This window comes from Leopardus geoffroyi, chromosome A2 (genome assembly GCF_018350155.1).
Source record: "Leopardus geoffroyi isolate Oge1 chromosome A2, O.geoffroyi_Oge1_pat1.0, whole genome shotgun sequence".
NCBI classification, from domain to species: Eukaryota; Metazoa; Chordata; class Mammalia; order Carnivora; family Felidae; genus Leopardus; species Leopardus geoffroyi.
Window position 1 is genome coordinate 62562970 of NC_059331.1, and position 144179 is coordinate 62707148.

The following is a 144179-nucleotide window of genomic DNA, read 5'->3' on the forward strand; positions in this document are numbered from 1 at the left end:
CTCCTGAACAAGTGCTCTTCGTTGCCTCCCTGCAGACGCTGCGGGGACTTCAACTACACTAAGGGGACACCTCGTTAGCGCCCTGAGCAGATGGCAAGCCTCTGAGGGACCCCCAGGAAATCGGATAAATTCCAGTTAACACATTGCATGAGCGGTAATGTCCTGTTTGGATAGATGACTGTGGTGGCACAAGACCTTGGCTTTTGGGGAAGCTGGGTCAAGGTGCACGGAACTCTTTGGACAGTTTTTCTAAGTATTTGTGTCCAGAATTATGTGGAGAGCCAATTGTTTAAGTTTCTAAGAAATGGCTAAGTAAATGTCCACTCAGCTTTCTGTCTCAGGGGGAACTAGAGCCCGGAAATGTGGTGTCTGCTGGGGCACCCCTGCCTGCCTCGCCCCCCATGGGTGCCGCACCCCTGCCCCCCTCTCCAGAGCACTGCACTCCTGCCTGCCTTGCACCCCTGCCCCCCCACTCCAGAGCAGCGCACCCCCACCTGTCCCAACCCCCCTCCACTCAGGGGTGCCGCATCCCTGCCCTCCACTCCAGAGCACTGCACCCCTGCCTGGCCCCCCCCCCCCCCCAGTGTGGGTGGGCAGTGAGCAGAACAGTGGGATTTACAGAGTCTTGTCAGATGTCCTCTGATGCTGTCCTTTTCCCGTTTTCATCAGTGGGAGAAGCTTCTCCCAAGTTGCTGATGAAAACTCCAGCAGGATCTAAGGATTTTTCCTGGTCCCTTGAAGGCAGCTAGGAGTTTTACGGCCATTTGAATTTGCAAAAGTGATTCTGAATTCAGAAGTTTATGTGTCCCAAGTTGAAAATAGTTATGAACACTTTGGTCTTGCATCAAAATGAAGGTTTTTCTTCTCTGCACTAGCCAGCAGCATTCATAACAAGTCTACAGGTCGACAGAAAATATGTTTATGTTGTAAAAACAGCATTCAAAGTGTTTAACGTAAGGCTGTGCACAAAGCCAGCGCTTATTACCTGTGGCAGGTAAGAGTAGCGTCCCTCCTGGAGGCCACTTCGCAGAATGGGGATGGAGCAGCTGCGTCAAATTCGGCACCTGGGATGAAGACAGCTGGTCTCTGGACACGGCAACACAGTGGTCCTTCAGGCTGGTGCCGGGTAATTTTGGTGGCCCTCTGGGAATGGCCGGAATGTCACTAAAGAACCAGAGGAGAGGGGTTGCATATGGGGAGGAGGTCATTTGGCGAGGTTTCTCAAAGGGAATCAGAGAAACGGGGAGAATGTTGGCACAGAGCGCTGGATCACGTATGTGCACGCGTGTGCACAGGTCGGGGAGCAGGTCTGCGTGTTGATGAGAAATGCCCAGAAGAGAGAATCACTCACGGGTGTCTAACTAACGAGCAGGTGCAAGTTGGTGCCAGGTGGGCGGGGGGGGAGCGCGGTGATCAGGGGCAGGTGGGGGGAGGGCAGCGCTCTCGGGCAGGTCGGGGGGACCTGGGACCAGGTGTGGGGCAGGATATCCAGAGGGAGTCCTCTTCTGATTGCTAACTTCCTCAGTGACGGGGAGGGGTCACCAGCTGAGGAGAAAGGACCCATTGATATCCCAGGACGTTAGGAGAACAACGTTGGGAACCTGGCACGATGGCCGGGTGGCCACAGGTCTCACAGAAGCCTGCCGGGCCTCTGCTAGGGTCACGTTAGAAAGGGACCACCTCCTCTCATTTGTCCACTTCTCAGTCCCGTGTCTCAGTCCCGCCCTCAGCTCTGGCACCCGCTGGTGGCTGGTCACCAGATGACAGGCCTGCTTGTCACCACCTTTGAGAGCCACCCTCCCTGGTGGCGGGAGGCTGTGGCTGCAGGGCTCTCTGTCCACCTGGACGGCCTTCAGGCCCAGGCATCTGAGTCAGTGTCCCACAGCCTGCTCCTGCGAAGAAACGCATTAAAAAAGTGTATTTTTTTAAAAAGAAAAGAAATATTATTTCAAATGTATTATATTATATTATGTTTAAACTATTTAAATACTGGATAATTTTAAAATAGTTTAAAAACAATTTCTGAAGTATTTTTTAAAGAGGTCTTTGATGTGATGTGTGCTGAAAGGCTTGGCCAAGGCTGGCGTTTGGATTTCTTGTTTCACCTGCTGGAAGCGAAGTGATCCCGTGGCTTGCCAAGCTTTCGCTGTTTCTGATCTCGGATTCTGCTGGCTTCAAAACCTCTCTGCCCGCTTTCCTGCTACTTGACCTCAAAAGTAAGTTACGCCGTCACTCAGACTCGAGAACGGAGCATATTGTCTTAATAACTAGGCTGCACGTGAGCGGGGATGTGATGGCACGGTGTGTGTCACCCCCTCCAGCCCCACGTCACCTGAAATCTTGTGGACGGGCATCGAGGGCCCCCCGGGCCCCGTGAACATTCACCCTGTCGTGTAGGATGAATTTACACATGGGCTGTTGGAGGCCACCTCCTAGGACTATGTTTGCAGTCAGAATCCTTGTGTTTGCACCCACACTCGCATTCAACAAGGAATTGTGTTTTTCTTTTGCAAAACTCTCCTTATATACACATACCCACAGGCTCCTCAGGGCGGAGTGAATTCAAATTCGTATTGGAGAATCTGGCTGTGTCCGCTCAGCATGGGGAGCTGAGGTCATATGTGCTGATTTCCCCCCAGGATGCTCACTTTTCTCGGATCTGACCTGGCTGGTAGTAACAACAGAGTTTAGGGAGCCTGCTAAGGAGGTCACCTCACTTCATCTAAGCTGCGCTGTTACTTTCCATAAAAGAGAGAAAATTTCTGTCTCTTTCTTTGGCTGTAAGGTCCGTGGCAGCTGTCCCACAGCACCACCCCCAGGCAGGAAGGGCGGCGAGAAAACCGGGGAGGGGGTGGCCCTGGGGTTCGTGGGGCTGGATTCCGTCACTTGCTCGGGGTGTAAACTTGGTCTGATTCTCGGTGTCTGAATGTAAGAAGTAGCAATAATGATCTCATGAGATGGTGGTGAAGACGGTGCTCCAGGAGGCCACTCCCTGTCTCCCTTCCTTCCTGTCCCTCCGATCCGCCGCTGGGGTGCACGCATGCCTCCCGCCCGGGAGAGTGCCCCTCTGCTGTGAATGACACACCTGTTTCTCCTTCTTACTGGAGACACCGTTCTTTCTGAAAATGACCCTCGCCATGACCAAATATATCTGGGGTATTATCTGGAGTACTTCTCTCGATTTTGTGGTGCTGCGCGGTCCCTGCTCAGGGTCACCTCACAGGAGATCGGAAGTGGCGAGTGGGCCACACGGTGTTGGGTCGGTCCCCAAACCCTGAGCGATGAAGGATCCCCTGCCCCACTGTCCCCATCCTCGGCCCCTAACCATGTCCCCGGTCTGTGTCTTCAGACCAGATCTCACTTCCAAACATCCCCAGCGAGCATAGAGTGGACACGTCAGAGTCGTGCACAGAGCTGTCCCCCCGCCCTCCCTCGGGGAGGTGGCCGTGGTTTCTCCCTTTAGGGAGCAAAGCCAAGTCCGCTGTGCCTGTGGATTGTCTTTTCCTCTTGTTCCCCCTTGCCCCCCGTGCCCTCCCCCCACCCCACTGCCCCAATCCAACCAGCCTCTCCCGCAAGGCCACTCCCAGATTCGGGCCCAAATCCTACCTTGACACCAAGGTGCTGCTGTGGTGGTGACTTTTCTCTTTGCCTCTGGAAACTCACCATCCCACCCACCCTTCATGCTTCTGCGAAGGGCGATTATCCCAAAACAGAAATGTGACGTTGCGTCCCCGCTCCTTCTTGCGACCTTTAGATGGGCTTCTGTTTCTGACCATTTTGTAGTAACAGGGGCTAGATTAGCCTTTCCACCTGCAAGAACTGAAAAACTGGATAAAGTACAAAAAACAAGGGCATTGCAGACGTTGGACATCAGACGATGGCGAGCAATGAGACCAGAAGGATGGGAATCAGGTGAGGTGGCTCCACATCTGCTCCACGGCCAGGGTTTCCAGAGCAGAAAGGGGTGGCCGACCGTCCACGCAACCATCAGAGGGAGCCTGGCCCTGTGAATCCTGACCTTGGCCTCTGGAAACCAGAGACGAGCATTTCTATGATCCCAGCCCCCACCCCTCCCCAACCGCCGGTTTGTGGCCATTTGTCACAGCTGCCTGAAGAAACTAACACAAAACTGTTTAAAATCTGAAAAAGTGGGGCACCTGGTGACTCAGTCGGTTGAGGCTCAGGTCATGATCTCACGGTTCATGGGATCCAGCCCTGCATCAGGCTGTGTGCTGACAGGGCAGAGCCTGCTTGGGATTCTCTCTCTCTCTTCTCTCTCTGCCCCTCCCCTGCTTGCTCTCTCTCAAAATAAATAAATAAACATTGTAAAAAATCTGAAAAAAACAGATGAAAAAGTCTAAGAAAGATTGGGGGGGACAGAGCATCAGCACCTGTGACTGAAGTATCGAAAAGAGGGGCCGGGAGGAAAATATCTGAGGAAAGAACCAGAATTTTCCCACATTTGAGTCAAACTATAAATGCACAGATCCAGGAGGTTGAAATGATTCCAGTCACAAAATGAGGGAAATGGCACCAAACATATCACGAGCAAAGTGCTTAGAGCACATGACAGGGGCGCTTGTGAGGCTCAGTCAGTTAAGCGCCAACTTCAGCTCAGGTCATGATCTCATGGTCCGTGAGTCTGAGCCCCGTGTTGGGCTCTGTGTTGACAGCTCAGAGCCTGGAGCCTGCTTCCGATTCTGTATCTCCCTCTCCCTCTGCCCCTTCCCTGCTCATGCTCTGTCTCTCTCTCTCAAAAAAAAAAAAAAAAAAAAAAAAAAAATTAAGAGCACATGATAAAGAGACAATATAAGCACAGACAGGAAAAACAAGATATAACTTAGCTACAGAGGGCTGGTCTCCCACTGTGATGAGGACAGTTTGTCATCAAAAACAAGGCACAGAAGTCAGTGGGGAAACATCCCCAAGGTGCTGAAAGGAAGAAGAAATCTATTAACATTGAACGCTCTTCCCAGTGAAAATGTCTTTCAAAACAAAGGAGAAATAAATACGTTTTTCTGACATATGAAAGTGGAAGCCTGTGGCGGGCAGACCCACACCACAGGGGCTCCTTCGTGCAGCTGGGGACCCGGGCCTGGGAAGTGACAAAACACCGGTGATCAGGTGATGGCATTGTCCTTACCCATTTGTTCCCCCGGAAGATGACGGATCGCTTAGAGCAGAGAGAGGAAGAACACACTGTGTGGTTTATCACAGGCGAAGACGTAAGACTTACAGTCATGGCCCCGACCCTGATACGTGTGCCGTTGTCAGTTTCGTACCCACAATGCGGTCCACAAAGCCTACAGTGGCCACAGAAATAAGGAAATAACACAGCAGAGTTACAGCCAGCGAGTCCATGGGGTGCTGGGACGGAATCGAAAAACATCAACGGTTTTCAGCTACAGCATATCAAACACATGGGCGCTGTGACTCATGTGCACATGCACACAAGCACGCACGCACGTGCACACACGTGCACATGGTGAGCACACCCACACATATGGGCAGCCGTACAGGCTTCTCTTGGGCCCTTCAGGGAATTGAGGGCAGAGGGCAAATGATTCCCCTGAAACTGGGATAAAAGGTGAATTCAGAGACACAGTTGCCACCCGGGCAGTGGCCCTGGAACCATGAACCAGCGGGTACCCACGGCCAGCGGGGAACCGGGGTCGGGGGGTCGGCCAGTGTGGGAGTGTGGGGGTCCTGGGAGCTGCAGACGCAGGGGGCCCACACTTCCACGGATTCCACCCATGAGAGCTGTGGCAGCTTCTCATCATGAACAGTCAAGGAAAACACCTTCCCTACCCCGTCTCTGGCGGGAAGGGGGCAAAGTAAGCATGCTGACTCCCACCCAGAGCCTTCTCCGCCAGGCCTGCTTGGCGAGGGAGGGGATCGTGCTGAGCTTTCTGAGATCTTCCTTTACCCAAACTCAGCCCCGCTTGTCTCCATGTTCCAGGGAAGGAGAATAACCCCGGGGCGGGGGGGGGGACTCGTGAGGGTCATAGCCCGGGGACAGGGACGCAGGAGCAGGTGGACGTTGTGTGAGTCTGGCGTGATGCCCCTCGCTCAGCCCAACCGCCGCGTCGCCGGAGCGCTGTTGCAGTGGTGGTGGATTGCAGTCTCCAGGCACGGACTCTCGTGCACAAGCTCCGGGGAGCCCAGAACAACAGAAAATGGAGCTTCTGACACCTGAGGGGCCATGAATATTAAACTGAGCCTGAGTCCCCGACAGAGAAACCGAAACCCCACTGGAATTCTTCTCACTTCAGTTCCTGTTGCTGGACATATCACGTCCACTTCCATCCCCAAAATTGCAAGGCGTGCTAGAAAGCACGAGGGTGAAACCATCTGCAGAGGCAAAACGAGTGTCCGAATGGAACTGGGATGGGCAGAGACATCGGGATTACCAGACAAGAATTTTAAATAACCATGCCCCCGTGGAAGGCTCTCCGGGAACAAGGAGAGAATGTGCAGACACAAATGAGTCATGTGAGCAGACAGACTGCCAGAATCAGAAGGAAATGGGGGAAATCAGGAACACAGCAGCCTGAAGACAGTCTCGGAGGAATTAAAGAGCTGGGTGTGGTCGGGAGAGGGTCAGTGGCTGGAAGATGTGTCCGGCAGGAGCTTTTCCGAGCTTCAGATCCAAGAATGAAAACAGGAAACAGAACATGGTATCTAAGAACTGTTGGGTAATTTCAAAGTCCTAACGAACATGCAGGAGAGAGAAAGATACACAGGACACGTTTGAAGTAATTGCGTGCACACATTTCCCCCAAATTAATGGCAGACACCAAACCACAGAACCTGGAAGCTCAGGGTCCACCAGACATGGATACGGCACAAAACCGCGTGTGGGCACATCATGATCAAGGGATAGAGAATCCAAGGCAAAGGGAAAATCTTGAACACAGCCCAAGGGGGAACACCTTATGTGTACATGAACCAACATGAGAACCGCATGCATCTTCGCCCCCAAACCATGCCAGCGAGTGGGGAGAGTAAGGAGGGGGAAACCCAACCACACTAGCAACTGAGAATTCCTATCCGGCGATGTGATCCTGCACCTGCTGTGGAGAAGTGAGGACATCCTCACACAAAGTAAACTAAGGGGCTTCGCGGCCAGTAGAAACAGCACAAACGTGGCAGAAATTAGACCAACAGTGGCGATGATCACTTTAAATTTGAGTGAACTGAATCCACCAGTTGAAAGCAAATTGTTATCAAGGATAAAAACAAGGCGCAACCAAGCGTTGTCTGAGAGAAGCCCTATTTGTAGAAAGACACAGGCGGCTGAACGTGAAGAGGTGGGGGTCTCCTGTGCTAACTGGCCACCGTGAGCTGGACTAATGACATTAACGCCAGACACAGTGGACTTCAGAGAGAGAGCAGACAGCAGGAATGTGGAGGGACAGCTTACACGGTGACGAAGATGTTCTCCAAGAAGACACGGCGAAGGAAAAAGCAGACCACATATAATGGGTGTGTACGTCACGGCAGAGTGTCAAAGCACATGAGGCAAAAACTGGAGGGGAAAACACATGAATCCACTGCTCTTGTTGGTGGTTTTCCCTCTCCTCATCCAATGACTGATGGATCTGGCAACAGAAAGTCAGTGAGACTACAAATGAATAGTAATCAATAACATCCATCAATTTGGCCCAATTGATGTCCATGGATGATCTATCCAACAACAGCAAAATACACATTCTTCTCATGCCATCAGGGCACATTCAGCAAGGCAGACCACATTCTGGGCCATAAAACACACCTGACAAAGATTCAAAGAGTAGAACTACAAAGTGTGGTATGAGACCATGTAGAATGATCTAGAAATCAAAGGTCAAGACTTGAACAATCTAAGCATGTTCTGTGCCCTTTAATGGGATGGCCAGTCAGGTGGGACTATAAGAGACACAGGAGAGGCTCAGGAAAACAGAGGTTATTGAGTCCCAGGTCCCAGGCAGCAGGTGTCACGGATCGTGTTTTCCAACCACCATGAAATGAAAGTAGAAATCTTAACGAGGAAGCCTCCACACACTTGGAAACTAAAAAATACACTTCTACATAATCCAAAAATGGTTCAAGGAGGAAATTTCAAAGGAAGCCCATGAAAACTATACTGTACTGAGTAAAAAGGAAAACAGAAGGAGGACATGTGTAGGGCTTACAGGTATACAGACACCATGGAATGAATGCAGGAGGAAAGAGAAAAATGTTCAAATGGATCCTATACATTTCTACCTCTAGGAACTTCAAAAGAAGAGAAACATAAATCCAAAGCAAGCACAAGGAAGGAACAATAAAGAGAAAGCTATAACCAATGAAATTGGAAACAAGCAAGAGAAAAAACTGAGGCAAAAAAGAGGTTGTTCCTTAAAAACCTCAGTGAAATTGATAAATATCTAATAAGGCTGACAAAGAAAACAAAGGGAATAGGACACAAGTTACACACACCAGGAACTAGTCCAGGGAAATCTCTGCAGATCTTGTGGGCCTCGAAGGAACGGTAAGGGATAGTACAAACAACTCTGCACACATAAACTTGACAGCTTCGTAGGATTGAACCAATTCCTGCAGAAGCACGAGCAATCCCAGCTCACCCAATACTGAATCAATGATTTGAAGACTCCTGTAAACTGTTTAAAAAATCGAACTTTTATTCCCCCTCCCAACCCCAAATAAGCTCTGGGCCCAGACGGTTTCATTGGAGCATCCTACCAAATGTTTAAGTAAGAATTAAGTAATTTTTAAAAATGTTTATTTATTTTTGAGAGAGAGAGAGAAAAGAAGAGAGAAACAGAGTGTGAGCAGGGGAGGGGCAGAGAGAGAGGGAGACACAGAATCCGAAGCAGGCTCCAGGCTCCGAGCTGTCAGCACAGAGCCCGACGCGGGGCTTGAACCCACGAACCGTGAGATCATGACCTGAGCTGAAGTCGGACGCTCAATCGACTGAGCTACCCAGGCATCCCATGTAAGAATTAATACTTATTCTTCACAATCTATTCCACAAAGAAGTGGAGGAGGGAAAACTTTTAAATTCTTATTATGAACCTAATATTACCCTGTTATCAAAACCAAAGACACACACACACACACACACACACACACACACACACACACATGAAGTACAGATTAACTTCCCACATAAACACATGTGCAAAACCGTTTTTGCTGAATGCTAGCAGTTAGAACCCAGCAATATGTGAAAGGAATTATACACTGTGACCAAGTGGGGCTTCTTCCAGGTGTAAAACGCTGGTTCAGTAGTCCCATGTCGATTACTGCACTACACGGCATTATTTCTAAAAAGAAAATCACACGATCATATCAACAGATCAGAAAAGACATTTGGCAAAATCTACCACCCACTCATGACAATAACTCAGCAGGCTAGGGATAAAAGCAAACTGTCTCAGCTTGATAAAGACTAGAATACGGAAACTACAGCTAATGTTACATTTATGAGGAAAGACTGAATACATCCCAACTGCTGTATCTTGCATGTTCGTGTCCCCGAGTTCACATGTTAAAATCCCTACTGCCCTGGTGATGGTCAGTGGGAGATGGGACCTTTGGGAAGTGACTATGTCCTGAGGGTGTAATCTTCATAAATGGGGTTGGTGCCCTTCTGAGAGAGGCCCCAGGGAGCTCCCACACACTTCCTGCCTTTCAAGGATATGACAAGAAAATGGCTATCTGTAAGCTGGACACAAGCCACCAGCAGAACTTGGCCATGCTGACCCCCTGATCTAGGACTTTCAGCCTCCAGAACTTTGGGGTGACTAAGATACCTCTCAGATCAAGAAGGAAGCAAGGACATCTGCTCTCAACACCCTTATTCAACATAGTGCTGGAAGTTTTTGTCAGTGAAACAGAAGGCATGAGTATCAAAAAGAAAGCGAGGAAGGAATGAAGGAAGGAAATGAAGGAAGGAAGGAAGGGAGGGAAGAAGGAAGGAGAAAGCTGTCTGTTTGCAAATGTCATAATTATCTACATTGAATATCCCAAGAAATCTACATTTCCAGTAAGTTCAGTGATGTCACATGATAGAAGACAAATACACAAATCAACTATTTTTATATATACTTGCAGTGAACATGTGGATAACAAAATTTGAAATACTATACTATTTAAAATCTCTCAAAAAATATATGTAAATCTTCACGGATGGGAAGACCCAATACAGTTTTAAAGCCAATTCTCTCCAAATTAATATACAGGTTTAAAGTATATCCAGACTTTTATACTTTTAAAGTATACTTTTATACTTTATAAAGTATAAAGTCTATCCAAGCCCCAGAAAAGTTTCCAGGCACCATATGATTATTCCAAAATTTATATATAAAGGCAAAGGGACTAGAATAGCTAAAACAACTTTGAAAAAGAATAAAGTGGGAGGAATCAATCTACCTGCTTTCAAGACTTATTATGTATCTACAGCAGTCACATTTATTTGGCATTGGTTGATGGGATAGATGCACAGTTCAGTGGAATAGTGCAGAGACCCCAGAAACAGATCCTCACAGATACACCCAAATGCATTTTTTTTTTTTTTACCAAGGTGCAAAAGCAATCCCATGGAGGCAAGACAGTGTTTCTGGTAAATAGTGCTCCAACCATTGGTACTTTGTTGGAGAACAAAGAACCCCAACCTGAATCTCATGCCTTATGCAAAAGTAAAGTCAAAATAGACTTCAGTGTAAAACATAAAACATAAAACTTTTAGGGAAAAAAAACAACGATGGAATAGCTTAAGGATCAAAGGTAGGCACAGATCTTAGACTTGACACTAAAAGCATAAATGGTAACACTGATAAGTTGGGCTTTGTCAAAATGCAAAGCCTTTGCTCTGCAGAGTCAAATGAGATGACAAAAGGACAAGAATAGATTTACAAGATTGTAAATATTTGCAAACCACATATTTGGCACAGGACTAGTATCTAAATACATAAAGAACTCTCAGGAGTCAACAATAAAAGAAAAAAAAAACAGCCTAATTAGAAAATGGGCAAAATCCACGGAGGGATGTGTCACCCAAGAAAACACACAGATGGCAGATAAGCACATGAAAATACATGCAACGTCATGAACCTTCAGGGAAGTGCCAGCTAAAACCACCGTGAGGTATCAGTACACACCTATGGGACGTGAAAATAAAAAGTATGATAACATGAAATGCCAGCAAGGATACAGATCATATCTCTTGCTGGTGGGAATGTAAATTGTAGAGCCTCTCTGGAAAAATATCGACACTTTTTAATGAAATTAAACATGCTACTACCACTTGACCCACTGTTTCCACTTTTGGTCATTTCTCCCAGAATAATGAAAACCCAAGTTCACACAAAACCTTGTATATCAATGTTTACAGCAGCTTTATTGGTAACAGCCCCAGACTGAAAACAACGCAGATGCTCTTTAATCTGCAAATGGTTACACCAACCATAATACATCCATTCCACTGAGTGCTGCTGGACAATGCAAAAGAAAGAGCTATGATACACACACCAACCTAGACTAGTCTGCAGAGAATAATCATGCTGAGTAGAAAAGGTCAAATCCCAAAGGTTACATACTGGATGATTCCATGTATAGAAGATTCTAGAAATGACAAAATTATAAAAGTGGAGAACAGATTAGTGGCTGTCAAGGATTAAAGAGGGAGTAGGTGGGAGGTCACTGGGTGTGATGATGACCTTGCAGCATGCAAGGTCCCTGTGGGGATGGAATGTTCTGCATCTTGAATGCATCCATGTCAGAACTGTGGTTAGGATATTTTGCTATAGTTTTGCAAGATGTTACATTTGGGGGAAACCGGTAATCAATACATGAGATCTCTGGTATTAGTTTTTATTACAACTGTATGTGAATCTATAATTATTCCAAAATAAAAAGTTTAATTATGAAAAAAAAAAGACTGATTGTCAGATTGGATAAAAAAGCAAGATTCAATGATATGCTATTATATAAAATCCACTTTAAGCATAAAGACAAATTTTGGCTAAGGGTTAAAGGATGGGCATAGGCTTTACCTAACTCTCATCAAAAGAAGCTGGAGTAGCTGTTTGAGCATCAAAGTCAACTTCATAGCAGTGATAGTCTCAGGAATAAAGAGAATTTCATACTCATAGTGGTGTCATTCAATCCAGAAAATATAGCAATTCTAAATTTGTATGCACCAGATAACAGACCTTTATAGCTGATAAGGCAGAAAGCTTTAGAACTGCAAGAAGAAATAGGCAAAGTCACAATTTATATTTGGAAATTTCAACAGTTTTCACCCAATAATTGATAGGGAAAAAACCCAATGGAAAATAAGTAAGGATATAGAAGAATTGTAGAACATTATTGGCAAACATGTGTAGTCACAATGTATAGAACAGTTCATGTAACAGCAGCAGAGTAAACATTCTTCTTCAAGTGCACACGACACGCTTACCAGGGTACACTGTGTTCTCGGCCAGAGGTCAGCCAAGTGTGGATGTGCCCATTCTCTGCAAATTCACCCATGGCTTCAGTGTAACCTCAATCAGGATGTCAGCAGTCTTTCGTGGAAACTGGAAAGCTGATTCTAAAATTGATGTGAATGTGTAAAGGATCTAGAAAGCAACTTTGCAGAAGACCACGGTCAGAGAGCTTCCACTCCCTGGCTTCATGCCTTGTTTTAAGCCCTGACTAATCAAGACCGTGTGGTATTGGCATCAAGAGAGACAGATCGGTGGACCCCAAATAGACCAATTGGTAGAAATACGGCTGATTTGTTTTCTGAAGAGGCAAGTGGGCAGTGCGGTGAGGGGAGAATTTATTAACTAGAACAAGTGGGCATCCATACACAAAAAAATAAACTTCTTGTACACAATATGCTAGAATGAACTCAAAATTGATTACAAACTTAGCTGTCAAACATACTGCAAGAAAACACAGAATAATACACTTGTGAGTGGGTGCGGCAAGGATTTCTTAGAAACCAAACAAGCTGCTAAAGAAAAAGTATATCATTTAGACTTCATTAAAATTAAGAACTTCTGGAGGAAGTATTTACAAATCATACATAAGATAAAGGGCTCAATACTAATCGAACCTGAAAAATGGCAAATGCGTGAACCTCACTAAAGGAGAAACACAGAGATGTAAAGGAGAAATAAAAGCCCGCAGAAGGCTGCTGTAGAGACTGGGCAGGGCAGTGGGAACCGCATCGAGTTCTCCCTGCACCTGTCGGAATGTTCCGCATAGGGAAGCCACTCCCTACTCAGTGCTGACCCAGGTGTGGGGTCACTGGAGCTCTCATACACTCTGGAATGGGAACTCCTTTCTGAAAACAGTTTGGGGGAGCCTGGGTGGCTCAGTTGGTTAAGCTTCCGACTCTCGATTTTGGCTCAGGTTATGATCTCACGGTTAGTGAGTTCAAGCCCCGCGTCAGACTCTGCGCTGACAGTGCAGAGCCTGCTTAGGATTCTTTCTCTCTCCCTCTCTCTCTGCCCCTCCCCGACTCACTCTCTTTCTCTCAAAATAAATAAATAAATAAATAAATAAACCTAAAAAAAACTTAATTAAAAAAAAGTCTGACCATTTCTGAAAATGCTAAACACACCCAGTGACCCAGCCGTCCTCTTACAGGTTTTGCCCAAGGGAAAAAGGAAACATGTGCCCATATGAGGGCTCCCATAGGTGGTCAGGGCCCCAAGATACTGGGAACCAGCCCAGATGCTCGGCGACAGGTGAACGAGAAACAGATCGAGACACATGCAGGTAATGGAGTGAAGTCTGGAGGAAAGAGGAATGAAGAATTCACACTCACAGCTGAATGGATGAATCCCTAACCACTGGACTTGGTGAACGAAGCCGGCCAGAACAGACCATCTACTGTTTGGTTTCCTCTACATGAAACTCTAGAAAATGCAGACTGCTCTGTAGTGACAGGGACTGTGGGTGGGTTGGGCCTGCCGATGGGGCAGGGGCACCAGGGATGGTCACAAAGTTGTGCGGGCTCCATCACAGCTGACCCTGGAAAGCCTTTCTGATCATCTGGTCGGATTGTGTTGTTCTTCTGACCAGTGTGTTACCCAAATCGTGAGCGCGCCATTCAGGGTAGCTTTCTCCCTTGGACAAGCACGATCCTTAATGACGAGATATTGCAAGTTTCAGAGACAAGATACTTTCACTTCGTTATGGTTTTTCTTTTTAGGATTTTTTAGAAATTGTATTTGAGACAGAGAGAGAACAAACAGAAGAGAGGCAGAGAGAGAGAATCCTGAGAAAGAGAGAGAGAGAGAGAGAGAATCCCAAGCAGACTCCACGTTCGGCACAGAGCCAGACATGGGACTTGATCTCACGCACCAGGAGATTATGACCTGAGCCGAAATCAAGAGCTGGACACTCAACCCACTGAGCCATGCAGGCCCTCACTCCTATATGTGAAGTAAAACCAATAATGCATCGTACGGAAATGAAGATACCAGCCAGGCTCTCAAGCCCCATTACCACCGTCTTACGCACCAACATCAAACTCTGGCAAATACTGTAGTTGAACAAGCACTGTGTAGATCACCAATCATCCTCATTCAGCACATCCAGCGCGCAGTTCCCGCTGGGCATCCCGGGCGAAGACCTGAAACCCCTCTGGCCTCTAAGCCTCCTCCCTGGGCTCACACAGGGTTGGGGGAGGGGATTATAAAACCAGTTTCAAATTCAGATGGTTAATTGTGGGGCAAGCTTTATTTTTGTAATTATTTTTTACGTTTATTTATTTTTGAAACAGAGAGAGACAGAGCACGAGTGGGGAAGGAACAGAGAGAGAGGGAGACACAGGATCCAAAGCAGGTTCCAGGCTCTGAGCTGTCAGCACAGAGCCTGATGAGAGGCTCGAACCCACGAACCGTGAGATCATGACCTGAGCGGAAGTCAGACGCCCAAATGACTGAGCCCCCCAGGCGCCTTGTGGGGCAAGCTTTTATCGTGAGTTGTTGGAGCAAATACTTTCCTGTGATGAGCCTTTGGGGAGAGAGATGATTAGCTTCCCCGAGAGCTCCTGCCCGTGGGGCACCTGCCAGCGCGCCCTGGGGTCTCAGCCACAAGGCACTCGGCCCTGGGACTCCACAGCCTGAACCGCTGGAGCCTCAGAGCTGAGGTCATTAACCTTCCTCACAGCTCCTGGTGCCAGGGCAGCGGTGGAGATCTAGCCACTTGGAGAGAGAGCAAATAGAAATGTGGCCACTTAGAACCCAGGCTTGCTGCTTCTCTGACCAGGCCTTTAAAATAAAAGGAAAAAGACTCCACCCTCTCTGAACTCGCCTGGCCACCACTGCAGGAGGCTGTGTGAGGTCTCCTTTGGGAGGGACCTGCCTCGATTTCTCAGCCCGCAGCTGGGAGGACAGGGCCCCATCCCTGTGCAGCCCGGGCACCTGCCCAGGGATCCCCCAAGTCCCCACAGGCGGTCCGGTGCCTCCCGTCCCCGTGGTGCACACCTGTCACCCTCCTGTTCTCTATTCCGTGTTCCAGGCCAGTTCAGTAAATACTAGGGTGGTCCCAGCCAGTCTGGGCCGTCCTGTCGCCTCCCTTTCCCCAGCAGACACCCCGCCGCTCCAAGACCCCCTGTGCTCTGAGTGCAAAACCCCAGGCTTTTGGTGATGTGAAAAAAAATTTAATGTTTATTTATTTTTGAGAGACAGAGAGAGAGACAGAGTGCCAGTGGGGCAGGGGCAGAGAGAGAGGGAGACACAATCCTCCAAATTTGTTCTTTTTTGTTTGGCTATTTATTCTGTAAATGCAAGTGCTGCCTTTTGGTTTTATTATTATTATTATTATTATTATTATTCTTTTTAATAGGCTTTAATTTTCAAAGCAGGGCTCCTTCGTAATTACACTGGAACTCCAGCTAAATTGTCTCAGGCGCTTTTTGCATCATTGCTGGTGGCGATCTGCATTCCAGAGGGAACCGCCCGTTGAGTAATCCAAGGGGTGTTGCTGTTTACACACTTTGTGTAACTGCATTTACGCGTCAGTAGGAACAATGTGGCCAGTTAGGGTCTACACAGCTTACTCCCTGTGGGCTCTGTTCGTACTACCGTACTTCCATTACTTCATTTAACCCCACACACCCCTCCCCGCCATCCTTTCTTTATAAGAGGAGGAGGCAGATTATTGCCCGAGGACACCCAGCTAACCGCGGGCTTTGAATCCGGGTCCCCCCTGCCCACCGGTGGTCTCGTCCTGTCATGCGTGATTATGCCCCGTTCCACATGTACAATGTATCATGTTCTGGTTTTCCGGCCCAGGTACTGAGGTACAATTCCCGTCCAGCCAAAGGCGGAAACTTTAAGCTCACGGCTTGCTGAATGTTGGCATAGATTTATGCCCCTTTCAAGTCAACCACACCTGCCATCAGAAACAGCCACAGTCCGGGGTGTCTTGGGTTGATTTCGTCTGTTGTGGAGACAATTTCAGAGAGATCGCATTTTTCTGTGTCAGGCCGCTTGTGCTCAAACGCGGAATCATATGGTCGTGTGTATCCATAGGTTTGGGGTTTTCTTGCTGAGTGTTGTGCCGGTTGCATGGGTATAAGGTGTTTTATCTAATTTCTTCTTCCCCCCTCAGTCTTGGCTGCTATGAACATTTGTTGGTCTGTGGACACATGTTTTTATTTGGGGGGCAGGTGTCAGGCATGGGGTTTGGGGTCCTGTGGCTGGCACACGTTCAACTGTGAGAATGGATGTGGGGGTGGACCTTGACGTCAGCGACGCGTGAGTTTCTGGTTACCCCACGCCCTTGTCAATACCTGTATCGTCTGTCACTTTCGATTGTGGCCATTCTGGTGGGTTTGAAAGGGTCTCACAGTGTGGCTTTGATTTGCATCTCCCTGGTGACCGTGATGTCCAGCACCATCAGCGTCCGTTGATCATTTGTTTTTCTTTCTCTGTCAAGCGTCTGTTCACGTTTCTGCAAATTTTAATGCGTTTCTTGTTGGTTTCTTTGTACCTTATGATATATTTATATATCATAGATAACATTTATCTATTCCGTCTACAAACCTTTTCCAGATATACAGCTTGGAGATATTTCCCCCCAGTCAACAGCTTGCCTTTTTGTTATCTTCATGACGCCCTTTTTATGAGCACAACTTTTTAAATTTTGATAGAGTCTACATTTCAGTTTTTAAAATTTTTAACATTTTGTGTTGCTCTTGGTTAGTGTTTTATATGACCCGACTAGAAAAACTCTATGGGGCACTGAATTTGCAAAGATACTCTTCTCTGATTTCTTTCAGAGGTTTTGCCTCTCTGTGCATGACACACTGGAATTATCTGTGTGTGTTGGGGACTGCGATGGGTCTATTTTCCACTGTGGGATTATCTGGTAGTGTTGACATTTTTCTTGAAATGCCTATCATTTCCCCAAAGGACTACCTTGGCACCATTGTTATAATCTACTGACTGTAGCTATCTTGGTTTATTTTGGGGTCCTTTATTTCGTTCCAATGATCTGTGGGTCCATCCTTCATTGTAAGACCTAAATTAAACAGTGTGAATTCTCTAAATTTGTTCCTATCAATATGGGCTGGCTATTCTGGAATGTTTGCATGTCCATAAAATGTGAAATGAGCTTACCAAGTTATACCGTTACGCTGCTGTGATTTTTACCGGAAATGTGTTGAATAAATAGACCTATCTGGGGACAAAGGGTAGCTTAATTGAGTCTTCCAACCAATGAGCTTGATACACATTTCAATTTACTTAAATCCTCTTTGATTTTTCTCTGTAATGTTTCACTTTCCTCTGGTCTTTGCCAAGAAGCAAGCATTCGTTTTCAACTTTGGTCACCTGTATGTTTGATTTTTTTTTGTCTGGTTGCTTTAAAATTTTTCTTTTTCTCGGGGCACCTGGGTGGCTCAGTCGGTCACGTATCTGCCTTTTAGTTTCGGCTCAGGTCACGATCTCAACAGCTCTTGGGATTGAGCCCTGCATCAGGCTCTGCACAGACAGCAAAGAGCCTGGTTGGGATTATCTCTCTTTCTCTCTCCTTCTTCCCCTCCCCTGCTCATGCTATCTATGTGTCTCTCCAAATAAAGAAAAATTTCTTTTCCTCTGGCTTACAGCAATTTTATTATGATGTGCTTTGCTTTGTTGTGTATGTGCGTTTATCTTGTTTGTGATTGACTTAGGTTGTTGTATATGTGGAAATACAGTTCTCACTCAATTTGGAGGAAAAAATTGGCCATTATTTCAAATATTTCTTTCCCCTCTCCTCCTGGGACTCCCAGTGAAACTGTGCTCGGCCTTTGGTATTGTCCAGTCAGGGATTACTTTGCAATGGTTTGGTCTTTGTTCCCTCTGTTCGTCTGCAGCTACGGATGTGCTGTTCACTCCATCCCGTGGTACTTTTTTATTGTAGATACGGTATTTTCTGTCTCTAGAAGTTGCACTGACTTTTTTTTTTTTTACACTTCTTTGAATTCTGCTTTTATTATGTTCATGCTTCTCTTCAAATAACTGAACACACTCGTGATGGCTTCATCACAGACCTCGTCTACCAGTTGCTTTGTCTCTGGCATCCATGGTTTTATATGATATCCATTAACAAATTTTTCTTTTCTGGTTGGGGCTCCCAGTGCCCAGCTTTCTCATATGACTAATAAATCTCAGCTGGATGCTGGAAATTGTAAACGTTGCATTCTTGAGTGACTGCATTTTGAATTCTTTCTTTAGAGTGTGTTGAGTTTTGTTTTGACAGGCATCGGATTGCTTGAAGATTATGAGCTTTGTTAGAGTGGATCTGATTTTGTCTTCGTGGCGAAGCATGACTGTCTGGCATCTCTCAGGAACGCCCGGGCTGGGGACGTGCCATGAGGAAGGGCCTGGCAGGTGGCCGTGTCGGGGAGGACTTGCTCCGTGTTTTCAGCTAGTGCGTTTCCCAACAAGGTCATGAATGGCCTCCTGGTTTGCCTTTCAGGTTCCTCTGCTGAGTCAGGGTCGGCTGTTCCCTCCTGGAAATGCTGTCCTGCCTCAGCTTCCTCAGATCATCTTGTCCTCCTTCTTCTTCTATTTCTTTGTATCTTTTATGTTTAGAATGCAGCTGAATTCCTCTGCCTTAAAAAAGTTTTTTTAATGTTCATTTCATTTTTGAGAGAGAGAGACAGAGAATCGAAACAGGCTCCAGGCTCCCAGCTGTCAGCACAGAGTCCTGATGCGGTGCTCGCACTCGGGAACCGCAAGATCATGACGTGAGCCAAAGTTGAACACTTAATTGACTGAGCCACCCATGTGCCCCTTTTTTAAACATAGATTTTCCTTAAGAGTATGTTCCAGGTTTATCATGAGCACTCATCACCGGTCCGTAGGATTCCTCAAATCAATGTTTTCACCTTGTGTCTTTCTGACTCCACACCCACTGCCCACCGAGCCTCTCCACCTGGACTGCCCATCAAAGCTGCAGACCCAGCACGTCCCAGACTGAGCTCAGATTCTCCTTAATCTGCATATCTTCAGCCGTTATCCACTGCATGCCTGGGGCACGGTCCCTGCCAGCGCACAGTCCAGACCCCTCCTCCACTGTCTCCTATCTACCGTGTCCCCTGGAGACATGGACACGGCCCCTTCTCTGCCACTGCACGGCCTCAGCAGAGGCTCTCATGTCCCTCCTGAACCACGAGAGCCGCCTCCCGACTCTACCTCACGGTGTCCAACCCCAGTGCCTTCCGATTTATTCTTTGCAGGATTGTTTATATCATAGCTCCATAAACTTCAAACTTTATTATGCCATTGCCTTGATGAGAAGTATTCCAAAGCCACCTACTAGCTCTGAGATGAAGCCTGAGCTTTGAAGCATGGCCACGTGATCTTTAATAATAGGATTGCAGGTGGCCCTTCCTGCCCCATTTCTTTCTACACTGACATGGGGCTCCTTTATTTCACATCCTGGCCAATTTGTAGGTCTCTGGACATACTAAGTTTTTGCTTTTGCGTTGCTTCTAAGGTCCTCACCCTGTCTTCTGCCCGAGGCTCCCCACATTCCTCACAAGCTGGATCAGGTCTGTCATGTCTTACCCCTGTAGTGGTTGCCCCACATCTGCTCCTCTCACCCTGGGTCCTGCACAGTCACTGCACTATGAGTTGTGAGTACCTGTCTGCTTGTCCAATTGCCTACTGGCCTGTGGTGTCTTCGAGGTTGGATCTGGGTCAAAGTAAACATCGGTGAGGGTCCTTTGAAATGCCCTTGGGAAAAATGAGTAAAGTCTGTATCACTAAGAGCAAGGTCAAGTTTATCTTCAGTGGTGAACAATGGACCCATTTGTACTTAGTTTAGAGAATGTACCACGATACGACCAATGAGACATAAAATGTTTGGGTAGGAAATATTAGTCACATGGAGAGACTTTATGTCAGACAGACGAGGCGTTCTGGATTTAAAGGTGAATTTACAGATTTTAAGAAAAGTAACCCAATCAAAACTGAGTTTGGGGAGGAGTCCTGTAGAGAAGGGGGCAGGACACAACTGTCTCTGGGAAGGGGAAGGAGGGTAAGAGCGGTGAAGTGGAAACAAAGGCAAGAGAAAAAATCAAATATCCTTACAGCCCACGGACAAGCTCTTGGGACAGGCAGAGTGACCTTCCTTAGGAGCTCAGCTGCCTGGATGATGACCCTTTGCTTAGGACCTTTCTCCTTCTCCACTCCCTGTTGAGGAGCAGAGAGCACCCCCCTGGACCACCCACCTCAGATCTCCCCACCAGTGTCTGACAATGGGGAACAAATTGACTGACTTCTAAGTGGACCCAGGTGAGACATAATTTGGGATTTAAACTAATTTAAGTCTGTTGGTTTAAGATAGATCTGTCTTCAGAGTTATCAGCATTAAATATGAAACTTTTATTCTGCCAAGGTTTACTAAAGGTCAAATAAACTCATGTTATCTCTGTTAACAAAGAGATGATGCAAAATGATGGTTAATTTTGTCTCAAAGTTTTCATGGGTAATTGTTAAGATAGCTACAAAGTCTTTGGTAACCTAAAACTTTAAAATTTCATTTGGATGATAAATTGGGATTGAATTCATTGGAGATCTGGGTCTTTCCCAAATAGGATGGAGTTCTGAACCATCGATTACTGAACACAGGCTTGTGTTTTAGGCTTCTCGTTGCAAAGAAATTAAGGATATTTAAATCTGTTGGGAAAACATGCTTTGTGCTTAACTAATTCATAAATTTCCCATCTGAAGAATTTCAGTGTAACAGTTCACAATGGGTCACTACTTAGTTTTCACTGGAAACTAAGGTTTCTAAGAGTTAAAATTCTGCTAAGTGGTGGAAATGAGGGAAACAACTATGTGCGTATAAGAAAGATCTAAGGAACGGAATGCATTTTTGTTGGAGGTGAAAGAAGGTAATTTTGTCCTAAGTGAGACTGGTTTGGGAGAGAGATGGCTTGGGACAAAATCTGAGGGCAGAGGAAAGTTGTAGAAGGTTTGAGAAGGGAAATCTTGGGAAAAGAATTTTATGTGTGGTCAGGAGGGACTAGGGTTAAAATGAATGGATTTTAAAAGTACATTGGTATTCTGCTTACTCTGTTAAAAAGACAAAGTTTTCCTGAATTGCTGGTCTGCTCTTGATAAGAAAATATAAACAAAGTTGTTTTCTTTCTTTATCTGCCCAGAAAAACCAGTTTCTATGTTTTGTCTTTATCAAGTCTTTGATGATCCCTAATCCTCTTTCGACATGTGCTTTAAAACTTCCTAAGGGTTTCAACAAACTTCCATGAGATTTAAACTGTAAAGCAAGTCTCTTTGACTAGTTAGGCTTGTTTGTTCGGTATGTTATGTTCTGGGATAAGGTCATCACTTGATTTTCTGATTATTGCAGTGTTCTATGTCACAGAAATAACTGAATTTCCTCATCAGCTACATTATATTGAGCTCTCATATCATCAGATCTTTAACAATGTCTGTTTCTGAGTTTTTGTCATTTGTAGTTATTGTTCTGATGCTCTGACAAAATGAGTTTCATCCTCAGGGAGATTCATAGAAGGGATTTTTTTTTTTGACAAATACAGGTATTTGGTATCTTTAAGATCATGAAACTGAAATGGGTAAGAATTTCCAGAACTACCTAAAAAGCTGCATTCAAACTGAATAAGAATTAGTAACATGGGACTAAGTGAACTGAACAAGTTTTTGTGACTGCTGTTTACAACAGTACTGGCTGTCCAGTGTTTGCTCTTCCAGATTAAGGAAACTTTCTCTTAAGCTATCTGTGACTTACAGAAATATGATAAAGTCTTCATTTGTGAACAAATTGAGACATTTAATTTTTCTCTCTATTCAGAAAGTCTCAGTGAGTATTCTTTCTTGCATGGCAATCATACTTATTTGCTTAAGTTCAATAAGAATCTGTTCTCCTTGCAACAGGACACCATTGGGAACATTGGTTATTGTACCAAGGCTTTGACTGGAATGTCATATATGAGAGTCATGCATAGACTCAGACACGACCAGACAGCTTTAAGGAATTGAAGTCGACTTTGTGAAACATGGAACTGTAAAGTCCCTTGGAAATGTTGGCCTGATACCTGCTGGCAGAGATCCCAGCAGCCTCCCCAGGTGAGTACAGAAGGTCACTTCTCTGGCAGGTGCAGGAAATTGGGTACCTCGTGGAGAGGAATTCGCCCAATTTCCACAGGAATTGCAGGCTTGTCAGACACAAGTACTTGACTTGGCTTCTGGCCTGGAGAGACTACTAAACATTCAGTCTAGATTCCTTATAAAAGTTCCAGCAAAGCAGACTTTAAAAAAGATCTATATGGCCAACTACTATTCTTGCTGAGCTTAGGTAAATAAGCCAAGCTTATTAAAATTAGACTTGTTTTACAAATAAATTAGTCTTGGTTTGGCCATCTCTGAGGATAAGGGTGATGTTAGAGAGAAAATTATGTTTCAGTAACACACCTCTGCAGATTTCAGTTCTAGCTCTGATTGCTTTGAATGTTGTCTGCTTAAACTAGACAACTTGAGGGAAATGTCAGAGAAATTGCCACAACAGCTCATGTAGAGATAATCTTCATGCTTGTTATTCTGTGGGGATAGTAACAGGACCCCATGGGCATATGATTATTTGAACAGCTGGGGAATGAGGTGGATTCCCCAGCAGTTGTATAACCCAACTATCACCTTGACCGATTCTGTGGAGCCAGGGTGACAAAATCACTCCTTAACAGCCATTCCGTGGGGTTAGCTCTGGGCTTGGGAAGACGACAGATGGCCCCACTTTCTTTGTGACTGGATTGGATGATGCACTTGGAAATGCCCTTATCTCCTGAGACAAGTCTTCTCCCACTTGCCAGTGATTCCTCATAATCAGGATATTGTTAACCTAAACATCAAACAAAGAGGGCGTCTTAATTGCCGTATTTGTCCCAGGAGCCACCTCTATTGACACAAAATTGCAAATAGAGGTTTTAGCCAAGCAGACAGCAGCCACCTTTGACCGGACACAACTTATAGTCACCCACGAATTCAAAAGGTGGCCCTCCAATACCCAATGGTCTTTGATATTTTGACTGCAGTTCACGGAAGCCCAGAATCAGATGAGCGGCCCCTAATGGGACCCATGGCTATGTGGCTCTGACTTGTGTCCATGGCCTCCCCCAGCTGGATAGGCCGCTGTACTCTGGGTTTACCTGGATGCATGGACACATTAGTAAAACCATGACCAACCCAGACAACCCTCCAAATGTGAAACAACGGTGGACGCGTTCTGTGTTTCAGCAGCATGACCACTGAGCATCCATCTTGGATTCCTCTTTGGGACTGGAGGATGTTGTTTGGTGAATGGAAGCTCTCAATAAGCACAAGGTCAAAGCCCTAAATGACACTCAAAATAGCATTTCCCTCAAAAATACTGAAGTAACACAAATGTGTAAAGCAGTTTTACAAAAGAGAATGGCACAAGGTGGGACTCGTGCCCTCATAAACACAGAATGCTGTGTGTACACTCCAGATGACCACAGAAAGATTTCTGGATTTTTAACGGACATAAATACTCAAAATGGTTTTTAAACAATCCCTCTCTTTCCATTAATGATTGGTTAAACTCCTGGACTGGAGGAGGATTTTTGTCAACTATCAAAGGACTCTTACATGGGCTTCTTTCCCTTTTTGTTATTCTAATCATGTTTTCTCCCATGTCCTCTGGTGTCTAGACTCCTTCACTGCCAGAACTTGAAGTCTCTAGATGACCCTTTCCACTTGGGAAGATCCATACATGGGGTCTCCCTTGGATTCAACTGCCCCTGCCTTTCATAACTCCTAGATCCCTAACTGACCAATGGTGACCCATAAATAGGGACATCTCTGCACCCTTATTCAGTAGGAAGAAATTACAGAAGAGAAGACCTTCCACCCTCAGCAACCTTAAAGATTTAAGAATCAAAATTGTTCAGGGGGGAATGATGTGACCCACAAAGGCAAAAGAAAAAAGTTAAATTTCCTTATAACTTACAGTCCATTGGCAAGTCCTAGGAACAGGCAGAGTGACATTCCTCAAGCTGTTTGTGTTAATACGTTGCTAAAGGCACGAAGAGATCTTAGCTTGACATTAGCCAGACCTCCAGGTTCCTGTAAGTCTACTTTAACATATGAAAATCTCTTTGGAAACCTTCTTTATCTCTATCCCCTAAGTGTATGTTGGCAATTATACTCCAAGCTCATGGCCCCTGATATACATCTGAAGGGGCTCGTGACTGAGGTTTTACTAAACAGGAATAAATGACATTTTCCCAACAGCAGCTCAAGGTCCTGGAAACCTTGTTTTCAAAATTCCTTAGACTTATGCTATCCCTGACCCCTTCCCAACCTGAGGGTATGTAATGAGCCACTCTTCATGACCCCAGGGCAGCTCTTCCTGCCTAGGAGCCTGTCCCCATGCTTTAGTAAAACCACCTTTTTTTTTTCTGCACCAAAGATGTCTCAAGAATTCTTTCTTGACCTTTCTCTCCTGAACCCCAACATTTCACATCAAGGGGCATCTAGGGGAGGGAGGGTACTTGGTCCTGGTCAGCGAGAGCCCTTCCTCAATATTTTAAAATATGAATTACAAATACAAGGATGTGCTTTAGAGTTCTAGAGAGAGGGAGGAAAAGAAATAACGTGAAAGTATTTACATTTCAAATGTAAGCAATGAATGAAAGTGTGGGAGACATTGTTATGTGCGAAATGGGGAAAAATTGATGTTAATGTTTCCTGGCATGGGAGGGAAGTCAGTAGGAAAAGTTATGGGAAGGGGTGCCGGTCTGAGTCCCTGAGGGCAGGTGGCCAGTGCCCCTCACGGTGCTCATCCTGTTGAAAATACAGCATCAACTCCTCCCTTTTCTTTAAATTTTTTTTTCATTTTTATTTATTTGGAAGAGAGAGAGAGAGTGGGAGAGAGGGGCAGAGGGAAAGAGAGAGAGAATCTTAAACAGGTTCCATGTTAAGAGCAGAGCCTGACATATGGCTGGATCCCAAAACCCTGGGATCATGACCTGAGCCAAAACCAAGAGTCGGAGGCTTTACTGACTGAGCCACCTGGCGCCCCAACTCCAACCCTTTCTGACCGTCGCCCTACAGAGCAGAGGTGCCTATGGATCAACATTTGTCACAATTTTTTTGTGTTTCCAGTTTCTATTTCAGCCATACAAGACATTCACACGTAACTTGGGAAATAAGAGAGAAGGAAAAAGTCCTTTTCTCCAGCACCAGCTTCAGGCGGTAGCTGAGGTCATTGATTGTGACTTTCAAAGACTCCAAAATTCCTAGATAATCATCCCCTCTGGCACCGTGAGCAGTTGGGACCTGTGAGAGTGGTGTGCCTAAAATCCTTGCACAGGAGACTCTTGAAAAACGGCGTTTTGACCCTTTCCCTCACAGACTTTCTAATGGTTAATTGCCCCTGTTGCATATATCTTCACTCAAAATATCTAGAGAGGCTACTGTTTTTCTAAATGTGTTCTCACTAATACATATTTGCTGTCTGCAGGGATTGTGGAGGTGACAAGAACTGCAAACACGGGAACTTGGGACTGATTATTTAACGACGTTGGATTTGAAGGCAGGATAACTTTTACACTGATGGGAAATTGTATACTGGTAACTGTGAACATGTAGTCACATTAATATCGCCGTTAGTTGCCTGGAATGAAGCATCAAGGTAAGGCAAGGATTTGGAAGCAGAATGGTGAGTATAGCAGAACACTTGTTGGGACAGTGATGAGACCATGGGTGGGTGAACTGCATCCTACCATTCAAGAGGAGGTAAAAACAGAAAGAAACAAGCTTGAGGATTTAGATTTCTGAAACAAACATGGTTGGAACACCAGAGAGTTTCTATACCTGTCCCTAGAACATCAAATTTCTTTTGCAGTTTTCGGTTCAATGTTTCAAAAAAATCTGCCTTGAAGTTTGATCTTTGGGTTTGCTGAAGTTCCACATGAGGAGTTAGACCATCTATGTCATAATTACAGCAGTGGCAGGAAGAAGCAAAACCCTGACAAGAGAAGGGAAACATTAGAACAGTCCTTGGGTCTACTTTACCAAGAGAGTCTCAGTAAACCTAAGTAGGGTGGCTGCCTGCTGAACTAAAAAATAAAAATAAGAAAGGACCCACAGTCTCCTAAAGTAATGGCAGATTGTCCAGGATAAATAGAAAATCGCCCAGTATAACAAAAAATAGGACCGTTACAATTGAATTGAGAAAAGACAATTGGTGTCAACATTGAGATGAACCAGATGTTGAGAATTCTCTGACAAGAGTTTTAAAGTAACCAGCATACAAATTATTCAACAAGAAACTACAAATTAAAAAATAAAAAATAGAAAGTCTCAACAAAGAAACAGAAATTATTTTAAAAAGAGCCAAATGTAAGTCATAAACTGAAAAATGTAATAACAAATATAGAAATTGTCTGAATGTCTCAATAGTAGAGTGCAGATAGAGAACAGAATCAGTAAAGCCAAGGACAGAACAATTGAATTTGAACAACAGAGAGAAAATGAACCAGAACAAAAACAGAGTGGGAAGGGCTTTGGGACAATAACACAGAGTCAACATGGCTTTTCTGGAATCCCAGAAGGAGAAGAGAGACTGGGGCAGAAAGATTCATTAAAGAAATAATGGTTGAAGCTCCCCACATTTGGAAAAGACACAAATCTATAGATCCAAGATATTGAGCAAATCTTAAGTAGGATGTCCCCCAAAAATCCAAACCAAGAACGTGTCACAAACTTGAGAAAGCTGAAAAACATTCTTAAAAGCAATCAGATAGATAATCCACGACCTATAGGAGTAGGTTAACAGCAGATTTTATCTTCTGAAACCATAGAGACCAGGAAAACGTGAAATTTTTCAAGTACCCAGAATTCTATACCTGGTGTCTCAGGCTTTCAGGAAAGGAAAGGTGCAATAAAGACATTCGCAGATGAAGGAAAACTGAAAGTTTGTTGCAAGCAGACTTAAGACAAAGAAGGGCTGAAATAAGGGTAAATACAATAGAATAGCATTTCCCAAATGATTTTTCCATACCATATCCGACAATGGAAACAGAAATTATAGCCCCATGTGATACTCGAGACAATGATGTGTAACAGAAGGGAACATATGGGACCTAAGTGGTGCTTCACTCCAGCTGGTAAAAACACTGATAACAGTAGACCATGATTCACATCCAGAATGACCGCCAAAGAAACCTTTACAAAGAGAAACCTGAAAAAAATGCCGTCAATCTACTTGGAATACTCAAAGGAAGCAATAATTGAAAGGAAAGTAATAAAAGAGAAACAGGAAAACAAGAATCAGAGGAAACAAACAGGCAGTAGATAATAAAGTGGCAGATATGTGTCCCAACTTATCAATAATTACATTAAATGTAAATGATATCAATCTATCAATTAAACGGCAGGGTTGAGGGGCGCCTGGGTGGCGCAGTCGGTTAAGCGTCCGACTTCAGCCAGGTCACGATCTCGCGGTCCGGGAGTTCGAGCCCCGCGTCAGGCTCTGGGCTGATGGCTCAGAGCCTGGAGCCTGTTTCCGATTCTGTGTCTCCCTCTCTCTCTGCCCCTCCCCCGTTCATGCTCTGTCTCTCTCTGTCCCAAAAATAAATAAACGTTGAAAAAAAAAATTAAAAAAAAAAAATAAATAAAAGGCAGGGTTGGACAAACTGGATTTAAAAACATAGCCAATTCTCTATTGTTTCTTAGGAGTCTATTTCAAACTCAATAACATGGATTGACTGAAAGTGAAGCGATGGAAAAAATGTACTACGGAAACATTAATTTTAAAAAAGGACAGTAATTATATCAATATTAGATAAAATGGCATTCAAAGGAAAAAAACTGTAAGAGACAAAGGAGGACATTACCTAATGATAAATGATCGAAACACCAGGAAGACACAAGCTAATCAGTGGTTATGCCCCAAAATACATGAACCAAAATATGGGAGAGCCGAAAGGGGAAATGGACAAACTCATGGGAGCATTGGAAACTTCAATCCTCCATTTTGGCAACTGTCATATCTACTTAATTGAAAAAAAGCAAGAGTGTAAAAGATTTGAAAAGAACAATCAGCCCACAAAATCTAACATGGATCTCAAAAAATGACAGAACATGCAATTCTCCCCAATGCTCTCGGAATATTCACCAACATGCGTCATATGTTAATTGTGGACCATAAAACAAACCTCAATATATTTAAAGTAATTGAAATCATACACAATATGTTCCCTAACAATAATGGAATCAAACTAGAAATCATGCAGAAAGGCAAATCTCTGCACACAGGCACATGAAAAACATAGTTCTAAATAGTCCAGAGGTCAAAGACAAAGTCTCAAGGGAATTCTATGTACCTTGAACAATGTGGGGTTGGGGGCACTGACCCCCCGTGAGGTCAAAAATCCATGCATAACTTTTGACTCTCCCAAAACTTAACTAAGTAATCGTGTACTGTTGACCAATAGCCTTACTGATAACATAAACTGTCAATGAAGACATACTTTGTATGTTATATATATTATATGCTGTATTCTTACAATACAATAAGCTGGAGAGAAGAAATGTCATTAAGAAACTCATAAGGAAGAGGAAATACATTTACCGTGCTGTTCTGTATTTATTGGGGAAAAAATCCGTTTATAGGTGGACCTGTGCAGTTCCAACCTGTGTCATTCAAGGGTCAACTGTGTAGATAGAATGAAATGAAAATGAAAAGACAACATATCAAACAAAATAGGTGAGATGCTGCTAGAGAGGTGCTGAGAGACACTTACAGTGCTAAAAGCTTGTATGCTAAAGGAAGAAAACTCTTAATGAATAATCTCAACTTTTACCGCAAGAAACTAGAAAAGGAAGAGCAAAATAAAGCTAAAAGTAAACATAAGGAACAAAATGGTAAACAGAAGACTAGGGGTTAATGAAATAAAAACAGGGAAACGAAAGAAGTCAATGACACAAGAGTCTGGTTCTTCAAAAAAATCAGTACAATTGATTAACTTCTAATAAAAGAGACAAAAACAGAGAGACAAAACAATCACCCAAATCAGGGATGAAATCCAGACTGTCTCCACAGCTCTTACAGCCATTAAAATCATACCCCAGTGACACTGAAAACAATTGTTCCCTCAAGTCAAACAACATAGCAGAAATGGGATAATTCCTTCACTACCAACATAAACTACCAACACTCAGGTGAGGGAAAGTAGATGATCTGAATAATTCTATAACCATAAGAGAAATTAAATTCGTAACTAGAAATGTTCCAAAAAAGGAAGGTCTAGACACAGGTCTTTGGAAAATTGTACCAAATATTTAAACTTAAAACATGTAGGTGATTTTACATAATCCCTTTCAAAAAATGGAAGAGGGAGAAACACTTTACAAGCTATTTTATATGGACAATATTATCCTGATACAATAATACTCGCCAAGAATTCTAAGGCACTAGAAAAATATCAAAACTGCGGGCCAATACGTCTCATGAACTTAGATATAAAATTCCTCTAGGATACGCTGACATGGAAACGGAATCACGCACCATGATTAAGTGGGATTTGTTCCAAGCCTGCACGGACCGTTCAACATTCTAAAATCAACTCGTGCAGCAAACAGGTGACAGAAAAAAAAGTCAGGCCGTCACACTGATTGACAACAAAAAAGAATTTGACACAGTCTGACTGAAGTAAAAAGACAGTATGGTACTGGCACAAAAAACAGACACATAGATCATTAAAATGGGATAGAGAACCCAGAAATGGACCCACGAATATATGGCCATCTAATCTTCAACAAAGCAGGAAAGAATATCGCTTCAGCAAGTGGTGTTGGTAAAACTGAACAGTGACATGGAGAAAAATGACCCTGGACCACTTTCTCACACCATACACAGAAATAAACTCAAAATGGATGAAAGACCTCAATGTAAGACAGGAAGCCATCAAAATCCTCAAGCAGAAAGCAGGCAACAACCTCTTTGACCTTGGCCGCAGCAACCTCTTACTCAACACGTGTCTGGGGGCAAGGGAAACAAAAGCAAAAATGAACTATTGGGACCTCATCAAGATAAAAATCTTCTGCACAGTGAAGGAAACAATCAGCAAAACTAAAAGGCAATGACAGAATGGGAGAAGATATTTGCAAATGACATATCGGATAAAACGTTAGTATTTAAAATCTTGGGGTGCCTGGATGGCTCAGTTGGTTAAGCGTCCAACTCTTGATCTCACAGTTCATGAGTTCGAGCCCTGCATCGGGCTTTGTGCTGACAGCTCAGAGCCTAGAGCCTGCTTCGAATTCTGTGTCTCCCTCTCTCTCTGCCCCTCCCCACATATTCTCTCTCTCTCTCTCAAAAAAAAATAAAACATTAAAAAATTAAAAATAAATAAACAAAAGCTATACAGAACTTGCCAAACTCCATACCTGAAAAACAAATAATCCAGTGAAGAAATAAGCAGAAGACATGAATAGACACTTTTCCAAAGAAGACATCCGGATGGCCAACCGACACATAAAAAATATGTTCAACATCACTCATCAGCAGGGAAATACAAATCAAAACCACAATGAGATACCACCTCACACCTGTCAGAACAGCTAACATCAACAACTCAGGAGACAACAGATGTTGGTGAGGATGTGGATAAACGGGAACCCGCTTCCTCTTGGTGGAAAGGCAAACTGGTACAGCCACCGTGTAAGCCACTGTGGGCAACAGTGTGGAGGTTCCTCAAAAAATTACAAACAGAATTATCCAATGGCCCAGGAATTGCCCTACTAGGAATTTATCCAAAGGATACAGGTGCTGATTCTTCCGACTAGCTGATTCATGCTGACTATGTTTATGTGAGACTCTCCATGTAGTAAAGGGTACACACAATCTCCTGGTGGTTTTCTTACTTCTGCATTTCAACCTATGACTATCTGAAAAAAAAAAATTAAAAATATTAGCCATCTAATCCCCAGATTTCTCCCGCCTACATAGGAATGGTCAGGCTTGGGACTACGTGGGAAGATCCTGGACCTTGGTGACCACATTTAGTTAAATGACGAGCCAGCACTGTTCCCAAAGCACAGTCCACCCGAGGGGCTCCCCTGAGCTGTTAATGCAGGTGCAAAGGCCCATCCGTCCCCTCACACTCTTGTCCCCCAACCTGTCTTCCCGCTTCCTGCTCCGGAGAGTCCCGTCCTCGATGCCCAGTCCCACCTCTGCTCTCAGCCCTCCCCAGGCACATCTCTCGGAGCCTATCACCTTTCAAGCTGGAAAGGGCGACTGTTATTTGTTGTTTTTTCAGACTTGGGGGGGGGCATTTTCCTTGTTCATGGGGGTGAACGTCTGTGATTCTGAGCCCCGCTCTTTGTCTGTAGACCATGCCGGCTCTGGAGAACCTACTCCTGGAGCTCTGTGCCAGGGAACCAGCACCGGGGAACCTGGTGCCACCCCGAGCGCCTTCCCTGGCGGTTGTCTGTCTTCCTCCTCGGACACGCTCTACCCTTGTCCTCATCCAGGGCTGCCTCGCCTGTTCCTCTTCTCCGCTTTGTCCGCAAGGTGCCTCAACTTCTCTGTCCATTTCTCCCCAGCTTATATGTCACTTGGGCAGAGACGTGTCTCTGCACAACCACGCCTGTCTCATGGTCTCACTGTGTTCCTGGAGACGGCATCTCCAATTTGCATTAAAATTATTCACGTGAAGTCCATCTTTTCTGCTGTGTTCTCTTTTTCCTAGCAGAACGCCCACGGCATAGTATCAGCTCCATACATCTTCTCGCTGAACCATGACTTGAATTAATTTTATGAAGGAAACAGAAACCAAACACTACCCAGACAGCCAAACTTCCATGCAAATAAGTGGGATCATCTTTCAGAGCCATGACAAAAGAATAGAATGAGAAAGAAATTCTCCATTTTCCCACTTTGGTTGAATGTTAAAGCACAGTGGGCTTAAAAAAATCAATATATTACAGCTTACAGAAACAAAAAAAACTAAAAATAATTTTATTAACATCTCCTGGTACATTTAAGGAGCCACCCTAATACATTACTGTGAACTAAAGGCCACAGCTTATTTGGATTTCCATGGTTTTCTCCTAGCGTCTTTCTGTTCTGGGGTCTGATCCAGGACACCGTGTGACAGCCAGTGCTCATGTCTCCTGGGCGCCTCTGGGCTGTGACTGTCCCTCATCTCTTCCATGTGTTTGGTGACCTTGAACCGTTTGGAGGACTGGTCAGACTTTTGAGGGACGTCCCTCAGCCGGGGTGATCAGACATCAGGAACGAGAGGCAGGTTGTCAGTAGAGTTCCCACTCACAACGTCATTTCAACGGCACCTGCCAGCATGGCTGTTCATCACCGTGGATGTTGGCCATGACCTCCTGGAAGGGGGTGCAGATCAGGTTTTTCTGCCTTATTTTCCATGATCATTTTAGGTACTGAGGAGTTTCTTAATGATTTTAGAAAGATTTTTAGGAACATTTAAGTGATTTAACATAACGCCTTAATATGAGAACCCTTTAGAGCGCTATGTTGCTTTGATGAGGATTTAGGGGGAGTTGACTTCTTGAGGTTCTCAGGGCGTTACTCCCATTTCTCCTCCACGGTTTGAGACCACACTTTCTGAATGCCCTGGATTTCTCTTTAGCACCTCAAATCATCACCATATCCAGACAATTACACTAACCCTTACACTCACATATCTGCACGTGCTTTCTGCCTCTTACCCCTTCTTAGTCCCTTTATCCACCTCACTGTTCCCTCTGGATATTTTGAATTCACTCTTAATAGCCTTTCTTTTTTTAAAAAAACAATTTTTTTTAACATTTATTTATTTTTGAGAGACACAGAGAGACAGAGAACGAGCAGGGGAGGAACAGAGAAAGAGGGAGACACAGAATCCAAAGCAGGCTCCAGGCTCTGAGCTGTCAGCACAGAGCCCGAAGCGGGGCTTGAACCCACGAACTGCGAGATCATGACCTGAGCTGAAGTCATTGCTTAACTGACTGAGCCACCTGGGCGCCCCCAACAGCCTTTCTAAAACATAAATTTAAACACCTATGTAGATCTGCTTTTAATTCTTCCAGGAAAAAAAGCAAATTGTTTTTGGCTGATTAGAGACAGCTAGAGCCTTTCTGCCTTTATATTCGGCTGGTTTACACCACAATACAAGAAAGTTTGATTCATTCAGGTTTATCAAATGCTTCATCAAGAATCAATTATGTTTCGGGATAGAAGGAACATACTTAAAGATCATAAAAGCCATTTATGAAAAGCCCACAGCTGACATCATCCTCAATGGGGAAAAGCTGAGAGCTTTTTCCCTGAGATCAGGAACACGACAGGGATGTCCACTCTCACCGCTGTTGTTTAACATAGTGTTGGAAGTTCTAGCATCAGCAATCAGACAACAAAAGGAAATCAAAGGCATCAAAATCGGCAAAGATGAAGTTAAGCTTTCACTTTTTGCAGATGACATGATATTATACATGGAAAATCCAATAGACTCCACCAGAAGTCTGCTAGAACTGATACATGAATTTAGCAAAGTTGCAGGATACAAAATCAATGTACAGAAATCAGTTGCATTCTTATACACTAACAATGAAGCAACAGAAAGACAAAGAAACTGATCCTATTCACAGGAAGCATAAAATACCTAGGAATAAATCTAACCAAAGATGTAAAAGATCTGTATGCTGAAAACTATAGAAAGCTTATGAAGGAAATTGAAGAAGATATAAAGAAATGGAAAAACATTCCGTGCTCATGGATTGGAAAAATAAATATTGTCAAAATGTCAATACTACCCAAAGCTATCTACACATTCAATGTAATCCCAATCAAAATTGCACCAGCATTCTTCTCAAAACTAGAACAAGCAATCCTAAAATTCATATGGAACCACAAAAGGCCCTGAATAGCCAAAGTAATTTTGAAGAAGAAGACCAAAGCAGGAGGCATCACAATCCCAGACTTTAGCCTCTACTACAAAGCTGTCATCATCAAGACAGCATGGTATTGGCACAAAAACAGACACATAGACCAATGGAATAGAATAGAAACCCCAGAACTAGACCCACAAACGTATGGCCAACTCATCTTTGACAGAGCAGGAAAGAACATCCAATGGAAAAAAGACAGTCTCTTTAACAAATGGTGCTGGGAGAACTGGACAGCAACATGCAGAAGATTGAAACTAGACCACTTTCTTATACCATTCACAAAAATAAACTCAAAATGGATAAAGGACCTGAATGTGAGACAGGAAACCATCAAAACCCTAGAGGAGAAAGCAGGAAAAGACCTCTCTGACCTCAGCCGTAGCAATTTCTTACTTGACACATCCCCAAAGGCAAGGGAATTAAAAGCAAAAATGAACTACTGGGACCTTATGAAGATAAAAAGCTTCTGCACAGCAAAGGAAACAACCAACAAAACTAAAAGGCAACCAACGGAATGGGAAAAGATATTTGCAAATGACATATCGGACAAAGGGTTAGTATCCAAAATCTATAAAGAGCTCACCAAACTCCACACCCGAAAAACAAATAACCCAGTGAAGAAATGGGCAGAAAACATGAATAGACACTTCTCTAAAGAAGACATCCAGATGGCCAACAGGCACATGAAAAGATGCTCAACGTCGCTCCTCATCAGGGAAATACAAATCAAAACCACACTCAGATATCACCTCACGCCAGTCAGAGTGGCCAAAATGAACAAATCAGGAGACTATAGATGCTGGCGAGGATATGGAGAAACGGGAACCCTCTTGCACTTTTGGTGGGAATGCAAATTGGTGCAGCCACTCTGGAAAACAGTGTGGACGTTCCTCAAAAAATTAAAAATAGACCTACCCCATGACCCAGCAATATCACTGCTAGGAATTTACCCAAGGGATACAGGAGGGCTGATGCATAGGGGCACTTGTACCCCAGTGTTTATAGCAGCACTCTCAACAATAGCCAAATTATGGAAAGAGCCTAAATGTCCATCAACTGATGAATGGATAAAGAAATTGTGGTTTATATACACAATGGAGTACTACGTGGCAATGAGAAAGAATGAAATATGGCCCTTTGTAGCAACATGGATGTAACTGGAGAGTGTTATGCTAAGTGAAATAAGCCATACAGAGAAAGACAGATACCATATGGTTTCACTCTTATGTGGATCCTGAGAAACTTAACAGAAACCCATGGGGGAGGGGAAGGAAAAAAAAAAGAGGTTAGATAGGAAGAGAGCCAAAGCATAAGAGACTCTTAAACTGAGAACAAACTGAGGGTTGATGGGGGGTAGGAGGGAGGGGAGGGTAGGTGATGGGTATTGAGGAGGGCACCTTTTGGGATGAGCACTGGGTGTTGTATGGAAACCAATTTGACAATAAACTTCATATATTGAAAAAAAAACCAACAGATACAAAAAAAAGAATCAATTATGTTGATTTTAAAATGAAATATATTCTGAAAATATCCTGTTTCATTATTTTCAATGTCTTTGAAATTCATGCCACTTTCACTCACTCTCTCTCTCTCTTTTTTTTTTTAATTAAGTTTATTTATTTCGAGAGAGAACGCAAGCGGGGCAGGTGCAGAGAGACAGGGGGAAGACAGAGAATCCCAAGCAGGTTTTGTGCTGTCAGTGCAGAGCCCCTGGGGGGTTGAACCCATGAACCCTGAGATCATGACCTGAGCCAAAATCAAGAGTTGGGTGCTCAACCAACCGAGCCACCCAGGTGGCCCACTTTCACTCTCTTTAATGCTCCTTAAATGTTATGGTAAAGCTTTAAAAAACCAAAATGTTCTTTTAAATTTATTCTCCAAAGTGAAGAGCCCTTTAAAGAAAGAAAGGTGAGAGCTCATGTCTCTGGCTATTGGAAGAACTGAGGGTTTTTCCTTTCAAGCTACACTTTTAAAAACAGGTAGAGAAATCACAGTCACTGCTGGTGTGGCTTCCGCGTGGAATTTACTCTGTTACAGGTGACACTATCCCGGCCGAGTGACCATAGCATGTTCCCGCCTGCCGCTGGGGACGAGGAGGCATGTCTGCATCCCAGGGACAGAAGCCGGGGTTCACAGGGGGCGCGTGACCCACTGGCCTTTGTCTAGTTTCTTGGATGCCATTAGTCAATACCCTTTGTCCTGCACAAACCTTTGCTATGGCCACCCATCCCCCCATCCCACCAAGCTTTGGAAGGAAGATTCGCTGCCCCCAACCCCCGCCCCGCCCCGACCATGTCCTGCTCCTGTGCTGAAGGGTCCCCCTGCCTTCGCAAAGCTCCACGGAGTGATTTAGTGATTTTGTAACCACCGTCAGCTTGTTGGAGTCGTGCCCGCCTTGCATGGATGGCTAGCTGCACGAGATCAGGGAGAGACCCCCTCTGTTTGCACTCTGGCTATCACCTCCATGGAACGAATGGTCACACCTATCCCACGGGTGTTTCTTGGCTCCTGGTGGATGCCAGGGAGAGGATTCAAAAGTGAGGAAGAGAGAACCATTCAGATCGGGGCCCACGAAGGGTTCCCTTGGGTCTGGAGCCCCTCAGGGGCGGCCAGCGGGCAGTCGTCACGCTTGTTCTCCCGGGTCCAGGGAGGAAGGCCTCCCCAACGGAGCACTGGGACCCTCATTTCTGCAGCCTTGAGAAATGGCTCAGGGTTCAGATTCGTGGGTGGAGGTGTCCACAGGGTTCAGGCATGGAGACTGGAATGGTCTGGCACACCCAGGTTCACGCGTCCTCAGACCCCCTCACTTGTGCCCCCACCATATGAAGGAAGGGAGATTCAGGGCCCAGACGTCCAGTTTACAGACCCAGAGACCGAAGGAGACGCAGGGCACCAGCAGCCAGAGCTCCTACAGCCACTGTGGCAGGCACTTGAGGCCCTGAGCCCTGTGGTGGCCACGGGACAAGGTTGGGCCCTTCCTGAGCACACACTGGGGGGGATGGGGGGTAAGGGGTGCCCTGCAGGCCAGCTGGGGGCTGGGAAGGGGCAGGTCCACTCTCCCCAGGCCTGCAGGCCGGTGCCGGGACACGGGGGCCCAGTCTGCTCTGTTCTCTGCTCTCTGGTGTGGGCTGGGATCCCCTACTGCTCACTATGACCGGGTAGCGATCTGACCCACCAGGTCTGAGGGTGCTGTCATTCTTCCCGTCCCAGAGTTGGGGAAACTGATGCTCGGAGGGTGATTTTACCTGGAGACGCACAGGTGGGTGGAGCTGAGGCTTGAGTTCTCTCCATCCCTTCTTATTGTAGGAAAGGACGGTATTGCTGATAACTTCTGCTTAATTTTTATAGGAAAAGGTAAACTTTATTAGAAACATAAATTAGCTTCTAGAGACTATGTGAGATCGTGCATTGCCCCTAGGGAGGGGGATGGGTGCAGGGAGGAAGACCAGGAAATCATAGAATAGGTATGTTCAGATAATGGAATTTACAAAGGGGTGCCTGGGGGCTCAGTCGGTTGAGGGTCCAACTTCGGCTCAGGTCATGATCTCACTGTTTGTGGGTTTGAGCCCCAGGTGGGGATCTGTGCTGACAGTGTGGAGCCTGCTTGGGATTCTCTCTCTCCCTCTCTCTGTCTCTACATAAATAAATAAACTTAACAAATATTTTTAGAAAAGGAAAGCTTGATCTATGAGGGATTGGAGGGCAGTTCAGGAAACGAACATGGAGAATTTCTTAGCCTTGTGGGAAAAAATAAAGCGATTGGCAGATACCATCACACGCAGGGTGAACACTCGTGTGGCATGAGGGTGGCAGGTAGTGGAGGGGAGGCCACCCCATACCCACTGTCCCTGCACACTGTCCCTGTCACCACAGCCCAAAGTCAGACACCTACGTGTGAATTGTCTCGTGGCCACACTCAGAGCAAAACGAAACACGTGACATTAATTTCCAAGATTTATTTCACTTAATCCAATACATCCATTCAACAGGTTGCAATTTCAACCTGAAACCCGTGTTAGAAATATCGCAAGAAGTCACTCTTTTGGAACCTCGTGAAATCTGGTGGAGAGCGGGGCTCCGGGTGGGCGGGCTGGAAAGGGCGGTGACCCACAGGCAGAGTCCAGTCCTGGAGGCCAGCCCCTCCGCTGGCCACCGCATTAAAGCCAAGGACAAATGACAGGACAAATGACAAGTGACTGGAACTGGACCAGTAATAAGGAAACGAATCCGGTAACGTAAGCCACAAGGCACAGATACTACTTCTCCAGACGCAAATATGCCATCAAATAAGGAAGCAGGATCGGTCTCAGCAGTCATCAGAGAAATACCAGCTAGACAATAATCAGGTACCTTTGTGCCGCCACACTGGAGGGTAAGTGTGTCCACGGTTCGCAAGCCTGTGGCCTTGTGTGACCGGAGCCCACCTTCCGCCCTTGGGTGACACTCAGACTGCTCCTCCCCTGCTCCCTGACCGCTGAGCGCTGGCGCAAGATGTGGGCTCTGCTGACACGATCTGCCAACCACAGCCTGGGACTCAGGATGCAGGGAGGCTGAGGGGCAGGGCCAACCTCCCCCAGCACCTGCGGCCACAGCCGGGCTGACCAGAGAAACGCACCCCCACCCCGTGCACGGCTGTCTGGACAATCACGTCACCTGCTCTCCACCACCCTCGACGGAGTGCAAACGATCGGCGTGTACTTCGTGTGTGTGTGTGTGTGTGTGTGTGTGTGTGTGTCTTTGGAGCCCGGTGGAGGCCGGTTCACATGGCCAGCCGCAGGGGTGAGCTTTCGTGAAAGGGTGAGTGAGAAAATGCGTACATGGAGCCATGGGCCCCGGGAGCTTTTACAGTGAGTACCGATTTCCTTTCATTATTTTTCTTGTCCCCTCCCAGGGCTCCTGAGAAGGGAGGACATGTCTCAACGCCCTGGCTTCTTGGGCAACAGCTTGGACCCTGGCAGCTGTGAGGTCGGTGCGGGAGGCAAGGGCTCTTCTCCTGCACCCCTTCACGGCACTCTGCCCTCGGCAGTCCACAGACAGAGCCTGACGGCTGCAGTCGCAGTCGCAGCACAGACCACGGGGCGTAAAGGATAGATTGTCTGTCTTTGGTGTCCTTCCCTGTAAATCAGGAGAATTCTATTTCACTGAAACATCTCCTTGCTCCTTTTAGGCAAAACTAATTCTGTTTAATAGCCTGCCTGCTCATTGGAGGGAGTCTGGCCGCACAGACAGTAGCTCACGAGCTTGCGTCAGGCCTGACAGGGGATCTCTCCCCATGGGAGAGGAAGCCCCCCGACCAGTGACGGAGGCCCCCCAAGTCCCAGGCAGAAGGCGGTCTCCTTGAGCGCTGACGGAGAGTGAAAGTTTATGACATTTTCCGTCATCCGACTCTGTCTTCTAATTGAAGTCTGTCCCCAGAAGTCCACCAGGACTGTTAACAAGGGGCCCACAGCCCGGGGGAGAGCTGACCCGGCCGCCTCCTGCCCCCGCCTCCTCCATCTGCTTTCATGTGGCCTTTCGGCATCCACAGCCCCGGCGACAGTGTTTGGACGCGGTGAGCCCGAAGGCAAGTGGAAGAATTTGCTGTCTGGGCTGCTCTTAGATGAATGGACGTCTCACTTGGGAAAAAATCTGTAGGTGTTTTTAGTTTTTCTTCTCAGAATCCTTCACACGGTGACGAGATGATTTCCCTTGCGTGCTGGTTTCCACGCCGGAAGGCGAAAGCTGAGCCCGGCCTCCCTCCCCATGCTGGGGAGTCTCTTGTGTGTCCCCAGTGCCCGACAAGCTGGGGGGGGGGCCGTGTGGTCAAGCGGCGTGTTATTACGGTGGTGTGATGGCTCTCAGCAATGACGGTGCCATCTCTGAGCCACACGCCAACCCCGCCACACGTGGGTCACCGAATCCTCACGAACTGGCACCGGGGCCCCCACCAGAGAGCGCCCCAGAGCCCAGCGAGACTCAAGCCAAGTCTCCTGACTAAATCTGGCTGGTAGCCCGAGATCCTGCGGGTCGTTTGTACAGGCGCAGGTCCTCTGTCCTCAGATCCATACTGGCCTTCCTGCCTCCAAGACGTTACTTCCGGAAGGGCGCTGATTTTCACTGTTTTATTCAGTAGGTACGCGTTTCCTGATGCCGGCGACATAGCACCAGAGCAATTCCCGATCTCTCTCTGTTTCAAAATGCACCCATTCACCGAAGGCTGCCAGTTCTTCTGGCCCGCGTCCACAGGGCACCGCCTCTCTGTCTCAGTGAACGCGGCCAGGTCTACACCGTTCACACTGAATTCCCTAGGTCCCCCTGCCTTCTTTTTTTTTTCTCCTCATCCCGCTTTGTGCTTTTCCTAAACCAGCGTCTTGCACAGCCTTGTGCACATTAGTATTCAGGGCTGCACTGCTTCTCATGTGATAAACCACAGACCTGCCCCCCATGTCCAAGGCCCCCTGGTAACTCACTCCGGAGTCACACCCCACATACTCTTAAGCACGTGTGAACACGGAAGGACTCTGGCAGTTCCCAAACCGGACCGTCTCTGTTACCTTCTTCCCTGATTCTTTTCTTTCTTTCTTTCTTTCTTTCTTTCTTTCTTTCTTTCTTTCTTCTCTCTTTGAGAGAGAGAGAGAGAGAGACAGAGAGAGACAGAGCACAGGCAGGGCAGGGGCAGAGAGAGAGGGAGACACAGAATCCGAAGCAGGCTCCAGGCTCTGAGCTGTCAGCACAGAGCCCGACACAGGGCTCGAACCGCGAGATCATGACCTGAGCCGAAGTCGGACGCTCAACTGACTGAGCCACCAGGCGCCCCCCCCTTCCTGTTTCTGTCCACACCCTTCGCATGTGGCGGCTTTGAAGGGCAGATATTTGAGCAGAGACCTCCCCTGTTCACTTTCTCCCCCTGGGCGTTGACTGGGAGCCTCTGTGTTAACAGACATGTGCATGGCTTCCCCAGGCCTCCTGCAAACAGAGGCGACGGGTAAGGGTGAGGATGTGCCATTTGGTGAGTGGCACCTGTAGGGTCTGGGGACCTGCACTAAGCTATCTGTCCGTGGTGGGCTGTGTGCCCGCACCCGTGACCCTGCACGACCCGCCTCCCCTGCCCGTCACTCCCTCTGGGGATGCACCTGCACCCCTCACACAGAAGCAGGTTCCAACAATGCCCAGGACAGACACGGGATGGAAATCTACAGAGAGGCCGCATCAGACCCATGGGGCTCCCCTCAGGAATGTGTGTCAGAGGAGGACAGAGTCCCTGCCTCCCCCAGGGAGGACAGGCCCTGAGGACTTGTGGTTGCAGACAGGTTGCACACGCCCCTCTTAGCTTATCTCATTTTCCCTGGTACCAGCTCCCAGGCACATGTGGCCTGTCCTGCTTCAGCCTTCAAATTGGGACCCCAGGTGGGACCCTTCCCCAGGCCCAGGCCCTGTGCACAGAAAGAACCAGCCACCATGGCCTTTAAGCACATCCCTGGCTGGGCCCTCAGGTGTCCTGGCACGAGTTACAGAGAGGGCATCACCATCCGTCCTCCATGGCCGAGGGCACATTCGCATGTGTTCAGACTCGTGCCTGCCGTGTGCACAGAGTACTATGCCCCCCGCTCCAAATCCACAGCCCTCAGTGTGAAGGCCTCTAGGAGGCCATAGTGTTGGGTGAGGTCACGAGGGTGGGGTTCTTGTGACGGCATCATTGCCCGGTAAGAAGAACGAGCCCCCCCCCCCCCCCCCCCCGTCCCCAGCAGTGAGGACACAGTGAGAAGGCGGCCCTCAGGAGCCACACCTGCCAGCGCCTTGATCTGGGACGTCCGGCCTCCACAAGTATGACGTGTGCACATGTGGCCAGGGCCGCCCTAAAAAGTCTGAGCCGTGTGCATCTCGGGAAAAGTATTTCTCAGGGTGAAGCTGTGTTGAGAAAGGCACCATTTCCAAAGGGTTCTTAACGAAGACCGACGTCCCGTCGTCCTACAGAACAGCTGATGTCCTCAGAACCACCTTCGCTTAAGTCCCCGTTCTCCAGATCCGTCTGGGCCTCACTTTAGCAAAGCCCAAATGTCAGTGTCATGGCAGTGCTGTTCCAGGAAGGTCAGACACAGGCCCCGACAGCAGCTGGAAGATTGAGAAGCTTGGTGTGTCCAGTATTTGGGGCCTCAGACACTGCCCCTCCTCAGAGACCAGGTGAAAACGCACAGGAGACCTGTGCCCCACTACCATCACCTGCAGGAAGGCCCAGTGTCCAGGCAGGGTCGTGCCCTCCGTGTGTTTCACGGGCCCCCAGGATGTACCTGCCTGAGCCCCCCTGCAGCATAGACCGCATTCCGTGATCAGGGGCCCCAGGGTCTCCTGCCTCCTGGTCCAGCCTGTTTGGGTTGAGTGTGGGCCCCACTGGATCTGAAGTTGGTTGACGGAGGGCATGTGGGGAGGCTGGCCTTGGACACACAGCCCCTGGAGTCACTGGGGACCCACAGCGGGAGGCAGGGGCCATGGCTGGGAGCTCGGTCTGCAGCCGTGCCCTGGAGCCCGGAAGGTGGGCCTGCCTGCACACGGCACCGGGAGGTTTTAGTTTTTTTTTAAGTTTACTTATTTATTTTGAGAGGCAGAGAGCATGAGTGGGGAGGGGGGGTGGCAGAGAGAAGGGAGAGAGACAATCTCAAGCAGGCTCCTCATTGTCAGTGGTGAGTGCCACTTGGGGCTTAGACCCGCAAACCGTGAGATCCTGATCTGAGCTGAGATCGAGAGTCAGACGCTCAACTGACTGAGCCCCCCAGGTGCCCCCCAACTGCCCCTGGGTTAGAGGTTGATCCCACGGAGCGATTCGGCCCCCATCACATCCCAGTGAGCCCGACTGAGACCTTGTGGCTTTGGGGGTTGATGGTCTGCCTCGTGGATAAAATTTGGACGCTGGCCAGGTGTCGGTCCTGCCCGCCAGGGATGCTGGACAGCTGCAGACAGTGCGCTGAAACCGCCAGCTGGCGTGTGGTCCGCCCATCGGTGCGGCCGACACCGGCTTCCACAAATGTCAAGAAACGGCTTTTTCAGTGATCGTATGATAAAAAAATCAAAAGCCCGAAAGAAACAGCCTTGTGATTTATCTAGACCATTTAGCAAACAAGGTTTGTTTGGGGACACGGGTTTGCTTTTGCGTAGAGAAATGGACCCCATTGACTCCTGGGGGGGGGGTGCGGGGGCTCCCCGCCTGCGTTTCTGACTTTGTCTTTTTTTTGATTTCTCGTATTTATTTATGTGTGGTGGGCCGGGGCTGGAGGCTAAAGAAGGCAAGTTTACTTTTGTTCAGTCTAGTTTGGACCAGGACTCGGTGCCGTACCGCCCTTCCTCCCTCCCTTCTCTGCTTTCCTGTGGTGCAAAAGTCTTCATGAGGGGGTGTGTAACGCACAGAGTGATATTCTTCACGAGGGGCGCCCAGTCCAGGCTGGCCGAGCAGGGGTGCCCAGCCCTGACCCCCTGGAGCACTACTGTCTGTAGGCCTGCAGGTGGGGGAAGCTGACGGTGGCCCAGGGAAGGGACCTGTGTCGGGCAGCCTGGGTGGTGGGGACACGTGGGAGACTTAGAAAGCACACATTTCTCTCTCAGTCCTGGAGGCCACACATCCCAGATCCAGGGGCGGCGGGCTGGTCTCTCCCGAGGCCTCTCCAGGGGATGCAGGTGGCCGCGGCATCCCATGTCCTCACGTGGTCATCCCTCTGAGGGTGTCTGTGTCCCAGCTGCCTCAACGCCAGTCACGTTGGAGTAGAGCCCACGTTTGTGGCCTCAATTTACCTCCATCACCTCCTTGAAGACCCGTCTGCACATACACACTGGTTCTGGGGGGCCCGGGGGGCGGGCTTCCCCATTGAGGCTTGGGGGGCCCCAGTCCAGCCCATCACAGTGCCTCAGCTAAGCAGGGCAGGGCATAAGATGGCAGATGCCTTCTGCTAAAATGAAGGAAAGGAAGGAAGAAACAGAGTTGGGATGATACACGCTGTGTCAATGTTTGACCAAAGATCTTTTTTTTGCTTAAAAAAAAAAAAAAAAAGGCCACTTTGGGTCCAGATAGAATAACAGGGGCCAGATTTATCCTCGTGACTGAATAATTAAAATGCGGGGAGCACGAAGGGGGGGCCGGCTCAGGGCAGGACGGGCCCCCGGAGGCCACAGGGCTGTGCGCAGAGTTCCTTGGAGGGAAGGGGGTCTGCAGAGGGAGCCCCGCACCCCCAAATGAGCACCGGTGTGCACCTTCGTGTGGCAAAGCACGGAGGCCGGGCTGGGAACGATCCCAGGGCTCACACGTGGTGGGGGAGCATGTGGGCCGCGACGGTTCTGCTCCCCGCCAGCCAGGGAGGAAGGCGGTAGGTACGCCATGGTGACGGCACCAAGCATATCAGCAAGAAGCCAAAATGAGCCACATATCCAGGTCTGGCCCCACACAGCAGAGCCGTAAAGATCGGAAAGAAGGAAACAGGGTTCAACACTCGCTGCACCCCGAGACCAACCTCAAACAGCAGAGCAGCGACGGCACACCGGCACCCCGAGATGTAAAACTCACCTGTGTGGCGTCGGATAAAGTAATGGGCTGGGATGGACGGAAGCCCCAGGAGCCACAATGACGAAGCCAGCCCGGAGGGCCTGATGACACTACAGAAGACGAGTCGCAGTCCCAGCGCGGCCCAAGTATTCAAAGGGCCAGAGGGAAGATGGCCCACGGGAAGCACGCTCACACGGAATATTTTAAGAGGCACAAACAGGGCTTCCCCACGTGACCACCATCACGCTGGAGAGGAAAGTGCAGGGCACAGGATTGACGCCGCAAAACGGAAGGTGGGCGAGTCTGAAACCCTGCACAGCAGCCCACGTGGGCTCTGGGTCCCGTGTCCCAACTGCTCCCCCGCAGCTGCACCCGCAAGGTTGTGTTCTAACTCCTGGTTCCTGAGCCCAAAGTTTTGGCCTCTGCTTTGGCCTTTTTAACGCGTCCAGCCTAGCTTAGATGCCTGGCTTTTTGGGGCCCCGGGCTGACCAGGCTTTGTGAAGCCTGAAGCCCGTGCAGGACAGAGGGATCCTCTTCTTAAAAAAAGGTCACACGGACACAAAATTGGACAAATACAGAACTGCAAACTCAAAATCAGGTGCCAGCCAGAGAAGTTATTTGGGATGAGGAAGGAAATCACGGTACAGTTTTTAAAACCTGACAAATGCCACTTATCTTTCTCTCCATTCAGTTTTGTTTTGTTTTTAACTTCCAGTTTCATTAACGCACAGAGTGATATTCGTTCCAGGTGTGCAGTATGCTGACTGCACAACACGGTGACTCAGCACGTGCGTCCGTCACCCCGTGCTCATCACGACAGGTGCGTCCGTCATCCCTGTCACCTGTTCCCCCCTCCCCCGCCCACCTCCCCGCTGGCAACTGTCGGTTTGTTGTCTGTAGTCAAGAGTCTAGGTTTGTGTTTGTCCCTTTTTTCTTTGTTTTGAGTCTTAAATTCCACGTATGAGTGAGATCATACGATATTTACCTTTCTGTGTCCGTTCATTTTCTTTTAACACATGTACTCACTTCCTATCGCTTCTGAGTTTTTGTCACGATCAGTAGCTTTGAGAACACAAAACACTGCCCGCACACATCGGCTCTGTGGTTTAAGCTCCACGACTGTGCTGCCCGTTGCTGTCGCAGGGCCCCGGACACGCCACCTTCCCGGGGGGGGGGGGGGTGTCTTCCCGGGATTCCGGCTTCTCAGCCTTTCTCTGCGCGGTGTTGGAGGCAGCGCATCGGAGGCCCTTCGGGAGCCCAGTGACCTCATCTGGAGGAGCCTCATCGCGGATTCTGGCCCATTCTCCTTCCTCGGGCATGTAAGGTGCCGATGTCACACACACACATGCCAGGTGCCGTTTGGAGCTACCGTCCAGAAGGTGAGACGCCAGCTGAGATCAGACGTGTGTGTGTCTGTCTGTAATTTACTGCATCATCGAGTCTGTTCCTTGGAAGAGGAGACTTCCCTTGCCCGATGTCCTGGAACCACAGTCTGCACACCTGCTCTGCTCAGGGTGTTGTGGACCTAATCTCCCCTCTCTTTCCCGCAGAGGTGGGCACCATCCGCCCCAGGAAGCGCTCACGTCTCTGACGACTTCTGTCCTTCAGCTGCGGGTCCGGACGCCTCATCAGAGGCACGGGGGACACCCCAGTTTGACTCTAAAAAGCCATTCCCGCTGTGGGACGGCTAGCAGTGGCCCAACTGCAAGCCCGGATGTATCCCACTAAACCCCACTCAACCCAGCTCGTGAGCCGGCTCACACCATCTCCCGCCTCCCTGTGCTTGAACCCCAGACGCCCAGTGTTGCCGACGTTACGGAAGTGTGCAGAAGCGACCTTGGGGTGGAAGGAGATGGGCCGACCGACAAATGCAGCTAAAATAGCTTCCTCCGCAAATTTTGCCAAACGCACACACGAGAACTTCGGGGAGGGCACCGTGAGGGCCTGTCGGGCCCTGGAAGCGGCTGGGCGGGGGCAGGGCTCTGGGGCTGATGCGGTCCACGGTGCTCGGTGAGTCTGCCCTTGCTGGGGCCCTCCCTGCCAAGGGACAAATGTCCAACATCCAGCCCCACCGGGTGCCACCCTAGAGAAGGCTCTTTCCCGGGCCCCAGACCGACAGCCCGACTCGGCGGGGTTCGCCCCCCCACCTGCCAGCCCCCGCCAGCCCCACCGTCCCCGGAGCTGCTGCCTCAGCCCGTGTCCCTCCACCCCTGCCTCAGCCCGAGTCCTGCCCCACCCCTGCAGCCCGCAGGGCAGGGCCAGGGCCCTAAATGCCCTTAGACGAGGCCAACACAGATGTAAAGTAGCTGCCATTTGGAAGTGAGACTGGTTTTCAGGATCAGCGGCATGTCAGCCTCGGAGGTTTACCCGACACTTGCCGTCCTTCTCGCTGCGGCCAGCCACAGCGACGTGCAATGGGTGTGTAGCCATCCTGATCAGCTGGGGCCGCTGTGACTCAGACACTGAGGGGGCTGCAGGAGGGGTGCAGGTTCTCAGTTCTGGAGGCTGGGGTCTGTGGTCTGGGCTCCCCCACATTGGCTCCTGTGTCCTCACAGCAGAGAGGGAGAGACAGAGAGAGAGTGAGCACGACCACTCTGGGGCTTTCTTTTGTTAGAAGGATTCTGATCCCACCCTGGGGGCTGTGCCCACCGCTCCCAAAGGCCCCACCTCACACACCGGCACACTGGGCTTAGGGCCACAGCATGGGTTTGGGGCCACACAATTCAGTGCACAGAACCATTTCACAGATTTGTCTTTTTTTAAAAATGTTTATTTATTTTTGAGAGAAAGAGATAGAGGGAGGGAGGGACAGAGAGAGAGGGAGACACAGAATCCCAAGCAGGCTCCAGGCTCCGAGCTGTCAGCACAGAGCCCGATGCGGGGCTCGAACCCATGAACCGTGAGATGATGACCTGAGCTGAAGTCAGACACTTGACTGACTGAGCCACCCAAGTGCCTCTGACAGATCTGAACACCAAGGCTCTGAGAGGGTCACGGGTGACCCGATGTCCCATGCTTGGGGGTGCACAGGCTTGCCTTGAACTCAGATGCTCAGTCTAGACATGAACTCCAGCAAGCACGCCATGAAGCCCCTCATCCCGGACGGACAGGCTCCAGGGCAAGATCTCTGCTCTGCGGGTGGAGTTGTCCAGGCCCCCCCACGTGGGCGTGCTTCCCGAATGCGTGCTCATCGGTCAGTCTGCACACGGCAGGCACCACTGCGCCTGTAGGACCCCAAGGAAATATCGTGACACAAAGTGTAAACCGTGCATCAGCCAGGGGCTAAGAATGATTTTCAATTCTCAACGTCAGCTCATTTGGACATTGCATGTGGATTTTGTTTTCCTCCCGTATTTCTGTTCCTCCTGATGTAATAAACACCAGGGCTGACATTGGTGCTTATTTGCCTTTCTTCATTTTCTTTGGTGAACTCTTTGTTCAGATAGTCCGTCCGTTTTAAAACTCGGCAAGTTTCCTTTTTTACGCAGACTGTTCCACGTCTGCGTCCCACGTCTTTTGGCTCTACGTGTCACACTTAAGCCTACAATGCATGTTGAGTTAGTTTTTATGAAAGATGTCAAGGTTTCAGTTGAGGCTCATTTTCTTGTACAGGGAGGTCCAATCCTGCTCACGCCATTTGTTGCAAAGACGATTCTTTCTTCATGACGTTGTCTTCATAGCTTTGTCAAAACCCTCCTTCCCGAAGCTCCATTCTCTTCCGCCGTCTGTATGTCTAGCCTTGTACCAAGATGCCGCGGTGGTGTTACTGGGTTGTCGCTGTTGTTTGATTACTATACTGTTACTGTGGCATTGCTGTGGAGTTACTCTCGCATTGCTCTGGTATTGCTGTAGTTTACGACAGTGCTGTTGAAGTGTTTGGTTACCATAGTGTTGTTATCGTTCAATTACTGCCAGTGTTTCCATGGTTACTGTGGTGTTGCTGTAGTTGATTATATCACTTCTGTATTTCTAAACTCATTTAATCTTTCTGGAAAGTTTTTGGGTACGGTCTTCCGGATTTTCTTCATTGACAGTCATGTCATCTAAGAATATAAACAGTTTGGGGGCGCCTGGGTGGCTCAGCCAGTTAAGCGTCCGACTCTTGATTTCAGCCCAGGTCATGATCTCATGGTTCACGGGGTCGAGCCCCGTGTCAGGCTCTGTGCTGCTGCCACAGAGCCTGCTTGGGATTCTGTCTCTCCCTCCTTCTCTCTGCCCCTCCCATTCTCTCTCTCTCTCTCTCTCTCAAAATAAATAAATAAAATTAAAAGTATTTAAAAAAATTGAGTTCTTTGCTGTCTTACTGCCACGTATTGAGATTTCTTTGTATATCCTGGATTCAAGTCTTTATCAGACTTGTTAGTGATATTGTCTTCAGCCTGCAGCTTGCCTTCTTGACCTGTAAACTCATCATTTTAGCTCATTTTTCTTTCATCTTTCAGCTCACCCAAAATACTGAAGTCCAATTTCTCATTGGTTGTGTGAATTATCCTTTTGGTGTTATATCTAAAAACGCTTTGCCTCACCCAAGGTCAAAAATATTTTCTCCTGTGTTTCTTCTACACTTTTTTTTGCCATTCTAGGTTTAACATTTAATCCTTTGGCTAGAGGCTTAGACCCTCCTCTCCCCGAGTGACTGTGGACCAGCCATGGCATTGGATTCACCCTACTGTCCTCAAAGTATGGCAAGTACATTGGGATCTTGTGGTTGGTGGGATTCCAGAGGAAGTTCTGGGATCCTACCTATGCTGTCCGCTCTCCCAGGTCTGTTAAGATTTTTAGGGAAACATAAATTACTGTTAAGAACCACAGTAAAAACATCAAAAATACTTTCAGAGTGGTAACTTCAGAAAAAAAAAAACACAACCTTTTTGAAAAGTTGTACTGTGCATTTTTCATGTAGGAGCCCCCGGGGGTGTGTCTGCTCCCAAATAAGCATGTGGCGCCTCCCACCCCCATTTGCAACAGCCTGCCTGGCGCCTGCTTCTGCAAAACCTGCATCCAAGGAGGCTCCAGACAGCCTCTCTGCACTGTCCATCCAGCTGCGTGCAAATGCCTCGCTCCGGAGGGTCCCTCCGTGGTCTCCAGCAGACTGGAGCCATGATTCAGCAGAAGCCACTCCTAAGCCTCCTTCCTCCCTGCAGCCTCCTCCTGTGCGTGCGAGGCACCACGAGATTAAATGTTTGGATGTTGCTAGAGCAGCTAAATAAAACTCTAATTATTTCTGTAGTGACATTTTGGCTTGTACGGACACGATAGCAAAAAGCCATCTCTTCTGTGCATCTCAACTGGGACACTGCAATCACTTATATTCTACTGTTTCTATTTGGAAAGGGGAAGGGGAGGAGGGGGAGGGGGAGGATGGGAAGAGGGAGAGGGAGGGGGAAAGAAGAAGAAGACGACGACTTTCACCCTGCTTGCTTTATTTCAGGTCAATATTGCAACAGGATAATAACGTGAAGAAGGAATTTCTCTGTCCTTGTCTTTCTGGAAGATGTCTTTGGCCACGGTTGTCACCATATATAGGCTGGACCTGTGCCGAGCAGGGGGCCAGGGGAGGGGACATTCGCCCCCAGTCTCCAGAGCAACAGCCGACCGAGTGGCCCCCATGGAACAGTCCCCTCAGATGGACCCACTGTCGACGTCAGAAGTCAGTCCTGACAGTTGGGCACCTTGCCCCAAGTCGCGCAGAGAAGTGGCCCGAGCTGGGTCTACACTCAGACACATGACCCCAAAAGTGGCCGAGCTGAGTCTACACTCAGACACATGGCCCCAAATCTAGCGCCGGAACACGGAGGACACGTCCACGCTGTTGGCTTTACCTTTGGGTGGCGTTTTCTTGTTAAGGACTTATTTCCCAGTGGCAGAAAGAACACCTTTTCTGGGCTCAACGCATCAGGGTCGGAGCCCTGATGTTCCGCTATTTTGGTGTGTAATCAGGGAACCTGACTTCCCCTGGGCCTTCCTTTTGTTATAAAATAAAATCTAACTCTACACCTGACCGAGTAGCCAGTGGCTGTCTTACGCACCAGACAGCCAACCGTTTCAACAAGGTCCGCCGTGTGTGGCCAGATTATTTTCAGTGCAAGCGTGTAATGGTCATAATTATTAATATTTAGTAACATTAGCAGCCATATTTAATAATAATAGCCGTAGTTATTGTCTTCTGGGCTCATTCTCCAAGGATAAAACAACCAACAACGTGAAACAGGATGTTTTGTTTTAATATCCGCTCATCAGATTCAGTAGAGTAAGGAACACATCAAGTACACAGCACTCTGGACGCACGTGGTCCGCCTCCCGTGTGCCCTGCCCACTCCCTTCTCATCGGCCTGCGGTTGGGGCTCTGGAGCCGTGGAGGGGGGGGCAGGTGTTCCTCTGACTTTCCAGTCATGACCTGCTGCCCCCGATCCGGGATCGTCACTTGCAGCTCAGGACTGAGTCGAGCCGGAGTGGGGCACACACACCGTGTTTCTAAGCCTTACACATTGTCTCTAGAGACACGAGCTTGGGGCAGAGTCCGCCCACCATGGAACCAACCACAGATTGTGGTGGGGAGGAGTATTCTATCACTTTTCCGGTTTCCCACAAATAGCAGTAGTCAAGCCACCCTGACTTTTACTCCATTCTATCGAGATTTTTAAGTTTCCCACAGACAATGCGCTGGAGGTGGGGGGTGGGAGGCACATTCCCAGACGCCCTGCCCTCGGGACTGCAGGGCGCATGATGGTTTTGACCATCTGACCTCTGGCCAGACCTCTGACCGCCAGACCTCTGGCGCTGGGTGGGCAGCGATCCCCACGTCTGGGACCTCAGCTGCCCTGCAAATCCGCCTGTCTTCTGTCCTCCCAGCCAGGTGCCCATGAGCTCCGAGATGAGGCTGCTCTGGGCCCCTCACTTCACCCTTCCTCCCGCAGGGTTCGGGCTCAGAAGGGGGGGTCACCAGTTGACTCTGATGTAGCCTCCATCAGGCAGGGGTTTGTAACCTCTGCAGAAGGAGGGCATGGATGCTGATCAAATGCTCTTTCTCCAGCGCTAAGCGGAGGACTCTGGGTGGGCACAGAAGGCTCCAGACTCCTGGTCGCCGTGAGGCCCGTGTTCACGGGACGGCTGGGCTCAGGGGGAGCAGCACAGCCAGCACATCGCACCCCAAAGCTCTCCCGCTTGCTTCAGGGCGGGGTGCGGGGTGCTGATGTAATCTACAAAGCCGCGCTCCGGCCGCCCCACCCGGCGAGACGGGCGCCGGGCCACCATTACTCAGGCCTCTGCCCCCCAGGAGCGTCACCCCGGGATCCCGCGACACGCCCGGGCTAGCGCACGCGGTCCCCGTGTCACATGTCGCAGGGAGGCCCCGGGAGGGATTCTGTGGAGGGTGGGTGGATTACACAGGGCATCAGTGATCAGGGCGTGTTTTCACCGCCCGCGTGTCCGCAGTTCCACAGGTACTGACGTCACGCAGCCGCGTGCCCTGATTGTATCTGGCGCGGTCTGTTTTCTCTGGCAGAAAAGATCGCCCAGTTGCATTAAATAATGGATCGCTTTGCTGTTAACTGTGTCATTCTGAACCCATTTCGGTCCGTCCCGAGGATAGAGTCACCGCCTGGCTTGTCCCTCTCCTGAGCACACACTGCAGTTTATTTTCCGGGCAATTTGTAACCATTTACACTAAAAATTCAGGCAGTAGAGGTGCACTGATCCTTTGGGGAACACAGGATCAGCTGGTTGTGCCCCAAGGGCGCAAATCTAAAAATAACGAGCGTGCCTCACAGAGAATTCCTGGCCCGGAGAACAAGCCCAGTCTGGCTCCAGCAGCTGGGATTACCCATTTGATGTGGCAAAGGAGCTCCTGTCCCTAATTAACAGGGACTCCCCCGCCTCCGTCAGCAGGGCTCATGCCCTGGGGCCCACGGGTGGGTGTGCATGCACCTCGAGGCTGGATCCACTGGGGACTGTGGCTCAGGGGGCAGGGACAGGATGCCGGTAGGGTGTCCCCTACCTCCCATGTGTCTGTTATTTCTGTTACTGCCGTGTCCCTTTACCTACCGTGTTCCTGAGACGTTGACTTTCAAATCTGGGCTGGAATTGAAACATTGTAAAAAGCTTCATAAATGAACAGATACAAGAGACGAATTTTATATTAATTATGGCAACTGAGTTGTTGTCGACAGGAGAAGGCTTTTTAAAAAGAATGAAAACACCTTGGTTCTGCTCATTGTCTTCAGAGGACAGATCACATAAGCAGATGTTAGATCCAGGCGACTTTACCTACAGTTACGAAATCATGTGTGGGGGCCCCTGGCATCCTCAACAGCAAACCACTGAGTTTTGTTTAAAATAAGTAAGTTTGGGAAAAGGATTTGTTCTCCGGGAAGGAGGGGGGGGGGTGTCTGTTTCTTACTGTATTTATCTTTTCTCTCACGTTACCTGATGCAATTTCATGTTCTAGCTGCATTTTAAAGGTATTGTTTTTATTTTATTTTTTATTTTTTTAAAAAAAAATTTTTTTTAACGTTTATTTATTTTTGGGACAGAGAGAGACAGAGCATGAACGGGGGAGGGACAGAGAGAGAGTGGGAGACACAGAATCGGAAACAGGCTCCAGGCTCTGAGCCATCAGCCCAGAGCCTGACGCGGGGCTCGAACTCACGAACCGCGAGATCGTGACCTGGCTGAAGTCGGACGCTTAACCGACTGCGCCACCCAGGCGCCCCTAAAGGTATTGTTTTTAATGAAAAATTTTAAAGTCCATGATTCAAGTGTATTAGAAATAATATGGGAACGGGGTGCCTGGGGGGCTCAGTCGGTTCAGCACCTGACTCAGCTTAGGTCACGATCTCCTGGTTTGTGGGCTTGAGGCCCGCATCGGGCTCTGTGCTGACAGCTCAGAGCCTGGAGCCTGCTTCGGATTCTGTGTCTCTCCCTCTCTCTACCCCTTCCCTGCTCACTCACGCTCTGTGTCTGTCTGTCAATAATAAATAAAAGTTAAAAAAATTTTTTTTTTAAAATTTTTAAGGGGCACCTGGGTTGCTCATTTGGTCGAACATCTAACTTCGGCTCAGGTCATGATCTCATGGTTCGTGGGTTTGAGCCCCGCGTTGGACTCTGTGCTGACAGCTCAGAGGCTGGAGCATCCTTTGGATTCTGTGTCTCCCTCTCTCCCTGCCCCTCCCCCACTTGCCCTTTCTCTCTGTCTCTTTCTCAAAAATAAATAAACACTAAAAAAATTTTAAAAAATAAAGGAAGAAAGAATACAGGAGCAGTCACGTTCCTTGTCGGCCCCTGCTGTCTCTGTGTTGCCCCCACACGACTCCACAGTCCCCACAAGACCTGAGGTCCTGCTTTGCCTGCCGTTCCCTCGTCGGGGGAGTGGAGATTTACACACTTTCCCACCTGGCGCCTTTCAGGGAGTTTCTCTGGGGCTTTGGAGAATGCGTTCACGACTATATTGTGTCTCGTTTCAGTGAAATCCAGTTATTTAACCACGACATACTACTGCTGAATGTTTGGGATGTTTTCCAGATATTTCCTGCCCCACAGGGTTCTGCTGTGGATGTGTGTGTGTCCCCGCTCTCGAGATTTGTGCGTGTGCAGGTATTCAGTCGTTAACGGGAGTCTCTGAGACTGAGGGGATTGCACGTGTGTCTCCACACGGCTAGGACTTCCCATGGACAGCTGGTCATGTTGCCGGCTGACCAGTAAGTACGTGGTGCCCGCTCCTGCCTCCGAGTGTTCACACCAGGGTTCCTGCTTTCCAGTAACTTCCAAAACAAACAGCATCACCGAGCGTGCTGGTATCTGCACTGCGGGCGAAGCATGACGCTTGTCCTTGCTTCGGTTCCGTAATTCTGAGCAAATTTAGGTCTTCTTGCAAACCGCGAAGTGGCCTTTGGGTTTCTGTTTCTGCGAGTTGCCCGTTGCGGGTTCTTTGCTCCTTTTCCACCACGTTCTTGCCACTGGTGTTTCGAACACCTGTAACAACACACCCCACGTGGACACTGGCTCTCTCTCTCTCCACCTTTTCTGCCACACCTGACAGGACAAAATGACGCGTGCACCTTCTTTCTGGAATTGTGTGTTTACAAACCTTCCTGGCCCACGTGCTCCTGCTCACCACCGCCGAGTCAAAGCGCCCTGACTCTGTAAAGGAGATTCCCAGTAACGGCCGGACTTCTGTTCACTGAGCACAGCTCTCAACCAAAGGACACTCTGGAAGGAGGCAAGTGAGGGGAGCTGTGTTCCTTCCCTACAGGCAGGAGCCCCACTTCCCACCTGGAGACACCCCTGAGGTGGGCAAGGAAGAGAATATTCTGCTTACAGCCGGCAGCTTGGTCCAGGGCACCGTCCTCACAGCCCCAGCCCTCCACGCTGCTCAGACGAGACAGGGGTAAAATCCAGGTAGTGAAATCCCACTATGCTTTCCTCCCGGTGGCCAGACTCAGGGTCACCCTTCCACCCTCAGATGGCACACGGGGGCCAGCGAGGACCCAGCGGCATCAGATGAACCCAGGGGAGCAAACACGGAGGGCTCTGAAAATTCAACTGCCCCTAGCAGGTCACGAGGGGCTAAGCGAAAGCAGGGCAACTGTCTGCAGAAACAAAACGGTAAGTAGGACCCAGCGTCTGCTTGAACAACCGCCAAAGTATGCAGGACGCAGTAAATGTCTCCAAGAACCAAGAACATCACAGCCTGGACAGGAAAAGACAGTCAACCGACGCCCACACCAGGGTGAATCAGCCGCAGGAATTATCTGACAAGGGTTTTAAAGCAGTCTTCAAAAAAGGGGAAAAAAAGCTACAGTAATCTATTGGAAATTCTTTTGAAACTAATAAAAAAAATAGAAAATCTCAGCAAAAAAAAAAAAAAAAGGGCAGTTCTTGACAAAAACAACAAAACAAGAAAGAAAAACTAAAACAACCAAAAACAAAACACACAGCAGCCGAAGCCAAAGGAAAACATATAGAATTGGCAAATAACATAAATAAAAAGAGAAATGTAGTGAGGGGTGAGCAGTGAAAGTGGCAGAGGATGGGACGGTGAGACTTGGGGGTGATCAATAGAGTTCAGTTGATCTGGGCAACGGAGTGATCGGCTGAAAGGCCTGAGCGGAGCCTTGGGGACAGGGGGCGGCAGAGGGGGGACACAGTGAGGGCTGAGCTTCCCGGGAGGGGTCTCCGGGAGAGGGAGGAGGTGGGGCAGATGGCAGGTTTGGACAAATGTCAGGGGGAGGCTTCCCCAGGGGGCACATCACACACATTCAGACCCAAGCAGGAAAACCCCAAACACGCATGGATCTGTCATAAACAAACTTCTGAAAATGAAAGTTAAAGAAGTCTTGGAGAAGCGGGAGGGAAATGACACGTGACCGTAGGGGCTGCTCGGGGGACCTCGGCTGGCTCGTTGGAAACCGCCAGGGCCCCGAGAGGGCGGAACAGTGTGCAGGTGCCTGAGGGAAAGAAGCGTCAGCCACAGGCTCCACGTCCAGCGGGTCCTTTCCTCGGGATCACAGGGGCCGGAGAAGCCATTCTCAGAGGAAGGGACGGTGACGGAATGGCCAGCAGACCTGACCCCCAAGATCGTCTAAGGGAAGTTCTTCGGTCCGAAGGCAGAAGATGCCAGGATCTTGGGGTGCAAGGAGGGAACAAAGAAGAAGGGGAAGACCAGAAAGATGGGGATGGAAAATAGATCACACTTTCCTCATGGGTTTTATAATGATGCTGGATGATTTGGGCAATAATCTCAATTATCGTTGCCAGAGGTAGTGCTCACGCTGCTGTGTAGAAGCAGGCTGGGCGAGGGGAGCTACGAGGAAGTGGGTTTCCACGCTTCCCTGGAAACGATACAACACTGATGGCCCAGGCTAAGGGTCAGAATAACCACTACAGAAACTAACCAAAGACCCACACTCAGAAACGCTGTGAATGAGATGTGTCCCTGTGAGATATCCAAGAAACCCAAAGGAAGGCGAGAATTGAGAAACAGAGGAATGAGACGAGAACAAGGAAACAAAAAAACTAATAATTGAATGGCAGACTTCAGGGCGAACACATCAGAAATTGCCTTAAATATAAATGATTTAAAAAGACATCAATCTAAGAGATTAGCAGAGTGGATAAAAAAGTGAAAATAATATGTGTATATTCACAAGAAACTCTCTTCCAATTCAACAACATAGGTGGATTGAAAACAAAGGGATGGAAACTGTGTGTCATGCAAACATTAATTGTTTAAGAAACAGGAGTGTTAGGGACGCCTGGGTGGCTCAGTCCGTTGAGCGTCTGACTTCGGCTCAGGTCATGATCTTGTGGTTCATGGGTTCAAGCCCCGTGTCGGGCTCTGTGCTGAAAGCTCAGAGCCTGGAGCCTGCTTTGGATTCTGTGTCTCCCCCTCTCTCTGCCTCTCCCCCACTCATGCTCTGTCTCTGTCAAAAATAAATAAACATTAAAAAAAAAAAAAAAAGAAACAGGAGTGATATTCATATCTGGGTAAGTTGACTTCATTTTTTATAATGTTTAATTTATTTATTTTGAGATAAAGAGAGAGAGTGTGAGCTGGAGAGGGGCAGAGAGAGAGAGGGAGATGTAGAATCCCAAGCAGGCTCCGAGCTCTCAGCACAGAGCCCAAAGCGGGGCTTGAACCCACAAACCAAGAGATCATGAACTGAGCTGAAATCAAGTTGGATGTTCAACTGGCTGAGCCCCCCAGGCTCCGGGTTAAGTTGACTTTAGTGCAAAGACGATCGTTAGCAGCAGAGGGATGTTGTCTCATGATAAAGGGAAGAACCCAGAGACAGAACAACCCTAAACATGCGTGCATCAAACAACACAGGAGACACAAGCTGATAGAAATGGAGGAAATGAATTGCAGACAAATGGGGACCCGGTGGCAAGCTTCCAGGCAGACAGCATCCCAACAGCACATGTACCGGCCAAAAGGACGCGCCCGGCGCGGAAGGACACTGCCCCCAACTGCAGGGAGTAGGTAATTTCTCCAGGTGCCTGTGGACCACTCACCAGGAGGGATGACGTCCTGGCCCTTAAACCAACTCCAGCAATTTTCAAGAATTGAAATGATGCAGTGTGTCCTCTGAGTGTAACAGAATAGAATTTTAGGTCAATGACGACGGACGTCAGGAAACTCTTGGAAATTGAAGTAACGTATTTCTAAAACATTCCTGAGTGAAGCAAAAGTCTTACACAAAAATACTCATAGACTGAATAAAATTGGAAGCACAGCATGTCCAAGCATGTGGGGGACAGAGGAAGGGAAATTTATGACATTGCAGAATCACCTCAGAAGCAAGGAAAGGCCCTAAGACTAACTCGAGTTCCCACTCTAAAAACTAGAAAAATAAAAGCAACAAATCAAGGACGTTGAAAATGGGGACACATTAGAAAAAAATCAATAGAACAAAAAGTTCTCCCCCCAAATCAGTAAAATTGATGCTTCTAGCAAAAATAACAAAGAAAAAGAGACAACACATCCATCACCACGATCCAGAATAAAGTGGGGCAGAGCACAAGGGGTTCTGCAGCCTTTCATACAATAATAAAAGAAAAATGCTAACAACTTTATGCTCATAAATTCACAGCTTAGGTAAGTGAGCCAATTCCTTGAGACCCACAAACTGCCCAATCACAACCAAGATGAAATAAAAAATCTGAGCAAGTCTTTGATGTGTATTGCAGAAATTGAATTTGTAATTAAAACCTCCCAGAAAAGTCATCCCTGGGGCCCGATAGTATTATTGCAGAATTCTACCAAACATTTAAAGAAAATTAACATAAATTTCAGAAAACCTTTTTGAGGAAGTACAAGAAGATGTAATACTTCTCGAGTCAGTGTATGAGGCAGTATTTCCCTGACTGTAGATCCAGAAAAGACAGTGAAGAGAGAGGAAGAGAGAGAGAGAGAGAGAATACCAGACTCATGTCTGTCATGAACACAGAACTCTTCAACAGCATGTTAACGCGCCGAATCTAACAATGCGTAAAAAGTACTACATGCCGCGACCATTGGTGTTTATTCCAAGTATGCAAGGCTGGTCCAACAGCTGGGAATCCAGCAACACAATCCACCCATTTCTTCAAGCTAAGGAAGGAAAATCACGTGGCCATGTTCATTGCTGCACAGAAAGCGTTTGACGACATTCAAAATTCACAACAGAACTCTCAGCAAATTAGGGATAGAGGGGAACATCGCCATCTTGACGGGCACTTCCACTAGCCATGTTCAGCTCACGTTGCACTTGGTGGTGAGACACGTCCTGACCTTCCCTGAGGATTCAGAACGAGGGAAGTGTGTCCTCGTCACCACTCTGGTTCGACACAGTACTGGAAGCTCTAGTCAGGGCAATTAGGTTAAAAAATAGAAATAAAGGTACCCAGAAAAGTGTCCCTGTTGCAGGAGACATGTCTGTCTACACTGAAAACTGTAAGGGATCTGCAAAAAAACCAAAAACAAACCCTTAGCACTCCTGGAACTAATAAGTGACCTCAGCATGGTTGCAGAATATAAGATCAACACACAAAAACCAGTTGTAGAAATACACATTGAAACTAACACTTTCATAAAAACGCAATACCACTTACAATTGCCCCAAAGAAACCAACATCATATGTGCACCTCACACAACAGGTATGGGATCTGTGGGACACAAATGACACCATCCTGAAGAAGTAAGACCGCAGTAAAGGGAGGGACATTTTGTGTTTATGGATTAGAAGATTCAACCCAGAGAAGATGTCAGCCCTCCCAACCTGAAGGACGGGTTTAATGAAAGTGCCCTCGAATCCCAGCCAGGTTATTCTGAAGACATCCACTTTTCCTACAATCCATGTGGACGAGCGCAGGCCTCCAAGTAGATAAAAAACCTTGAGCGAGAGGAATAAGTAAGAGGAAGCGGCATATCTAACAGCGTCTTAGGACATGGCTGCAATAGTCAGGACAGTGTCACCTTGGCAGAGAGCAGACAAATAGACCCAGGGAAGAGGACAGACGGCCCAGCAATGGACCCAAGCAAAGAGAGCCAGCAGTCCCCATCCAGTGGAGAAAGGACAGTCTTGTCAACACACAGTGCTGCAGCAATGTGACGTCCATATGGGAAAAAGAACAAGCAAACAGCAAACTCAGTGTAGATCTTGGCTTTCGGCGGGACCCACACCTTTCATTAAGGTGAACTCAAATCGGATCATGTGGTTCTTGATAAGGGTGTAGAGCATAGTGCTTCTGCCCCCAGGTCTCTGCCTTAACACAGCGGTTCTATGATGACTCAAAGTCATAGGACTGTTTGGAAAAATACAGTGGAAGGATATCTTTGGACTTAGGGCTTACAAAGGGCTCTCAGACATGGCCTCGAAAGCACCAGCTGTTAAAAACTGGATGAAGTTGATCTCATCAAAATGCAAACCATTTGCTTTGTGAAGGACTGTGTGAAGGGGACAGAAAGGCAGTCGACAGACTAGGGTGCATACTTGCAAAGGATTAGTATGTAGAATACATAAAGAAGGTGCAAACTGCAACAGCAAAAAAAGCAAGCCAATTACAAAGAGTTATGCGGAGACATTTCACTACAGAGGTTTAACGGTAGCCGACAAGCACACGGACAGAGGCACGGCATCGTGAGTCACTGGGGAAGTGCACACGGCACCCACAGTGAGCTGTCACTCCGCAGGTCCTGGAATGTTGCAGGTGGAAGTGGAGACAGTCTCTAGTGCTGGCGCAGACGTGAGAAAGCAGCCGCGTCACTGGGCTGGTGCAGATGGAAACCGTGTGCCAGCCTCTCTCAGGACTAAATACACAGTGAGCGTGTGACCTGACGTGGAGCTTTTGGGCATTCGTCCCTGAGAAATGCCAACGTGCTCGCCCAGATACGTGCATGGGAATGTCCGCAGCAGCTTCACTTGCAGGCACCAGTGGTGGTGAGAGGTGGAAATCACTACAACTGTGGAATACTATTTGGCAAGAAGGAGCCCGCGAATGACGCAAACAGCTGGGTGGAAAAACTCCACAGGTCACAGACCTCATGATTCTACTTATGTAGCGCTTTTCAAACGACAGAATTCACATGGGATGAGATTGTTTACGAGGATGCACAGCCACGGGGACAGTAGGGCCGGCACACGGGATGCTCAGTGTTGGCTGTTTAGTGCCTTGATGGTGGTGAACACACAGAACTACCCTGCTGGTAAAATCATGTAGAACGGAACACACAGACACACAGACACACAGACACACAGACACACACTGGGACACGTAGACACAGATACACACAGACATAGACACACAGACACACACAGACACACACACTGGGACACAGATATAGATACACAGACATACACACACACACAAAGACTCACAGACCCACACACAGACACACGTACACACGGCCCTAAAACTGGAGGACTCTGATAAGACTGACGCAGTGATTCAGCAAGAATGACCTGGTTGTGAATCTATATTATAATTCTATGAATCTATATTATAGAATCTATATTAAAATTCTACGGCATATCTTACAAAATATTCCCACTTGGGGAAATTGGCCAGTCTACACAGGATGTCTCTGAATTATTTCTGTGCGTCTACAAAGCTCAATAAAAATTTCTATTAAAGGTGGATTGCAGACACAAGGATCATGACCCAAGGAGAAGACGGTGCACGAGGAGGGCATCGTGTCTATACACACAGTGGGAGACTCACTGGCAGCTCGGACAGACCCTGGCTGTTTTTACCGTGGGTGCACGCACTCCCGGGTTGCCCTGTACCAGTGGGTCGGAAAGGTCGCATTTCCCCACCTGCAAGTCAGAGGTCCAGAGTTTGGGATGTGCTCACCTGACTGGCGTGGCGGCTGCCTGGGGTCTGCTGCTCCTGGTCCCAGGAGACAGGGGTGGGTGGGGCTGGGCCTTCTCTGCCTCCTGGAGCCCCCGGGCCAAGCTCACCCGGCTGCGAGTTCCGCTCAGACCAGGCGACCTTGTGAAAGGCAGAAGCTCTTTCAGAAGGTCTGGGTGGGGGTCAAGAGCCCACGTTTCTGACGAGCTCCCAGGGGCGGCTGTGGCTGCTGTGTCTTGTTGGCTGTGACCACAAGGACCTTCACACGGTTTAGTCCCAGCCAGAGGCCACTTGGAAGACGCCAGTGCCATTTGCCTCGTTCAGATTTCCGGCAAATTCCCGCTGCTTCAGGCAGTGGATGTTACTGGAAACTTCACCCACCAGCACGTGGTTTGGCCTCTGATACTTCAGAAACGTCTCTGTTGGACCCATCATTTCTTTGATTTTGATAAGCCCCCATCTAGCGATGTTTCCTTTCTTATTTCTGTATTTTGTTTGTATTTGAAAAACCTTCTAGGTCATAAAGGTCTACTACACCAGGTTTTTTTTTTTTTTTTTAAGCTTTAACATTAAGAACAAAAATCTAGGCTTTAGAACAGTTGGGGTTTCTGTGTGCGTCACTGAGTGGAGTTTCTGCGTCGACAGTTGAATTGTGTCTGAACTCTGGGTCTTTCCTGGCCATCCGTCCTCGCCTCCCGCGTCCTCCTGCGTCACTCTGTTGCGGTGATGGCCCCCGAGCACGCTGTTGAGGCTGCCGTTCCCGTCTGCACCCCAGTGCCAAGGGGACACTCTCAAGGTTCAGCCTGATGACCTATGTTTGCAGAGTGACTTTTATAGGTTCAGGAGTTTCCTTTCTGGGGACTTATTTTTCATCGTAAATGAAGGTCGAAGTTTACCAGATGCCATTTCAGTGTCCACGGAGAGAAGCTCCCCGACTCACTGATTTCTGATCTGCTCATTTGGCAATCTGCTGCCTGGTCTGTGGACCCAGCAAACTCAATTTAGTCTCTCATGTGACTCTCACTGCTGATGTGTTCGTTGCAAATGTTGCTGCGTTCAGCTTGTTAATATTCCTTCCAAGCACTGTTGCTGAACTTGGGTCTCAAGGTGTTTTTGAATCGGTTACACATTTTATTTTATTTTAAAGTTTACTAATTTATTTATTTTGAGAGAGAGAGAGGGAGAGAGAGAATCCCAAGCAGGCTCTAAGCTGTCAGTGCAGAGCCCTACATGGGGCTCGATCCCACAAACCATGAGATCATGACCTGAGCTGAAACCAAGAGTCGGATTCTTCCCGAATGAACCACCCAGGTGCCCTGATTACATGTTTTAAATGAAACAATTTATTGTTTTCTTGTTCTACCTGTTGGAAGTGACACTCTGGTTCTTTTATTTAAGGAGGTGTTGCTGATATTACAAAATGTGAAGTTGCCCTGATGAAGCCTCTGGGTGGTCGACAGCCTCGTCCTCTCACACTGGGTGCCTCAGGGGCTTTGCACACCCCAACGTCTCTACTGTGCTCCCTTTCTCACACCTATTACCAGTCACGTGAATTTGGATTCTGCCTTCTGGTCAACCTCACACACATTACTGACACTGTTATTGTCGCAGACGGTCAGTGGTCATTCACATTGTTTCCCACACCTGCCACTTTCTTTGTTCGCTATTCCTTCTGGTACCACTGATCTCCCGCCCAGGATTGCTCTGCTTGGCCTCAAGTGTATCCTTGAGAATTTCCCAAAGCATTAGTCTGGTAGAAACACTCTTTCAATATTTGTTTGCCTAAACGACTCCTTATCTGCACTGGTTCCTGGGAGATGTTCTTGTGAGGACTCTGGTCTGGCCGGCACCTTCTGTGAGCTCAGTGCGCACACCCTGCCTCTGGCTCCCACGCGGCTCCTTTTGAAGATTTCTCTTTGATCTTTATTTTTTTGTCTGTATTTTCACTAGGCTATATCTTGACAGGAATATCTGTGTGTGTCCTCTTGGGGATTTGAAAGGATTCTTGAGTCAGTTCAGGAGAATTCTCCACAGTCGTCCTTATCCATCCGATCCCCGTGGTCACTTCCCATCTGTCTTACCCTCATCTTCCGGGTCCCCTGTCCACCCTCCCTTCCTGCAGCCTCTCTCCCTATTCCTTCTTGGTCCCCATAGATTCGTCCCTGGAGATACTCACAGGACCCACATCTCCTTCTCTCAGAGCAGTGCTCCTGGGGGTGGGGGGGCATTCTCACAGGCTGAGAACTTTTCCCTTTGATTTTCCCACCCAACTCAAGTGTTGGGATCTGGGGTTTCGCGTCTGTGAAAGCCGACTTTTCACTGCAGTCCCTCAGTGCGTGCTCTCCCAGTGTGCACATGCACGTGCATTCACATGCACACGTACCCCACACAGTGTAAACATGCACACACCACACATGGACACACAGACAGGCACACACAAGGGAACATACACACACACATGCACACGCGTGTGCAACAATCCCCACTGCCCACACACGCATGCTCCCGGGCACACACAGGGCTGTGCCCAGACCTGGGGCATTGACATGGGGGCCCCAGGCCCTCGTGGGCAGGATGGGGCCTCTGACTCTCCCCGACCAGAGGAGAAGGCCCTCACGGACTCCTCACATGGGCTCCCTTCACGGCGGTGGCACCAGCTATAGCCGGCTCCCTGAGGTGCCAGACTCGGAGTTCAGTCTTCCAGAATAAACAGGAGCCTATGTGTCCTGGGTCGCTTCCCGCCCCTCGGGTCTGTCTGCGTCCCACCTTCTTCGGACCCAGACCTGTAGCTCCTTACGTCTTGTAGACTCCTTGTGTTTACAGTGTCACTGCGTTTAATCCAGCATTTTTAGCTGTTCTTGGGACAACTGGTCTCAATAACCCAATCCACTAGCATTCTGGAAATGGATGTGTTATGCCTTCACTTTGTTCTTATGTATTTATGCATTTATCCTGAGATAGTGAGAGAGAGAACACAAGCAGGGGAGGGGCAGAGAGAGAGGAGAGACAGAGAATCCCAAGCAGCCTCTGCACTGTCAGCGCAGAACCTGACATGAGGCTCGATCCCATGACTGTGAGATCATGACCTGAGCCGAAACCAGGAGTCAGATGCTCAGCCCACTGAGCCCCCCAGGCTCCCCTGCCTTTACTCTGAACGCTCTTTTCATCACACTTATTGGTGCTCAAAATGCCAGTGGGTTACGTTTGGTTCTGTCTCAGCAGCAAACTTGCCTGGATTTGATTTCTGATCCCTTTGGACCTGCCAGGCTTCGGGTCCAGCGAACGCTCTCCAGGACGGCCGCGTGCAGTAGTTGAGCAAGCATTTATTGAGCGCCAGCTGTAAGCACGGCAATATTTGCACACTGTGTGAGGTTAGAGGTGTCACAGAGGAGGGTGTACCTTGGCCAAAAGTACGTTTAGTTAAGAGACCAGTTGTAAGACGAGATTTTTAGAAACCAGCTCGGGAAAGATCCAGGAAAGAATGGACCAAGCTTTATTATTCTAGGCACTGGCAAGATGTGCTTGGGTGCCTTCTCTGTGCGTAGAGATGGAACACTCTAGCATTTTCAAGCCAGCGCCTCTGCCCGGGTCAGATCCTGGCCTCACAGCTGGCTTGGTCTCACCGCGTCCTCGGCAAAGTCCCTACAGCGTGTTCCTCCGTTGAGCTTCTCCTGGTTCATGGTGCTTTCACACACAGCACCCTGCCATCTCTGTGACCTCTGTGGGGACTGGGTGTCACAGGCACCCATTTCACCAATCAGGAAGCAAAACTCGGAGGGTCACAAGTTTACTGGGAAGGTCACAAGCTTATAGCTGCACGTTCTGCCTGCGTGGGGAGCAAGGTCACATCTGGAGGTTACCTCGCTGTTCCTGGTGGGCTTGCGGACCCCCAGGTGCTCCCTTACACACAAGGGCATTGGCTGCAGCCTCTGTGAACCTGAGATCAGGGGGAGCCTCCGGGCCAGCTTACAGGCCACAGAGAGTCACACAGCACAGCATGACTGGTAAACATCCCCCTGCGCATCTGGGTGGGCTCCGGGCTCAGAGCCCCCGGGGTCTCCAGCTCTGAGTTCTGCTCTCTGCATGGTCTTGGGGGGTGTTTACACTGCTCCATTCCCTCATCAGTCAGTCGGGTGACAGTGGCTATGCCACAAGACTTCTTTTTCAAAATTAAGGATGTCCCCGTGTGCAGAGCACAGACGATGCCGCCTGGCAGGGAACAGAGGACCGCAGGCACAGAGGCTTATGCATCAGCCGATGCCGGATCCCCATGTCGAGAGGGATTCTGAGCGTGAGCTCAGCACACAGACACTGGGAGCCCTGTGGTTCTTGTACACATGAGATGGGTGCTGGCTGCATGGGCTGGATGGACAGATGGACAGACGATGGACAGACGGATGGACGGATGGACAGACAGACAGACGGACGGATGGACGGACAGATGGATGGACAGAGAGATGGGAGGACATATGGATGGACAGACGGATGGATGGATGGATGAATGGATGGATGGATGGACAAACGGATGGCTAGATGGATGGATGGATGGATGGATAGATGCATGGATGGACAGATGGATAGATGCATATATGAACGGATGGATGGATGGACAAATGGACTGATTGATGGAAGGATGGACAGGTGGACGGATGGACAAACAGATGGGCGGATGGATGGACAGATGGGTGGATGGACGGATGGATGGACTGACGGAAGGATGGACGGATGAATAGATGGACAAACAGATGGACGAACAGACAGACGGATGAGTGGATTGATGGTCAGATGGATGTAGGACAAATGGACAAGTGGATGGATGGACAGATGGATGGACAGATGGACTGATGGACAAATGGATGGATTGATGGATGGATGGACAGATGGACGGATGGACGAACAGATGGATGGATGGACAAACAGATGGATGGATGGACGAACAGATGGATGGATGGACAGATGGATGGATGGATGGATGGATAGATGAAGGAGAGGGGGTCCAGCAGGGAAGTGACCGACACTAAGGTGGCATAGCCATGTGGTCCAGAGTAGGGGTGGGGTGGCGCTCCATCTTCATGGGACCCTCTGCGCTTCATAGCTACTCTGCTTCCTGCGGGCGATGACTGATGTGACAATGGCTAGGAAGGGCACCTGGGGGCGCATGTGGGGACGCTTCCTGAGCTTATGAGATGCATTGTTATTCCAGACAGGCCAACTTTGGATTCTGTGTGTTTAACCATAGTGGAGACTGTTAGCTGCCACCCGATTTCCACCTTTCCTCTTCTTCTCCTGGAACACAACACGCTTTTAATTCAGGCAGCAATGTCCCAGTGGAAGGCCCACCTCTCCTCGCCTCCTTCCCACTGCGTGTCACTGGTGTGAAGTAAGTGTTAAGTCCAGCAGCCACTCTGGAAGATGAGGCAAATGAGAAGAAACCATCTTCTAAGGACAGAAGGTTCTGGCCCATAGACAAAATCACTGAGTTGCCCCGCCAGCCCTGGATTTCTACCTCCAGACTTCTTTTCTGTGAGAGACTAACCTCTAAGTGTTGGAAACGACTTAGTTGAATGTTTCTTGAAAGTCAAACCTAATTGTTACTGAATCCTGTAGCCAAGAAAAATGCCCAGGTTAAGAGTCAACAAGAAATGCTGTATTTTATCTCTCTTCTTGTTTAGCTCATCCTAAGGTGCAGAAAAAGTTTTCTCAGTGTGGTCTGCAGTCGAGGAAACGCTCAGAAGCTCGGGGCACGTCACTGTCATTGGGTGACTTCATGTCACATCGTGCTTTTATTATCTCTGAGCACTGTTTGCTTTCCTGGGAGATGCAGAGTCATTCCTAGCAAGGCGGTTCAGAGTCTCAGCTGAAACACCTGTCTACACACATGAAATACGTGTGTGACACCACATCACTCTTCTCATATCTGTGTTATGACCATTCCATCTCCTTTGACCCCTGGGAGAGCAGGCTCAAAGCCACAGTGGGCTTGTCGGAGTTACACCACCAGGAGACATCAAGGCTAGCATCTAGTCAGCTCCGGACCAGCTGTCTCTCTTAATCCCCAACAAACCCAGGTTCTGGTGTGGAATCCTGGGCTCCATGTTGTACGGATGTTCCCCAGACGCCTCTGTGATGGCCTGGCACGGGGTGAATAATCCCGCAGGCCCACAGAAATGTCAGAAACACCCACAGCTATCACACCATTTGATTCAGCCTTGAGGAATGTTCCCAAGTCCGCGTGTAGGACACTTACTCCCCCTCACTCCTGGAGAGTCCCAGACGGGCACCCTCTCCCCTCCGCCCTGTCCGACCCTGCTCGGCCCTTTCACGACAGCGTGGGGTGCTGAGGTTAAATTTTGTCTTAGCGATTCCGTCTGCGGCAAAGGCAGACCTTCCAGCCTCATGAAAGGGGAGGAGCTGGGGGCAGATGTTGGCACTGTGTCTCCTTCTAACTGATTCTCTAAAAGGCTGGAGACACGGGATGGGGCGCTGCAGATAATCTGATTTGTGGAACTGGATCTGGTAGTGATGTTAAATTGTCTAGACAACACACATCTGGCTTATATATCGCTCGCTATATTTCTCTTGGCACCTTCGAGCCCCTGTCATTGTTTCCATGATGGTGCTCGGTCCATCTGTGGGGCTGGGAGGCACGGATTGGCACGGAAGGCATGTAACTCGTGCCTTCAGGAGGGCCCGGGTTCACTCCCTCCAGAGCCCACTTAGAGTCTGGGCCATGAGCACAACATGGGGAGACGGGCCACAGCCATCGCTCAGTGAGAAGATTTGTGTCTCACCAGGAGAGGCAGATCTAGGCTCCCTCTGACTCCAGATGACTCTGGAGACCTTATTTCACTCACTCCCTAGAATCCCGGTGAGGTAGGGAGTAACCTAGTTGTGGATGAGCAAGGTGAGGCTGAGCCCTGTAACTGGACCGTTCAAGGTCATAGAGCAGGTGCACAGGGGACACTAACCAACACCAAGGATGCTCGTCTTCCTGCTGAGTTTCCACATTTGGCTCCGAAAGGAACCGACAGTTACATTTTACGCTTGATCACAGCGTTGGCCTTCACGACTAGTTGGACATTCCTGTGTCATGAGCCACCATAGCTAGACTTAAAATCTAGAGGGTGGTGCTTATGTTGTAAGGTCCGCACCTTGCCTTCTGCCTCTCCGGCTCCTTCATGAGGCCACTGGTGGGCAGCGTCTGGGGCCACGCATGCCGTCCTCTGAGATCGTGTGGGACACGTCCTGACCTCCAGGCTGCATGCCCGTCAACGCCAGACATCATCATCAGAGAAGCGCCGGGCGAGGGGGGGCCATGGGCATTCTAGACAGAGAAGTATCCGTGGTGAGAAGGCGTCTGCCCAGGCAGTACACCCCCTGGGTCTTACTCTGTCGGCTGCACCAGTGCCAGGCGCAGTGGGGCATCTGCCACACTCCGTTACTTTGAGCACATCTGTTCTCACACGGGCCTGTGCAGTCAGTGCTGTCGATGAGGAAACCAGATCACCACGGTCGAGGGGACGCTCACGGCTTTGCGCTGGATAAAAGTGAAGGCAAGAGGTTTTCCCTTCATTGTTGTTTACCCTTCGTCATTCCTAAGAGGCTGGCTTACGTACGCCCCAGACTGACCTTAAGGAGTCCATCTTTTGTAAGAGCGTCAAATGGACCGGGGACAGCCACCGTTTATGTTCTGGGTGCGATGCTCAGATTTCTCTGAGCGTGACCCTGGTACCTTTGTGCCGTGTCTGGTACCCAGAGATCTTGCCTGGAAGAAAGAATAGGTTAGATTAAGATTAAATACACAGAGTTTTGAGCTCAGCTCCAGGCACGGAGCACAGACAATGTAGTTCCTCAGCTCTGCCCCCTCTGGGGAAAACACTCTACCACCACCTCCCTGCAAAGCTGTGCCTTTAAGATGTCAACTGTCACTCCCGTTCCGTGGCCCTGAGTTTGAGGTGTGCACCTCCAGCGTCTGGCAGGTGAGGTCTCCTTTTCTTTGGCAAGAAGTCAGAAGGAAAAACGCAATTTGCCAAGATGACCTTGCATGTGGGCCAAATGCCTGGACACGTGAGCAAAGTGGAGTTTGTATTTGGACAAGATACTAACAGTCTTCTGTTTTATGTTTCCTGCAGCTTCTCGCCAATCATCCTAGAAACGAAGGGGACGAGTTTTTCACATCCGAGTGCTTGTGAAGCAGGGGCGGCTGGTGTCTGTGGCCAGGGACCCAGGCGTCTCTTCAGGTTGTGTGGACAGCATGACTGTCCCTAGGGTCTGGCAGAATCAGTTCTACTTGCAAAGTGCCAACACGTTTCAGGGCGCCCTCACCTTCTGCAGTCTGAGTCAGGAAACACAGCTCTGCTCACATGGCGTGCCCAAACTATTTCCACAGCTGCTGTTTCTTTTTTTTTTTTTTAAGTTTATTTATTTGTTTTGAGAGAGAGGTAGGGAGGGAGAGCAGAGAAAGAAGGAGAGAGAGAGAATCCCAAGCAGGCTCCTCACTGTCAGCACCGAGCCCAACGCGGGGCTCAAACTCACGAACCGTGAGATCATGACCTGAGCTGAAGACGGACGCTCAATCGACTGGGCCCCCCAGGCGCCCCCACAGCTGCTATTTGTAACTAAGCATCGTGTTTTTGCTGGAGACAGAGAACAACCCTTTGAGTGACTTGGAAGGACCTGTCCATTTTGTCCTGGATTTGCAAGGTTCCATATTCCTATGTATTCACGGGTCCAAATTACTTAGTTTTTGAAGCACAGTCAGCACACAGTGTGACGTCAGCTCCGGGTGCACAGTCCGGTGACTCAGCACGTGCATCCGTCACCAGGTGCTCATCACGACAGGTGCATCCTTCGTCCCCATCACCTGTTCCCCCTCCCCCACCCTCCTCCCCGCTGGTGACCATCAGAGTGTCCTCTGTAGTTAAGAGTCTGTTTCTTGGTTTGTCCTCTCTGTCTCTCTTGCTTTCCTGTGCTCGCTTGTGTCTTAAATTCCACATATGAGTGAAGTCATATGATATGTGTCTTTCTCTGACTGATTTCACTCAGCGTAACACCCTCCAGTTCCATCCACGTTGCTGCAAGGGGCAGGACTTCATTCTGGATGGCTGAGTACCGCTCCAGCGTGTGTATAAGCCACACCTTCTCCATCCACTTGACCGTTGGGGGACGCCTGGACAGCTTTCTAACTCCTTCCCCGCACACTATGGCGTGAGCTCTGTGGCCTCCCTAACCCCCCGTGTGCCCCCCGTGTCCCCCCACCTGGACCCAGACGTGGCCATTTGTCCGCACGCGACCTGATGCCTGGGTCACCCCTGCATTATGTTGTCAGGGTCTGTCTCCACCCCTGCGCCGTAGACAGCACGGCCACAGGGCTTACGCGGGAGAAACCAAAGTGGCACCACCTCAATGGAAAACACCACAATTAATCCAAATCCATAGGCAAAGTCAGACAGACTGCTGACCACGGCACACCGAGTCCACAGACGGATGTAACAGGTGGCTGGGGAGAGAGGCTGAGGGGAGGGGCTCAGGGGGAGGCTGGGGGGAGGCTGGCCAGGAGGTTTGGGGGGAAGCTTGGGGGGAGGCAGGGGGGAGGCTGGGGGAGGCTCAGGTGGAGGCGGGGGAAGGGGGAGAAGGCTGGGAGGCAGGGACGGCCACTGCCCTTCAGCCTCAGGAGGCCGGCCCAGTGAGGGGTGGGTGGCTGTTGTCTTCAGGCTGCCCCACTGTTTTCTTTTATGGGCTCACAGTGAAGGTCATCAGCTGGAGGCCCTCGGGGCGCCTGCAGCTTAGAAAGCGAGCTCCGGAACTCGGTCCACTGCCGTACCCTCTTTCTGTTCCTACTTCTGTGAGGTGCAGTTTTTCCAGTTTTTCAAGCCAGCTTGAAAGCACAAAGATCTTCTGGACACTTAGGCAGTTTCTAGAATGTTCTACCAAGGGATGACAGCAACTCTGGATGCCGTGCGGACAGTTCAAACCTGAGACAGGGACCGTCCACATGGTTGGCAGGGACGGTCAGCACTCAAACCTGTTTCCACCTACAAACAGCGCAAGGTCACTGCCTCCGGGGCCCAAGGGATCTCAGGAAAACACAGGCCAGGGAGGCAGTGGAGACAGGGCCGTTCTAGAAGAAAACCCAGGATCAGGGTTCAGGGCACCTCTGCCCTCCAATGTCCTCCGCCTGGAGCGGTCATGTCCCAGGACAGGCCTCCTGCTGCCACTGCTCTGGAAAGTCCAGGGACGGAAAGTAAACACGAAGCCATCACTGAGTCAGTTTAACTCCAAAAGGGGAGGAGAGAGTTCTTGCTCGTGGATGATGCCTGATCCTCCTGGGAAACCGGAGAGGAAGTTCAGAGCAGCTACAACAATTGAGCTCCGTGAAAAAGTTCTGTAAACATAAGTAGACAAACATAAATAACTTCCTATGTCCTTGTCAGGATCCACTGGACGAGGCAATAAAATGATTCTTTTCACCTGTGAAATGATACATGATCAGTGGAGGAGTGTAAAATATGTGAGTACACCTTTCTTTCTTTCTTTCTTTCTTTCTTTCTTTCTTTCTTTCTTTTTTAGCTCTATTTGTTTATTTTGAGAGAGAGACAGAGAGAGAATCTCAAGCAGGCGCAGAGCCCGATGCGGGGCTTGAACCCAAGAACTGTGAGGTCATGACCTAAGCCGAAATCAAGAGTCAGAGACTCAGCCAACTGAGCCACCCGGGTGCCCCTGAAAATCCATGTTTCTTGGGAAACAAATAAGACCTATACGGAAAAACCCGCAGATTTGCTGAGTCCCATAAAAAGCCAAGGCTTCTTGGTTGCATCTGAGGATGGACAGGAAGTGCTCTGGCATCGGGGACGTGGGCGGCAGGCCCAGGCTGGTGCCGGGGGCCAGCGTGACTGCAGGAGAGAGTCTGTCCTCGCTGCAGGGTCCTGCTGACTCGGGAGGGATGGTCCCCTCACTGTGAGGAACAGACAGCGTGGCTCCGATGGGGAAGTGGCATCCAATTCCCTTGTGGAGGGTGTCCCGGTGTGGCTCCTGGCAGGTGCAAGGCATGGGCGGGGAGAACGTTTGGAAGGATGATCCCGAGTCCAGGGGAGGGAGGAGAGCCGGGTGGCAGTGTGACCCAGGGGACGGTGAGCTGGCGAGAAGCTCTTCACGTGAACAGATGGATTATGTCACCAACACTGGGGACAACGGTCAACCTTTGCAAATGAACTTGTTTAACGTTCTGCCATGTACCAAAATATACTCTAAGTGGGTTGAAGTTTCCAATTTGAAGGCCAGAAAATACCTGGAAAGCAGTGAAAGAAAAATGTGTTGACAGAATCTTGACATGGTGGGAAATATCTAAGTGTTGCTCTACATCAGAAAAGATGAGATGATTTGGGATGAACACTGGGTGTTGTATGGAAGGCAATTTGATAATAAATTACAATAAAAAAAGATTAAAATAAAAAAAAAAGAAAATATGAGATGAACTATATGAATACATTTTACAATGATGCGTGACTATGGGGGATGGGCATTGAGAAGGTCATTGTTGGGATGGGCCCTGGGTGTTGTACATAAGTGATGAACCAACAGGAATCGACCCCCGAAACCAAGAGCACACTGCATTCACTGTGTGTTTAGCCAACTTGACAATAAATTACATTAAAAAAATAGTAGTGATGCATAACTAAATAGAATACATATATAGCAAATATTATAAATATGGGAACAAAACCCCTCACAACATGTGTATAAAGACCCAGCATGGAGGAGCTCTAGTTTCTACCTGAACACACAACCCACAGGGCAAAGCCTGGTTTCCGAGCCCCCCGGTGGCTGTGAGCGCCCAGCAACCGAGCTCCATCCAGGAGTGGGCCCGTGGGGAAACCCCCAGCAAACGTTCTTACAAGAGAAGGAGCAAGCTCACTGCCCTTCCCCGCTCCCCCACTTGCGTGTGCTGGTGCCCTGGAAGGTGGGTGTGATGGCTAGAGCTCCAGCATCCGAGCTGGCCCACGAGGTGCTCCTGAACGCGGAAGCCACAAGTGGAGGGCAGTAGTGCAGGAAGGTAGGTGTTGGGTGCCGGGCCCCTGGGGGGCCATGCGAGCTGTCTGCTGCCTCTGCCCGAGGTTCCCTCACTTCCCAGAGAACGAAGATGGGATGACCAACTGTGGCTTTGGAATCTGAGGGGATGTTACAAACCAATAGCCCCAAAGGACATCTCTATGGAAAAGCAAGCAAGAATCATGACAAAAATTCAGAGAATTATCATAGGACATAAATACCATTCATGACTAAAAACTTCAGTTTCGGGCAAAGCCTTTTCCTCAACCAAGTGTGTAAATACGTGTGTAAGTGGTGATTTTAAGGTCAGGAAGGCTGCAGGGCAGTTAAGGGGAGAGGATCCCGTTGCGAACTCTCAGGAGGACAGCTCCCCATCGCAAACCCTCCCTGAAACTGCTTCTTGTTTGACTCAGCAGGTTCCTCCCTCCCTGGAGGGATGGGACTAGTGAACGCACCCAGGGCAGCGGCATTCGAGGAACGAGGACCAGCAGGGGTTTAGAAATGACAGAACATCCAGGGCATCCATTCGGGTTCGACGTTCCTGCCTCCAGCCAAGGGGGCTGCTGTTATCACTCGTGTTGTACAAGGGCAGTTGGTGAAACGGCGGGTTTTTACAACACATCGTGAAGGTAGGAGACAAAGATCAAACACAGAAGGCTCCCGTCCTGCACTCTCGGCTAAGACACCATTAACGCCCTGCCTCTCCTCTTCCTTACTCTGCGCCCTCTCAGCGCTGGGCTCTGTCTCTCACATCCCCTCGCAGCCAAAATCTCTGGACTTGCTTTTCTGTATTAATTGCTTCTATCTGCATTCATGCCTCAGCCCAGTGCGACTTGACTTTTGTCCTTAACCCACCGCTGAAACTGTCCCTGTCTTTCTGGATCAATTGTCCATTGAACTCTCTGGTCACCTGCTCCCCTTGAACTCTGATGAACCCTCCCTGCGGTTCACGGATGATAGCCCCGGACCTGTGGGTTTCTGCTCCCGGGATGCCTTCCCTGTCCCAGCTCTGTGTAATAAAGATCACCTCGTCTGGAAATATTTGGACTTGGAGGCTTCTCGGAGGCAGGAGAGAGTGAGGGTTACCCCCAGGCCAGCAGCAGAAAGGCAAGTGGGTTGGCAAAGTAGGGGAGTCGAGGTCAGAATGGAGTTTTGGGGTGACGTGTTCGTACAGCCCTCAGGAGTTATGGTTCTTTTTATTTTTTATTATTTATGTTATTATTTATTATTTCTTTATTATTTCTTTATTAATTTTTAATTGTTTTTAATGTTTATTTATTTTTGAGAGAGAGAGAGACAGAGACAGAGCATGAGTGGGGGTGGGGCAGAGAGAGAGAGAGTGAGACACAGAATCCGAAGCAGGCTCCAGGCTCCGAGCTGTAAGCACAGAGCCCGACGTGGGGCTCAAACCCACGGACTGCAAGATCATGACCCGAGCCGAAGTCGGACGCTCAACCGAGTGAGCCACCCAGGTGCCCCAGTTACAGTTCTTTTAGAAAGTTTTAAAACCTTTTTTAAAGTTTATTTCTTTATTTTGAGAGACAGGGAGAGACAGAGAGAATGTGGGAGGGGTGGAGAGAGGGAGAGAGAGAGACAGAGAGAATCCCAAGCAGGCTCCACGCTGTCAGCACAGAGCCTGATGCGGGGCTCAAACTCATGAACCGTGAGATCACGACCAGAGCTGAAATCAAGAGTCCAAGGCTTACTGACTGAGCCACCTGGGTGCCCCTGGGGTTACGGTTCTTGAGCTCTGGACGAAAGTCAAGGCCAGACTTGTGGGTCAGATAGGAGGTACACTAGCGGAGAGAATCTGTACACCTGGAGAGAGAGAGGAAGAGCAGAAATGATGGATGTGTCTGTCCAGGAGCGGGCTGGGGAGGGGGGCAAAGACACAGGAATCAGACGTGCAGGTTGTGGGAGGGCATGGAGGCAGAGAGGAGGGAGGGTGGAGATGTGGGCTGCGGGGGGCTCTGGCCAGTGGTCTTCAGGAGCGGAGGCGGTGTGGCCAGTGCTGCTCGGAGCCCCTCATCTTGGGCGGTGATGTGTGTGTGGCTGTGGGGCCCACAAGTCCAAGGGCACAAGCATGAGCGTCTCGGGACACAACGGGACACCCGTCTCCTAAGCGTTGGGGAATTTGGGGCAAATGTGCCAACTGGTCCATCTTCCCAAGTCCCAGCACCAGATATGTATTGTATGATTGAAACCATCTGAGCCACAAATTCCAGCACAGAGGGGCAGATACAAGAAGTAAATTAATAATTGCATTCTTATGTTGCTAAGGAAGCAGAGGCTCGCCATACACGTTCTGTGTTTTACAAGAGGGAGCCCAAAACTACCGTTTTTGGTTGGAACTGTACCAGAGAAGGAAAGCCTCCAGAGTCTGGAACCATCCATGCCCAAACCCGGCTTGGGTGTGGATTATCGTGGTGGCATAGGGCAAACTACCTGTAAGTGAGTTTTATGGACTGTTGGTGGGGTAACGAAGGGCTCCCTGCCAGCCCAAATGGGTTTTTGTTGCAATGAAATGAGCTAATGAGCACAAGAAGAGCTGTGGTCTATAGAATTTTTTCCAGGGTTTCGTGCATTCTAGGAAAATCGGGGCTTTTCTAGGGATGGAATTTTGGAGACTTTGGGCAAAGTTACTCAGGGAGGTGGGGGTGAGGAGAACTTCCTTTCCCCAAACTGCATATGAATGTCTTCAACGCTAAGGGTTTGCATGAGCATCACCAGACAGTAGGACATGGGGGTCCCAGAGAAAGGAGTTTGCAGAAGGAGCTCACAAATCAGGGGTCCTGTGTGAGGCTCTGTGCTCTAGTGACAAGAAAAATACAAAACAGGGACTCACAGGGCAACTTAACGTTGCACATTATTAGACAAATCAGGCTACATCACATTTGGAAACAAGTACACACACCACACCTAGTCCTGAATCCCAGATACTTTGGGAAGCATGAGTGTCAAGAAAATAATAAATAGCATTTATACTAAAACCCCCCAGAAAACAGAGTCCCTGCGAAATATCTTCAACACTGAAGGAATAAAAAACATCGTATATAGGGTTTAAATAAATTTGACTATGTGTATATGTGTAAAACCTCCTAGAACATAAGGAGTGTCAAATTGAAATATATAGGAAAATGCTATGGTGTAAAAGTTTTTCCGACTAAAAAGGGCATCTTGAGAATAGTTGCAAAGCTGAGTGAGGCCATTAAAACTCCAAAAACCAGGCTGACAAACGCTACAGGGTGATTAATCTTGCGAAATTTATTTATGCGAATAGCAAATAAATTAGTTGCCTAACACCTAACTAATTCTTATGAATTATATCAAAGCATTGCTTTATGCTTTAGTACGAGCCCAAACAACAAAACGACCACAATGTCATGGGGAAGGTTGTACCTGTTAGGAAGCCTGGGCATTTTTTTTAAAGCTTTTTTGATAAGGATAAAAAGTAAAAGTTAAGGAAAAAAAACCCCACCTTACTTCTCTACTTGCTTGAATTCTGACAGACACCTGCCAAGGCCCAGCATGATGGGGGTAGTCTCATGGCGTATCAAACTTTTATGAAGCTTTCCTCTTTAAAGTCTCTTTATTTTTTTTAAATTTTTTTTAATATATGAAATTTATTGTCAAATTGGTTTCCATACAACACCCAGTGCTCATCCCAAAAGGTGCCCTCCTCAATACCCATCACCCACCCTCCCTTCCCTCCCACCCCACATCAACCCTCAGTTTGTTCTAAGTTTTTAACAGTCTCTTATGCTTTGGCTCTCTCCCACTCTAACCTCTTTTTTTTTTTTTTCCTTCCCCTTCCCCATGGGTTTCTGTTAAGTTTCTCAGGATCCACATAAGAGTGAAACCATATGGTATCTGTCTTTCTCTGTATGGCTTATTTCACTTAGCATCACACTCTCCAATTCCATCCACGTTGCTACAAAAGGCCATATTTCATTTTTTCTCATTGCCACGTATTGTTCCATTGTGTATATAAACCACAATGTCTTTATCCATTCATCAGTTGATGGACATTTAGGCTCTTTCCATAATTTGGCTATTGTTGAGAGTGCTGCTATAAACATTGGGGTACAAGTGCCCCTATGCATCAGTACTCCTGTATCCCTTGGATAAATTCCTAGCAGTGCTATTGCTGGGTCATAGGGTAGGTCTATTTTTAATTTTCTGAGGAACCTCCACACTGCTTTCCAGAGCGGCTGCACCAATTTGCATTCCCACCAAAAGTGCAAGAGGGTTCCCGTTTCTCCACATCTTCGCCAGCATCTATAATCTCCTGATTTGTTCATTTTGGCCACTCTGACTGGCATGAGGTGATATCTGAGTGTGGTTTTGATTTGTATTTCCCTGATGAGGAGCGACGTTGAGCATCTTTTCATGTGCCTGTTGGCCATCTGGATGTCTTCTTTAGAGAAGTGTCTATTCATGTTTTCTGCCCATTTCTTCACTGGGTTATTTGTTTTTCGAGATTTTGGATACTAGCCCTTTGTCCGATATGTCATTTGCAAATATCTTTTCCCATTCCGTTGGTTGCCTTTTAGTTTTGTTGGTTGTTTCCTTTGCTGTGCAGAAGCTTTTTATCTTCATAAGGTCCCAGTAATTCACTTTTGCTTTTAATTCCCTTGCCTTTGGGGATGTGTTGAGTAAGAGGTTGCTACGGCTAAGGTCAGAGAGGTCTTTTCCTGCTTTCTCCTCTAAGGTTTTGATGGTTTCCTGTCTCACATTCAGGTCCTTTATCCATTTTGAGTTTATTTTTGTGAATGGTGTCAGAAAGTGGTCTAGTTTCAATCTTCTGCATGTTGCTGTCCAGTTCTCCCAGCACCATTTGTTAAAGAGACTGTCTTTTTTCCATTGGATGTTCTTTCCTGCTTTGTCAAAGATGAGCTGGCCATACGTTTGTGGGTCTAGTTCTGGGGTGTTTCTATTCTATTCCATTGGTCTATGTGTCTGTTTAGTGCCAATTCCATGCTGTCTTGATGATGACAGCTTTGTAGTAGAGGCTAAAGTCTGGGATTGTGATGCCTCCTGCTGTGGTCTTCTTCTTCAAAATTACTTTGGCTATTCGGGGCCTTTTGTGGTTCCATATGAATTTTAGGATTGCTTGTTCTAGTTTTGAGAAGAATGCTGGTGCAATTTTGATTGGGATTGCATTGAATGTGTAGATAGCTTTGGGTAGTATTGACATTTTGACAATATTGATTCTTCCAATCCATGAGCAGGGAATGTCTTTCCATTTCTTTAAATCTTCTTCAATTACCTTCATAAATTTTCTATAGTTTTCAGCATACAGATCTTTTACATCTTTGGTTAGATTTATTCCTAGGTATTTTATGCTTCTTGGTGCAATTGTGAATGGGATCAGTTTCTTTATTTGTCTTTCTGTTGCTTCATTGTTAGTGTATAAGAATGCAACTGATTTCTGTACATTGATTTTGTATCCTGCAACTTTGCTGAATTCATGTATCAGTTCTAGCAGACTTTTGGTGGAGTCTATCGGATTTTCCACGTATAATATCATGTCATCTGCAAAAAGCGAAAGCTTGACTTCATCTTTGCCAATTTTGATGCCTTTGATTTCCTTTTGTTGCCTGATTGCTGATGCTAGAACTTCCAGCACTATGTTAAACAACAGCGGTGAGAGTGGGCATCCCTGTCGTGTTCCTGATCTCAGGGAAAAAGCTCTCAGTTTTTCCCCATTGAGGATGATGTTAGCTGTGGGCTTTTCATAAATGGCTTTTATGATCTTTAAGTATGTTCCTTCTATCCCGACTTTCTCAAGGGTTTTTATTAAGAAAGGGTGCTGGATTTTGTCAAAGGCCTTTTCTGCATCGATTGACAGGATCATATGGTTCTTCTCTTTTTTTTTGTTAATGTGATATATCACGTTGATTGATTTGCGAATGTTGAACCAGCCCTGCATCCCAGGAATGAATCCCACTTGGTCATGGTGAATAATTCTTTTTATATGCCGTTGAATTCAATTTGCTAGTACCTTATTGAGAATTTTTGCATCCATATTCATCAGTGATATTGGCCTGTAGTTCTCTTTTTTTACTGGGTCTCTGTCTGGTTTAGGAATCAAAGTAATACTGGCTTCATAGAATGAGTCTGGAAGTTTTCCTTCCCCTTCTATTTCTTGGAATAGCTTGAGAAGGATAGGTATTATCTCTGCTTTAAACGTCTGGTAGAACTCCTCTGGGAAGCCATCTGGTCCTGGACTCTTATTCGTTGGGAGATTTTTGATAACCGATTCAATTTCTTCGCTGGTTATGGGTCTGTTCAAGCTTTCTATTTCCTCCTGATTGAGTTTTGGAAGAGTGTGGGTGTTTAGGAATTTGTCCATTTCTTCCAGGTTGTCCAATTTGTTGGCATATAATTTTTCATAGTATTCCCTGATAATTGTTTGTATCTCTGAGGGATTGGTTGTAATAATTCCATTTTCATTCATGATTTTATCTATTTGGGTCATCTCCCTTTTCTTTTTGAGAAGTCTGGTTTGTCAATTTTGTTTATTTTTTCAAAAAACCAACTCTTGGTTTCGTTGATCTGCTCTACAGTTTTTTTAGATTCTATATTGTTTATTTCTGCTCTGATCTTTATTATTTCTCTTCTTCTGCTGGGTTTAGGCTGCCTTTGCTGTTCTGCTTCTAGTTCCTTTAGGTGTGCTGTTAGATTTTGTATTTGGGATTTTTCTTGTTTCTTGAGATAGGCCTGGATTGCAATGTATTTTCCTCTCAGGACTGCCTTCGCTGTGTCCCAAAGCGTTTGGATTGTTGTATTTTCATTTTCATTTGTTTCCATATATTTTTTAATTTCTTCTCTAATTGCCTGGTTGACTCACTCATTCGTTAGTAGGGTGTTCTTTAACCTCCATGCTTTTGGAGGTTTTCCAGACTTTTTCCTGTGGTTGATTTCAAGCTTCATAGCATTGTGGTCTGAAAGTATGCATGGTATCATTTCAATTCTTGTAAACTTATGAAGGGCTGTTTTGTGACCCAGTATATGATCTATCTTGAAGAATGTTCCATGTGCACTCGAGAAGAAAGTATATTCTGTTGCTTTGGGATGCAGAGTTCTAAATATATCTGTCAAGTCCATCTGATCCAATGTATCATTCTGGGCCCTTGTTTCTTTATTGACCGTGTGTCTAGATGATCTATCCATTTCTGTAAGTGGGGTGTTAAAGTCCCCTGCAATTACCACATTCTTATCAATAAGATTGCTTATGTTTATGAGTAATTGTTTTATATATTTGGGGGCTCCGGTATTCGGCGCATAGACATTTATAATTGTTAGCTCTTCCTGATGGATAGACCCTGTAATTATTATATAATGCCCTTCTTCATCTCTTGTTACAGCCTTTAATTTAAAGTCTAGTTTGTCTGATATAAGTATGGCTACTCCAGCTTTCTTTTGGCTTCCAGTAGCATGATAAATAGTTCTTCATCCCCTCACTCTCAATCTAAAGGTGTCCTCAGGTCTAAAATTAGTCTCTTGTAGACAGCAAATAGATGGGTCTTGTTTTTTTATCCATTCTGATACCCCATGTCTTTTGGTTGGCGCATTTAATCCATTTACATTCAGTGTTATTATAGAAAGATACAAGTTTAGAGTCATTGTGATGTCTGTATGTTTTATGCTTGTAGCGATGTCTCTGGTACTTTGTCTCACAGGGTCCCCCTTAGGATCTCTTGTAGGGCTGGTTTACTGGTGACAAATTCCTTCAGTTTTTGTTTGTTTGGGAAGACCTTTATCTCTCCTTCTATTCTAAATGACAGACTTGCTGGATAAAGGATTCTCGGCTGCATATTTTTTCTGTTTAGCACACTGAAGATCTCGTGCCAATTCTTTTTGGCCTGCCAGGTTTCAAAAGAGAGATCAGTCACGAGTCTTATAGGTCTCCCTTTATATGTGTGGGCACGTTTATCCCTTGTCGCTTTCAGAATTTTCTCTTTATCCTTGTATTTTGCCAGTTTCATTATGATATGTCGTGCAGAAGATCGATTCAAGTTACGTCTGAAGGGAGTTCTCTGTGCCTCTTGGATTTCAATGCCTTTTTCCTTCCCCAGTTCAGGGAAGTTCTCAGCTATTATTTCTTCAAGTACCCCTTCAGCACCTTTCCCTCTCTCTTCCTCCTCTGGGATACCAATTATGCGTATATTATTTCTTTTTAGTGTATCACTTAGTTCTCTAATTTTCCCCTCATACTCCTGGATTTTTTTATCTCTCTTTTTCTCAGCTTCCTCTTTTTCCATAACTTTATCTTCTAGTTCACCTATTCTCTCCTCTCCCTCTTCAATCCGAGCTGTCGTCGTTTCCATTTTGTTTTGCATTTTGTTTAAAGCGCTTTTCAGCTCCTCGTGACTGTTCCTTAGTCCCTTGATCTCTGTAGCAAGAGATTCTCTGCTGTCCTCTATACTGTTTTCAAGCCCAGCGATTAATTTTATGACTATCATTCTAAATTCACTTTCTGTTATATTATTTAAATCCTTTTTGATCAGTTCATTAGCTGTTGTTATTTCCTGGAGATTCTTCTGAGGGGAATTCTTCCGCTTGGTCATTTTGGATAGTCCCTGGAGTGGTGAGGACCTGCAGGGCACTTCCCCTGTGCTGTGGTGTATAACTGGAGTTGGTGAGTGGGGCCGCAGTCCGACCTGATGTCTGCCCCCAGCCCACCGCTGGGGCCACAGTCAGACTGGTGTGTGCCTTCTCTTCCCCTCTCCTAGGGGCGGGATTCACTGTGGGGTGGCGTGGCCATCTGGGCTACTTGCACACTGCCAGGCTTGTGATGCTGGGGATCTGGCATATTAGCTGGGGTGGGTAGGCAAGGTGCACGGGGGCAGGAGGGGCAGGCTTACCTCGCTTCTCCTTAGGTGATCCACTTCAGGAGGGGCCCTGTGGCAGCGGGAGGGAGTCAGATCCGCTGCCGGAGGTTTGGCTCCGCAGAAGCACAGAGTTGGGTGTTTGCATGGAGCAAGCAAGTTCCCTGGCAGGACCTGGTTCCCTTTGGGATTTTGGCTGGGGGATGGGCGGGGGAGATGGCGCTGGCGAGCGCCTTTGTTCCCCACCAAACTGAGCTCTGTCGTCTGGGGGCTCAGCAGCTCTCCCTCCCTTTGTCCTCCAGCCTTCCCGCTTTCTGAGCAGAGCTGTTAACTTATGACCTCCCAGACGCTAAGTCGTGCTTGCTGTCAGAACACAGTCCGTCAGGCCCCTCCGCTTTTGCCCGCCAGACTCGGGGGCTCTGCTTGGCCGGCGAGCCGCCCCTCCGCCCCAGCTCCCTCCCGCCAATCCGTGGAGCGCGCACCTCCTCGCCGCCCTTCCTACCCTCTTCCGTGGGCGTCTCATCTGCGCTTGGCTCCGGAGACTCCGTTCTGCTAATCCTCTGGCGGTTTTCTGGATTATTTAGGCAGGTGTAGGTGGAATCTAAGTGATCAGCAGGACGCGCGGTGAGCCCAGCGTCCTCCTATGCCGCCATCTTCCCTCTCTCCTCGCCAAAATAATTTCATTGAAACGAGGATTATTTTCAGTTCCCCATATAGGGCGATCTGGAGAGGAGAGCTTGATCCAGCGAGACCAGATAGAATGTTCTAACAAAACCTCCAGAGTAATTAACAGGCGGTATCTACCCAAGGAATGGAACAAATAGGAAGTTCAGGTTCTAAGGAGCTGCCTTGTTTGTGCCAGTGGCCCCACGCTAGCTCTTTATTAATTGCACCACCTGGGATGCTGATAGCGAACTGAGCTTTGGAACATTTCAGGCCTGGCATGGAATGCAGTTTTTACACAAGTGTCTTGTGGTTCAGAAATCAGATTTCACAGCTTATCTTCAGTTAGATGAAAGTGTTTACAGTGTGTCTGGAGCTGGAGTAAGTTCCTGTGGGTGCCCAAGAGCAGGGGCCTCCTCTCTCCTCTCATTAATTTGCTGATGCCTGCACTGACGCAGCGGTGAGATACCAGGGAGAGAGCTTTAAAGTCTCTTTAAAATCGATACTTGCACATTTGCTAATCATGGGTTGTGTCGTAACATCAAATACGTTGTTTTGCATCGCACTTTTCCCTCCAAACATCAACCCACAGGCACACGCACACTCAACTTGCATGCTATGTAAACCTCAGCAGGACTCTGAACTGGGAGCTACATTGAAGAGCTGTGTGTATGAGGAGTTCACAAACTCCTCATTTTTTATTTCAATGAAATTGATTTTGTGGAAATAACAGAAGACCAAAACAAAGAAAACTTCAAACCAATCACCCACAAGTACCTTCCTGTTCCTGAGTCTGCAGTATCACCTGTCCCAGCAGCCAAAGCCGGCCATTGTTCAGGACCCTTGCAGGTGCCACGTCCTGCCTCTCAAAGGGTCCTGACCTCGGTCCTGCCCACACCAGGCTCTTCTCAGCAAGGGGCTCCCTGGGTCAGGACTCACATCTGCTCCCTGGGGGGTGGTGTGAGCTCACAGCAGCTCCCAGGCTCCTCTCTTTCCTCTCCTCTTCTGTTCCCTGTCTGCTTCCCTCTGTTCCCCTCCCTCCTGCCTTCCTTTCCCCCACTGGCTGTCACCGTGACTGTCCTGTTGTAGGTAGCCCCTTAAAATACGTCCAGTAATGGCTCCACACATTCAGAGGACTGACACAAATACAGAAATGGACCTCATCTGGTTTATTAGGAAAGTGAACATAAAACACCAGAGCGGGGCACCTGGGGGGCTGGGTCGGTTGAGCATCCGACTTCGGCTCAGGTCATGATCTTGCGGTTTGTGGGTTTGAGCCCCACATCGGGCTCCACGCTGACAGCTCGGAGCCTGGAGCCTGCTTCAGGTTCTGTGTCTCCCTCTCTCTCTGCCCCTCCCCTGCTCACGCTCTGTCTCTCTCTCAAAAATAAACAAACATTAAAAAAAATAAAAAATAAAAAACACACCAGATCACAGAATATGATTAGGCCCAATGACAGATTCACACCAAATTGTTAGAATGATCGAATATGATATGCATCCGGCCCCTGGAGTGGGAACCACTTCTATTTCCTCTTCTGGTTTACCTGCATTCGTGAACATTTCCAAAGCAAGGATAGGCTACGTTCGCATTTTTCACAAAGCACCCGATCACGAGTTTGTTGCTGCTGCTGTTGATGCTGCTGAGATGACCCACACATGCTGTGGGTTCTAGAAGGGCATCTGTGCTCAGTTGGCTTTTGATCTACAGAGACTCAAAGTCAGGTGATGCATCCTTAGAAAGAAAGCTGTCTGGTATGTCCACTCGGCCAGCCCACTGGGCTGCCCCAGAGGTCACGGCCAGGACAAGGCCCCCGAGTTTCCCTGAGCCACACAAAGCTCATTACTTCCCTTTGAAGCTTCTCTGAGAGCTGAGCTGGCGGACTGGACCTGTGGCAGAAAGCCACGTGGCCCCGACATGGCCCAGGATGGGGGCAGAGGTGAGGGGCTCTGCCTGGGGGATGTGGAGACTAACAGTAGGCTGTCTGAGTCCTGGTCTCTGGAGAAGCAGGAGGAATTTTGAAATTTCAACAGCACAGCTTTGCTTAATTTCATTTAATCGCCTTAATTTTACCTTAATTTGACTCCAAGCCGTCATGGAATTTTGTTTCCTATTTTTATACGTGAAAACCATCCTTAGCCCGTCTTTCCCATGGAATACAAATCGAGTGAGAGACGAACTTGTCCCTAATTATAACCACAATGAGGAAACGTGCCATTGGCGATGGACTCTGGAAAAGCCATGTGCGTGTGGGAACAGTGTGGCGGCCGGAGCCATTCTTACCCTGTTTGTCTACACAGCAGGGCAGCAGGGAACCGGATGAATGAGGAGTGTCCGGGCCCTGCCAACTGTCTCTGCACGAGGGAGGGACCGTGTGCCCTCAGTAAGGAGCCGGTACAGGCCCTCAGAACCACAGCAGAATGTCTGGTGCCACAAATCTGGGAAATGATGGACGTGAACGTGAAAAATTGTCTATTGATCATAAGTTCAGTGCTGTTTCTATCACATCGCATTTACCGTGACCGTGAATCATAGGTTCTTAGAAAAGTGACCCTCTGGGAGGGCAGATGATGTCACCTCTTCACAGGGCATTCATGGTGACAGAAAGGGCAGGCTTCCAGGACAGGGGGCTGGAGAGATCCACTCCCACTCTTACTACAAGAACAAACTAGGGGCGCCTTGGTGTCTCTGCAGGTTAGGCGTCTGACTTGATTTCGGCTCAGGTCATGATCTCAAGGTTTAGTAGTTCAAGTCCCAGGTTGGGCTCTGTGCTGACAGTGCTGAGCCTGCTTGGGATTCTCTCTCTCTCTCTCTCTCTCTCTCTCTCTCCCCCTCCTGCATTTGTGCTCATTCTCTCTCTCTCAAAATAAGATAATAAATAAACATTAAAAAAAAAAACAACCTGGACAATCTGCAGAGTACTGACTTTCCTTGGACCCAGGAGAGAACTCAGGTCATAGCGCAAACAGCCAACATGAAACGTGGACACAGACAGGTGCCTGTAGGGAGACCTGGTCCTGGAGCATCAGTCCCTGCACAAAGAGCCTGGTGCCATGTAAGACAGGAGGGAAGGGGGCCTGGTGCCACGTAAGACGGGAGGGCGATGGAGCTATAAATTTTAAATGAGCCTCAAGGTGCATTGTGGGTGACCATGGTGGTTGAGACCCCGAGGATTTCAGACCTGGGGTTCCTTCCTGCACCCCATTTGTATACTTTTACTTCAGGGACCCCAAAAGACGGGACACCAGGGAGTCCCGAGAAGCCTCCGTGGGGTGCTCCGTGACAGAAGGGACAGCAGAGACCTGTGGCTCCTGTGTCCTCTGTGGACCATGGAACGGCAGCACGCCTGGGCCTGTGGCACTTTGGAAATTCATTCATGTGCGGGAAGACGAGAAAGCCAGTCCCACCCTGGGAAGCCCCAGGACCCGACACTGGCCCACGTCACATCTGCGGGAACCTCGGGAACATGCACAGATGAGGCCAGGAGACTCAGCTTCTGGACGCCCGCCCACACTGGGACTGCAGACACGCTCCCGGCGCACATCCAGCGGTGGGCTGAAGTGGGGAGCCCCGCCACAGACGTCTCTCTAGAGCACGTTGTGGGGGGGCTCTTGCGGACGCGGACCCCCACCAGACGCCCAGAGGAAAAAGTGTGCTCACATCCAAGCATCAACACCATGGATTGCATGATCTGGTGTCCTAGACGAAATGCGTCGTTTTCAACAAGATGTGACAGGCATGCAGAACAGAACAGAATGAACAGAAGCAGGGTCTGCAGACTGTTTTGAAAACGGATGATGCGTTTTTGGATGACCCGTGGGTTGAAGGGGAAGGCCCAAGAGAAATTGAAGAAACCGTATAAATGAAAATGAAAATTTATAAGAGAGCAAAACACCCACGAAGGAAATTTAAATGGAAACCTACATATGTGGAAACACACACTGTAATTTTTTCAGGAAGACTCAAAAGTATGAGCACGTTATCTTCTCCCAGTTGGACCTCCAGATTTACGGTACTCCGGGCGAGGATGCGGTAAGGTGTTCTGCTCATGTTGACAAGTGGATTCTAAAATTTAGGTGGGAAGGTAGAAGGCTCATCTGGCAAAGCAGTTGCTGGAAGGGTGCCCAGGTTGTGGACACCACACGCCCATCCAAGATGCCCATGGGGCTGCACCTGGTGGAGGGAGGGACACAGTCCTGGGGCAGAGCACAGTGCCCACAAACAATCCCCAGGAGGACAGTCCCCTTGTTTCTACACAAAGCAGCAGGTCTGCTCTAGGGACGATGTTAGCCATTTCAAGCAATGCTGCTGGGAAAGCCAGGCGTCCAGAGGCCGGGAAAACCTAGCCTCGCTTCCTACACAGAAGCAGTTTGGGGTTCACCACTGACCTACGTGTGAGGCACGAAGTCACAGGACACCTACGAGAAACAGGAGAAAATCCATATGACCGTGGATTTTGGCGATCAGTGCAACACTGGATACGGCACGACCCGTGGAAAAAAGTTAATTTGGATTTCATCAAAAGTAAAACTTTGACTCTTTAAAGATGCTGTGAAGGGAGTGTGAGGAGACGCCCCAGATGGGCAGAAAACACCTGTGGGTCACACAGCTGATAAAGGACTCGTTTCTGGGAAACATAACAACAGGTGATGCTCAACCGTAAGAAAAACAAACAAAACCAATAAAGACGGGCAAATACTTGAACACATGCTCGCCAAAGAGGCGGTCGGGAGACAGAAAAGCACATGAAAAGAATCTCAACATTGGTAATCATCAGGACAAAGCAAATGAAACCGCAACGCGATCACACTGCATACGTGTTTGAAGAGCTGCAAGGATTTGTAAAACACGACAAAGCCACACGCTGGTGAGGAGGTGAAGTTTGGTGCGGCCATTGTGTTGGCTGTGTGCACACGCTGGATGACCGAGCACCTCGGAGCTTTGCCAAAAGACAGAAACACACAAAAAGTCAGCACATGATCATTTACAGCATATTTATTCATAATCACCCAAACCCGGGAACAACCTAGATATTCTCCAGTAAAGACTGAAGGCACACAGTTTGGTACAACCACGCTCGGTGAGAAGGAACGGCTATAAATTCACATCAACACGTGTGGTTCTAAATTCTAAGCCAAAGAATCCAGACCCTGAGGGCTAGAGGCTATGATCCCTGTGACACATTCTGGAAAAAAAAAAGGGTAGAAGGACAAAGCACAGGTGAACGGTTGCCAGAGCTCTGGGGAGAGGAGGAAGCTCCAAAGACACATTGGACAGGGATGGACTGTCACGTAGGGTGCTGTGGGTGAGCGCAGGGTTCTGTGCCTTTGTGGAAACCACAGAGTGCATCCAGGGAGGGCGGCGGCACCCCAACAAGCAATTCTCTCATGCAGCTGGAGCTCCTACAGTTCACCTTGACTCTGACACCATCTACCCAAAGAGACAGCGTCAGAGTCCCCAGGCTGGGGGCTCGGTTCCCCAGCACGGCCCCTCCCCCCTCCAGACGCCAGTCCACGTGTCACCTGGGTTCTGACCCACCAGCTACAGACCAAAGGCTCCCACAACCCCTCCCTGGGTTTGGCGAACTGGCGAGAGCCGCTCACAGGACTCCAGGGACAGATCGCTCACTAGATCGCTGGTCTGTTGTAAAAGGATTAAGTCAGGAACAGAGGGAAGGGAGAACTGCCGGGGCGCGGATGGGGAGGGGGCGCCGAGCTCCCTGCTGCCCCGGAGCCCGCTGTCCCCCCTGTCTCCACGTGCTCACCAACCCGGAAGCTCTCGGGACCCGTCTGTTGGGTTTTATGGGGGTGTCATTACAGGAGCGTGATTGATGAAATCATCGGCCATTGGTGATTGATCAATCTGCAGCCCCTCCTCCCAAGGCCAGGGGGTGGGGGCTGACAGCTCCCCCTGTAACCACGTGGTCGGTCTCCCTGCAGCCCCTCCTCCCGAGGTCAGGGGGTGGGGCCGACAGCTCTGCCCCTGTGACCACATGGGCAGTCTTCTTGGCAACCAGCCCTCACCCTCAGGTGCTTTCCAAACTCCCCTCCTTAGCACAACTGGAGACACCTTCATGCTAATCTCTTAGGAAATTCCTAAGGTGTTAGGAGCTCTGTGCCAGGAATGGGGAGGAAGGCCAAACATACATTTTTTATTATAATCACAATGTCGCACAGGTGTGTGGGTTAGCATTCTTGAATGCCAGGATTAAGCAAGTAAGTAACTAACATGTAGAGGATTTAGGACTCTCATGATCCAATAAAGAACTGACAAATTTAGCAACGAAAGAAACATTAGAAGCTACGGTGGCATTGGATTCGTCAGAGACAGCAGCATAAATATGTGCTTCTGTTTTTCTCCCATTTTATTGAGAAGAAATCGGCCAACATCACTGTGTAGGTTGAAGGTGCGTTGAAGTGTGGAGGTCTGACTCACACATCATGTCAGGGGTCACCATAATGGACTCAGCTGACACCCACCTTCTCCTAAAGGTACAAGAAAACGAAAAACGATTTTTGTGGTGAGATCTCTTAGGGTCTACCCTCTGAACTTCCCTCTGTATCCTATGGCTGTTCCATTCCAGGGGCTCACCTACCCGACTGCGGCCAGGTAGCCTTACTTTGCCTTGCCCCCTTCCCTCGAGTCCCCCGCCCCTGACATACCCTGTCTCTGGAGGCCACAGATCTGATGTGCTTTTCTATGAGTTTGGTTTTGTTTTATTTAGATTCTGCATATAAGTGAGACCATCCATGCTTATTTTAATATCTATTATTACTATTGCTATTAATACTACTTATTTTATTTTATTTTATTTTATTTTATTTTATTTTATAGTATCACTTTTTGAGAGAGAGAGACAGAGACAGAGCATGAGCAGGGGAGGGGCAGGGAGAGAGGGAGACACAGAATCCGAAGCAGGCTCCAGGCTCTGAGCTATCAGCACAGAGCCCGACATGGGGCTCGAACTCATGAACTGTGAGATCATGACCTGAGCCGAAGTCGGACACTTAACAGACTGAGCCCCACAGGCGCCCAGTACTACTTATTTTAGTATATATATATATTTTTTAATTTTTTAACGTTTATTTATTTTTGAGACAGAGAGAGACAGAGCATGAACGGGGGAGGAGCAGAGAGAGAGGGAGACACAGAATCGGAACCAGGCTCCAGGCTCTGGGCCATCAGCCCAGAGCCCGATGCGGGGCTCGAACTCACGGACCGTGAGATCGTGACCTGAGCCGAAGTCGGACGCTTAACCGACTGAGCCACTCAGGCGCCCCTATTTTAGTATATTTATACACGTCCCATTATTTTCAAAATACCTAGGATATATTGTGCACTATACACACATGCAGAAATACACAAATAGCCTGTGTGCTGGCTGGTTGGCATCTTGGTTTCCTCTCTCTGTGCCCTGAGAGCCTACGGGAGGGACGGCTGGGGGCTCGCCAGGGGCCTGACCTTACTTCCATCAACCTCTTACTTTTGTACCTACATTTGCAAGTCGGTTTCCCCATGTTTACGCCGATGCACGGCGCTGATGTATCTCACAGTGTTTGCTTGGTCCGTGGGGAGTGCGTCTCCTTTTCTGGGTGTTGGATGCCCATAACGATGCTTTCTTATATTCTAAACAAAAATACCGCGTGCCTTTCAGAATCCTTCGGAAACGGACTTCTCGGTGCATCAGGATATTCCTATAGTTGGCATTTTATTGTCCTGTTCCTGTTTCCAGTTCATGACTATCACTGTGGCTGAGAAATACTTAATTTTATGTATAAACTGTCTGTCTGGTGATCTTGCCACACATGCACACGTAACAGAAGGATATGTAAAATACTGTCGAATGTTGAAAATTATCCCTCGGCCACTGCTGATCTTACAAGTTGGTCGCTATAGATGTGTGGTGTAGACAGAAGTGTAGAATTTACGCTCTGTCTCTAGACCATTTTGTGAATACTACCGCTGTGTGTAGCTATTTCACTGACATGTGACATCTATGTATATATTACATATACATATTACATATAATATATATATTATATATATAATGTATATATGTATATATAATATATATATTATATGTAATATGTATATGTATAATATGTATATATAATGTACACATTATATATAATGTATATATGTATATATAATATATATTATATATAATATGTATATGTAATATATACATAATGTATACATATATAAATATATATGTATACATGTATAAATATATACATAATGTATATATATGTATATATAATATATATATTATATATATAATGTATATATGTATATATAATATGTATATATATTATGTATATATAATGTATATATATATAATGTATATATTATGCATCATGCATTATGTATACCACTATGTAGAGAGACTAGACAGAGACTTATTTAGCAACATATTCCGCGGGAGAAATTTCAGTTTATGTACGTTATTCTCACTCTTTCTCAGCCGCTGCTGTTTTACGTAAGGTGTTTGTATAACACGATGCTAAATCAACCCATTAATGAGCTAATCGCCCTTATACACAATCTTACGCATGTGCACGAGATGAAGTATGGTGCAAATTCCATGTGTTTGCACACTCAGGCTCGAGTCAGCATGCCGCCCCCGCGGCAGGCCGTGTGGACTGTCTCTTTTGCCTCCAGCACTGGCTCAGACCGTTCTTCTTGCTCCTGTCATGAGCACGGACGCTACGGTCACAAGAAATGCCACTTCTGTTTCAGCCGGCAACCCTGAGCTTTGACTCACCTGACAGGTGCAGAAAGATACATGGTTGTGTTTAGGAGTTTATAGTGAATTTCCCTGGATGACTTCCATGGGAACATCTCTGAAGCAGAGGAGAAATCAGACATGCGAAAGAACTCCTTCAAAGTCACTGGCCCTGGAGACTTCACAGTTTTATTATTATTATTATTTGAGAGAAAGAGCAAGAGGGGAGGGGCAGAGACAGAGAGAGAGAGAGAGAGAATCCCATGCAGCCTCCGCACTGTCAGCACAGAGCCCGATGCTGGGCTAGATCTCATGACTGCGAGATCGTGACCTGAGCCGAAATCTAGAGTTGGAAGCTTAACAGACTGAGCCCCCCAGGTGCCCCGGGGCCAGTTGATTTTGGGCTCTCTGTCACTCGAGGAGTCTACGAAATGTGTGCACAAGGGGCTGTTTCCGAACAATAACTTCCTTGTGTTAAATGCTTGCAAATGTATGTCTTGAGTGGGAACCAAATGCGCACAACCTTCTCCGGTTTCCGCGAGCCCGCTGCAGGCCTCAACAGAGCCGCACCTAATGTTTGCACGGACTGATAAGTATCGAATCGGGACCAGCAAAGCCTCCCCACCCTGTGAGCTGTGGCTGAGTATGCGGACGGATTACTCAGAACCACACTGCAAGGTTTACCGGTCCTGGGGAAAGCAGGTGAAATAGGGCGGGAAGGCCCGGGAGGTGAGTCGGCCAGAAATCACCACTGACGTCACCCCCCATTATGAGGAGTTCCCTGAGATGGCTCACGTCCTGGTGCGTGAGACTCCCTCCTGGGGAGCCACGCCTGCCCTACTTTCGGGACTGCTTCATGGGATTGGTGGTAACGATGGCCAGAACTTTTGATATTGGTGTGTGGGGGGGGGCTGTTTATGGAATCGACGTGATGTGGAAGAAGCCGCTGTGTAGTTGTGTTGGTTCAAGAAAACCTTTCCTTCAGGGCTTGAGGTCTGGAGGAGAGGAAGAACACTTGAGCAGAACTAATTGCCACACAGGACACAATAATGCCCTCAGCGTTGTGAGTTGCGCCTGGAGATTATGGGGGCATGACGATCAGGGATTTTTATAAGTGGGAGATGACCGTGGATGTGATTACTTAGAAATACATGATTTCAGTCACGTGTGGGAGAGAAGGGACCTTCCAGGTATCAGCGAAGAATCAAATGAAAAACAACAACATTAAAGTGTCTGGAAATGGTGGCATCTCACTGCTCCTGGGGGTGGCTGTTGGGCCACACTTCCAAGAGGACTCCCAACCATCTTCCACGGGGATCTGTGTGGCGGCCTCCCCGATGTGTGTGCTGGACGGTGACAGGATGCCACATCAGGACCAGGTTCTAGAGGACTCCGGCTGCCACCCTGCCACCGGGGTCTCCTGTCCCCTTCTTGGTTCTCCGGCTCTGATGAGGCATGCAGCTGTGCTGGAGCATCCCCCGCACCAAGCATGGAGGCCAGCGTGTGGTCAGGGGCCAGCTTGGACGTGGGTCCCCGTGAGCTCGGGGGCAGGTCCCTCCTGCGTGGAGACTGAGGACGGAGGCAACCATACCAGCACCTGTAACAGAGCGGGGACCTCAGGTGACCAGTTTATCCCAGGACCCCGGGGGTTTTCTGCGGTGCAGGACTTTCAATTCTATGACTGAAGTGTCCGGGGAAAGCCATCCCAGGGGGTTTCAGTGTCAAACCAGGGAAAACCACAGACCGATTCCGTGGATGGTCCAGTGGTCCACTGGTGCCGAGGACCCAGCTCAGTGGTGCGTGGGGTCCTGAGCCCCGGCACTCGTGGGATGATAACACTGGCAGGCAGTCTCTGGTTCTCAGACAGCACGGAGCGTGGAGAGTGTGTGGGTGTCAGTCCATCCTCGTCATCACAGACACATACACCGAGGACTGACTTCGTGTGCACCATACTCTGCACTCCGTCTTTCAAAATAATCAACTTTCTCAAAGGCGCACACAACTTTGCATTTCAGAAGTGGGGACGTAAGGCTCAGAAATGTGGAGGACTGTGCCTGTGGTCACCCCGGTAGTTGGGGGCTCAGGGTTTGGACGGCGGTCTATCAACGGCGAAGGCAGTACAGTCAGACGTTAGGATGGATGAGGTTTTCAGGTGCTGAACGATGAGTCACGTGTTCAAGTAGCCTAAATGTCTTTTTAATGTTTTTTGATGTTTATTTCTTTTTGAGACAGACACACAGAGTGTGGGCAGGGGAGGGGCAGAGAGAGAGAGGGAGACACAGAATCCGAAGCAGGCTCCAGGCTCCGAGATGTCAGCACAGCACCCGACGCGAGGCTCGAACCCATGAACCGCGAGATCATGACCTGAGCGGAAGCCGGACGCTGAACCGACTGAACCCCCAGGCGCCCCGAGTAGCATAAATGTCTTTACCGTGGACACTGATGTTTGTCTTTTCTCCATTATTAACCTACAGGATTTATTTCTTCATTGAGGAAACAAAACAGGGAGGGATCTATCGCCAAGTTGAATGTAAAACTGAGTGCCTGAGTGGCTCCCTCAGAGGCTCGCTAAGCAGTGCTCCCTGTGGGCGCTGTGGAGGTGGCTGGGACGTGAAATCTTCCCCAGCGACACAGGCCTGGCCCACAAGGACACCAGCAGTGTGGACAGAGCCGGTCTGCAGGTAAATTAAGAAAAATGAGAATGACCATGCACACAAAATTGGCAGAGGGCCTGAGACCCAAACCCAGCTCCCAGGACACACAGGTGGGAAAACCCTGCTGACTTTAGAGAACCGTAAATGCTCAAAATGACCCCTGCAGACAGACGTGAGATGGGACTGGAGCCCTCATGATGGAAACTTTCAGATCTACACCAACACGAACGAGGCCAACATTCTCATGGGTGAGTTTTATAACAGAATACAATTTATGTGAACACAGGTAGGCTTACATTAAAAAAAGCAGAGGGGCACCTGGGGGGGCTCAGTCGGTGAAGTGTCCAACTTTGGCTCAGGCCATAATCTCACGGTTCATGAGTTCAAGCCCTGCATTGGGCTCTGTGCTGATGGCTCAAAGCCTGCAGCCTGCTTCAGATTCTGTGTCTCCCTCTCTCTCTCTGCTCCTCCCTGGCTCTCACTGTCTCTCTCTCAAAAATGAATAAACGTTAAAAAAAATTTAAATAAAGGGGGAGGGAATGGAATTCAAATAACAACGTAAGGACACATTTCATCTCACATCAGCGACCTTTGAGAAGTTTTATAACATTTTGTGTTATTTTCAATGAAAATGTAAAACTTCTTTGATACCACAATTTCAATTTTTTGAATTCATCTTATAAATTCCACGCATGAGTATACAAGCTTGGGAAGTTCTGCTGGGAATAGCAAAATACTAGTGATGCCCTGATGATATGAGTTAGGGCGCTGGCTACTCACCACCGTGTGCCCCCAGGATACTGATAGTGTAAACTGATAGTGAAGCGGCAATTAGAACCTCTTTGACATTATAAAATTCTCAATTCTTTTAAGTTTATTTTTGAGAGACACAGAGACACCATAAGTGGAGGAGGGGCAGAGAGAGAGGGAGAGAGAGCGAATCCCAAGCAGGTTCCGCGCTGCCAGCACTGAGCCTGATGCCACATCTAGAATGTTATGCTCCTTACATGTCGGTATTAGCTGCTGTCATTGCTGTTCTCTGTGATCATCTCCTGTGTCGTTTCAGTTAGTTGCATGGTTGTGGGTCCACGAGATTCCTGTGTCACCTGCAGTGAGTTTTCGAAGTTGTATTTCTGGAGGAAATTGTCCAGTCTGTTCACTTATGGACATATTGGGAGGCTGCCTGAGGACCACACGATGACAAGGACCCTTTCCTGCTATCCCTGGCACGCACCATCACCAACCCTGAAAATCCTGAGACAGCCCGAGGAGACCCCGTGGGGCCCCTGGACCGGAGGAGCTGGATGGCGGCAGGACATCTCACTTCCTTCCATCCAACTTGTTATTTCTGCTGGTTTTATTTACAGCACACACTCGGATAAATTACTGACATTTTACACATTTTCTTTTTGGTTCATAAGTACCTTTGAGATATAGACAAATATATTGAAAATATACTCAAGTATGTACTGGTGTATATTAAGGGAAGACAGACGAAGGAGAAAAACCAGCAAATGCCATATCAATCTTATCAGAGTGCGGAGAGAACAGAGGCAGCATTCGGGAGATAAGAACATTCCCAAGCCAGGAAAATTCTCGAGCTGAGGGACAGTCTCTCCTGCTGGAAGTTTCCCCAGAAGTTTTCTAGCTTCTTCACAATATGTTTATGGTAAAAGGAATAGGAAAAAAGTATGATAGAGGCGCCTGGGTGGCTCAGTCCGTTGAGCGTCGGACTTTGGCTCAGGTCATGATCTCACGGTTCGTGGGTTCGAACCCACATCAGGCTTTGTGCTGACAGCTCAGAGCTTGGAGCCTGCTACAGATTCTGTGTCTCCCTCTCTCTCTGCCCCTCCCCTGCTGGTGCTCTGTCTCTCTCTCTCAAAAAGAATAGGCATTAAAAAATTTAAAGACTAGACAAAGGTGTGACGTGCAAACAGGACTGAGGGTCCTTGCCCTGTTGGCCAGGAAAGTTCTGGTTTGCTGTAGTTTTCTGCAGAGGGGCTTGAACTACAGGAGCTGACCGAGCCCCGCAGCTGGACCTGAAGCTGTTCTCCAACAGCCCACGTTTCCACTCGGTGGTTCAGGTGTGACCCCTTCGTCCTGCAGGAGATGTGCATTTTTATGCGGCTGCGTTCAAGAACCACCCGATTGCTGGGATGACTTCTCTCTCTCACGCCCAAGCCTTGGCACCTTCCTTTTTCCACCTTTCCCAGAGGGCGTGGCCTCGCCGACGAGCAGTTACGCACTGCCGTGACTAATAAGGCCCGCGGCAAATGGATCAGGAAGTAAGAGTTGCGTGGTCTTCCGTGGACAGAGACAGACGAAAGAATGTACTGGAAACACAAGTGAACTTGGCATCAGCTTGCCTTCAATGGATTGTTTTTAGACACCGTGCTTCTAACAGAGTTATTCTGGCACCAGACCTGTGGAGACAAGGGCCATGGAAAGTTTTATTGGAGAGATCAAAGGGAAATCGACACACATTAGCGGGAGACAAGGTTCCTTGCGCAGCGGTTAGAAATTGGATGCTAACTTTCAGTTCCTTTGCATTTGCTCACGAGCAAGCAAAAACCCGCGGTTTGGAAGGTTGAGAGCATTCCAACAGAAACCGTTCTTCGCTATTGGCCTCTCAGCCAATTTGCTACTGCCTATTAAGCACCTGTACTCCCTTCAGTCCCTCTTTTGTTCATCACATTGTTGAATGTGATGATGTCGAAATAGAAAAACATAAGTGATAACGGTTTATTCGCCGACCAGATTTTGTCACTATGCCTTCTTTTTAAAGACCTCTTTCTCAAGAATGGGAAGCATATCTAAATAGGGACCACCTGTCCGGTCCAGGGTCACTTTGATAGAACAACACTGGCACCTAGTGGCACGTGTTATGGAAGGAAGTGCCTCCCAGAGGAAGCCCCACACGGAGGGCAGACCCCTCACTCCTCTGGCGGTCCTCCGGGCTCTGACTTACTCCTGCTGTGCGTTACACATTTTAGTTGCACACATCCTCAAGATACGTCAGGAAAGACAAAATATTACGTTGACTTCTAAGAATGCAGGGACCAGTTTATGAATTTATCGTTCGCAGCATCCTAGGAAAGTGGCTGCTGGCTTTATCCACGGTCTACACCATCCTAACGTATTTGAGTAGATATCATAAGAGAACTTCTTCCTCAAAAACCGAACCCCTTTGCACGTCCTAGAGAAGCAGTTAGGACCCAACAGGGTGATGGGGCATTTATCCATGTGGTGGGACAAACGTCCATCCATTTATCCATTTATCCGCGCATATCCATGGGACATTTATTCATCCATCCTGCTGGCAGGTGACTTACCCTGCTCTGTGAGGCGCTGGGGCTGGTGAAGAAGAAGGGAGACAGGCTGGAGGCTCAGCCCCCTCAGTCTCTGCAAGCAACACAGGCCGGGAATTCTCTACTCTGTAAGGCATAAAGGGAGAAACCCGGGTGAGCATTACAGCAGCAAATGTCCAGCGGTTGGAGGGGAGAGGACTTCGGCTGAGGGAGACAGGAGGTTTCAGGACTGGGTGGTGTCCTGGTGGGTCCTGAATGAGAAGGGTCAGGCAGCATAGACCCGAGACAGAGGGGGAAGAGTGTGTGGATGACGGAGGCTTCCCGACCCCGGCGCAGGTGGCTGGAAACCAGGTGTAACAGTTCATGATAGACGAGGTTTGTGGGAAGGTCGCATGCAGAGGCCTCATGCTGGGTGCCTGGTGGGTGCACCGCCCGGGTCGTGTGGACAGAGAGCCCCTCAGGTGCTTGGAGCTATGAGTCCTCTGACCTCCCTCCCTGACGGGTTGGACACTGGCTTCTACCCTTTTCCAGAACCTTCAGTGCCCTCTGACCCCCCCCCCCACCTTCTGGGACTTTCTTCTCTCTGGTGAGGGCAGGGTGGCCCTCATTCAGTTTCCCCCAATCACAGAAATGTCACGTCCTGTTCCCACATCCTGTGAAGGAATTTCCACTTGAGAAGGAAAAAGTCATCCTCACTGGAGAGAACTCTGGTGTAGACGGTGCCTGTGAAATGATTGGGTTGTTTCCAGGAAGATGGATCCCATCCAGGGGCTAGAAGGGCTAGATGCAAGGATGGTGCTCACCAAGACCCAGTGTCCCTGTTCTGGAACTTCCCATGAGGGGATTTTCCGGCATGCGTTCTGCTGTGCCTGGCTTCTTGCACGAGCGTGATGGCCGTGAGATTCACCAACGTTCAGAGCCGTGGTCTCTCCGTCCAAGGCAGCACGGCGTGTCTGTCCACCTGTGGGTTGTTTTGATTTGGAGGCTCCCACGAACTGTCTTACTTGCGTGTTTGGTTCAGAGAAGTGTGCGTCTCTTGCGGGAGTGTAACTATCGGACCTTCTGGCCCTGGGGCTGCTGTGGACTGAGCCTCCACCTGAGTCCGGGTGGGAGTGTAGCCTTACATTTGTGGTTTTAAGTACATGTCCCTGCTGACTAAAGACGGTCAGCCCCTTTTCATACGTTTGTTGGCCATTCGGGGATCCCAGTCTGAAGTGTCACGGCTCACTGTGTCCTGGGCCCTCGAACGGTCACGAGCCCGGAATCTTCGGTGAACCGACAGCCGCTTCCTGCAGGGGAACCTGTGTGGGGAGCAGGAACCGGTTTGCCAATGGCGATATCCTGGCCAGGAATGCTGTTGCCGCAGCCAAGAAGAAGCGGATCTTTATGTCTGTGGTGGAAACGTCCATCTGTGACTCTCAACTCACAGACACACTCACTATCCAATAAGGTAAAAAAGAAAGAAAAGGAAATCCCAAAGAACAGACAGGGGCCTCCTGAGCCCATAGTCAGTCCCGGGGCAAGAACCGTCTTCGGGAACTTCCGGGGAAACCCATCCCGCCTCCCTCTACCTGGATGTCACACGGCTTTGGTTTACGTGCAAGTTAGCCAAAGTGTAAGGCAACTGAAGAGAAATATACATGAATAAGCAGAGACCGGGGAGGGACGAAGATAGGTTTGCACGCCTCGTCAGATGTCCCACCCCGGCCGTGAGCCACTGCTGAGCCCCAAGAACCTGCAGACCCCAGCCTCTGCGTCCTCACTCACGATGGCCCCTGTCACTGGCAGGTGGCCGGCAGAGGTGGGCATGAAGGGATGTGCTCAGGGCCCTGTGGCCAGTTCCAGACAGACGGGAGTCAAAAGGACAAAGTCAGCGCCTGCCTGTCCCCTCCCGTTACCCTGCACCTCCTGTGGGCAGAGGAACCAGCCGGATATTCTGTTTTGTACTTTCAGTTGACTTCCTTTGGGTAAGGATGGTGGGTGATTAAATCTATCAAAGGAGGCATGTGACCGAAAACTGGGCTCCCTACCTCGAACTTCTGTCTTCTCGCTTAATTTTTATTTTGAGGAATTTAAATTTTTTAGAAAAGTCTAAAGGTCAATACAATAAACATTTGTATAATTCCCATCAAAATTCGCCATTCCTGGGGCGCCTGGGGGGCTCAGTCGGTTAAGCGTCCGACTCTTGGTTTCAGCTCAGGTCGTGGTCTCACGATTTGTGGGTTCGAGCCCCACTCTGGGCTCTGTGCTGACAGTGTGGAGCCTGCTTGGGACTCTGTGTCTCCCTCTCTCTCTCTTTATCTCTCTCTCTCTCTGCTCCTCTCCCACTCATTCTCTCTGTTTCTCTCTTATAAATAAATAAATAAACTTAAAAAAATTCACTGCTCCCGTGGTCTGACTGCAATGGAAACACTTCATTCCAGGGGCTCGTGGAGGGTCCTTTGCTCTGGAGCACAGCAACCCTCCGATTCTGGGCAGGTCCAGGCCGGCTCTACTGCATAACGTCACCAGGTGGCTGCCAGCCCAGTCCCAACAGGCGGTTGACTCTCAGGACACCAGCTTGGTCACTGGACGAAGGTGCTGGCTGCACATCGGCCTCTGGGGAGGGCTCCCCTTTTCCTCTGCGGTACTGGAGAGGCCAGCTGGGAAGCAATTCTGGGAGGAAATGTAACTAACGCATTTCTCCAGGACTTTCCCTGCAATGGTTTTTAGTGTAAGCTGAAGGTCCCTTCCTCTTTCGAAAGCTAATCGGTGGCTGGAAGTTGATCGTCAAATTGTCTTTTGCTTCTGTACTTGGCAGCTGGCTCCATGGGGAGGAGCGTGAAGCAGTGGGGTCGGCGGGGCCTCCAGCGCTATTTTAAATTCGGCGTCTCGTTGCATCCCCTGCCTCCTGCTGCCATTGAGCCACTGAACTGGTGAGCAGGGACCCGCGAGGGTGCCCCTCAGTGCCCCTGTCATGTTCTATTCAGGATGTGCTAGCCGCGGCTTGAAGTTTCCGGGCTCCAGATGCAAAGTGCTCCACGTCCGTCCCTTGAACCTGGACGCTTGGTGTGACCTGGGTGCCAGCGCCTTGTGGCCTCTCGGCCTGGCAGTGGGCAGAGCTGGGGAAAATGTGCACAAGCAAGCCCCCAGGAGGGGAATCATACGTCCAGAGACATGCCACCCACTTGACTTGACCCCTCAGGGTCCCTCTGCATCTTTCCTCGTGGTGCACCTGCTCTGACCTTGTGTAGGGACAGTTGGAGGTTCCCAACACCCTCCCTCCGGTGAGGTTCAGACAGCTTCAGATTTACCGTGGAAGACCGCTGATGGCACATCTCCTGGGGGCGGTTGCACGTTTGGGCCATTTGTTTCATCTCCATCTGTGACTCCCACTTTCTGGTGGAGAGGCCCGGTCAGCTCCTCATAGTGGGCAAGAAGAGAGCTGCAGTGATCCTTGGTGGAGGTGATCCCAGTGGAGGTGATCCCTGGTGGAGGTGATGTGTGATGGTGGTGATCCCCGGTGGTGGTGATCCCCAGTGGTGGCAATCCCTGGTGGTGGTGATCCATGGTGGAGGTGATTCCCGATGGAGGTGATCCCTGGTGGTGGTGACCATGGTGGTGATGATCCATGGTGGAGGTGATCCTGGGTGGAGGTGATCCTTGATGGAGGTGATCCCTGGTGGAGGTGATGTGTGGTGGAGGTGATCCCTGGTGGAAGTGACCCTCGATGGAGGTGATCCCCAACAGAGGTGATCTGTGGTGGAATGATCCTTGGTGGAGGTGATTCCTGATGGATGTGATCCCTGGTGGAGGTGATCCATGGTGGAATGATCCCCAGTGGAAGTGATCCCCAGTGGTGGTGATCCCTGGTGGTGGTGGTGATCATGGTGGAGGTGATTCCTGGTGGTGATCCCGGGTGGAGGTGATCCCTGGTGGAGGTGATCCCGGGTGGACGTGATCCCTGGTGGAGGCGATGTGTGGTGGCGGTGATCCCCAGTGGTGGTGATCCATGGTGGAGGTGATCCCGGGTGGACGTGATCCCTGGTGGAGGCGATGTGTGGCGGCGGTGATCCCCAGTGGTGGTGATCCATGGTGGAGGTGATTCCTGATGGAGGTGATCCCCGGTGGTGGTGATCCGTGGTAGAATGATCCCCGGAGGCGGTGATCCCCGGTGGAAGTGATCCCTGGTGGTGGTGATCCCTGATGGACGTGATCCCTGGTGGTGGTGACCATGGTGGAGGTGATCCTGGGTGGAGGTGATCCCTGGTGGAGGCGATCCCAGTGGAGGTGATCCCTGATGGAGGTGATATGTGGTGGCGGTGATCCCTGGTGGTGATCCCTGGTGGTGGTGATTCCTGATGGAGGTGATCCCCGGGGGTGGTGACCATGGTGGAGGTGATCCCGGGTGGAGGTGATCCCTGGTGGTGGTGATCCGTGGTAGAATGATCCCTGGTGGAAGTGATCCCCGGTGGTGGTGATCCCTGGTGGTGGTGATCCATGGTGGAGGTGATTCCTGATGGAGGTGATCCCCGGTGGTGGTGACCACGGTGGAGGTGATCCCCGATGGTGGTGATCCGTGGTAGAATGATCCCCGGTGGCAGTGATCCTCCGTGGAAGTGATCCACGGTGGTGGTGATCCCTGGTGGTGGTGATCCATGGTGGAGGTGATTCCTGATGGAGGTGATCCCCAGTGGTGGTGACCACGGTGGAGGTGATCCCGGGTGGAGGTGATCCCGGAAAGCACTGTGATCCTGACACGGCTGTCGAACAAGCAGCTGGGGTTGTGAAGACTGACCTCTGTCTGAGCCCCCAGTCCCTTCCCTGGGGTGAGAGGTCACTGGAGGCTGTCACCCTGCGCAGTGACAGCAGTCACAACTGTGGTGGAGGACACAGTGTGGGGAGCCTGCGGGAGGGCATCAGTGGCCCTCGGTGTGTTTACATTGTCCTCACGCTGGTAACACTCCTTCCCAGTGAAATTTGGAAAAAAACAACAACCCTCCTTTTTAGACAGCTCTGGCTGAATGAAACCTTAACACCAGTGGAGAAGGACAGCAAGGCAGTGTCACCTGTTTCCAGCCCACCGAGGGGACCAGTGTCGCTTCCTCTGGAGCGGGAAGCGTGCCCTTGGCTCCTGGACGTAAGGCAGTGATCTGCCCGCGCGGCCCTCCCCTGGACCTCGGGGACAGTCCTTGGATGGAGATGAGCCCAGAGTCCGGGGCAGGGGGCTTGATCACAGGTCTGGGGCAGGGAGCTGGGTCAGCCTCCAGGACTGAGATGCTAAAACAACTTCTGCCCTTTACTCCTCATGTTGCATCAGCTCAGAACACCCGCTGCTCAGGCAGCACTCACAGGGGCCCACCCAGATGCTCCGGGAGCCGGCACTTGTAGAGGTGCAGACGGGGGCCTTGTCCCGCTGTCCCTACAGCCTTCCGCCCACCCTGCTGCCAGCAAGGCAAACTTGCGGAGCCACACATGCACCATGATCTGATCAGCCACGCAGGTGTCGACCCCGTGTGGGATTCTGGCTTGAAGAATCCGTCCTGCGAAGGGGCTCGAGACTGTCGGACGTTCCCGGGTCTGCGCTGTTGGGTCCCAGGCGGAAGGTCCAGCCTCAGGCCAGCGCGGTCCCTGAAGACAGAAACGTGGTGGGGAACAGGTGAGAAGTGTAGCACACCCCAGTGAGGGCGCAGGGGTGTCCCCAGCCAAGCAACTAGGTTGGAAGTCACACTACTCATCAAAAACATGCTCTAAGACATTTCTGGATATTTTTTCCAAGCAGCATGTCTATAGAAATGTCTTGGTAGAAACTGAGTCGTCTAGGAGCTAAGGGGAAACTATCTGACCAGCGTCCTCTGCAGAATCCCGCTTCTCTGAGGACACATTTGTGAGCCGTTGATACGACACTGGTGAAAGCAATGGGCAGGTGGCTCATGTGCAGGGACCGGCTTCGAAACTTCGCTGCAGACGAGCTGGTGGAGGCCGGATGAACAACCTTCCCCGACGGAGCCCCTGCACTAAGACGTCCTGCTGACGTCGGCCGGGGCTTAGCATGACCTACAGGCGCCCGTGGGGCCGCGGGGGGCAGCTTCGGTGGGCGGATGGGGGTCCAAGACACCGTCTTTAAAAAAAAATGTTTTTAATGTTTATTCATTTTTGAGAGACAGAGACAGAGCATGAGCAGGGTTGGGGGGGCAGAGGGTTGGGGGGCATGTAGCAGGGGTGCGGAGTGCAGGCACTACATTCTTGGGGAGCATGACAGTGGTGCGGAGTGCAGGCACAACATTCTTAGGGTGCATTGCAGGGGTGTGGGGTGCAGGTACAACATTCTCGTGCATCTTGGTTCAGACATTCTGGAAATCGTGCACGGGGATGATAGGGTTTAAAGGACAAACTGTTGGGGGCGCCTGAGTGGCTTAGTCGGTTAAGTGTCCAGCTTGGGGTCGGGTCGTGATCTCACGGTTCCTGGGATTGAGTTCCGTGTTGGGATCTGTGCTGACAGCGCAGAGCCTGCTTGGGATTCTCTGTCTCTCCCCCTATCTCTGCCCCTCCCCTGCTTATTCTGTCTCTCAAAATACATAAATAAACATTTAAAAAATGTTTAAAGGACAAAATGTTGGGGGAAACCCTGGGAGCAGGTTCAGTATATAGGCGACACTGGGGCAGTGCACACAGTGAGTGTGGACCAGTGTGGTGCACGCAGGGGTGGGGAGTGGAGGATGCACCGTACCACATGCCGGGCACTGGTCTGCTGAAGGCAGAAGGTCTCTAGTGAAATGATGCCGACCTTGAGTGTGCCTGTGCATGTGTGTGAATGCACGTGTGTGTGAGTGCATGTGTGTGTGTGTGTGTGAGTGTGTGTTGAGATGCCCCGAGGCAGAGCAAGGACAGAGCCGATGTCCTGGTCCAAAGGAACAGCGACAATGTACAGAAATCAGGGTTATTTATTCAAAGTTATTGACAGTTCAGTTACCAAACTCTGAAAACTACAGAGATCTTTTCCATTATTTAACTGCGAACGAGAGAGCGTGATGCGAATCTCCCTATGAGGCTTCTGGGCTCTGCTTCCCTGGCAGAGCCACTGCCCACCCAGACACGGATCCACGAAACGCGTTCCCTCGGCCTCGTCCATCAGCAGGAAGCAGGTGTCTGCTTTATGAGAGTTTGCGCACACGGCCCTGAGGGCTGAAGATGGGCCCGAGCTGGGCGGTTCCCAGAGGTTTTGCGCATGGATTAGGAGCATAACGCGTGGACGTGGGAGACCAGAGTTATCAGCGGTAAATGCCAAGATGTCCCTATAAGTGGATAAGTGGGGGCCGTCCCTGAAGTCAGCTGGAATTCTGCGGCCAAGTCCAACTGATCCCAGAGCAGGGAGCACGTGGCAGTGGGCAGTCCCCTGGTCCCCTCTGGGCCCTGATTCCCCCCATATTGGCGTGACACCTGCACACTGATTAGATTCAAGGTGAAACGGAGAGTAAGAACCCAGCACAGGTGTCCCTGCGTCGTTCTGTCGGGGGACAGAGAAGGCCCGACTGTTGCCCTTATTTTTGGGGAATCGAGCAGCGATGCCGATCACTGTGTGGGCCTGTTACCTCCTCAGAGGCTGAGCTGCCGGTAGTCTGAGGCTCTTTCTCATTTATTTATTAGCTAAAATAGTTCTACAGAGAGAAACCTCACCTCGGCCCCCCGTTTGGTAACCTGAGCCGCAGATCGCATGAGGAAGACGCGATGCTTCTTCCTCTTCTTCCTCATACACAAAGTATCTGGGTCCCGGGGACCCTCCCAAGGGGACCTGTAGGTCAGACTGGTGTGTGTGTGTGTGTGTGTGTGTGTGTGTGTGTGTGTGTGATAGAGATGGTGGTGGAGAGACAGAGGGGACCATTCTGAGCACGATGATGCTTTTCCACGCATGACAATTGTGACTGTCGTCGGTGCCCCTCATGTCCCATCTCTGGACATTGGGGGCCTCTTCAAGCTGGCTTGTGAGTCCTTTTGACGTGACCCAAGCTGATGCTTCTGTGGCTTCTGGCTCACTCTCCGGGTCTGTTGGAGAGACTCGACTCCGGGATGGTGTGGGGCATCTCTGATCTGGGCACCAGGACAACGACGTCTTTGCATTCCAGAAGTTCAGCTGGTTTCAGGCAACTAAATGGTGTCAGTAAAATGTGATGATTACTAGACAGTCATTTCTTCTGCCCGTGACTCACATGTCCCCAAACTGTGGTGGCTCTGCGTGTGAGAGAAACATTTGAATACCGGTGCCTTTCCTTAATGCTAATGATTATTGCCTATTTGACAACGACCAGCATGTTTCTGAAATAATTGTTTGGCCATGTTAGTACTAACCTAGTTTTTTTTTTCTGTCTTCTTTCCTTTGTGTTGTTTCATACCACAGCTGCTGACAATCACCACTGAGAATCTTTTACTCGGCATATTACCCTGTGGTTTTTTTTTTGTTGTTGTTGTTTAAAATTACAAATTGCTGAGAACAGTGAATTAAGAAACCTAAAGATTTTATTTATTATTGTCACAAAATATCCCACACTCAACTCCTTTTCAGAGTATCGCACTGCACTCATCAGGAGACTTTCCGATTTAATAAAATCTGGACGTAGTTTCTACCTGGAGATGAAGCCGGGAAAACGCACTCCCACCCTCTTTTCTTGAGTGGTTGGTTAAGGACTCGTGGGTCCCACCCTCCCTCAGGAGGCTCGGGCCAGGGGACCAGAGGGTGGCCTTTCTGTCCAGCCCCTTCCCCACATGCTCTTTTCACCAAACTCCAGGCAGATTTCTAAGACGGTTTGTTGTATTTCAAGCTCCCCTTTGCTCTCCCTGCAAACAGTTCTACTTCCTTGCTGTGCATGAACCGCAAGTTTGCTCTGCGAGGGAGAGACTACAACATGGAATTCAGGGTCTCTGTTTTCTTCCCCTTCTGGGCGTTTGTTCCAAAGGAAGGGCAGGATCTCACAGCGCTCGGTGACACACACTGGTCCAGGGGCTTTCCTCACTGTCACATAATTTATCATCAAGTCATAAGATTGCACCGTTCTGCATTCTAGACTCTGCACATTTGGAAAAGCCTTTCCCCCAAGTGAGTCCAAGTTCAGAGCAATGGCTTTGGAAACTTAGCTGCATTCATAGCAGCAGGAATTGCTAAATACGCCATCATAAAGGGTCAGCTGATGGGACAGCGTGTGGGACGACAGACTCTCACCGTCCTCTTGATTTGCTTGCATTTTCATCTGCCACATGCAAACATTGGCGCACATAAGTAGGGGGTCAGTTGCGTCGCCGGCAATGTGCTGACCGGGCCCCAAAGACTGCTCACACCTATACAGACGTGCTGCGTTCTCACGGGTGTTGTGAAGAAGCCGGGACAAGCTCAGAGATGTCCCCAAGGCTGCGACTGGGAGCTGACCCCGGACAACAGGGTTCCGGGGCTCCAGTCATCACAGAGCATGGCCCAGTCTTCTCTTAAGTGGGTCTGCAGGCGGATCTAAGGGGTGAAATCTCAGGGTTGGGCCCGTGCCCCACTTAACGTTTGACCTCCCCACCGTGTCTGGTCCACGTGGCAATCAGCGACATTCCATCACTGTGAATGATGGGAGCCCCCTCTTTATTCTGGAAGATCTCGGACAGGAAGTTACCTCATTTCTGAGTTTTCCCTGAAACATCCACGGTGCACCGCTTTGAAGGTTTATTTATTTGTTTATTGATCGATTGGTTTTTATTTTATTTTTTTCATCATGACAAGTGCCCTCCTTCATCCCCAAAACCTGTTTCCCCCACCCTCCTCCTCTCTGCTGACCATCAGTGTGTTCTCTGTAGTTAAGGCTCTGCTTCTGGGTTTGTCTCTCTCTCTTTTTCCCCTTTGCTCCACCTCTGCCCCTCTTCCACCCTGCCCCGCCCCTGCCCAGCCTCTGTTCCATGACCTCGGCAGGTCCTGGAGGAAAGTGAGTTTGAGTTAGATCAGAGGTTACCAGTTGTGGAATCACAGGAATGAGCCTCGGGGTTTGTACATGCTCTAGGTTTGACCTTGTGAGCTCTTACACTAGCCCCGGGGGCGCCCGGGGGGGCTCAGTCAAAGAAGCCTCTGACTCTGGGTCTCAGCTTAGGTCATGATCTCACGGTTTGTGGGTTTGAGCCCCGAGTCAGGCTCCATGCTGCCAGTGCAGAGCCTGCTTAGGATTCTCTTTCTTTCCCTCCCTCTCTGCCCCTCCCCCACTAGTGTTCGCTCTCTCAAAACAAATAAATAAACTTAAGAAAATAATAATGGTGGTAAAAACGATACAGCGGAAGCAACAAGTGTCAGCCCTACCCATGCAGTGTGACTGTCCTTCCCTGTATATGAACATGTACAAAGGTTCACCTTCAGGTATACATGTGAACACCCACCTGCTTCTGTCAACCATCCACTCTCAGGGAGATCACGGAGGTAAGTGTGAATGCTGTCTTCGATTCTCAGTGTTGTTCCTTCAATAAGGAAACAAAATAAATGAGAAATAATTTTCTGTTACTTTTTCAAAAAAGGTGTCTGTAGGCGTAACTTACACGCACTGCAATTGCACTCATGTTCATGCCACTGCTCTGTGAATTTTCGCAAAGCAAATGCATCCTTGGAAGCCACATCCAGATCGGGAAATAACATAGACCACAACCAGAGTTCCTCCTCACTGACTCTTGGCAAAGAGGCATTTTCCTGGTTTCCAATCCTATAAACTAGTTTGACCTAGTGCTGAACTGTCTATAAATGGAATAATGCAGGATGTACTTTCTCGGTGGCTTATTCTGATTCAGCGTGACCTCTGTGAGGCTGTTATATGCATCATGCTTATGCTGGGGACGTACTGCAACTAACTGAACCAGGGATGAACATTTGGCCTGTTTCTGGTTAGCATCGTGCTGCCGAGGGCACGCTAGCAAACTCTATTTTAGATGTAGACGTGTTCACGTTCTCAAGTTCCCATGGGGCAATTCTGCTGGGCCATAGGGTATGTGCACACTGACGTTCATTTAGTATATAGCGTGAATAGTTTTCCAAATTAGTTTTACCCATTCGTCTCTCATCTCGTCCTGGTCCTGACATGGCTGCCAAGGCAGGCATCATCCAGCTTGCTCATCCTACACTCTCTACGGGGCGTGTCCTACATCCCCTGGTGGTTTGATTTTGCGTTTTCATAATGACTAATGTCGCTGAATGTATTTTAGAATGTTTATCAGCCACATGGATGTCATATCTTGTGAAGTGCCTGTTCAAGCCCTACGCTCATTTCAGAGGTGATTGGCTTTTTCTTATTCGTTTCTAGGGTGTCTTCAGATATTTCTTTTTAAAAATATCTTTTTAATGTTTATTTATTTTTGAGAGAGAGAGAGAAACAGAGACAGAGTATGAGCGGGGGAGGAACAGAGAGAAAGGGAGACACAGAATCTGAAGCAGAGTCCAGGCTCCGAGCTGTCGGCACAGAGCCCAACACAGGACTCAAACCCACAAACTGTAAGATCATGACCTGAGCTCATGACTGAGCTACCAGGTGCCCCTTCAGATATTCTTAACACAAATCTACTGTCAGGCATACCATCCCCTTCTCTGTGCCTTGTGTTTTTATGCTAAGTGGCGTATTTGATGAACAGAAATTTCAGTAGTAAGTTTATAGCATTTTGTCATTTTGTATGATGATTACTCAAGATTTTTATAAATATACTTTATAAGATATAGGAAGTAACATTCTAGGGCCACTCAGTCTATGGGCCATTCTAGGTCGGTTGAGTGTCTGACTCTTGAATTGGGCTCAGGTCATGATCCCGGGGTTGTGGGATTGAGCCTCACATTGGGCTCTGTGCTGAGGGTGGAGCCTGCTTGAGATTCTCTCTCTTTCTCTGCTTTTCTCCCCCACTCATGCTCTCTCTCTCTCTCTCTCAAAAAAAAAAAAACAAAAAACCAGAAAGCTACATTCTAGTCTATATTTTTGCTGAGAGTTTTGATCATAAATGGTGTGGAATTATGTCAAATAATCTTGCAATACCTACTTAGATAACTGTATGTTATTAGACCTTTTAGAACATCACAATTTATTGCATATATCAATTTATATTGATTGATGGTTGACTGTTAAAATAATTGCCCTTCCCTGGAATAAGCCCAATTTAACCATGACATATTATCATTTTTAAATACTCCAATTTGCGGGGCACCTGGGTGGCTCAGTCGGTTGGGTGGCCGACTTTGGCTCAGGTCATGATCTCGCGGTCCGTGAGTTCGAGCCCCGCGTCGGGCTCTGTGCTGACTGCTTAGAGCCTGGAGCCTGTTTCAGATTCTGTGTCTCCCTCTCTCTCTGCTCCTCCCCCGTTCATGCTCTGTCTCTCCCTGTCTCAAAAATAAATAAAACGTTAAAAAAAATAAAAAAAATACTCCAATTTGCTTATGTTTTTGGCATCTGTATTCATGAAAGTAACCGATCTATAATTATTAAGTCTTATAACATCACTATCAGGCTGTGGCTAGTATTAAGATTGGGCTTCCCCTGGAGAATGAGTTGTGACTTTCAGCTGAAGGACTGAGTCACACCCTTCTGATGAGCAGAAAACAGGACAACTTAGTGACTTTCCACGAACGATTTGGAAACTGATGTCCCAGGGCAGACTCGCTTGAAATCCAGACAGGTAACTCCAGGAGAGGCGTCAGCTGGAAATGTTTCATGAAGTGCTGTGTCCACAGAGTGTGACGTCCCCGGTGGCAGCAAGACGTAGGGGGCCTGGCACTTCCTTGCAGGGTCCCCAGGAGCCTCAGCCTGTGCTCACAGGTTGGAGAACCCCAGAGAACGCTCACCCACAGTGCTGTCCTAATTTCTCACCCAGACCACTCTTTCCCGGCTCCTGCATCAAACAACAGCCTTAATGTGAGCAGTATCCACACCAAGCCGCACAAGCAGGCGTTTCAAACTGCTGAGTACCAGAGACAATGTAAAAATGTTAAAGTCATCTGGGGGTGGGGAATACATTTTTAGAAGGAAGAGGGATAACTTTTACAAAAGAATTCTTGCAAGCAAGAAGGCAGTGAGTGTCAGTTTTGTGGCGTGTGTGTGTGTGTGTGTGTGTGTGTGTGTGTGTGTGTTGGGGTGGGGGTGGTTAGCCCAGAACCCCATGCCCTACAAAAGTATCCATCAGAGTGGGGACAAAGAGTTCTCAGACAGACAAAAGCTGGAGGAATTTATCGCCAGCAGAATTAATCTACAAGAAATAGAAAGGATACTGTTTAGGTAGAAGGAATGTGATATAGGTTGTGACTGTGTGCGCTAGTTATGGAGGATGTTAGCACTGGGGGGTTTGGGTGAAGGGGATGTGGGGTTCCCTGAGTTGTTTCTGACAAACGTCCGATGCCAGGCAGATGTGCATGACACGGATGGAAATCGTGGCTGGAGGACGAGACTTACGCAGAATTAAGTCTTATTTGTGAATAGCCCCGCTGTGTTGATGTTCACTGGCACGTGCTATATTTGTGCCCACCACACTCACCCGTCCTCCTGTCCTCGGGTACCTGAGGTGTCACCGTGGTGGCCTTTACAAGCGGTGCCTGCTCTGTACGTTCTTGCCGACGCTTCCCGGTGAACGTGAGCAAACCTCTCTAAGGTGTGCGATTCTCTAAGTCCGCTAGGTAGTTCCCAACCGTGTACCCAAGTTGCGAGAACATGCGTGCTTTGGGGTAAATAGGGGAGTGTAACAGTTGACCCACCTAGAAGTGCCTAGGTGATCTCTAGCGCGCCTGGGTCTATGTTGGTTCCAGGCTGGCTGGGGACTGAGGACGGGTCTCTCTTCTGCTCTGCGCAGTCACCCTGAGATCCAAAGGGACTTTGCTGTGTGCTATAATCCTGGTGAGCTGAAGGCCACTCCAGATCCCCACAGGCTGGGCTTTGATGGGGGCGCTCACTTCTGGGACGGCTGCTGAAAGGCAGGACAGGAGGTGTCCTGTGGCGGGACCTGCCCCCACACGAACCCTCCCCGGGGTGGGGGACCCCCCGGAGCTGCCAGATGCTCCCCTTGCTTCCGGCCCAGAGCGCCCACCTCCCCTCCCACAGTGGCACCTGGATCTGTGCACCCACAGAGCAGTGTGACCACGAGAACGCCGTGATGGCAATGTGCTCTCTACAAACATCTCCTGCCGTTCTGTGATCTGTCTCCTCCCTCTCTCTGGGGGTGTCTCGTGAACAGCAAAAGAAAATACTAATTTTAATGTGTCCAGGGTATCATACTTGTCGTTGATGGCTAGTGTTTGGTTTCGTGTGCCTGGATTCAGAAATCCACCTTCCTGCCTCGAGTGTATGAAGGAACCACTAACCTGAAATTCTGAGGTGTTTTGTGCGTCACAAAGAGACTGCCCCCTGTTCTCCAGCATCTTGTAGGTTTGCAGTCCCCTGACCGATGGACTCTGTGTCCTGACCCAGAATTGTAAGCTGTCAGACTGACCTTCGTCCACACGGTCAGCTCCCACGATCTCGCCCTACAGTTGGCTGCTGTCTGTCCTTGTCCCCAGGTCCGCGTGAGCACAATGTCCCCATGTGGTAAACCTGATCTCCACTGACTTCTTCTTTGTCAATCTTCTGTCACCTGGTTTTGGCTCGTTGAGGTTTCAGAACTATACATTCAAACAACTTGAGATCTTAGCTGAGAATACCCTGGGTCTGTAAGTCCATTTTTGGAGAACCAATACGTTTCTATGATCTCCAGTGCATCAATATAATACACCAGCATGTGTTTAGATTTTCTTGTTATTTACATTTTTTAAACATTTGTTTATATCTGAGAGACAGAGCATGAGCTGCAGAGGGGCAGAGAGAGAGGGAGACACAGAATCCGAAGCAGGCTCCAGGCTCCGAGCTGTCAGCACAGAGCCTGATGCGGGGCTCGAACTCACAATCCACGACATCATGACCTGAGCCGAAGTCAGATGCTTAACAAGCTGAGACACCCAGGTGCCATATTATTTGTATCCATAAATTATTTTTAATGAGTTCTATCCTTTCATTTAATCATTAAAAAACCCAACTTGTCACTGGTTGTGCAACTGACTGTGGTTATTAGGTCTGTAATGAGTGTGTATAACTGTTTGGAGCGCTATGAGTTCTTATCAACATTATGCATTTTTTCACTCTTCTCTGGAATATTTTGTGGAATAGTAGAAGTCTCTCTTCGCTGAATACTTTTCCTTGACTATTTCACTGGATGAACATTTCTTCATTTGAACATTTCTCCATGGAATACTTGCCTTTATCTCACGTCGTATACGATGCTTTTGCCCCCATCTATATTTCCAAATAAAGGACACAAGTGTCCCCAGTATCCATTTCCTAGGACCTTTTTGCTGTCCGTAGGATTTGTCACACTGCCTTCTCTTTCGTTTCTGACAACGGTTGTTTGTGGGTTTCGGGTTTTAGTTTTTTAACAAAACCCAGCAATATTGGGCTGTTTGTTGAATTATTGCTTTCTTTATCAAATGCTTACTAATATTTTCTTTGCTATGTCTTTCCTCCTAATTTCAGGGGGCAGCAAGTTCTTCATTATTTTTCTGATTACATCACACGAACACTAAACTCCTTACTTTTAGGCTTCTTTGCCAGCATTTGAACTTAAAACAATCTGATGCCTTCAACATTAGCTGTATCTCACACAGGTAGATGTACAGTTTTGTTTTCTAACCACCCAGTTCAAAATGTTTTCTGGTTCCCGTTACAGTGTCCTCTTTTGTTCACAGATTTTTAGCGTATCTTTCCTAATCTCCAAACAGATAACGATTTTCTAGTCTATGCCTTGTTACTTGCTCCAACCAGACTGAGCTGTGGTCAGAGGTGGGCTCTGGGGGGCTCCAAGCCTTTAAAACATGCAGACTTGATGTATGGCCTTTTTTGATGGTTTCTGTAATTTTAAATATTCTCTACACAGCTGAAAATAATGAGTCTTGTGTAACCTTTGTAAACACTCCTGAAATCATGCTATTATGCATTTTGTAGATCTTGTACATCCTTTCATTGGGTGGTGTGAAACATTCTCTTAATATAGACGTAGATTTATCAATTTCTTTTGGTAGCTCTATCAATTTTGGAACACAGTATTTAGCAACCATTATGATCCACTGTTGCTACTAAGTGAACAAAAATTAAGTTATGAGACTTTTCTGGTTAATTTCGTTTTTGTAATTCGTGTTTATTTGTGTCTGTATGAATGTTCATTGTCTTACAATGTACCTTGTCCCTTCACTTGTCTGTATTGCTCTGGTTTAGAAATTTCTCTTGTAAGTAGTATATAGCTTTCAAGTATCTAATCTAGCAAGGGGACCTGGGTGGCTCAGTCGGTTAAGTGACCAACTTCGTCTCAGGTCATGATCTCGCAGTTCGTGGGTTCGAGCCCCACATTGGGCTCTGTGCCGACAGCTCGGAGCCTGGAGCCTGCTTCGGATTCTGTGTCTCCCTCTCTCTCTGACCCTCTCCCACTCATGCTCTGTCTTTCTCTGTCTCAGAAATAAATAAACATTTTAAAAAAAAGATCTTAGTCCAATCTAGCTAACACACAGTGTGACGTCAGCTCCGGGTGCACAGTACGGTGACTCAGCACATGCATCTGTCACCAGGTGCTCATCACGACAGGTGCGTCCTTCATGCCCGTCACCTGTTCCCCCTCCCCCACCCTCCTCCACTCTGGTGACCGTCAGAGTGTCCTCTGTAGTTAAGAGTCTGTCTCCTGCTTTGTCTCCATACATATATAATTTGGGACACGTATGAGTGTTTTTCCATTATTCCAGTAAGTACAATGTCTATTCACCATTTATGAAAGTCTAATGATAATCAATGCCTTTATTCTCTCACTGATTAAATGATAAAACCCTTTGGGACGTGTATACATTTTACCACTCCCTACACATGTCATTGGGGTATATTTTCTGTCTACTTGATGTTTGAAGGGCCAGTTTTTTTTTCGTGTCCAATTCTTTGTTTTTCATTTCTTCTTCCGTCTTTGACCTTTCTCTGAGGTCATTTCCCTGGGCTCAGAAAGAGATATTTAAGGATTCCTTCCACGAGCTTTTGTGTGGCAAAGTCTCCGTGTTCATTTGTCTAAAAATGCTTACACTGAAGTTTCCCTGCTGAGAACAAACCCCCGGGATTCCTTCAGCTCCTCTTTGTGCCTCCCGGCTTCATCCCTGCTGCCTCGGCTCTCCAGGAACTTTCTCTGCCTCCAAGGTATTGTCTTTTATTCCGGGCCCACTGAGTCACACATTGCTATCTCTGCCTTTGTTTTCAGTGCTCCCCATGTAATGGGTGTAGGTGTGGATTTCTGGGACTCTGCAATGGTTTCCCAGGATTCTTGGATGGCTGAAATGGGATCTGGCATCAGTTCTGGGGTATCTGCTGCCATTATCACTTCCGAAATTCCCTCTTCCCCCTCCGCCCCTGCCAGGACCCCAGTTACATACAGCTCGGGACATCCTGCTCTGCCCATCCCTGGATTCTGCCCCTTTTCCTTCTCTCTTCCCTAGCGCGTCTCTCTGTGGCTGCTTATCTCTTCAGCTGTGTTTATCGGCTTTCTTTTTTGTGCTCTGGACTCCAGTGTCAGTGTTTCCCTTCCAGAATTCCTGTTTGGTTCTCTCCCAAATTTGCAATGTCATTTTGTTCTGGTTTCTGGTTCCCATATTAAAAGCTTGGCTTCCATTCCTTTGTGCATGATAAGTCGAGCTCTTTTATAATCAGATTCTTTCGATTTTAATATCTTAAATCTGTTTGGTCTGTTTTGGTTCCCGGCCCTGTGGACTCTCCTTTGTGTTTCCTGTGTGACAGTTTGCTTTTCGTTCACTTATAAACATTGATCATGTCAGTGTTTGGGGGATGATTGGATCTCAGGGTCATGTTTTCTTTCTCTTGTAGAGATTTTGTTCTTTGCTTCTCTGAGGGGTCCAGGGCAAACATATCAGGTTTTCAAGTTAGAGATCTCCCGGTTTTATGACAGCACACCACAAGGCCGTGTGTTGGGTTATTTCCTTCTGTTTTCCCTTGGGGGAAGATCCAGGCCCTTGAGCACACCCTGGAAGGGCAGGCATGTTCATCGGGCAGACCCCGTCTTCACCTTGCCGGCCGCCCTGCTGCTCAGACGAAGCCCTGACGGCCACTGGGGCCCTGAGTGCCGAATGCACCCCTCTGGGACGTGCAACGAAGTTTTAGGTCAGTAATTTATGGCTATCATGCTAGCATTTGGGGTTTTTGGAAAAGATTACGCACTCACGCACTGCCCGCCCCCCGCCCCCCGCCCCCACCTCTGTGAGGTTGTGTATTTGTCCTCAGTAGGGGTAGGGATGTGAGTAACTGATTCCACTCCTGGAACCTACAGAGTGACTGTGAACTGAGGGAAGTCCCCAGATCCTCCTTACATACACATTTTTCTGGTTGTGCCAGGGAGCTCAGATCACACTGCTGCACGAGCTCTTACACTCTGCAAGCCGTCCCAACCAGTGCTTCATGGGAGAGTATGTGGAAGGAGAGCATCTGAACTAAGATTCGAAACATTGTTAGCATGGCTATGAAGGGAAGGGCCTCCGGGTTGCTGACTGCACGAAAAACTCTTTGTAAAGAAATCAGTGATCTCTTTTGAGTGAAAAGGGCTGTCTTGACTTCAGTGTCTCTCACTGCTTTTAAAATAACATAGAAGGGCTAAATCAAAGAAGTTTAAACCCAAACATGGATATTAAATTAGAAGTTTTGCCTCGAAGTTAATTAGTGTTCCTAATGAAGTTTTGTGTACAAAAATGTGGAGACTATTAACTCAGCATTAGAAAGCAATTAGTACATCCAACCCAATTTTGTTTCATTAGGTTTCTTTCTTTCTCTCTCTCTCTCTCTCTCTTTCTTCCTTTCTTTCTTCTTTCTTTCTACACAAAGAGTGGGAATTCAAAGGTACAAAAATACTAGGGATTTTTTTCCCCCAGAGTTTCCAAAATTTAGTGATGAAGGGCATTGTGATATGTAATTTCTGTTCAGCCCCTATAGTCCAGGAAGCCCCACCTCAGAAGGGCTGGAGGGAGAGTGAGCGAGTGAGACCCTGGCTGCCATCTGACAGTTTCTGGTGAATCACAGGGACCTTCATCTTTTGCCTTGAGGGGCTTCGACGAAAAGGAAATGGGGTTTGCAGTGCACCCACATTTGAGGGGTTTTCTGAGAAGACTCCAGCACAGATATGCACGCTGGCAAGGGTGGGGGTGGGGTGGCTACAGCTTTCTTCATCCTAAGGGAATAGGAAGTAAGCCATTCTTCAGGAGGACAACACACACACCTGCCTGCCTTGACCTTCCTAGTCTCTCTCTCTCTTTTCTTTTTTAAAGTTTATTTATTTATTTAGAGAGAGATAGAGAGAGTGCAAGAGGTGGAGGGGCAGAGAGAGAGGAAGAGCCCCAAACAGATTCTGCGAGCAATGTGCAGAGCCTGATGCAGGGCTCGAACTCATGAAACTTGAGCCGAAATCAAGAATCAGACACTCAACACTCAGCCCCCCAGGCGCCCCCTTCCTGGTTCTCTTCTTTGTGACCTTTATTCCTAGACATTTGATGTTTTTATGCTATTACAAAGTGTGCTTCTTCATTAATTTAGTTTTCAGGAAAAAAAAGTACAACTTTAATGTTAAACTCTTTCTCCAAAACTGGCTACACCTGCTTGTTATTTCTAATAATTGAACTCCAGGTTTTTTGGATTTTCCAAACGTACGATTTTAATGCCCAAAAAGGATGAGTTTTCTAGTCCATTCCTGACAATTGTTAGGTCTTTCCTTATTTTTTTCCTGTCTTATTGCATAGGAAATGTATTCACAGCTTACTGTGCTTATAAAATGTCTTACTGCACAGCTGAATGTATTGGTGTCAGCTTGTAGCCACCAAAGGAAAATTATAAACATATTTCAGCATATGTGTGATGTTAACTATAGGTTTTGACGGATCATTTATCATATAAAGGACTTTCCATTAGCTAGGAGTACTTGTTGTTTTAAATTAAACATTGTTTAAAAAATTTTTTTAAATGTTTGTTTATGTTTGAGACAGAGAGAGACAGAGTATGAATAGGGGAGGGGCAGATGACCTTTACCCTAAGATTGCTTCAGTTTTGGTATCAAAGTTATGATCAAAGTTATGTTTATCTCATAAGATATTTGAAAATTGTCCCATATTTTCCTATTCTATGGGAGAGTTTATATAAGGATTAGTGTTATTTCTCTTTTAAATATGTGGTGAATTTTGCTGGTGACACCAGTTACTTTGATTTTTAGAAAATATTCCAATTACTGATATAAACACATATATAATCAATGTATATATACATTATGTTTATACTAGCAATCAGAATGTTTAGATATTCTGTTTCTTGTTGTGTCATGTTTTAATAATCCTATTTTTCTTGACGCTTGCCCACTTCATTGAGATGTTTAAAGTCACCGACTTATATCTGTTTGCCGCTGCTTTCAGGGCTGCAGCATTTGAGGTAGTTAGCCTGACATGGTGATTTTTAGTTTTCTTTTTTCTTGATAAAACTCACCAAGGATTATTAATGCATTCTTTAAAAACATGACAATTTAGTTCATTGGCCATTTCCATTGTCAGTTTTTTCTTTCAAAAATTTCTCTTTTTAGGCTTATTCTTTCCACGCCTGAATTCTGCTGTTCCTATCATTCACACTTTAGACTTTCATCCTTCTAAATTTATGCATTTCCTGGAGCCGCTTCTCATACATTTTACGTGGCATCTTGTTCATCAGTTGAGTCAGAGTATTTCTAATTTCTTTTGCTTTCTTCATCGGCCTCTGTGATATTTGAAACTATGTTTCCCAATTTCCAAACATACAGGCATTTTCCTAATTTCTTCAAATTGTGATTCTATAGCTTCATTGTGTTCAGCTCAGAAAACAGTCCATTTGATGTAATCCTTTTGAAGTTTGTTGAAAATTGCCGTCTAGCCCAGTTTTTGGTCCCTTCCTGAAATGTTCCACCTATGTTCGATGGAATGTGCGTTTTGTAGTTCTTGCATGAACATCCTGTGTGTGTGCAATAGGTAAAATATGTTAGTTGTTCCAATACACCTTATCATGACCGCCTTTTTGGTGTTCTATCTAGGAGTCTTTAAGATGGCGTGTTAAGACCTTCCAGTGAGGTCTTGTGGAGTTGTGGCTTGTACACTTGGCTTTGTCGACCTGACCTAATAGTGCTGGTTACTTGTTTGGGGGTCTGAGTGTTTGTTTTCATAGATCCCTTGGGACTTTCCAGGTTGATGTTGATGTCATATACAATGGGGACCCTTGTTTCTGAGCTTACCGTCCTGGCCACCCTTCCCGCCACGATGCGTGAGAGCAGTGAGGGTGGACGTCCTTGCTTCGTTCCGAACTGGTATGAAAACTCGGGATTAGTGGGCCTCTCAGAAGAGTTCGCCAGCTGTTTGCAGGACTCACGTGACACTGGAGGCAAGACGTGATAGGGGCTTTTGGAGGCTGTGGCGACAAAGAGGTCATGAGGCTCCTTGAATAAAATAACTAAAGGTCTTGTGAAGGTTCAGAGACCCCCTGAGGGAGGGGGGTCCGGAGTCTGCAGGGGACAGTAAAGCATAAAATTACAATGCCACACTCTCTTTTTGCATGGGCTTTTGCATGACTCTGCTCTCATCAAGTGACCTCATGTTTGGGAAGGACCTTTCAGCATGACATTATCCACACCCGAATTTCAACATTTGCCTATCGTGTTAGGGTACACTTTTACTTTGAAGATTACTCTGTAGAAATTTTGTTTAGATGTGTGTGTGTCTGTGTTTTAAAGAAAGGGCTTTATGGGGGCGCCCGGGGGGCTCAGTCGCTTAAGCGTCTGACTCTTGATCTCAGCCCAGGTCTTGGTCTCATGGTCTTGAGGTCAAGTCTTGTGCTGGGCTCCACACTGGGTGAGAAGCCTACTTAGGAACACAGAAAGGACTTTATCTCAACCATTTAAGTTGTTTTTCTCGTTGCATGGCGACAATCCAGTCTCGCAGTGGCTTAAGCCGTAGTATGCGCCTTATCCATCAAAATGCTGTGGGGGATTTGTGTTGGGAACGGGGCTCCGGCTGTGTCCGTGACCCTGCCGAGGGAGGTGGCATCGTCCTCTCCAGGTGGCTGGGCCAGCTTTGGTAGAGCTCAGGGCCGGGACCTGGCAGCTCCCACCACCGTCTGCCCAGGTCCGGGCCTCCCGGCCTTCTTCGGGAGCAAGGTGTCCGGCTACCAACACACACGCGTTTGTTCTGCTTCAAGATTCCCGTGAAAACTCTGCCTTTGCATTTCCGCATGGACTTTGAGGATCAACGTGCCAGGTTCCTGTGGGGACTCCTGTCTGGGACAGCATGGGGACCTTTTGCGTTTCACTGACGTGTTGCTATGGGCGTGTTTCCCTAGCATCTCGCAGACCTCCTGGTGGCCCCGCCGGAGGTCACAGACCCCAGGGCGATGCACGTGGTGGTCTCTCATCCTCTGGCGCTCTTGGAGCCCTGCCGTTCTCTGCTGGTGTCACGGACCCCGGTTCACCACTGTGGCTTTAAAGCTCTTGGTGCGGGGCCCATGGGTGGCTAGGTGGTTAAGCACCCGACATCGGCTCAGGTCAGAATCTCATGGTTTGTGAGTTCGAGCCCCACATCGGGCTCTGTGCTGACAGCTCAGAGCCTGGAGCCTGCTTCAGATTCTGTGTCTCCCTCTCTCTCTCTGCCCCTTCCCCACTCATGCCGTCTCTCTCTCTCAAAAATTAATAAATATTGAAATAAAAGTCAGGGGTACCTGGATGGCTCAGTCGGTTAAGCATCCGACTTCGGCTCAGGTCATGATCTTTCAGTTCCTGAGTTCTAGCCCTGTGTCGGGCTCTGTGCTGACAGCTCAGAGCCTGGAGCCTGCTTCGGATTCTGCGTCTCCCTCTCTCTCTGCCCCTCCCCTGCTCACACACACACACACACACACACACACAATCTCTCTCTCTTTCTCTCTCTCTCAAAATAAATAAATACACTCAAAAAAACAAATGAAGCTCCCACCGCTCCTTCGGATGCTTGTCCTCACGGTGGCAACTGTGTCTGTTCCCATCCAAGACGTCAGCACACATCCAGTGTTCGCAGCTTGAGTACAATGTGTCCTTTGGTCTCTGGCCGTTTGGGCGTGCTTTTCTTTGCTTTTGCTTTTCAAGAGTTTGAGGTACTTAGGTTTTTTTTTTTTTTTTTTTTTTTTTTTTTTTCTATTATTATTTTCCTTTCTCTTGTTTGGGCTCATGGAGCTTCCCAAATGTGTTGTTCTTCATCAGTTTGGGGAAATTCTTAGCCATTAAAAAGTGTTCCTTTTATCACTGTCACCTCATTCTAGCCATACCCTCCTTCGGGAACGTTAGTTACGGGAGTGTTGACTGTCCTGTGTGTCTCTTACTCTGTGGTGCGGTTTTTCTCATAATCCTTTCTGCTGTCTGTATTTCGGTCTGCGTATTTTCTATTGATCTGATTTCTACCTTGCCATCCTGTGTTTTTCTGCAACAAATCTTCTACTTGACTTGTAAACTAAGTCCTTAATCTCAGATTCTGTATTTGTCAGTTGTAGAGTCTGCCTTTTATCTCCTTCCATAGAATCAATTTTCCTCCTATTAAATTTCTATATCTTTTTTTATCTGTCTTGTACTGTTTTCACCCTGTTTTCTTGAAAATAATAATCACGTTTCTAAAATTTTTTTAAGTTTATTTTGAGAGAGAGAGAGAGAGAGAGTGTGCATGAGCAGAGAGGGACAGAGGGGGAGAGAGAATCCCAAATCCGTGCGACTTGAACCCACAAACGGTGAGATCATGACCTGAGCTGAAACCAAGTTTCAGACGCTTAACGGCCTGAGCCACCCAGGTGCCCCGATAATCATGTTTTGTTTTTTTTTTTAAAGTCTGTTGCAAGCTCCAATATTGAAGTCATGCATGGGTCTCCTTTCTTTGCCTTCTCTTCCCTCTTAGGTGTCAATATTTGCTATTTCTCCCTGTCTGGGCACTTGGCAGACTGCACCTCCTCAGGCTTGCGTGGTTTTAACCGCGCCACACGACGTGCTCCACACACAGTGGGACTGCACGGAGCCACATGTGTTCCACAGGAGACCGTGTCTTTGCTGGTGCTGGCGGCCCACTGCTCTCTTCCTGGACGGTCACAGTTTAAGCAGGAGACCGGGGGAGTGCAGAGCCGAGGGTCTCAGGAATGGAAGCTCCCCAAAGTCTAAGGAGCATCAAGTACGAACAAGAAATAAAACGTTGTTGCTTTAATCTAATGGTGATTTGGGGGTTGTCTATCAAGGTCGCACAGCCTACCCCCTGTTTCTTGGCTGGTACAATGTTATAAAACAGAAAAAACTAGTAAGGAGGGAGCCAAGGTTACTTCAAACCTTTCTTAACTCGACCTGCACTCTTCTGGGCAGGAAGATGCCACAGTGCTGATAAAAAAGTTGGTGCCACGTAGAAAGTAAGTTTCCTTGGCAGATGATGGGATTTTTTGTGTATCCAAATTGGTGGTGGAGTAGAGTCACAGATGTCAGTGTAATACACAGGGAGCTATATATCTCCGTGGGTTAGTTCACACACACACACACACACACACACACACACTTCTTAGTTCTACCTGCTCAGGGTGGTCCTGGAAATAGTGACATCTCAGGAGAAAGTAACATTCCCGATACCCAGATCTCAGTTCTTTTTTTTTGTTTTTTTAATTCTTTTTATTTTTTGGAGAAAGAGTGCACATAAGGCTCAATCCCATGACCCTAGGACCATGACCTGAGCCAAAATCAAGAGTCAGACACTTGGGGTGCTCGGGTGGCTCAGTCAGTTGAGCGACCGACTTTGGTTCAGGTCATGATCTCATGGTTTGTGGGTTCGAGCCCCGTGTCAGGCTCTGTGCTGACAGCTCCGAGCCTGGAGCCTGCTTTGGATTCTATGTCTCCCTCTCTCTGCCCCTCCCCCATTTGTGTGTGCGCACTCTCTCTCTCTCTCAAAAATAAGTAAGTTTTTTAAAAAAATAAGGAGTCTCATAACACCGTCAGCCGGCCCCTCGAGAAGCAGTTCCACAATTAGGTGCATGGAGACGGAGACGGTGGGCAGACACTGGCTGTCCTTCCTGCAGACTCACACGCCCTGGGGCAGAACACAAGCGATGTCCTATCTTCTGTCCCTCATTTCCCTTCCTGTCATTCTCGTCCTGCTGGCCTCACAGGCCTGCCCTTCTTCACGGCTCTGGTTTCTGAAATCTTTTTGGCAGAAAATATTTTCCCAACACTAAGATATTGCAAATAAGTCCTCACGGTCGTGCAGGAGCCTTGACCGAGGGCCAGACCCTTGCCCTCCTAGGTCCCTAGGTCCCCTAGGACCCACGAGGTCCCTAGGTCTTTATCTTGGTCCAGACCTTCTTCACACCTTATGTTTTTGGCACCGTGGAAAGGTCCTGGGAGAAAAGGCAGAAACAAATGTGCAACAATTAATGGATAATCAGTCTTTTAAATGGAAACAGCGAAATGCAGATGCATTTTCATCAAACTCAAAACAAAGGAAGAAAGATATTGGTGCCATCATATAATTAAATGGCTCTTTGGAAAGATCCACTGGTTTGCAGTTCTTTAAAATAGTGGGTGGGAAAGGACCCGTGGCAAGGGCACACACTGGCTGTTCAGGCTTTCGTCGTTTATTTTTAAGACACTTCCAGAATTCCTCTGAGCTGCGTGTCTTAAGGAGAAGGAAAATGTCACGGCAAATGACATTGTACAGACCACACAGGTCAGCGTGGTTTCTGACACCCTCACTGTCATCCTCCCATGCCGGGTCCCCAAGATCTGGGCTCTGTTGAGAGCAGAGGGCATCTGCTGGTCTGAGAGGCTCCCTGCCTGCATCGGCACCTGATTTCATCCATCAACGACGAGACAGTTGACTTTGTCTTTCAAGCTAGAGTTTAAAAATCAGGAGCATGGCGTGTACAAATGCACTCAGCTCTAAAACCTTGTCAGAGCAGCATGTATTGTAGAGGTCAGCTTCCACTCTAAAATCCCAAATCACATGCATCCCCTGCCCTGTCCTCAGTTCCAAATCACTGACGTCTTGCTCTGGATGGATTTGAGCCGACTCTTTGGTAAATAAACGATACACATGCTTGAGCTTGGACGAAGCCTCCCTTAGTAGGAAGGCAAATGCGTGTTTATTTCAATAGGTCCAACCATGGAGGGTCTTACCCGCTGCCCTGGGAAGTGAGGCTTGCCTAACTTGGGCAGACCTTGCTCCAGGACTACAAATCACAGCCTTCAGATGGGTCAGCACGTGCCAGACCTGAACCTCCAGAATCTGTGTTCCCACGAAACCAACTCCCACAGAGTCCAAGTTTCCCTCCTTTTGCAAACTGGCAGTCGACTCAATATAGACTTTTCAGATGTGAATCTGAGTAACGTGGACAGCAATAACAAATTTACGATGGTGGCCTCCTCCTCCCGGGAGCAAAATCTGGGCACCCAGGTCTTGAACCCCACCTGGGGAGCTCCTCCCTCCCGAGCTACTTTGTGTCCTTTCGTTGACATGGTGGTCGGGCTCTCTGGCCGTGTGGGCTGTGGGTCAGAGGACTCTTTTCCCCAAAATGTGCACTCCCTAGATGCCTAATTGAGTTGTTAAAAGCACCAACTAGGCTTGGTCACTGAGGGAAAAGGTGAGCTTCTCCACGAGGAGGCCACACTCAGGGCCGGTCCGGATTGGGCCCGTCCAGCTGGTTCCTCAGATCATCGAGCAGGCTGGGGAGGAGCCGTCCTCTCCCGCTGGGAACCTTCCCCAGACACCTGCACACAGATGGCGGACGGAGAGCAGCGTGGTCCCCGGAGACCTGACCTTCTCCTCCTTCTCTGTTTCTCTAATGAAATGTAATAACATAATATAGTGATATAATATGCATGCACTTCTTAACCAGGCGCTCGACCTTTTCTCTCATGTACCCAACAACCCCCTGCGAGGAATTCACTGTTCGTCTTCACCAAGGACGGCGTCTGAAAGTCTGAGGAAATCGCCCAGGGCCACCCACCCTCCAGTGAGAGCGCGAGGACCACAGACCAAAGAAACGATCCGAGGCCCAAGCGTCGTGTTGTCCAGTGGCTTAGCGAGAGAGGCAGAGATACTCAGGAGATGCAGACAGTGGATGCATAGATGCAGATTGCAGACAGACAGACGGACAGGTGCATGTGACCCGGTTGGCTCTTCAACACAGGAGAGTGACTAGGCGGGGTCCGCGCACTGGATGATTGCCTAGTCCTAGGGCCTGTCCCTCATCTGTTTAGGGACAGCCCACCCACTAGGCCGTGAGGCCCTGAGCGAGTCTGTGTCCCCCACATCTTGACCGCGGTTACCCCAGGGCCCAGCACAGTGGCGTTCTTGATAAGTATTTGCGGAGGAAATAAATACACATGCATGCACATTTGCACATGCATATACACGCACGTACACACACGGGGAGTCACCCTGGGTGGGTCCTCATGTTCCCCGTGTCCAGGGTCTCCACCTTGCCAGCCCCCAGGGGACCCCAGGAGGAACCGTGGAACTAGCACCCCAGGCCCAACTCCGGGCTCTTTTTTGGTGGTGGGAAACCAAACCACCTCACTCTGTGAAGGGCTGAACCACTGTCAACTTTCAGCGAGACAAACGTGTTTACGTATATCAGCCACTCGTGTGTCCTCTGGCACCAGACCCCAGCCCCCTCTGGCCCGACGCTGGTCTACAGCTCGTGTGGGCACCAAGGGTAGCGGCACAGGTGTGTGTGGCCCGGCTGCAGCCTTCGGGGAACCTGGGGGGTTAGCCGGACGCTGTGCTTCGCTGTCCCCGCCCACGAGTGGGGCTCAGTGACAGCACCGCCTGCCAGGCTCTCGTGAAGCTGAGAGAGGCTCCCGGGATTGTGCCTTCCACGCTGGGCAGGGGCTGGTTTCGTTAAGAGGGGGTGTCGGGGCGCCAGGGGGGCTCAGTCGGTTCATCGTCCTACTCCTGGTTTTGACTCATGGTTCGTGAGTTCAAGTCCCACATCGGGCTCTGTGTTGACAGTGCAGAGCCTGCTTGGGGTTCTCTCTTTGTCTCTCTCTCTCAAAATAGATAAACTGAAAAAAGGGAGGAGGTGTCAACCCCCCCAGATTCGAGATGAGACTCCACGGCGCCCACAGAGAAGAAAGTGCGCAGGTTAGAGGCTGGCCCCGACCATGGAGGGCAGGCTGCACTCCTGGTGAGAGGAGAGGAATGAAGGACTGTGTTTTGCTCCTTTTTGTGGCTCCAAGAAGGTCAAGGTACTTATCTTCATCCAAGCAAAATCTTTGGCCAAAGAAGAAACCCGTTTAGAAAATGTGTTTTTAATCTTAGATCCACGTGATTTAGGAGGACAACAAATTGTGTGATCTTCCCCGATCCGAGACCAAAGGGAAAGGTTTAGAAACAAATCATATTTTTTAACTTTCCGAAAATCATAAACCATTTGAAGGCTTTAAGGAAAATAGATATTAAGGGAAGGGCTAGGCTTCTTTCACTAGTAGAGGTGTTTTTTTTTTGTTTTTTGTTTTTTTTCTTTCAAATGATCCTGAAGTTGAGTTGGTCTTTATTCAAACAGATTGAAGCAGTTAGGGTGATTTTTCTACCAGTGACCATTTTAGGACTCAGTTACAGCCATGAGGCTGTAGCGTTTCCTGCTTCATGGAATCATTGGTGACGTCATGTTTGTTTTCTCTCTCGGAACCAGAGGAAGGGAGCGTGGCCTGTTGTGACCTGGAAGCCAGCATCCGGCGGGCACTGTGACTTTGTCCACAACCACACAGTGTGGAAAGATGCGCTTCCCTGAGGCCCCAGATCTGCCTTGTGCGCCCCAGTGCCACCTTTGTCCTGCGTCACCTCATCCAGCAAAGCGCCCTTGCCAGGCATGGGGAACAGGGCTTCATGGCCCGGTTGTGCACGGTGGCTGACGGAAGACTCCGGAGGTTTGTTTTCATTCCCCTTCTGTTTTCTGCCCTTGATTCCATGTCTTGTGTTATTTTACGCTTACTATAGCTTCATTTATCAAAAGTCAACCGTCTTCATGTGGATAAATACATCCGGGGGTCGCTGAATTTACAACTCAGTTCAACAATTATTCTAGGCGTCTGTCGGAAAAGGAGGAAAATGTCGACTACGCTCTAATCGCTGTGTTGGAGAAGCATCCAGGATATGGGAAGGTAAGTCAGGGAAATGCTCGAATCCCTTTGACCCTGACGATGGCAACAGGAGGTACGTAGGGAGGAGGTGTGTGGGACACTGGGCTGTGCGGCTGGCGGAAGAGCAGAATGGGACCTGGTTACGAGGGGCTGGTGGTGACTCTGCAGTAGAGGTGGGCACGGGACAGTGCATGGTGTGCAGGGGGGCAGTGCAGCAGTGAGCAGAGGAGGGGGAAGGAGTCTACTCCGGCGACGGGGGAGGCGGTTCAATAGGACTAAAAGGCGCCCCTCCCCGCCCCCCAGGAACGCCCAGTGGAAGGTGGATGGAGAGTCTGAAGGGTTCTCTAAGTAGGGGGCAATAGGGAGTCATGGGAGACTCCAGAGCGGTGAAAGCCCAGCTCAGAGCTGAGAGACGCTTCTCCGGGGGACAAACGTGGCAGGTGGGAGTGTGCAGGAAGGCATTGTGTTCTCAGGGAGCACTGAGTGTGAGGCGTGCAGGCTTCCCACCACGTCACTTGGCAGCACTGTGTCAGAGACTTCTGCCTGAGTCTGACATGGGATCAGCTCTCAGCAGGGCGGGTGGCCAGGGGGCATTGTGACAAGTGGCAGGGGCCAGAACCCCCCCAAATATGCGCCGTCTCCCCTGAATTAAAATGGGGGCCTGAGAGACTGCCAGGACCCGAAGGGGTTTCCGCATCTCTGCGGAAGTCCGGACGTGCGCACTCACTGCTGACCTCAGTCACCCAGTGCAATTCTGGAGAATGCTGGCATTTCCAAAGCCCAGAAAAACACGAGGTCGATGACGGCATTCATTTCATGGATAAACAGCACACTGGTGATGAAACTATTACTGTATCCAAACCGATGGCGTTAAAGGAAGAGCCATGGAATGTATTAGGGAGCTGGTTTATGATATTTTTGTATATATTTCACCCTTTTTCCAGGGAAAGGATGGATCATTAGATGGTTGTTGGTACACCTGTCTAGATGTTTACTTTCCAGGGCTCACCTGGTTTAGTCAGTAAAGCATCTGACTCTCGGTCCTAGGGTCATGAGGTCAAAGCCCACCTTGGGTGTGGAGCCTACGTAAAAAAAAACAAAAAAACCTCGTGCCCCTCTCATTACACTGATCCGTTCAGTATGGCTTAAAGATGTGCATGACTAAGAGAAACACCCCCAAACCAAAACACTGTAAAAAAACATGGCTTAGGAAATCGTACAAAGGGAGAGATACAGCTCAGCAATTAATGTGAAATGCAACCAGATAACACAGAAACACGAAGACCTATCAGGTTGACAAGACTGAACCTTCAGAAGAACAGCCTTGGTTTTATTTTTTTAATGTTTATTTATTTTTGAGAGAGAAAGAGAGACAGAGCATGAGCAGGGAAGGGGCAGAGAGAGAGGGAGACACAGAATCCAAAGCAGGCTCCAGGCTCTGAGCTGTCAGCACAGAGCCCGACGTGGGGCTTGAACTCACAAACTGTGAGATCGTGGCCTGAGCCACGATCAGATGCTTAACTGATTGAGCCACACAGGCGCCCCAAGAATAGCCTGGTTTTAAAGCCAAGCAGACACCATCAGCCAACAGCTGTGGTACAATCAGGGGAAGCTTACTGGGGGCACCCAGTGTGTGTGCGGGTTTTTTGTGTGGGTCAGTGGGGCCGGTCTACAGGACCCAGTCACTCAATGAGACAGCAACGAGTGTCATGGGGAAGGTGTCGTGTAGGTATGGTTAACATCGGCGTCCCTCAACTTCAGGTAAAGCAGACTTTCATCCAATCAATTTAAGGGCTTAAGAGCAAAAGCTGAGTTCCCCAGAGAAAACGAAATTCTGCCTCAAGCCTACAGCACAGAAGTTTCCAGCTTACCCAGCAGGTCCCACAGATTTCAGACTTGCCAGATTTCAGGTCACCACAATCTCTCGGGCCAGTTCCTTAAAATTTCTCTCTCTCTCTCTCTCTGTACACACACACACACACACACACACACACACTGCTTCTCTGGAAAGTTCCAACTGGTAACAACACTTGATATAGGAACTGAACACGTATGGTTCTAATCTACAAATGCATCTTAAGTGGCTACTTCTACAAATTGGAAAAGACACATGTAACAAAAATATTCATTTCTGTGTTCTTTATACATTGAAACCCTGTGTGTTTGTTTCCTAAGAGCTTGTTAATAATCATTTAATCAGAATCACACATGCGAAAGAATGAAACTGGACCATTATCCTCTACCACACACAAAAATTAACTCGAATGGATTAAAGAACTTGAATGTAACACCCAAAACCATGAAACTCCCAGAGGGAAAAAAATAAAAGTGGTCAGGTCCTTGACTCGGTGATGGGAATGATTTTCTGGATATAACACTGAAGGCAAAAGCGACAAAAGCAAAAATAAGAAAGTGGGACTACATCAAACTTAAAAGCCTCTGTGCAGTGAAGGAAACCATCAACAGAATCAAAATGCAGCCTACTGAAGGGGAAAATGTATTTGCAAATCTTGTATCCAAAAAGGGGTGAGTATCCAAAATATATTAAAAATTCATACAGTGCAATAGCAAAAAAATACAATTAAGAAATGGGCAGAAGATCTGAATAAACATTTTTCCCAAGAATGTAGATGGCCAACAGGTCCTTGAGATGCTCAACGTCACTCAGCAAGGGGACCCCTCGTGCACTGTTGGTGGGAATATAAGCTGGTGCGGCCCCTGTGGAAAACAGCACAGAGATTCCTGAAAAGATTAAAAATAGAATTACCATCTGATGCAACAATTTCACTTCTGGGTGTTTATCCAGAAAATGAAAACACCAACTCAAAAAGGAGTATGCATTCTCGTGTTTATTGCAGCATCATTTACAACAGCCGAGATTTGGAAACAACCCGAACGTCCGTCCACTGACGACTGGGTAAAAAAGATGTGGTGTGTATATCATACAGTGTCGCTCAGCCATCAGAAAGAAGGAAATGTCGCCACTCGGAACGACACGGGTGGACCTTGAGGCAGTCAGATGGGGCGAAACAAACACCGTATGATCTCAGTTACGTGTAGAACCTAAAAGCACACCAACAAGTTTATAAATACAGAGGGCAGATTGGTAATGGCCAGGGGTGGGGTTTGGGCGGGGGGGAAAGGGTGAAGAGAGTCAGAAGATACAAACTTGCAGTTACAAAGTCACGACGTGCTGGGGATGCAGCCCACAGCCTGGTGACTGCAGTGGACAATACCGTGTTGCCTACTTGGCCATTGGTAAGAGAGCCGACCTCAAAGGTCCTCATTACACACACAATCCCATAGCGATCTGTAGTGATAGATGTTGGCTACCCTTTCCGCGTGATCATTTTGAAATACACAGAAATATTGAGTCATTAGGTTGTACGTCTGAAACCACATAACGTCCTATGTCATTCCCACCTCAATAAAAACTGGGAATGTTGCACTCATTAAAATAATGTCTCAGATCTGTCTTAATGAATGTTCTTTATGGTGACCGGCATGCTTTTCTCTCACCATTCTTGTGGCGTTCTCCTACGTACAGAGAGTGAGGGAAAATCTATGTGTCCAAGTCTGACCTCTCCCTTGGGCTGCAGAGACGTCCCCGGCTGTCTTCCTGATTTTCCATCCCTGAGCCACCAGACAGAAGAGTTACCTCACCTGGTACATCTTCTCTCCCTCACACATTCCAACCGATCCAATCACCTGAGAGCGGAAATGAGGAGTCAGCCCTAACGTTTTCTATGGATTCACCACCCCCCTCAACGCACAAGCATGCCGATCTCCTGCTGACAGCCATGCTTTTCACGGTGCAGATGAAGTTATCTTTCTCTCAGATGGAGTTCTGATTATGTCACTCTCTCTTTTTTTTAATTGTGTTTAATGTTTGAAAGCCTCCCACTGCTTATGCTTTAACATCCAGATTTCACGGTGCGAGCCTGGCTCTTGACAATCTGCAGATCTACGCTGGGGGGCGTGTGTCTGTGCTCACTCCCGGTGCGCCCTGGTGGCTTCGTCCCCTTGCCTTTGCATGTGATACCTGCTATGCAGGAACCGCTGTCCCAGGAGCCGCCTCTGTGAGTCCCCCTAGGACAGTAGCAGTGGACCTGATCGCCGTGTGCTTCTGGTGTCCTCATTACCTCATCAGATCTGCTGCAGCCCCTGCACATGGTGACAGCCAACGTTCCTCACGGGGACCATGGCTCACCCCATACCTGGCACCAATAAATGTCACGGTTTGGGGGCCACCTAAAAGTAGACCCTGGCGCAGGGCGGTACAGGCAGCAGGTGAGGGAGAGGAACACAGGAGGGAGTATGGAAAGGGAGACAAGGGGACAGGAAGCTAATAGTGAGTGGGTCCTGCAAGCAGTGGGGGCTGGGCGGCACCAGGGCCTCAGCTGGAGGGAGCACCCCCGGGGAGGGGGTGCAGGACATTGGCCGGAGGGAGCACTCCCTGGAAGCGGGGGAAGGGCGTTGGCCGGAAGGAGCACTCCCAGGAGGGGGGGCAGGGCCTCGGCTGGAGGGAGCACTCCCGGGAGCAGGATCAGCTCCATCATCCCCACCCCCATCCTTGTTCTGGGTTGCTGCCCGCTGTAGGCAGGGCAGGGGTGGGGCGCACCTGAGGCAGCAAAGGCAGCATAGTGTCCGGGAATGAGTAAGAAAGATGGCGGACAGGAGAATTTTCACTTGGAGACGGGGTCTGGGGTGACGCTTTAATCCATGATTTTATTTAATATTATTTATCCTTTAAAGCCCATTGAAAAGTAAGATCCCGAGTTTGGGGCACATAGAACACGCCATGCTTTCTGAGCCCACATGTCCTGTCCCTCCTGCTTCCCTTCCCTCGATGGGAAGGACTTCCACACGGTTTCCCTTGCAGGCTGTCCTCCAACCTGCTGAGGCTGCAGACGGCAGGAGCTCCTGCTTGACGCAGTGGGCAGAGAACTCAGTTGTGCACCTGCTCTCACGTCGTGTAAATCTACCCTGTGAACTCACTCAAATCGAGAGTCGATTCTACATCCTTTCTCCCCGAACCCCGCTAACGCCCACCCATGGCGTCAACATCGCGAAACTGCTCCCCACGGGGCCCACTTCTCCAAACGCATTCTAGCTGTCCCTGTGCCCCAAGAGATGGTGTCCATGATGCCCGCAGGCTTCTATACAAGCAAAGGAGCACCAGTGTGAGGCGTGGCAAACAGCACCGGCGAATCCGGCCTCTGGCACTCTCGGCTCACCCCCTTCTGGGTCCAGCAGGAGCACCAATCGATCTTCGACTTCTCCACACAATCCAGTAGCACTTCTGCTGGGCTTCCTGGCTTCCCAAGAGTGTCAGGAACCTGCTGTTCCAGGCGGGAGCTGCCCCTCGGACAGTCAGGGCACAGGTGTGTCCACAGGTCACAAAAACACCCAAGAAAAAGGCTCAGTGACATCTGGACAAAGTGCATGGGAGGTGCTCACTATGTTGTGAGGCATGACCTGTGCCACCCTGACTGGGTGGTTAGGTTGCACACTAGCCACGACCTATTCGGAGCACGTGCCCTGCTTCCAAAGCTGGCCTGTGCTCAGCATGGTCCTAGAGAGAATATTTGCCTGTTTCTGGACTTTCAGTGGTTCTACCATTTAATACAAACAAGTGAATGAATAGCAAACCTAACCTTTAATGAGAGTAGGATGTAAAGGAAAAATGTGAAGAATTTGCATTAATATTATTGATTTGGAAAATGAAACTACTAGGAACTTCCCCGCTGTTAGGTGTGTCACGTCCAGGTTTCTTTTTGTGACCCTGCCCCTCAACAAATCAAGAAAAGTATAGTAAAAAGTAGAAAAATAGAGAGGCGTCTGGGTGGCTCAGTTGGTTGAAACTCCAACTCTTGATTTCCGCTCAGGTCATGATCTCACGGTTTGTGGGTTTGAGCCCCGCACTGGGCTCTGTGCTAATGGCTCAGAGCCTGCTTGGGATTCTCTTCCTCCCTCTCTCTCTGCCCCTCTCTTGCTCACGCTCTCTCTCTCTCTCTCAAAATAAATAAATAGACTTTAAAAAAAAGTAGGAAAAGAGAAAACTCAAGGCCACACAAGCATTGCAGTGGGCCGGTTATCTCAGAGGAAAATGCCACCTGAGGAGACCGTAGAAGCACAAGTAAAATCTTTATGATTAAATTTCTCATATTGGGTTGTTTTGTTGTAAGACTGTGCTCACTGGCACTTTCCTAGGAGCTGTGACATGCCATCCGTGTGCGCTGGGGTCACCACAAAATCCCGGGCCAATGATCCTAATACTAACACCCTAACCATGGGGTCATTGAAGGACATAGCCGCCTGCTTGACCCTTACAGATATAAAACTCGGGGCCAGATACCACTCTTGATGCTTTACGAGGGTGCAGAAAATTATTGTCCAAATGATTGTAACAAGATGTGAAATGGACCATTTGGCTGAAACACGTAGATATCAAATTCCAAAGTTATTGGTTCGACGAAACTTACAAAATCCGTGGCCAACAAGTGGTTAGATGGATGCAGAAACTACTGGGGTCGCAAACGTGGGTGTTCTCAGGCGACACACTTGCCCAAGAGAGTTAACTAAGTGCGGGATTTGCAAACATGTCCCCATCTACAGGGAGCTGGAGGGAGGAACCCCTGTGACTTCAAGGTGCTTCCCGCCCCCAAGGCTCTCTGCAGACAGCACTGTGCTCTGTCAGCCCCCATGGTGCACTAACTGTGACTTTTATTCTCTGCACATCTGGTGCCTTCACATCAGCACCGCTGGCCCCTCCCAGGACTAGCCAGTCTCTAGGAATAGCACAGGATCCATGTGCAAACCATCCCTTGAAGGGCCCACACCCCACCCCTGCCACTAGGGGGCCCTCACACTTGGACCCCTGATCACCCCAGAGCCAGGTACCAGACAACTAGGGACAGCCCTCTGTCCCAGAGTCCCCTGGAATCATTCCAACCAACGAAACCTAGACCACCTTGCTTTGCTGCACCTGTTCCCTCCCATAGAAGCCACAATAAAGCCTCCTGCCCACCTGTCCCCTCCCCCTGGCCTCCTGACCAGCCCTGGTGCCTCCCCGTTTGGGCCCCATGGCCGTGGTGGGCTCCGTCCCCTTGGGCGCTGAGAGTAATGAACCGTGTCTTAATAGTAGCCATCTCCCGACCTGTTAGCCTTGCCACCCCTCAAATTCCCTGCTAGCAGACTCCACGGTAAAGCCATCAGAATCCGCAAAGAGGACCTAGTCCTGAGCCAGCGCACGAGCCCACTGGGGTGAGGTGGAGCACCCACAAAGTGAAGCGGCCCCCAGATTACATACGGGGTGAAAAGTTTTTAAAGTCAATATGGCGATCTTAGGAGGGCCTAAAGTTGCGGATAACCACATTCCTTGTAAGTAGTCACCCCATAACCACCTGGCACTCTTGTCCGTATTTATTCCTGGGACATTCTTTCACGTCCCATGAGTTCTCACCCACTGTTGACTGTCACATCACGTATCCTTCCGGAACCTTCCCTGGCGAGATCCAACCGGACCTGCATGTTTAGATTGAATTTCCTGTCATGGGTTGTGCTCTACCTCCAGCCAGGTCAGTCTCCCAGTGCCCACCCCAAAGCATTTCACCCTTTCCAGTGCACTGGCCAACCTCTTTACTGGGGAAGACAAGTCCCAGAGGGACACTCTCCTGTTGACATCACTAGCTTGCTCCCAGGATGCCTCTGGCCCTTACCACATCCTTCACCCTCGAAGCCCTCAGGACACCACCTTCCCCTGCAGTCTCCTGGGGGTAGATCTGTTCCTGTTTACAAATTTCAGACCCTCCCCCTTAAGGCCACTCTTTCTAGAAACACCCACCAAAGGGCATGGATGAAGCACAGAGAAAGAGTCCTCAAGAAGGTAAATGTGAAAACCTGGAAATTGATCAGCCCTGCGAGCCCTCACAATGTAAAATCTACAAGATCCCTGGCGTCCAGGACTTAACAAAACTCTTTGGAAAAAGTAAAAAAAAACCACAAAAACACAAAAAAACAAACCTCACTGATGTGATTGGAAGGCAGCCGTTTGGGATGGATGTGCCCTTGGTGCTCTGGTTCCATTGTTCACATCAGGATTAATGCCTTTTGTTAAACTTTCAGAATACAAGTGATCACAGAAATAAATGCCTCTTTTTGTGACCTTTGGTGATGAGGAAAACTGCATATTTTCAGGGTACTGAAATGTAGAGCAAATCCAAAGTTCCCCTTCAGCTTGGAATAAGCTAGCTGTCCAGATATAGGACAAAATTCTCTGGTCTGAATTAATTGTGTTTTTTTATATTACATTTTTACTTTGATGCACTGTAATTACACTCAGTGAGAGGCAGAGAAATTATTTGTTCTCTTTCTTACATTTACAAATCACAGATTCATTTGTTTTGAAAGAGAACTGTTGTGGTAAAAAATGTATAAAACTTACAATTTTAACTGTTTTTAAGTGTGCACTTCAATGGCATTAGGCATATTCACATAGTTGCACAATTATCCATCCATCGTCCATCCATCATCCATCCTTCTTTCCTTCCATCTATCTATCCATCCACCCACCATTCATTCATCCATCCAACCTTCCTTTCATCCACTTATTATGTATCCTTCTTCCTCCCTCTCTCCCTCCCTCCCTCCCTTCCTTCCATCCATCCACCCATCATCCATCCATCCACCTCCAGAATTTTTAACCTTCCTGAACTGAAATTCTGTCCCCATTAGACAACGACTTCCCATTCCTCTCTCCACCCCAGCCCTGGGATTCCACCCCTCTGCCTTCTGTCTTCATGATTTGGGCTATGTTAGGTACCACACAATGGAGTCAGCATTTGTCTTTTTGTGACTGGCTAATCTCACTCAGCACAAAGGCCTCAAGGCTCGTCCGTGTTGTGGCCTGTGACAGCACTTCCTTCCTGGTTAGGACTGATCATCTTCTACTGTAGGCTCGTATCTCATTCTGTTTATGCGTTCATCCGCCAGCAGGCATGTGGCTTGTTTCCCTCTCTTGCCTACTGCGGACAATGTTGCAGTGAGGGTGTGTGTGTGAGCATCTGTTCGAGTCCCTGCTTTCAGCTCCTCTGTATGTGTGCCCGGAAGTATAGCTGTGGGATCATAGGGAGTTCTATTTTTAGTGTCGGAGGGACTGCCACCCTGTCTCCCAAGGAGACGGCACCATCTTTCATTCCCATTGACAGAGCACGAGGGTTTCAACTTCTCCACCCGTTCGTCAGCATTTACTTTCCGTGTTTTCCTATTACATTTTTATAGCTGCCATCCTGATGGGTGCCAAGTGGTACCTCATTTTGGTTTGATTTGCATTTCCCTAATTAGTGCTCATTGGTCGTCTGTAAGTCTTCTTTGGAGGAATGTCTATTTGAGTTGGTTTATTAGTGTTTTTATTGTGGGGTTGTAGGAATTCTTTATATAGTTTGTAATAGTTTACAGTTTATATAGTTTATAGTTCCTTATCAGAAACATAATTCTACAATCTTCTCTCCCATTCTGCGGGTTGCCATTTCAGTCCCATGACAATGTCCTTTGATGCACAGATGTTTTAAATTTTGATGAGGTCCAGGTTACCTGTATTTTAATTTTCTGCCTGTGTTTTTGGTGTCATACTTAAGGGATCACTTTTGAGGGCAACGTCGTGAAACTTTTCTCCTGTATTTTTTTCTAAGAGCTTTGCAGTCTTAGTTCTTAAGTTTAGGCCTCTTATCCATTTTGAGTTAATTTTTATTCACGGTGTGAGGTAAGGATCCAGTGTCAGACTTTTGCACCATACCCATTCTCTGAATTAGGATAGCATGGTGTTTGATTTCGGTGTGATTGTCCCCATTTTGTAGATGTGTACATAGAGGCGTGGAGTAGCTCATGCCTGCCTTTGCTCCCTCAACCAGACAGAGCAGTGACAGTTCAAATACAGTTTCAGGGCTCAGACCACACACATGCTGGGAAGCTTGGAGGACTTGAGTCAGGGGACCTGATCTGGATTCGCTGTCCCCGTGTTGCGATGCACGTCCTAGAACAGGGTTCTGCTTGTACTGCAGGCCTTGTCCATGGCTCACTGTGGCTGATTATGCTTACATCCAACATTAAAACGGTTTTCTTTAATGTTTATTTATTTTTTGAGAGAGAGACAGAGCGTGAGCGAGACAGGGGCAGAGAGGGAGACGCAGAACCTGAAGCAGGCTCCAGGCTCTGAGCTATCATCACAGAGCCCAATGCGGGGCTCCAACCCACGAACCGTGAGATCATGATCTGAGCCAAAGTTGAATACTTCACCGACTGAGCCCCCCAGGCATCCCTACGTCTAACATTTGTAATTAAATAGTCATCGAAACAAGATCGACTTGCGGACATTGTCAGAGCCTCTCATACTCACTGTCCCTTGATTGCCAGAATGTGGTTAAACTAGAATGAACGGTGAGGGGATAGTTACCCATGGCCAGACTGGCACTGAGAGGAAGAAGACGGTGTTTCTGAGTTTGGGAGCTCACAATCTCGGGTGGGAGTTACGCTCACTCAGGACAGCTGTGCAGGTGGGCACAGGGGCTTGCCGACCACGTCTCCAGGAGACAAGTCAAAGAACCCCGGGTGGAGCGGGTAGTGGCCCCACTGAGACCCTGCGGCTGAACAAGGAGAGTGTCTCCAGAAGCACTTACTCTGGGTCGGGGACTCCTATGGATGCAGTATCACCACACCCCTCCGGAGAGTGTCTGTACTCTGGCTTTGTGGATGAGGACGTGACCCAGGCAAGATAACGCAGCCAGTGAGATCAGCAGACGGTTAGGGAGACCAAAGGCAGTGGACAGACTCTGCCGAGGCCTGGGGCCAGAGAGGCGAGCCCATCTGAGGAACGGGACGGGGAGTGCGTGGGCTTCGCAGATCATGATGGAGAGCCGCGCTGGCCTCAGGCATTCGGGCCTCCTGCTGTAGCGGGGCCTGTTTGCTGAGGGCTCGGTGGACGTCTGTGGAACCATGAAAGCCCTGAGTGGTGTCTGAAAGCACCGGGTGTGTGTCCCTTGTGTGTTTCATGGTTAGAAGATCCATAAACGGTTAGCAGCTTCCCGGTTGGAAGGTAACCGGAAGGTAACCACGGAAGAATCTTCTCCAGGGTTAAGAATCTTCAGCTGAGATATAGTTTCCTGGGGGCCGAGTGGAAACAGAGCCGGTTCGGGACAGGGTGGCCGCGTGGCGCCCATGTGGTGACAGGCGGATGGCCGCGTCCATCACTCTCTGTGCTGGACACGAAGTTCCTTCAGGGAAGACGTGTGTACGCCCTCCACGTGTGACCCACGGCCCGGCAACGGGGGAGATGCCAATTACGGTTTGTCGAACGAAATGGATACATGTGTCTGTGATGCCCAGATACTTATGTGAAGGTAAAAGTTAAGGCATGAAAACAAATAAGCAAGTGGGGGTTGAATATATTTAAATAAAGCAGGGGAGGCGTCAGAGGGCTCGAGGGAGGTCAGCAGGGGCCAGAAGTGTGTGCTTCCTGCTCGTTGCTTTTCTCAAACGGCACACACACTGGCCATTCGGGAGCTCCAGGCTTGCGGGATGAAGCAGGCAGGTTGTGATGCTGTAAGAGGGACAGGGACACGAGGTTGGACAGCAGAACGCCTGGGTCGCCCGGGCCCTCCTGTCTGCAGTTGGACAGCCCGCTGTTCCGTCGGGGGCTCAAGCGTCCTGAAAACCAGAACCGTTGCGGTCTGCGTAGGGGTGAGGGCTGCACAAAATGAGCAGCAGGCATCAGCTGGAACCGTCGACTTGTTTTAACTTTTTTTAATGTTTATTTATTGTTGAGAAAGAGAGCGAGACAGAGCATGAGCAGGGGAGGGACAGAGAGAGAGGGGGACACAGAATTGGAAGCAGGCTCCAGGCACTGAACTGTCCAGCACAGAGCCCGACGTGGGGCTCAAACCCACGAACTGCGAGAACATGACCTGAGCCGAAGCCGGCCGTGTAACTGACTGAGCCCCCTGCCCTGCCCCAAAGGCTCCCCTAAGCAGATACTTTAAAGGAGAGGAAACACGCAGCATGTGAATCTGCACACACACTCAGCGTGGCACACGCTCCTGAGGAGGGCTGGCCGCGTGGCTCTCGGAACAGGGCGTCTCTCCAGCTGGGGGCCCCAGAAGGAGGCACGTGCCGCCCCGAGCTTGGCCAGTGGGGGTGGGGCAATGAGTAACAGTAAGGATAGAGCTCGCTGTCAAAGCACTTGCCTGCTGGGCCGTCCAAAAAGAACATTCTGTTTTCCTTCAATTATCTGTCGTCGCTTCTCTTGTCGGGAGAAGGATCGTGCTGGTGCGTGCCTCCCTCCTGCTGCCCTCAAACTTCCCTCGGCCATTGGACATCGTGTGCACAGAAGAAAAAAGCTTTGCAGATGTCACGTGCGACTGAACGGACACCCGGGGCCCTGCGCTCGCAGCCACATTCCTGCCCAGTGTCACTGCAGACTGTTCCCGCGGTCGGGGCGATGGCCCCGCCAGAAGGGATGGGCTTTGCTGCTGCCCGGAGGGACGGGGCCCGGGCGGGACACCACCTGGGGGTCACGCATACTTTTCTTCCTTGAGTGGAAAGGGAATTTAATACAGAGACTGTAGGTGCCCGACAAATACTCGATTGATGCCCCGAGTGTGGACACAGGTACATACCCTGAGCAGCAAACAGATCGAGCACAGGGCGGGACGCAGCCTGGAAGGTCCATCCCGGGAGAGGCGTGTGAGCTCTTGTCACTGTGCTGGGACTGTGCTAATCGGTGCGAAGGCTGTCCGCTATGCACGTGACAGTCCCCAGGGACGAAGTGTATCCTCACCTTCCTTAGACACAGGAGGCATGGCCACCAAGCAGGGCCACTCTGGGAAGCCCGGAGGGGCAGGGTGGGGGGCGGTCAGGATGCAGAGGGAGCAAGTAGAAAATGTGGGTAGAAGGCTTTCCTGCAGTTTCCCGAGGAAGGGAAGGACGCCCTGTCTGGCCCCTGATCAGGGCAGGAAGTAGGTTCTGTTTAAACCCCCCAGCCCCACCTTTCCATTTCCTGCACTTCCTCGAAGGCATTCTTCCTGAATTTCAGCTTTACTTCACTTTGCAAGAACATGGGTGCACGCAAAATCCTCCCCCATGCACCCCCGGATTTTCTCACACAAATTAGAATAGAAAGGGTTTCTTGAGCAGGTACGATTTGGGGGTCTGCAAATGATAATTTTATGCATAAGATAATGATATTTTAGGCACGAAAAAGGAATCTTTAAGACATGCATCTCAAAAACCCAAAAATGCCTAATAAAAGATGGATAAAATAGTTTGAGCAGCTATATATTTAAATTTTTTTTTTCAACGTTTATTTATTTTTGGGACAGAGAGAGACAGAGCATGAACGGGGGAGGGGCAGAGAGAGAGGGAGACACAGAATTCGAAACAGGCTCCAGGCTCTGAGCCATCAGCCCAGAGCCTGACGCGGGGCTCGAACTCCCAGACGGCGAGATCGTGACCTGGCTGAAGTCGGACGCCTAACCGACTGCGCCACCCAGGCGCCCCGAGCAGCTATATATTTAAAGGAATATTCTTATTAGGCTCAAAGAGAATGTCTTTTCAGTTCTCCTTCCTCAGAATGATGATTTTCCTAAATTTAGCTTTTACCTTTTAGCTGAGATTCTCACAAACTCCCTGCCCGTGGGGCCTCTTATTTTAATAGGTGGACGGAGCTTACTCAGGCGTTTTGAATTAATGAATGGATTCACTGCGTGTAATTTGAGACGCGCTTAGGAGGCAGAAAGCCGTACCGAAGTCTGAATCCTTAGGCCACCTTGGGAACAGAAAACAGGACAGTTGGCCAAGGAGATAATCACAGAGCAGGAACGCAAATCGCCACGAGATGCCATCAGCTCACGTGCACTGGGCATGCTAAGTTCTCTGATGCACGTTTTCTACGACTGAATCCGTGGGGCTTCTAAACCCATTTCACTCCATCCATCGGTGGGTTATTTCTCTCTCCGGTCGGCTCTGTTCCGCGTTCTGTCGTGCACGCTGTCCAGGAATCACACCCACACCTGATTGCAGTCAGAGGTGTTCTCCGTGCGCAGTGACCCGACTTCCAGGAACCCGAGCCTGGACCGCTGACGCTTCTTCTCCAGGGACTAAGAGCTACCGCTCCCCGAGCGTGTTTTCTTCACATGTCCCGTAGCGGCCTTCGGACGTGTCCGTGAAACAAGCAGGCAAAGAGGCTTCCCTCCTGGAGTGTGCGGCCCAGGTGGCAGTATGAGGAGGGGACATTGAGTGCCACAGGTGGGGGGAGGCCCCGGGGGCCAGGCAGGAGGAGGGGTGCGGACACCTTCAGGCAGAGGGGTCTGCCGTTGAGCACAGCCGTGCATAAACGGGGCGCATCCCTGCGCACAGGCTCCCTGGGTGGCGGGAGGGCACCTATGTGCTGGCGCGGGTGGGGAGCTGACCTCATACCTGCAGTCAGGGATCAAGAGGAAAGTCCTACAAGGCCTTTGGACCACTTGCACCTTGGGGACAGGGCAGCGTGGGAGAGGGGGCTCCAAGCAGAGTAGGTGGGGCTCTGGATGATGCTTCCCCGGGGCCGTCAGGCCTCCATGGGGGCCCACACTGGGAGGGCGAGGGCAGGAGCCGCGGGGATAACCAGGGTCAGCGGCTTGGGAAAGACAGGGCTGCAGGGGATCCCCGAGAAGTGGTCACACTTACCTACGGAGACAGCAGCTGACGCTGATTCCCCTGAGTGTGGCTGTGGCTGTGGCTGTGGGAGAAGGGGAGGCGGGGGCCTGGGGCCCCTGGAGAACAGAGGCGCTGCTCGGCGAGAGAGGAGTGTCCGCACAGGGGTTCGGAAGGCGTGGAGTCTCCTGTCACGGTCCCCCAAACCCACCAAGCCGCCCTCTGGGAGCCTCCTGGAGATGCACGCACCTGCCGAAGACCCAGGGCAGAGGACCGGCCACAGCTCAGCGCCCAGGGGTCAGCCAGCAAGTGCACGGTGCATGTCTAGAACCACGCTCACACCTTGTAAGCCCTGCTCTACACTCCAGGCAGCACTCCCGGGGATGGGGACACACATGGTAAAGTGTGCGGGTGGCCTGATGACCCTCGGGTCAGAGGCCTGTGAGGATTGTGGTGCAGTATTGAGTTGCACGCTCCGTGTGCAACGCACTCTATAAAGATTATGTTTTTAAGTTTACTTATTTATTTTGAGCAGGGGAGGGGCAGAGAGAGGGAGAGAGAGAATCCCAGGCAGGCTCTGCACTGTCAGCACAGAGCCCGATGCAGGGCTCCGACCCATGAACCGTGAGACCATGACCTGAGCCGAGATCAAGGGTCGGGCGCCCATCCAACTGAGCCGCCCGGGAGCCCAGTAAGGACTATCTCTGACAGACTTCAGCTAACCGAGGAAACGTGCAAGGATCGGTGGGGGCGTTACCCCCCACCCCTGTCCTGTGAGACCATTGGATTTGCTTGTTCCACAGGCTCACATTACATTCTTAAACGAACCTTCTTTTTTAGCCTCCTTTTGGACGTGTGGGAAGCTGCAAAGATAATACAGAGAGGTCTCCTATCCCCGGCACCCCATTGTCCCCTCTGCTAATGTCTTGCCTTAACGGCATGTTCAAAGCAATTAACAGACAGATACTGATGTATGAGGATGAACTAGGGCCTGACTGTTGTTCAGATATGCCCGGTTTCGCCCTAATTCCTCATCCTCCCGTTCCGGGATCCAATCCAGGACGCCGCATGACCCTCCTCACATCTCCTCAGGCTCCTCTAGGCTGGAACCCCTTCTCCGATGGTCCTTGTCTGTTGTGACAGTTTTGAGTGGGTCTCAGGCGTTTCGTAGACCGTCTGTCAACTGCGATTTGTGTAACGTCTTCCTCCTGATGAGGCTGAGTTTGTGAAGTTGGAGGAGGGAGACCACAGAGGAGAAATGTCACTTTCTTCTTTTTTAAATATTAATCTCTTTTAAAAAATTTTTTAAATATTCATTTTTGAGAGAGAGAGAGAGAGAGAGAGACAGAGACAGAGACAGAGACAGCGTGAACAGGGAAGGGACAGAGAAAGAGGGAGACACAGCATCTGAAGCAGGCTCCAGGCTCCCAGCGGTCAGCACAGAGCCCGACTTGGGGCTCAAACTCGTGAACCACGAGATCATGACCTGAGCCAAAGTTGGACGCTCAACCGACTGAGCCACACAGGCACCTCAAAGTGAGAGAGAGTCTTAAGCAGGCTCCAAGTTCAGGACAGAGCCCGACGCGGGGCTTGAACCCACGAACCACGAGATCACGACCTGAGCTGAAGTCGGCCGCTCATCCGACTGAGCCCCCAGGCGCCCCAGAAATGTCATTCTCGACATGACTTGTAGGTGTGATTCATCCCTGTTGGTGTGCCTCCATCACCTGGCTCAGGTCCTGTCTCTCTTCTGTCAAGTGACTTTTCATTCCTCCCTGTCAACACTCTGGGCTTTGGAAAGAAGCCACTCTCTGTGCAGCTTACACGTAAGGAGAAGGGTCATTACGTTTTGCAAGGAAAAAGAATTCGGGAACATTTTGAGGTTAGAATTTATAAGCCTGTGCGCACAGTCTTTTATTCGCTGAAATAAACAGACTCCTGCACAGTCTTTTGAAATAGTGGTGATGATACCAAAGGTCATATGTGGTCACCTAGAAACCTCCGGAGGTGAGGTGGCAACCCGCATATCGTCTGATCCCCCAGGAAGGCCACAGAGGCCGCCGACACCGTGGGTGCACGTTCGCATCTAAGCGTGAGTGTCCCTGGTGGCTCTGGGGTTAAGTGTGGTCTCTTCCACTAACTGCCCACGTGACGGTGACAATTCCCTACCCGTCTCGAACTCTGGGGGTGAAAGACCGTGTTTGGTACAGGGACGTGTTAGCACGGCAGACTCAGCGTTTTAAGACCGTATCAGTGCCGTGTTCTTTGGGGTGTGGATTCTCTCATGTGTC